Source organism: Chelmon rostratus, chromosome 10 (genome assembly GCF_017976325.1).
Source record: "Chelmon rostratus isolate fCheRos1 chromosome 10, fCheRos1.pri, whole genome shotgun sequence".
NCBI lineage: Eukaryota > Metazoa > Chordata > Actinopteri > Chaetodontiformes > Chaetodontidae > Chelmon > Chelmon rostratus.
Window position 1 is genome coordinate 3,877,093 of NC_055667.1, and position 144,179 is coordinate 4,021,271.

Here is a 144,179-nt window from a genome sequence, read left to right on the forward strand (position 1 = left end):
TCTTTATAGCTCTGTTATATATATATTCTCCTTCCATCCCAACATGAAGGGTGCTCCATCACTTCTTCATCTTTGAAAAGCCAAATATAGTTACAGCATTTCTTGGTAACCAAAATTGAGTTGGCCGCCAGTTTAGCCTTGCAAGAGTGTCATTTATATCTCTGTATGGAGGGTGCGGGTTTCCTTGCAGATAAAGCATCATTAGGTAAATGAGTCAATGACATCATCTTGATAATTTTGAGTATTAGTGAAATAACTGAAAGAGATTCTGCTCCTGTGTTCTGAATGCTGATGGTTGAGTCATTTTTCCTCTAAGGTGGTCACCCTCGAAATACAGTGAAGATAGCGCAGCTGGCCAGCTTTCACAACCAGTTGGTTGTCTGAAATCTGTGACAAGCTACACATTTTAGCTGAACATCCTCCTTTCTACATGCACAATGAGGTGTTTCAAGAAAACATTGAACGGAGTATGCAATGTTTTTGTCAGAGAGCTATGTGTCCTCCTGTGTTCTGGTTTTACAGCTAAACCAGATTGGACCCTGCCTGCATGTTATCAGTGAATAGATGTGGAAAGGCCTTGGTTAGAAATAGAACACTACATTATTAACCCTTTGCTAAGGCATTCCATCCATTGGATGAAAGGTAATCTCCCAGAGTAGTGATCAATCAGATCTGACTGAGATACATCTAGTGAGTCCTACCAAACCAGGTAAATTGAGTGACATCAGATGCGTGCATTCACTGCATATATTTTTACCTCCAAGTATTTCATTAAAATCCCATCCTTTGCCGCCCTGGGATGAGGAATCTAAAATGGAGGGAAATTACCCCAGTGCAAGAGGGAGGGAGAGTGAGGCAAGGCTCTCCTTGGCTGGCTAGTCAGTGTTGCTATGCTGTTATAAGGAGCGAGAGAGAGGGAGGAAGGGAAGGATGGAGGGAGGGAGGGAAGTGGTGGTGGGGGAGGCTGAAGGAGCGAGAGAGAGAGAGGCCTGGCAGACTGTGGGGGAGGCGGAGGCCTCATCTGCAGTGCTGTGTGTAGAAGGAGCGCTTAACAGCCTTTCAAAGGGGGGAGGGGAGGGGAGGCAAGAAAGAGGGAGACGAAGGGAAGGGGTGGGGATATAGGAGTTGGGGGGAGGGGAGGAGAAGAAATGGGGAGTCAGAGAGGGACAGGAGCACAAGGGAGGAGAAGCAAAGAGGAGAGGAGGAGAAGGGAGAGTGGCAAGATAGAAAGAGGGGAGGAAGTGGCAGGGGTACACGGAGGAGGGGTGTAGGGGGAAGGGAAAAGGAGGAGGAGGAGGAGAGACAAAAAGGGGAGAGGAGGAGCGGGGGGAGGGGAGGTGGTGGTGGTGTCGAGACTGGCGCCCCCTGTAGCTGGAGGAGAGACAGAGAGGCCCTGGTGTGTGTGTGCTGTCAGACACAAAGAGGTGCAGGCTGCGAGACAAAACAGCCCTTGTGCTTAACAGGAGGGAGGCTAATTGGTTGAACTGGCCACAGGTCAGTTTAGCATTTGCCCCCACCTGACCCACAGCTCGCATCCACCTGAGCGGTGATGGCATGCTAATCAGGGCGAGCGAGGGAGGAGAGAGGGGGAGGTGGAATAGAGGAGGGGAGGTGAGGAGAGGAGAAGGGACATGTCGAGGGGGTCGTGAGCAGGTTGTAATGTAACAGCCGTGGTGGAGTCACAGATGGCGCCCCCTGTAGGAGAGTGGCAGGAGCCGGTGTGAGATTCCTTTTTCCTTTTTGGAAAAGATAAATAATAACAAATTTGTGTTTTAGTGGAAGCGCCGCTTGTGATGATGTGGCTACAAAATGTCATCATGTAGTTCACATCCTCTGAATACTGCATGTTGCTAGAGGTCATCTAGATCAGGGTGCCACACAAACCAGGACAATAAGACGAGCACAGAGACAGAAAGAGAGATGGAGAGAGGGGGGGTCGGGCTAAAGAAAGGCCTCGCAGACTGCGGGGGAGACAAGAGGCCTCTTCTGCAGTGCTGGGTGATGGAGCTGTGGGGGGAGGAGGGAGGGGGGTGCAAGTGGGTGGCTGAGGGACAGTGTAGAGGGGGGCGGGGGGGACTGGAGATAGAGCGGCGGGGGGGCAGAGAGAGATGATTGCTGACCGAGCCCTCTTCTAGCGCCTCCTGCAGTTAGAATGGCCTTGCTGCACACACTCACAGTGCAAATGATTCATGAAAGAATATGGCGAAATTGAATCATTCAGCAGGCAGACAAAAGGAAGATGAAGGGAAAAGAGTGAGAGACCAAGACCTGTGGGCAATTGTAAGAGAGAGAACTCATTCGTGATGGCGAGAGTTTTCCGAGACAGAAAAGAACAGGAAATGGGAGATGACAAAAGAATAAGGATGAGACATAGAGGAAGAAAGGAAGTCACGAGGGGGAGAAGGAGGTGACAAGAAACGAGACTTCTGCCATTTTGGTGGACAATTGCAAGCCAGCGCTTCAAAGCACATGAGTGCAGAGCGACAGCATCCCACTGTGGCAGACGTGGACAGGGTCAGGGTAGAGGGTCCCTCTTATGTCGGAGAAAGAGAGAGGACTGAATTCCTCTCTATTAAAGTCATGAAAAATCAAGATATTTTGATGAGTTTTGCATTCAGGAAATTCAAAAGAAGTATAATGCCAATCTGTACCTTCCACACTGGTGGTCCTCAAACTCTTTGGCCTTTGACCCCTACAAATGAGGCAGTGGTTATGTGCTTAGTGTGGTCAAGACACAGAGGCGCTGAAGACATTATTTATATTTCAAAGAAACAGTTTATTCCCTATTTTGCTGAGAGCAAAAAGAGAAATTTGCTACCATTGTCATGTCTGTATGTTAAACATGAAGCTGTCATCAGCAGCCGGTTATCTTAGCTTAGTACAAAGACAGCAGCTACATGTGGCTCTGTTCAAAAGTAACAAAGTCCACCTGCCAGCACCTCAACAGGTGTGTTCAGCCAGCGAGCGGTTGCTGCTGCAGCTGCTGTCCTGTCACGTCAACGTTCTGCCTTTTGACCGGGCAGCAGTCTAGCAGGTCGCAACTCAACCCACGTTCAGGTCTACCTTTAATCCCACTAACAACCTACATGAGGCTGCTGCTTTCCACCTGTGATAACCTCATCACGTAGCTAAAACGCACGCAATGGTTAACAACACGACACCATTAATAGAGCAAGTTTTGCTAACGCATGCTGTTTATTGTCCCAGACCGGATAATCCAACTTTGAAGCTGATGCTGAAAGTGCCTGGAGCAGTTGCCCTCCTTCTTCTCTCTGCTGCTGCTGTGTTTACATTGAAAAAATGGAGGCAGTGGTGGCAGCCGCTCACTGCCTGAGGGCGCCTTAAATTATCATTAGTCAACACATTAGATCTTGTTTATTTAATCCATCGTTAAAGCCTCCTGGTTCAGGCCCTGACGAAGAAGAAGGGTCCACACAGTAGCAGTTTCATAAAGCAAGTCATACATTAAGCATAACTCAAAACAAGCAAAGCATGATGTGTGAAACAGTCAGTGAAGTGAAGGTATGTTGGGTTCTGTGAAACTGGAGGTGCTAATAAAAAAAATCTTCAGGAGGGAGAGAGAGCGAGCCGGCTTGGAAGCAGGGTGTCTTATGCAGACTCCCATCCAGACGGGGCCAATCCCTCAGTGTTAGTAGGGGCCAGCCAATCAGAAAGGGCCTGAAAGAGGGAAACAGAGGCCTGCCAGGTACTGTCATATGGCTCTGAGCCCTCACACTGTACAATAAAGTGTAAAATCAACAAGGTGTGTTTTCACAGGACAAAATTTACTGCACCGTTTCTAGTCTGGAAGCAGTGACTACCTTCAGACAGAGCCAGAGCCAGGCTAGTTTCCCCCTACTTCCAGTGTTTGTGCTAAGCTAAGCTAACTGTCTGTTATCTGTAGCTTCATATTTATCGCACAGATTTTAGACACATATTTGAAGAGCTCTGAGATGCAAAAGAATCTGGTATTCCACTTATTTTAAGGATTTTTTTAGAGGCATGAAGTGGTGAAAAAAGCTAATATTTCTAAAAAAAAAGGTCTTGAATTTTCTGTGAAAGATTTTTTCTTTATCCCCTCCATCATGTGGTGATTCCTCAGATTCATCTGGGGGGTCACCACATGACAACCAATCTTGGAAACCAATGATGGTGACGATCAAAGTCATTCTTTAAAGGTGAAACCAGTCTACAGTGCAGAGCGAAAACCGTCCCAAAAGTTTCCTCTTTTTCACTCACTACAGAAAACCCAGAGACAACAAAGCTCTGTCATGCTGGATCCATCTAGATCCTTAAACTGTATCATTAAAGGTAGTAATCATCGCTCTGCTCTCGCAGCAACATTTTCCAGATCTTTCATGGGGATCACAAGACAGACTAGATTTATAACCTCTCCAGGGGCTCCCCGGTAGCTCACCTGGTAGAGCTGAGGCCGAGTCCTCAGCAGGTTGGATTCCAATCTCCTGTCTCAAATAAGGCTAAAAAAGCCTCCCAAAATTAGGAGCCATCTGAACAAGATCCAGAGACAATGCACTTGAACGCCTTCATTTGGAGCAGTGATTTACCCCCAACCAAGGAACAATCCATGGTTTTCAAGCAGTGAACCATGGCCTCAGACTTGGAGGAGCTGACCCTGAACACTTCACACTCAATTGCGAACCACCAGAGTGTGCACTGAAAGTCACGTTCTGACGAGGCCAACATAACCACATCATCTGCATAGAATACAACCTGTTTTTTTCTTCTTTTTTTAATGTTGGGGACAGTGGAAGTGTTTTATTTTGGGCATCTGAGCAGATTGGTGGCTATTTTTTTTATCATAAAAGCCTCCAATATGCCTGTCAACATGCAAATCAAACTTTCCAGGATGTTGCATGAATAGGGCTGCAGAAACTCAGCTGTTGACATAATCATCATCTCATTGGCGAGACAGAGCAGAGACCCAGCAGACTGAGGGACTCCTCTGCAGTTATGTGTGCACTAATGGGACCGAACATGAGGGGGAGTATGACTCGGTGTGCGCGTCAGTGGGGGGACCTACAGTAATATTTCCATGGAAAGGACAGGGAGCACAGAGAAGCATTGCGTGGTGACAATGAGGCAGCTACTGGCACCCCTCGATGCTGGAAAGAGGATGTCTGCTGGGTCACATTGCACACATTGCAGAGGGATTGGTGGGAGGGGTGAGGCACATGGGAGGGAGGAGGTCTGCAGGGAGGTCAGATACTTTATCTACAGAGCTGTGTACACAGCAGGACTGGGAGAGGGAGACTGAAAAGGAGGGGAGTGAGGAATGGGGCAACAAACTACCAGGAAGTGATGTGTCATTTCTTGGTGAACATAGAAAAAGATCAAGATTTTGCCTTTATAATATATATATATATATATATATATATATATATATATATATATATGATATATTGGTGTTACATTTATACAGAAATGTAGCATTGGCCAGAAGTCATGTTTTGATACTGCTGAGTCTTCTTCAAGATCATTCAGGCAGACAGATATTCACCTGAACCAGTTCTGTCCAGCTGAAGGACGGTATCCTCACTCACCATATGACCTTACTGCTACAACTAAATAGTTTTAGTGCAAATTTTTGTTCTTTGCCCTTGGAGTTCTATCCTGCAGTTTTTTAGTAGAATAACTGTACTTATAAAAGCAAACATGATCTTTAGTCAGATGAGGAGCTATGTTTCCAGTTTAATACTGTCAGTTTGATTCACATGCTGCATGTAACACATATGGAAGACAATGGCTGTCCGGGAGGAGGAGAAAACAAACAAACTTACAACAAAATCTGAATTCAGTATCCAAAAATGTCCCCTATTACCACTAAACTACATGGTGGGCTTCAGAAAGTGGTTGGCGTGGAATACAGGTGGTGATGGATTTATAGTCACAACTGGAAGCACGATATAATGTTAATTTGTAATATGTTAATCAGAATTTGTAAAAGCAAGACTGTGTAACTTCTGAACAGATAGAAACACTCACTCATACCTGCTGCTTTGGCCTTGCTTGGCTAGTCAGCTTATGGTGGCAGTTTGCAACCTTTAGACTGATGCTGTGTAACTGACATTAAACATCTTTAACAGTTTAATCAAGATTAGTGCATTTTTTTGTTTCATACAATTCTAGAGTGGAAAAAAGAAGCAGGCAAAAAATTTGGGCACCCAAAGAGATTTGAGCTCTGAGAGACCTTTGACCAAGGTCTGACACCTTAACCACCTTGTTCATAGTCATTGTAAGGAAAGGACAGGTGATGAAAATTTAAGAGCTTTATAAATACTCTGACTCCTCAAATCTTGTCCCAACAATCAGCAGCTGTGGGTTCCTCTGAGCAGCTGCCTGCACTCTGAACATTAAAATAACTGATTCCCACAAAGCAGGAGAAGGCTAAAAGAAGATAGCAGGGAGTTTTCAGGTATTACATCAGTTTATAATGTCATTAAGAAATGGTCGTCAACAGGAACAGTGAGTTCAAGCTGAGCTCTCAAAGACCAAGAAAACGCTCAGAGAGAACCTCTCATCAGATACTAGGAGGGTAAATCAAAGCGCTGTCTGACTGCAAAAGACCTTCATGAAGATTTAACAGACTCTGCAGTGATGCTGCACTGTTCTACTGTTCAGCACCACCTGCACAAAAATGACCTTCATGGAAGAGTCGTCAGAAGAAAACCGTTCTGCGTTCTCGCCACAAAATTCAGCCACAGAAGTTTGCAAAGGAACATCTAAACAAGCAAACATGTCATGTGGACTCATGATGTCCGAATAGAACTTTTTGGCCACAATGAGCAAAGTTATGCTTGGAGAGAAAAAGGTGCAGAATTTCATGAAAAAAACACCTCTCCACCTGTCAAATACAGGGTGGATCGATCACGCTCTGGGCTTGTGTTGCAGCCAGGGGCACAGGGAACATTTCACTGGTAGAGGCAGTGCCAAACCCTGGTTACAATGGGCCCCAGTGCAAGCTAGTTACTAGTTATGGAGCACAGACAATATATGTTTTTTCTCTAAACCCTTTCACATTCGTGTTCTATCTCTCTCTGTCTCTTCATGCTCTTTGATTATAATTGCTGGATAATGTCACACTCTCTGCAACAGAACTAACAGATGAGTGTGGGAGATGTCAATCAAGCACAGTTTGATGTCTAATCAGGCACATAAGTGAAAACCCTTGTGTAGGATGACTTTAAATTTACTAATATTTCAATCCATAGAACGTTGTCTAATAAAACAAGAATGGCCTTTAGTCATATGTTTTTGCACCCGATCATGTCACCCAACAAAATTGATCAAGTATGGTTGTGCACGCCTATTAGTATCATTTTGCTGGGCCTCACATGAAGTTTGGAAAGACCTGCCAATAGTTGTCGCACTATACCATACTTCCCAGTTAAATGATATACCTGTACCTACTTTTGACAGGCTGAAATAAATCCAATTCATTTTACAGATAAAACACTGATCTTAATTTATGATAGGATTTTGTTAAGGAAAATATGGTATTAATCCACTGAACTGGTTGTTATCCCTGATATCAGTGCTCTCTGATGACCACAGCCTGTAGGGCATAGCTCAGTCTTGTTGAGTACCACTTAATTGCTGCTTATAGTGGTGGGACATACTGCACTAATAACTTAATATATACACAGTTTAGTGTATACACACATTTGAATGTGTGCACACAGGGCTGATGGCCGGCCGCAGTGGACCCGTATGGCTTCTGACCAGAAGATGTCACTATACACTAAGAGACAAGGTGCAGTCGCCTCTAACATTTAGTACCCACATCGAGTTTATAACTATGTTTGACATCATAACGGTTAATTTAAAGCACTAACTACACCACTTCCCCTACATCATTTGTAAACAATATGCAAATTATATCTCACAAGGCATAATATGGTGCCAAATTTATTTTTGGTGCAGTTTTGGATTTTTTCACACCATTGCAATATTCTGCAGACACCAATAAAAAGAAATGAGAATAGCCCACCTAATAAGACTGTGATTATTGATATACTATATACTATACTATTAGGGAAATTACTAATGAGGTCTGTGATTGTATTAATTTCAACTGTTTAGTGAATAGTTCCTAAAGGGGACATTAAGAGGGTTTTTTATGGTCCCCAGCGAAATTTGGATTGTTCAATCTCAATCATGTCATAATAATTTCGCTTAAACTTAACACAGTGAGCTAGCTTAATGTGTGAACACCTGTATTTTAATCACTGATGGTGATCAAATCAATAACCAGATCATGACAATAGTCCTTTCAGATAGGGGTTGCTGGATAGATGAAAACTTAAAATCTCTAGTCTAGTCTAGTGTTGTTTTAGCAGGGCTGCCTGGGACCCCCTGTCAGGGTACAGTCCTTCCGACAGGACTTGAAGACACATGGCTCTTATTTTGAAGTGATGGCTGAGATAAAGACAGAGTTGAGCCTTTTATTTTGAAGTGTTGTGGCGGCAGCTAGCGAGAGAGAGAGGGAGAGGGAGAGGGGTAGAGTGTCATGGTCAGATGTAGACTTACGGACACACTGTATGCTGTCGCGGTATAGCTTCATTGGCAGCGGCAAGTATGAGAGGAGATAAGTTTACAGGGTGAGCTCGGCTGGTTGGCAGCCGCTGTCGCATTCTTGGCGAGACGAGGCAAACCGTTGGACGTCGAAAAGTCGCGGGACAGTGTGTGTTACTGGAAAATAAGTGGTGGACACATACGGTTGTTGGATACAGAGCGGCTGCGGCGGCGGCGGGAGCGGCAGGAGCAGCGTGTCCAGTGGCGGTGTGTCCTTTGGCGGCGGTCCCGCTGCTAGCGAAACATGAACAAAAACCACCGAGTGCCGAGCAGCCGTTCACTGAGTGCCGTGGAGGTGAAGAGCAAGGTAACGCTACGCATGACGACTTCATCTTCTTCTGCAGTGTACTTGCTATAGTTGTAGTCTTAACGCCCCCCCATGACGATTACTCTGGCTAATTTAGCCTGCTAAGTGGCTTCATAGCGACTTATAATGTCGCGCAAATTGCACAGATACGAGCTAAAGCCTAACCAGCAAACACAGGTTTGTTGCTACCTCGCTTGTCGCTCGCCGTGTTTAAAACTCTATTTTTAACCCCACCGTAGGCTGATTTTTCCGATAACTTTGATAGCTAGCTAGTAAGTTTGAAGGCGGAGGTTATTGTCAGCTGACGCCGCAGCGCGCCAGTGTCACCTGTCACAGCGTCCTCCGCCGCTCACCGCTGCTTCACCAAATAGTGACTCCAAAGTTTGAGTCGAGTTTTCGTATCAGCACTAACACAGGGCACGTTTCCATAACTTACAAGACGTTGAGGTGTGTGAAATTTGGCCGGTACGCCGTGTTGGTAGCTGGAGCTCGTCATTTGATGCTCCTGTGCGTACAGGTGTCACCCGGCCTGCGACAGGCCCAGCTTGTGGCGTGGTAATACGCACCTGCTGAGGAACGGGGCCTCAGGCCGATTTCTGCTCTTCAAAACTAGTTTTTGCAGTGTATATTGACACAAACTGTGACCTATTTGTTGGTGCCACTACCTCCTTACTTAACAGTTACAATCAAGTTTGCCTCCAAACATAGAGTGATAATACACGTTTTGTTTTGCTTTGTTCAGCTCTTTCCCAGTCCTAGCAGTCCAGGCTCATTTGAAACGTGTCGTAATGCGGGGGACCTGCGTCGTTTCCCGGTCTGTTATTAATGTAATTATGCTTTGTACCAGTGAATAAGTTGATGAGTGTCCAGGTTGGCAGTGAATTGTAGATCATCTTTTGTCAGTGCTGGGCAACAGTAACCACAACACTTGGTACCTCTCATCAACACCACCGACATTGTGCTCTGTCTCAGCTAAACAGTTGCCTAAAGATTAGGCATCTGCAGCCATTGATCCAGTCAGACCACACTGATTACGATGTTACTCATACGCCAGCAACATATTTCGTGGGAAAGCATATTTGCTGAAAACACATCTTGTCTTTCTTACGACTGCATACCAAACGTTCGGTCAGGCAGCTTCATAACACAGTGCTGCTCATTCTTGAACATTTCTGTTTCATAAAAACAGAAATGTAGAGATACACAGATCAGAGTCTACATTAAATAATTAATCACATGTGGTGTGTTAGCTTGTCCACATGGATGACAGACTAACATAGAGCCTACGGTGGTTTTGGAATGATCTAGGCTACCAGAACAGTGTATGCTTAATCACTCACAGCCTAGAATCTCAGACCATTTAAAGAGGTCTTCCTTAATATTGCCTTTATGCATTGCAAGCATCTCAGCTGTCTTGTGGTATCTTTGGCTCTTGAATAATCAGTTTCTCCCTCACACCCATGTGCATTTGTACGATTGTGCTCACACATGTATGCCTGTCTGCTCCATCCCAGTTTGGTGCAGAGTTTCGTCGGTTCTCGCTGGATCGGTCGAAGCCGGGTCGCTTTGATGAGTTCTACGGCCTCTTGCAGCATGTTCATCGCATCCCCAATGTGGAGTTGTTGGTGGGCTATGCCGATGTGCATGGGGACCTGCTGCCCATCAACAATGATGACAACTACCACAAAGCCATCACCACTGCCAGCCCCCTACTCAGGCTGTTCCTGCAGAGGAAAGGTAAGCACACACTAAGTGTTTGGACAAAGAGTCCTAGTTTCCATCTGTTTGTTAGGCCAGATCTGTTGTCCTGCGGAAATACAAACAAAGGTCTTGTGTTACCTTTGAATGGAACAGCATAGACATATGGGGCATAGACACAAGGCCGTGGAACAGGGAAGTATGTTATTAAACTTTGTGTGTTTTGTCTAGATAAACAGAAAAATAAAATGATAAAAGACTAGTATCACCATTACCAGTATCACAAACTACTCAACATGCCTGTCCCCTAGCTATGTCCTTTGGTGTCCCTTTCTGACACACATAGTTAAAGGTCAGTGACCTTGCTGAGAAGCAGTATTTGTTTCCAAAAACAATCTCTCTGCAAGAGCTGGACAAAGCAAAACAAGAAGTCAACATTAAAGGCAATAAAGAGCTGATGAATTCTTGCTGGGTTTTTCTGACTTCTCTCTGACCACGATTTATCAGATTGCCCAGGGAGTACTTGTCCTATACCAAGTTCATTACATACACGTTATGTAACCACACAATGCTGCTGTTTTTTACTGTTCTGTACTGTTCTGTTTTTATCTATATATATAATGAGTCGTGGAGTGTGACCTGTTGAATGCAGGGAAGACCTCAGGGTCTGCTGGGGCAGGTCGGGCCTCGCGCTCTGTTGTGTTTAAGCTGTCTCAGTGTGCCATATGACCCTATAGAAGCTAAGCCACTTTGTCAGGAGGAGATTAGTGGGGTCACTGTGTAGCGCTGCATGGAACCATGTTTCAATTACACGCTCCAGACACTAGCCCCACGCTGGGCTCACTGCTGGCCACACACTCGCACCAAAACACAGTCTTGTAGGCAAGGAGGCATCACACATCAGTTGTGCACTCATACACACACACACTGCCTTTTAGGAAAGGTATAACAAAGACAGAAGATGCACACACACACACACACACACACACACACACACACACACACACACACACACACACACACACTAATGCAGCCACAACCCCCCCAGACCCCATTACCCTCAGACTCTGGTTTCCCTCCTGATTTGTCTACCCCCCTTCACCTTACTACTAAGCACCAGTTGGTCCCAGCTTAAAAGGCTTATCAGTGTGCGGATGCAGCAAATTGGCATCTTATAGATAATTTGTTTAACATCTGCTGACGCTAGCTGTTATCTCAAGTGATGGCTCTATAGTGAGTTAATGCCGCTTCTATGTTGAGGCCAAGTCAGGTATGTCAGGCCAAGGGTCAACACTGAACACTAAGCACTGTTTGTTTGTCTGGAAACTATCTCACATCTTGAAAGTCTGCTCTCTTGGTAGCAATGCCAAGTCCTTCATGACCTTGTTTGCTTTTTATGGTGATATCTGCACAAATGGAGATGGGCCTTTTTTAAAACCTTCAGTTAACCAGATGAGTTAGTGGCAAACTTTTTCATGTTATCGGCAGCATAGGAGGAAGGTCATAGTGTAGTTTCATGGGGTCATAGTGGGTGGGTCACACTTAGTGAAAACTGTGCAAACCTTACCACAGTTTACAGCTCTTGACTGCTGACTAATTCCACTAAACCAGTTTGTGTTTCGTGCACCATAGCATATCAGTCTAGAGGTTTAGTCTTGCAGTCACAAGCTGGCTTGTAATGCCATTACACTACTACTATGTCCTCAGAGACCGCAACTGAGCAGTTATGCAAATGTCTGTTTGAGAAAGTCAGTGGTCCAATGTAATGTGATTGCTGATTATTGCATAAGAGCAGGGTTTCAGACAAGGCAGCAGTGTGGGCCAGAGTTTGTTACAACTTGGCCTCCATGGAATAGGGCAGTGAAATCCTATTATACCGATATCTGGAAAATGTGTTTGATTTGTGTGTGTGTGTGTTTAAGTTTAAAAAACCAAAGGTATCTAGGCTCGGCACGGTTCAATCCATGTTTTTTTGGCGCTGCATTTTATTTGTCTGGAAGACTAAATCCAAGCAATCCTAGGCTAGGTGCTCTGTGGGTTTTGCTCATTCATGACTGTGGAGATGATTCAATGGATGGATAGAGAGATGGATGGATGTTAGCTGTGAGTGTCTGTTGTTGTAGTCTGGTTCTTGAATAATGCCCACATTGTTGTTGTTTCTGCATTCACGCTACAACACGGACCAGCCATTAGTGTTGTATTGTTCAGTGCTGAAAAATGGGATAAGTGTTTGTGCCTCTGTGTGGACGACTGGACTCTGTCTTTGCCAGGCATTTTTAAAATTGCTTCAACACACACCAGTACGACTCAGCAGCAGCGGGTGTCCCCTACACCTCACCCCCATGTCTGAACAATGTGGCGATGACTATTGAGCTGGCACTGAGGAGTTTGCTGTTTACCGGTTGTCATGGCAGCAGTGGAGAGGCCCGTTCATAGGTGGATTAACAGTGCTGGAGTCTCTTTAAGGCTGATGGGGGCTGCAAAGCATTCTGGGAGGAGCAGTACTGCTGTCATTGAAACTCAAACTGTGTAAAGGTCTGTCTAATCTATCTTTGTACAACTTCATTTGTCTCTTGGATATGTGGGATAATCTCACGTAAAACCCTGATTCCAAAAAAGTTGGGACACTGTGTAAAACATAAATACAACAGAATGTGATAATTTAACTCTTTTTGACATATACTCAATTGAAAACAGTGCAAAGACAATCTATTTATCAGCTTCATTGATTATTCTAAATATATACTTATTCTGAATTTCATGCAGCAGCACGTTTCAAACAAGTTGGGATTGGTAACAGATAGCATCATGATTGGGTATGACAGGAGCATCCTGGAAAGGCTCAGTCATTCACAAGCAGGGATGGAGCGACGTTCACCACTTAAAACTATTGTCAGTGAACACAGTTCATTTGCGAATGATTGCATTCTGTTTTAATTACACAGGTGTGTGTGTGTGTGTGTGTGTGTGTGTGTGTGTGTGTCACTGTGACTGGTACACAAACCATGTGAACGAATGGTCAAAATCAATAAAATCTAAATGATACTCAGTCCTGGCATCACGTTATGATTCACAGACTGTACAGATGAGCTATTTCCTGTTCCACACTGTTTTGATAAGCTCTGTGTAAATGGATAACACTATGGTCGTTCGTCAGCTGTCAAATACAAGATGAATTACCTTGATGTCAGTTTCTCTCTTGTTGACTTATCAGTGACTGCTGTTGTAGATGCTGACAAAGAAGCTTTTGCCAGCTGGTTGGAGAGATGGCTGTTTGCATCTTGCCTTTTACTAACCCCCAGTCAGTCTGTCAGTTGTTGTTTGTCATAACTCCTTGCCTTCTGTGTAGCTTGAATTGGAGAGAATCAGTACTTTGATAATGTGATGCAGTCAGAAGGTTTTTATAAAGTTTGGATATGGAGCACATGGGTGCAGCATCTCATGAAAAGCTCTTACTTGAGCCTAAGGCAGGGTTTTCCCTTGATTTTTTTGAGACATGTGTGGCATGGCTCACTTTGTGTGCACACTTTTTAGAGTGGTTTGAGTTAAAAAAAAATCACAATTTCACATTTTTTTTCCAACTTTAGCACAGACAAGTGACAGAAAAAGACAAAAGGGCCCAGAGTCTGATGGAAAACGTGAAGTGTTGTCTTCACTACATAGAAGGGTTTTCCAATATGACCAGTGAACAGATACCAACAGGTGGGTCATAAGACATGGCAGCTATTAGGGGAAAACATACAGAATGTTCTAGCAAATAAATGAATAAATGAAAACTCAAATGGAAGAAGCACTAAAATCCAATGAAATAGGGTGTGTCCTACAGGCTGTGTGATATGACTAAAAGCTCATATCCTGATATACGGAATTTCATATGTGATATAGCACATTGTCTGTAAATTCAGTGTATAAATAGTTCATAAAAATGAACAACCGTGTCCATATGACAGACGTAGGCCCCTTTTTTAAGTGTGATCGCCTTGTTTTGTCTTAGCTTCATTTTTTATCCTTCTGATAATTAACGCAGAATCCCGTTCTGTTCTTTTGGATTCACCGGGTCACATGACATGTAATCTACTGAAAAAAACAATGATTATTTTCTATACAAATATGTGTGTAAAATACATTGATGACACATTAGCAATCAAAATGTCTGCTACATAAGACCAGTTTAGTATATGGTTAGGGTTTTTTATCAGCATGAAGTTATTTTGTCATGGCTAACCAATTAACAGCATCATGGCCGATCAACAACAATCAGGCGTCTATACACGTGTAGTGTGACATGCTAAACGACCTGTCACGCAGCGCCTATCAGCAAAAAGCTGATGCTGGCTGATACAGTGGCCTGCACTAGATATAGTTAACATTTTATAACCCACCAAACTATTCTATTGTTATTATTATTATTATTATTATTATTGTGAGTGTTTGTGAATCAAGTACTTCACAAATCATTCTATGTTTGTACATTCATGGTAGAACATTGTATTGGATGGTAAAAGCTTTCAGTAGAATTGCTTTCTTGCTCATGAAAAAAAGTGATATGTAATTGGTCATGTCGACCTGTGGACTTCCAAAAGAAATGTTGAATTTTGCATTTCAGATATAGTTTCTGATCCAAGCAGCAGTGGCATTGGGAAAACTGAGTCACGCCCAGGTTTATGTTTGATTGGCTCTGGAAGGGTTTGAATGACACCATGTTTACCTGTATCAGCCATCCAGAACGCTCTTTGAGTTTGTGCTCACACATCATACATTTCCCAGGTTGTCATCCATGTAGAGGTAACAGCTTTTCAAGCAGTTTCTTCCAGGTGTGGGTTTGTTTGGTGACATTGCTTATTTCTCACACAGTTTCTATCCTAAAAAGCTTGTAACTCTTTAGCAGTCAGGTACAGAGAAGGCGTATGAAGAGGAACAGGAATGCTTGTATTTGCGTATCCCAGCAGGGACTGCCTTAGTAATTAGTAACCAGTGCGTGAGTCATCCAGTCATCCAAAAGGAAATGTACAGTGTGAAAGTACAACACAGACAAAGGCTACACACCTTGCAAAGCAAGCATTAGAGCAAGATAAGAGCAGCACCTCTGAGTGTGATAAGCAATATACTGAGTCTGTGAAGCAATGAAAGGGAGAGATGCTGTCAGTGCATCATGGCAGAGATGGGGTGAGACAGGGAAGACAGTGTGTTGGAGAAAAAGATTTGGATGGAAGAGACAAAGCATAAAAAGTTAGAATGAGCAACGATGCCACAGCTCGTTAGGAAGGAGAGAGTTATACTGTGAGCCTGAGATGAAAGGACTGAAATGAGAGACAAAGTGCTGGCAGGTGTAAGGAGCAAGGAGCACACAGGAGAGAAGTTTAGGAGCACGATCTGTGAAAATAATAGAAATCAGCCACCCCTGCTCTGGATCCAAGTTTTCCACAGAGCATGAATTATTCCCTAGGATGCTGTATGTAATGAGTGAGGGAACGGTGGATTCATGGCACTGGAGGAGGAATGCGTGGAGGAGGAACATATCTTAGGCCTAATTAGAGAGATGGAAGGATGAAAGGGGGAGAGAGTAAACAGTATTAAAGAGGGAGTAATGTATAAGGCATTGTTTAGGCAAGCCATGTAATTAGAGATGTGGGGAGTGCAAGTGTGATTGGAATGCAACAAGAGGGAGAGAGAGAGGGAGAGGAGGATAGTGGGAATAGCATTAGTGCAGGAGGAATGCAGAGTGAGGCCCAAGCCGGGGAGGGTGGAAGAGAGAGGAAGAAATAAAGAGAGGGAGAGAGATGGATGAAGAAAGGAAGGAGGGAGGGGGCATTTTGGGTGGAATGTGGCCAGCCTCTGATCACGTCTGCTGGCTAGATTAGACAGGACAGCAGGCCAGACCGGACCCTCGGCTCCAGAGCCTGGCTCGATCAACAAGGGGTATATAGATGGAGAAAGAGATGCCGAATCGTTGAGAACGCGAAGAACAAAAGTTAAAGGAAGCAAAGACCCTGAGAACATTTAAAACAAGATAGGTCATGCAGTCTAGCAAGCTAAAACCTACTCTCTACCCTTTGAAACCTGGCTCGATGAGACTATGCAGGATGCAAGAAGAGGGAGGGAGGGTGGCTTGAAAGATGAAGAAGAGTCGAGAGGAGACAGGGGGAGTCCAGGCTCTCTGTTATAGAGGCGGACAGTCAGAATTTCTGAGCTCAGGGTCGGTTAGGAAAGATGAATGGATAGAGGGAGGAAAGGAAACGGGCAGCTCTGAATAAACATACTGAATTAGAAACATGAAGGAGGGAGAAACAGCACTTTGGACCAATGTGGAAAGAGAAGGGAGAGGTGAAGGGGAGAGTGTGGGAGAGGCAGTGGGCAAACTGGCAAAGTGACAGGGAGAAAGAAAGTGGACTGTTGACCACTGCAAACTAGAAGGGAGAAACTGAAAAACAGTAAAGATGGGAGTGAGTGAGCTGTACTTTGCATGTACAAATGCAGCAATGGAACAGGAAGGAGTATCTGCCGATCGTGTCAGGTGAATGTGTGACATGCTTTAACAGGAATTGTTGAACTTTGTCAACTCGGGACTCAAAGACATGTCATAAATGCCAGCTGATATACTGCAGTCTCAAGAGTTGAAACAAGAAGCCCTGTTTTTGACCATTTTAGTTCATGTCTCAGGTTTGGAAGGTGCTGTGCAACACCAAGGATGGTTGATTTCTCTGAACAGAGAGGAGTGTATAGTCTTTTATTTGTATTTAACAATGAAACTCATGGATGAAAGCTGAAAGGTGATAAATAAAAATCTTGAGTTGGTTTGAGAGGATACATTAGAATACATTTATAATTAGTGGTATCTTTCTATTTTGGCTCACAAGCAGACAGATGTATTTCTTGCTGATTTTTAATTAAACAGCATTCCTTCTCTCTCCTGGGATTGGCGTTGCAGCGATATTGATGTGAAGCAACTGATATGCTTATCTGTGAATTTCTTTCAGATCACCACTCCAGCATATTTACCCTGGCTAGCTGCACGCTACAGTCAGCAGGCTCTGACATGCAGCTCCACTGTTGCTCAACTACTGTCACTGTTTGTACTTTATTTGAAGCTTTGTAAAACTGATAGTGGGAAAGAATTGGTTCACATTTTTCAAGTCAATCATACCACAACACTTGCATGCTCATATGTACGTTGAAAAGTTTATTGGTCGCTGTAAGAGGAGGAACAATATCCCTTTCAATACACATATGAGGAAGTCAGTATAGTTTTAATTGCACTGGTACATTTAGTCAAATTTGTAATGCTTTTCCATCTTTCTTTGCGTTAGCTGTGGTGCATTGTGGTTGGCTAAAAGTTCACGTTGGTGTGAGAAATTTGGCTCAGTGGCCAGATCTAACTGCAGGCTGTCTGCGTTGTCTTCTTGAGCCAGAAGCACAGAGTCCCCCTGCTCGTCCCACCCCAGTAAAGTCCCTATTCAGACCAATGAGAGACAGGATTGTGAGGCTAGACTTGGGTTTCCCTATTCCATGTGGCTGCTCCTCCATCCTCTGCAGGTCTGCATAGACGGCTCAGCTTATCAGACCCAGATCTAGCCACCTCACCCCAGACTCAGCCTCCCTCCTGTAACCTGGTACTGAAAGCTACCCCCAAGTGACCTGGCCCTGTCCCCGACCCCGCCCTGTCCCAAGTTCAGATCCCGCCTCAGTCCCAGGCACTTTCCTAATCCTAGCTACCCTGAGCAACAGGCCAAGTCCAAGCACCAACTCTGGTCCCTCCACTACCAGCTCAGTTTACTTGCCCCATGCTGACTCCTTGCTGCATTTGAACCCCCCATCAGATCCACACGTTCCTGTGCTTTATTTACTTGTGGTAGTGCTGAGCGATAGACCAAAGTGACTGAAGGACAGATTGAATGAAGGGCACAGGGGAGAAAAATGGGAGGGTGAGGGGGAGAGGGGGTATTGCAGGAAGGAGAGAGGTGCCTTTGTCAGCACAAAAGAAATTGATGGAAGTGATTCATAAGGCAGTGATGACACAGACAGAAAAGTTTTGGACGTGAGTGCAGACTGGCAAATAAAATGTAATGGCATTCATCAAACACTGCATCAAATGCCATTGCAAGATTTGATAATTGTCCATCGCATACTGCCACATCACAGCTGGTTTACCCTGCAGTGTAGATCTTAGTTTTGGTATTTTTTGATAAATGACTCCTGTCAAGACAGAGTAATAAAGCAGGACTGATGAGAGTAATGGAGAATCCAGTGAGATTATATGAGGAGGCCAAGAAGCGGGCTAATGTTCATGACTGGAGCCTTTTGAATTATGGATTTAATCAGTAATTCCTCATTGTCAGCTCAGTTACTCATCAAGGCTTCGTCTTTGCTCCAGCTTGCCTCAGACCTCCGCAGGTCTCTACGGCATCGCCCTCTCCCAAACACCTCACTCTTATCGGTACACTGTGTAGTCTGCTTTTCTGTTTGCTTCTTGTCCTTATTTCCGTACGTTCCTCTCTCCCGTTGGCCTCCCTCCTTCCATTTCTTTCTCCTTGTCTTATCAGCAGCATTAAGGCACTTTATCTGGGCTGTGCCAGGGAGGTATGCTCACCACACCAGGAATAGTAACCCTCCGGGAATTTACTCCTTTGAAAGTTTTTTTTCTCAACTCTCTCTCTCTCTCTCTCTCTCTCGCTCTCTCTCTCTCTCTCTCTCTCTCTCTCTCTCTCTACTGTATTTGTGTTGTTCCTGCCTGTTTCACGTCTTTTGTTTTACAACAGCCCCATTTTTTTCCCCCATCAACACACACACACACACACACACACACACACACACACTCCCCCTCCTCTCCCTCTTGTATCGTTCTGTGTCAGGAACACTGTGGCACCGGCTGTGTGGTGAACGTTCAGGCTTGTCATCAACAAACCTGAGTGTTTCCAGAACGCTACAACCTTCAGCTGCTTTCTTTGTTTTTCTCTCTCAAATCCTTGAGACGTGTTATGCCTCGATGCTAAAGACTGGTCATGAGCAGAAATTATTATTGATTATTAACAAGTAAAGACTGGTTTGTTGCTAGATTGATATATCTGTGTGCTTGTTTATTATGCTCAGTACCTCACTGTAAATTGTAAATATAGAGGTCTAGGAGTAGCTACAGTAGTGGTGAGTTGTTGTGTCATAAAATGAACGATTATTCCACTTTTTCATTGATTTTTATCACTTCAACAGCAGCTGCATAAACACCTGAAATTGAAATGCACAGTGAGTGGTATTAATAACAGTAATAGTTGCAGCAGCAGCAGTAGTGATAGTGTTGGTGCTTATGACTGTGATGTAGCTCCTTCCTGATCTTGTTGTCTCACCTGGGCACAGTATCAGGTTTCACTGACGCAGCTTTCAGCATGACAAGCACAAGGAAGTAATTGATTGTTGCGGTCATTGTTGTCGTCAGGCATCATTATGTTACAAGGAAAGCCAGGGCTCTGTCATCCTGCATCATAAGTGTTATGATGTGTAACCAGGGAAGTAGCTGTTACTGAAGTAGTGGGTGTAGTGACGGTGTCGGAGCAGATGTATGCATAAGTGGCACTAGAGAAGCAAGTATATCAAGGTCTGCTGAAAGAGATGCAGCTCCACACAATCTTGTAGCTTTTTCTGATGATTTTCTGTGAGTAAAAGACATTTATTCTGTAATACGTTGGTGGTGAAATGTAAAAAGAATGTACCGTTTTATGTCATGTCACCTCTTTACCCTTCTTTTCCTCCCACATCAAACACAAAACACTCTCTCTCTCTCTCTCTCTGTGTCAGGTTGAAAATCAAGCTGTTCCACGTAGTGCTCCCCCTAGAGGCCTGTGGCCATCGTGTTGACCGGATATGCAGTTTGTTTTCAGAGTTTGTGTTGATTGTGTATTTGCAGCGTCTTAGCTGTTAATGTATTTGTTTTGGCACTCTGCGGCACGTTTTTTCGTTTGCAGCATGTTTCCGTTGTTGTATTTGTTTTGGATTTTTGTTTGTGTTTTTAAATTGGCATCGAAGCCACAGCACCTTTCTCCTAATGGAAATGTTTTGGGTTGTTGTAGTGTGTTTGCCCTGTTGGTCACTGTTGATAATGATGTCAATAGCTGTAGCATGGTGCCTGCACATCCCACTTATTATGTGCCATTAACATTGGCCTTTGAGGGCCAATGTTAATGGCACATCAAAGTCAAAGTCCAGAGTTGGAGCACTATGCATCCAGACTATGTGAAGAATAGAGCAATGAGGAAGAGGATGTGTTCAACCAATGCGTGCTAGTTTGCACCAGTGGCTTTCTCTCCTTAGGCAGAGTTGTCTTAGTCCCTTCAATGTCAGTATAGAGATGCATTAGTTAGTGTGTGTGTGTGTGTGTGTGTGTGTGTGTGTGTGTGTGTGTGTGTGTGTGTGTGTGTGTGTGTGTGTGTGTGTGTGTGTGTGTGTGTGTGTGTGTGTGTTCCATACTACAAAGAGAGGAATGACTAAGCATCACTGAATGTGTCCTCACTTGTGACGATGTGTGTTGGGTTGTCATTTTCTCCTCCATTGCTTCGCTTCCTTTGCTCTCCTCACTGACTCTATTCAAAGTGTGGAAAATCAAAGCAGCCTCTGCATAGTTGGAATACCTAACCTGCACAGAGCCATGGCAAGTGCAGGGCTCTGGATTTTTTTTTTTTTTTTTTTCCAGGGTTTGTGAATTATGTCTTAATTGTGATACTGATACACTACAGGTGTGTCTTTTGTCATAGTTATTGTCTGAGGAGTAGAGAAGGTAACCAACAGGGCTACGTTCAAACATATTTTTAAATGGCTAAGTCTGCATTAGTTAATAGGGTACTGCACTTCATTAAGGTGGGGGACTGGACTCATAAGAGACAGATAAAAACAAAAAAGACTCTGTAGTATGGGTCAGGGTCTAAAAACGCTGGACCCTACATTTCCCTCACTGCAGACAGTAGCATCTTTTCATTCAACTGTCTTTGCCTGGTAAACACCAGCACCTTTCAAATGCCATGCCCCCTTTGTTTCACAGACTTTCCTTAAGAACTTCCAGTGACCAAGCCCGAGCTGAGTTAACCCTGAAGACATCATTATGACGTAATTGAGGGTTGTTCTCTCAGACTTGACAGAGCTCCTCCAGAGCCACAAAAGACAGCAAACAGCTGTTTTCACAGGCTGCGTGCTGCTATCCATGTCTATTAAATTGACCATTAGCTAAACCCCTACTGTCCCAAGCAGTGATTGTCCAAATGTCCTGGCCTAGGCAGGTCTGTAAATCATTGTTTTTTTCAAGTTTTTACTTTACTTTACTTTTTTTGTCAAAATTGAAGAGTGAAAGTATAAGGAATGGATTAATCAGTGTGTGTGTCTGCCCTGATGAGCAGACACAGCCGGAGATGATGTTCCCAACCAAGTCATGGAGCTCACGTTGGTTTAATTAGCTTTCAAGCCACTACTGGAAGGATCTGTCAGTGACAGCCTGCTTTTATTTTTACTTTTGTTTGAAATGAAGACAAAAGTAAACAGGAGGAGTAAGTACATAAGTAACGAAGTAAAGAAACCAGTGGTATTAAAAAACTACAAAAAACTACTTGAATCTGACACTGTTGTTATTGTAAACTGTATATGGCATGCAAGTGTAGCAACAGTAACTAAGGGGAGTGGGGTTTAGCAAAATGGTAAATTGATCTGTATGTCTAAAATCAGTGAAATATCCCTTTACTGGGCTTGTGAGTAATGAACTCATTTCGGGGGAAGGTAAGGAAGACTTGTAGCTTTTGAAAAGAAAAATTTGAACTATTTGAACAACCGGTGAATTCTTCATGTCTGCAGTGATTTGTTACAAATAGGTCCATAAATGTTAAAATAGTTCACACAGCAGCCTTGTGTAAAATGTCCTCTCAAATCACGGCATCATAATCTTTCCTATCGCCCACCCTCGTAGTTGACCTCATGTTTTTCAGTCAATCATTAGCCAAATCAGCTGCATACCTGTACACTCTGCGGCTGCAGCATACCTCAGTCATGCCTCGCGTATTTACAGAGCACAAAGGTTAAAAAACTGAAGTTATGTATGTGCTACTTATGCAAACCAAACAGCGGACACCAAATAGCCTCTCAGCTGCCTAAAGACAGGATGGACCCTAGCCTGCTGTGGCTTCAGCCATTAGCCAAGCAGCCTTTTCAGGGACTCATGTTGAGATGAATCTGTCCTGTTGGCTTGCTCAGGTCAGGCTGCCTGGTGAAAAAAGTGGCAACCTGTCCTAAATAGGTTTACATTAATGATAAACTCACATTGGCATAGTGGGTTGTTGCCCATTCGCTATGATTGACGACAAGCCCCCAGTATGTGGTAGCCAGTTGTGATTATTGCACTTTTGCTTTCCTTGATAGGCCACTGATGGCTCTCATATTTCCCATAATGCCAAAGACTTAAGATCAAACTCTTGGTGTGCATGCATCAGTAGCATGATGTTAACTAACTCACTAATATTTTATTTACCTCATGTATTATATAGAAGTTATAATAACTTATACAAACATATGTAGAATATCTATATGCTAGAGGTGGGCAATATGGCCAAAATCTTCTGTGTGTTTGGTATATGTAATTTTATATCACGGTAACAGTGTATATTATGATACAGTAATTGTTCTGTAAATTAATTAAGAAATTATTTAAAATAACTAGACTGTACCATACTTCACATTTAATTATTTTCTTCTTTTATTTGGAGCTTCCACACATATAAAAACAACTGCCTCACATGAGACAACACGAGTTCAAAACAAAAGACTTTCTTTCAAAATGGAAGCTTTAAGGTTCCAAATGAGAACAAAATGAGTCCTGCTGCCCAAATCATGTGACCTTGTGGGGCGGCTGGACTGCTGCGTTGTGCTGCCTACCCTGAATGTATAGCAGAGAAACTAAAGTGTATGACAGTCGTAAAGGGTAACAACTGCCATATTTACGAAAATAGATTTATTTACAATCAAATGTTGTGGCTAAAGAGAATGGATGGAGACCAATACATGAATCATAAGTGGACCGTTGATGGTTTTTGTACTGGTGTTACAAGTCATTTCTATTCTCTGAGTTCCCTACACGTGTAACAGGCATCCACAGTAACTTTTGTGAGATCAGTCCCAGGACCGCTCTGAAACATTTTGTTTAACATCCTGATGTTAATATTGATTGTCTCTAATATGGAATAACCTTTTAGACGTTACTGGTCTCATGATTTCTCTGTTGAACTGTTTGTACTTCCTTGTTGCCGTCTGTTTGTGTCGGCTGTCTTCACCTGCCGTCAGTGTGACAAAAAAGGCAGAATCCTTGTCTTTGCTGTGTACCAGCTATGTTCAAGTCATTTAGTTGTTAATTTTGCACATGAAAATCAAACATTTTGTTATATCCTGCAGCAAGTTATTTTCAGTGTCACTGGGGCATTGTATTAGTATTATTCTGGAGCCCTGTGTGCAAATAAAAAAGTTGAAACAAAAGAAGGTAATTTGTACTTTAACAAATGAGGAACAGTGTGTGTGTTTATATTGTGCCATGCCTTTAGGCCTTTGTAGCCAATTAGACTGAGAGCTTTACTCCTGTGCTCTAATGAGCTATAATGTAGCCAGTATTGGGTTTGCTGCTGTTCATTAGTGGTCAGGCATCACCACGAACCAGAGATAAACCTTACAGATGCATGTGTACTGTGTGTGTGTGTTTAAATTAACGCCTGTGTGTGTGTGCTTTCATATGGTGTCTTCATGTGTGTGCAGCTTTACATATACTGTGAGGAGACAGGAAGCTGCATGCATATACTATTTTCCACCAGGACAGCATGTCAGCTGTGTGTGTGTGCGTGCCAGTGAGTGGCCCTGAGGCACCGCCTATTCTCTTTCCTCAGCTATGACTCTATTGTCAAGTCTGCCCTTTCGTATGTTGGAGATAGAACGATGGTTCAGATGAAAAGAAGTCTAGAAAGAGTGAAATGAGATGTGGAGTGCTGCCTCCTCATCTGCATGGCTGCACTGCAAGAACACGTGACAGAGAGGGAGGTGTGTGCTTTGAGACCTCCACCTGTACGCCCTTTTTGCATAATGCTCTTCTTTATGGCACTGTTTACATGTGTGGCAAGGGTAAGGCATATTGGAGGAACAGTTAAAACAGGAACAGAGCTTTGATGGTGAAACTAGTGTTTCAGGATTTTGACCTCACACATGAATCTGTTGTTGCTACATTTTTTTTCTCATGAGGAGTTGGCCCATATTGTCAGGGCTGGCAAAGATATAGTAAGTGTGTATACACTAGACTCGTGCATCATGGGAACTGAAACACGAGACCGACGCTCTTTCTCGAGACAGTTGATCCTTTGTTTCGGTTTTGGGGATGGAGAGGGGAGTGGTGGGGTGCGTACCTGAACCTGAGAGCTGGAATCTTTATCAGCCACGTGAATGGATGTTTTCCCAGATTACTCACACACACAACCACACACACACACACACACACACACACACACAATCACACGCACTCGGGGGAGAGACAAACATCAAGGAGAGAAGTATTCAGATTGCCAGAGTTTTATTTATAGAGCACTTTCATCTAAAAACAGAATTTACAAAGTGCTGTAAAAACAGCAAAAAGTGATGAATATGCAAAAGGTGAAAAAGTTCAGGACACATTCAAAAGAAAAATGTTAAAAATAAAACCAGAAAAGACAAAAATGTGAGTTTATCAGGCAAAAAAGAGAATGAAAGTCACAAAGATAGTGTTAATGTTTAGCTGCTTGTATTATGCTGGTTAACTATTAGAGAGCCAAGGTCCAGTTTTTCCCTCCCTTACCTGCCAGCCCTTGGTCTAGTGTTAATATGAGCCATGTTGGGTTAAAGTCTATAGTAGTTTGACAGTATGCACACTTCCAGACTGAAATTTTAAAACACGTTTCAGCAGGAAGTCATTGTGACGGCCACAAGTAGTGTAACACCCTGTGGAACCACTTGTCTTTTTTATACTTCTGTTTTTTTAGCAATAAAAGAAAAACAGATATAATGTGTTATCTGCTTCCTGTCTTTATGCCAGGCTAAGATAGCTATGCCCTGGTTGCAATGCAAGTGCATTTCCTCAAATGTTAAACTAGTCCTGTGAAAGCCGTTGGTGATGATTTAGGTCTTAGCACAACCCCTATGGTAAGTAAGAATGCCTTCATTGGGTCCAGATGTATTTCTCGAATGTATATTCCAGGCTGAGAAGAGAGGATTGACTTGGATCTGTGACACCATCCATATGCTCATTAAATCTATCATACAGCATCTCACCATATGCACGTTCTGCCTCCCACAAAGACGGGTGGCAGCATGTCAGAGAGTGCTGATGAAGGACTTGGAGTTGAACTGAGCACCAGGTTGTCAGGTGTGGCATTTTTGCGTCAGTATGACCTGAGGGAAGTTCTGGGGATCAGCGTCTTGTTTGTGTTCAGCACAGACACCCTGCAAGGATGCCTCAGGCTGAGAGCTGCTTCATTGCAAAACATTATTCATTTTCCTGAAAATACATGATGCAACAGAATGTCAGCCTGAATAATGACTTGATCTGTAATGAGCCTAGTATGAGGGAAATTTACCAGCTTTTGTTAACGTATTCTCTTTGTTTCTTTCTTCCCTTTCTCTCTGCCACCCTTTCCCCTTTTTGTCTCCATGCCACATCTTTGTCCTCTCTTCCTCTTCTGCATTTCTCTTTCTCTACTTCCTCTATCTTTCATTTTGCAGAGGAGGCTGATTACACGACTTTTGGCACCGACTCGCTGACCCGAAAGAAAAATACAGTGCTTTCTGCAGTTCTTTTGAGACCTGACGCCAACAGGAAAAAACCACCGGTGATCATCAGCCTGCCTAGGGACTTCCGCCCTGTCTCCTCCATCATAGATGTGGACATCCTCCCTGAGACGCACCGACGCGTTCGCCTGTACAAGCACGGCCAAGAAAAACCTCTGGGCTTCTATATCCGTGATGGCTCCAGCGTACGAGTCACTCCACAGGGCCTGGAGAAAGTCCCGGGGATATTCATCTCTCGCATGGTGCCCGGCGGCCTGGCAGAGAGCACCGGCCTGCTGGCAGTCAATGACGAAGTGCTGGAGGTGAATGGTATCGAGGTGGCTGGGAAGTCTCTGGACCAGGTCACGGACATGATGATCGCCAACAGCCACAACCTCATCATCACCGTCAAGCCCGCCAACCAGCGGAACAATGTTGTTCGCAGTGGAGGAGGAGGAGGCGGGGCGTCCGGTAGCTCAGGACGCTCGTCAGACAGTGGTGCCAGCTACTATGGCTACTCATCGCACGGTGGGGTCGGTGCCCCGGCCTCCATGCCATCGCACATCATCCAGAACTTCCCTGTCGGAGAGCTGGAGAGCGACGAGGACGACGAGGACCTCGTGATCGAGGCAGGAGGCGAGGCTGAGCCCATCAGACGGGCCCCCTCCAACTATAGCATGCCCTCGCTGCCTCGCTATGAACCGCACCTCAACCTCCGCTCTGCCACCACCTCCGCCCTTTCCATCAACGCCAATGGGACCCTGCCAGCCAGTGGCAGCAGTGGATCACTGAGCAACGCCAATGCCACTTTGACCACGCCGTCACCAGACAGAGCAATGGAGAGGCGGAGTCTGGAGGAGGATGGCACTGTTATAACTCTGTAGACTGGGCATTCATACACTGGAAACCAGAGAGACAAATACCCAAATACCTATTCCACACACTTCTGAGAGTCATGGATCAGAAGATCAAACACAGGAACACCCGGTACCATCAGTGACTGTACTTGAGAAGCACAATGAAATGTGTACATATTAAATCTCAACGCGACACTGACACCTAAATGTTTGTTCATCCTTTTACATTTACGCATCAAACACAGCACCCCATACTTTGCTCCTTTACATGCCAATGACGCATGTGTGCCATAGTGGTGACGCCCTCCCTGTTGCTGCAGGCTCAAAAATGACAGAGAAAAGAAGTGTAGGAAAAGTGTAATTTGGTGCCCCCCTGCCCTTCACATTGTTTCTAAATCACTGGAAGCACTTGTTTTTACTCCTAAAACTGTTTCTATGCTGAGCTTCCACTAGAGGGCAGAGATGAGAGACCCCATCCTCCCCATTTTTTCCCATCAGTCCCATTAATAGACGAAGGTAGAAGTCTTGTAAGCAAGTTCATTCCTACGGCCCCATATAAAGTACACACTGAAGCAGGATTTTAGCTAATGCGTTTGTTGACAATCTGTTTTTTTTCCACCCCACCCCTGCACCACAGTACGACCACCCCCCTCCCCCCGTTGACCACGGCATGCGATTGGTACACAGTTGCGGTACTTTCCACACAATGCAGTGCCACAACAATCGACCAAGTGCTGAGATCTGCAATAATACTGTAGTTTTTATTGAGGAGAAACCACATAAGAAACAAGTCTGGGTTCGTTGTGTTTGCTCAGATGCTTTTAACCACTGTTATTTGCTGCTTGTCCTTTCTCTACCTGCTGTGATCATGACTGACTGATAATGAAAGGTTGATGATTTTGATTATTCATGGGATCAACTTGTCTTCTGAAAATCCCTTTACTATTAGGCCTGTGTTTTATATTATTTTAAAATTTTCTTTTTCTTCTTTTTGTAAAAAATACAAAACAAAACAAAAACATACCAGATACAAGTGACTGTATGACCAGTTTCCATCTGGCCCTTTGTAATTTTTGGGTCACGCCAGAAAATTGCCCCTACCTGGAAATGGGACATCTTAGAAATAACCTCTCTCTCAGATTTCCTTCATATTGCACTCTCTCCTTTCCACGACAAGGGCTATTTCCCCTGCTGCATGTGTACAAATGACAAAATGTGAATGTGATTTAATTTGTTTTCTTTGTTTTCTCCCTCTTCATTCTGTCTGGTCCATAACTCAATATGTCTAACCTCAGTGCTGTAAAGTTTATTCCTCTCTGCTGTTTCCTCGTCAGAACCAGAATTCACCTGGATGTGTCCCGAGACAGTCACATATGAAAGGTGTTCTCTCCAGTACATTTTTACATTGAATTCAATTAATGACACACTAGGAAGGAATGTTAAGACAACTGGTTTCAGAATAGCTACTGAATATTGATTATGGGCCTAACTGGCTAATTGGCCCATAGTCAATATTAACTGTACTGTTTAATAGCTGTACTGTAACTTTATTAGCAAATACAGCCACAGATGTGAGTTGAAGTGGGCAATGCATACAGTGACAATAGAGAAACTGCCTTTATCTCAAAATAATTCCAGGTCAGATTGAGTCATATTTAAACAAACACACATGCAGGTACACTGGGCACAAACGCTCTCTGTATTTGATGAAGGTGAGGTCTGTCTTATGTACAGTCCGTCTTGGCTCTGCTCTGTATGTGCTTTCCTTGAAAAGTCCCTAACAAGGCTTCCTCTCAGAAAAAAAACTTCTTCAGAAATCATGGTTGCATTTTTTCTTCAAAGCTGCAGTCGTAAACATTGTTTTAATATTAAAACTCCAAAATCCTCTGAGGCAAATTTGTGATTTCAGGCTGTATGAATACAAGTGAGGTTATCTTCACCAACAAATTTTCATACTGCAGCTTTAAATTGTATTTGTGGGATTTTTGTACTTGACTCTGATGAATTTTCTGGTGAAATCACTCAGAAGTGTGTGTTCCTGATCACATCTCATGAAAAGTTCTCCACAGAAACAAGTAATTCTGCCACAGTTTTAGTTCCTGTTTTTAAAGCGGATCCACAACGTTGATTGGAAGGATATACCCATTAACATTACATGCTGCTGCTAACTGCCTTCCTGAAGTGAGAGCAGATGCTCTATTATTTCCCTTATTGATTTTCAGCATTTTTAACTCCCATTAAAAGTGAAACATAGACTCACTCACATAAACATGGTTGACACATACTCTCAGTAATGTTAATTGGCTCCATGAACCTATGTGCACTTGAAACGCAGTACACTCACACAAGTCACCATCATGCTATTGTTCATTTGTAGCTCTGTTCATTGTTTGAATATCTGATGAGCCTATCAAACAGTGAATATCACTGACTGGAAACCAAGACACAGGTCATATATGTGCGTCCACTCGTGTATTTCAAGTTGTTTGTATACACTACTGTCTTTTTGGCCTGTTATGGTACACTGAGTGCTGGTGGGATTCTGCCTTCTTTCATTGCCGACATTAAACAGTAATGAATGGTACTCTGGATGGAAGACTTTTAGAAATCAATGTTAATTTATTTTCTGTATTTCTAACTTTACCACAGGACACTGGGATTGTAACCACAGCAACATTGTTATTTATTCTCTAATCATCCGTCTGCGTACTCTTCTTTGTACACATTTTATGACTTTATTTTTATAACTGATACGTTTTTGTTTGTTCATGACAGTTTTGCTTATAAATCTCGCGGTAGATGTTATTGCCCAAAAGGAGATGATTTTAGTGGGAGGTTTTACTGTTCTGGCTAAAGCAACAGGAGAATGCGTGTTCAAGATATGACACTATTATTATTTCCATACTGTGAATTATCAATATTATGTTGTGGGAGAGAAACAGTTGTATTAGCACAACCTCAAAACAGGCTACATGTTTTACTTTGTGTCCATTTTTTTAAGTGATGAGCAATGATTGCTTGCCAGATAAATCCTATGGTATAGATTTGTAATGAAGATTGTCAGTATTTTCATATCGATGCTATATATGATGTACATTTTTATCACATTTAATGAAAATGTTTTGAGATTCAACTGAAGATATATAAATAAATCGATGTACACCTGTAATTGCTGATTGGAGGAGCTGGATAAAATAAACTAATGTGTAGCAGTCTTCACTGTTTGATGTCTTTCAATGCGTGGAAACCCCGTTAAAGGTTATATTACTGCACCTGTTCTTCGGCAGCACGTAGTATAATACATAGCGTTTAACCTGAACAGGTGTTCTGGTGTTGTGGTGCTTTAGTGCCATCTGCAGGACATTTCAAAAGATGTTTTGTTTTTTTTTCCTTGGGAGCGCTTCATTTGTGACAGCGGTGAAAACGGCGAACTGTTGCTCAACGCCGGCGCGGTTGAAACGGTCAAGCCTCTTTTATGATATATTTCATCGGGTAAGTTCTAGAATATCGTCCTCAAGCGATGTATGGATTTCTGTTAGATAACTATTTTACTGTTTAACTCCGTGTGGGACGTTACCTACTCCTCAAGGTGCAGTCGTCAAAACCCAGACAGCTGAGCGTGACGTGACGTGTAACCAGCATGGCGGCGCTGAGCTGAGGTAGCAACTCCTCTGGACTGACACCGATAGCCTGGTTTTCGTTAGCTTTCCTTGTCACCTGCTTATCCGCAGGGCCAGGCCGAAGATGTCGGCCTGAGAGAGCAGCGGCAACAAGACCGAGAGATGCAGCAACAACAACACCGGCCACCACAGCAGCAACAGCACTCGCAGTCAAAGGCAGAAAACAGCAAAACGAAGAGCATGTTTCTGTCTAGGGCGCTTGAGAAAATCCTCTCGGATAAGGAGGTGAAGAGGAGCCAGCACAGCCAGCTGCGCAAAGCCTGTCAGGTGGCGCTTGGTAAGTGGGTCTGCTTTGCACACTGGTTTGTCGAGCCCCGTGTTTTAAGTAGTGGCTCACTGAAACATTTCGCTCGTGTATGGCTTACTGTAAAGACAGGGGAGAGCTACCCAGTTAGCTAGCGTTAGCGTTAGCATCTAAATGGCCTTCATCGTCTGATTAGCTGTCCGTTGACGTTTACAGATAGCGTTAGCCAGTGTGTGTGGGCGTCACATTTATGTCTTATTGAAATTCTGCAGTGCTAACACCCTGCCCTCGCAACACCATCATCCCCGTCAGCGTCGGCAGGTAAACAAGCTAATATGTAGCTGTCGTGAGCTAGCTAGCGCTAGGTTAGCTAACTAAACAGACCAATCCCTGTGTTGTACGTAGCACTGTCACTCAGCCAGACAGCCCGGTCCTGCTCTGCACCCAGACACACAGGCTATCTAACTCCAGGATACTCTGACGTCCGTGCTTTTCCATTCAACACAATCACGGATAGTGTTACACACATCAGGCTGCTCACTTAATCGTGGTACCACCGTTTACATTTCGGCTCAAGCTGCCCTGCCCATTTGTGTGCACCCACCCCCCAGTCATACTGTTGTGGTAACTGAAAAAAGGGGCTTTAGAGGCTTGTTCTCTGACATTCTGGCACCAATCACATACAGTAAGTTGTTCTTGGAGGGTGTTTTTTGCTCAGTGCCTCTCTCGGTCTGATTGCGTGTGATTGTGAAATTGTCAAACAAGAAGTTGTGTTTCATTATGAAGGTACAGTTAGGCTGTTGGACCACAGGATTGACTGCAAAGACAGAGAGAAATGTCAGTGAGAGGTGGGCAAACAGGTCGGTGCATTCAAGCTGCATTGTCTGCTCTCTGCTCCTGTCTGCCAGTGACACTCTCTCATTATTCATGATACCAGTCGAAGACAACACTCCCTTTACACTCCTCACACTACTAACATAGGCTATTATGTGTGAATCTCGCTGTCGTACTCACTGTCTGTATGGTGTTTTGGTAACCTTCATGCAAGCACCACAAACACTTCATCCATCCCAGTGCCACAAACTCCTTGTTTCTCCGTTCAGATATCTTAAGTTGTTATGTTGTGGACTGCAGACCTTTCCATCTGTTGCATCCATGATTAATTAGGCGGTCAGTGGAAAGAGAGTGAAGTTGTTAGTGGCTGTTTTTAAGTGAAACACCAGAGCTGAGCCTGGTGACTAAATAAATAAATCTTGAGTATTATTAATACATTTCTGCTGCTCTAGTTTATACACAGTGAAGAAAGAATGACATGTCACACAGTCCTAGCAGTCATTTAAAGTCTATCATCACCGTAGCTGCGATTGTGACATTTCTGGTGAATATTGCACAAGCTAGCTTCCTCTCTGCAGCCCTGTGATATGGAAGGTTTGTGAGAGTACGAGTATTCACAACCACAGTGTGTGTGAATCTCATCGATTTGGTGGGTCACATCTGGCTGAATGCACACCATTACTCACTATGTAGCCGAAGTCGCAAAGCTGGGTTGCTGAGAAGTGTTTGTGTGTGTGTGTGTTTGTGTGTGTGTGTGTTTGTGTGTGTGTGTTTGTGTGTGTGTGGCTTTGGACAGATCAGTATGGGATATAAAAATATGAAGAAAAGGAAATGGAGAGTAACTTGGATAGCAGAGCAGATGGGAATTTTTATGTGGAAGATAAGAAACTAGTTGAAACAAATGGGATTAGCAATAAAACATAGGGGTTGTCTCAGATTAAATCCTGCAGTACAATAGTGTAATAATCAAAAAACACTAAAGCATACTTTGACCAGTAGCGTCACTTCTCTACCAACTGAAATGTAAGGAAACAACCGACACGTCCTACTGCAGATTTTTATGACTGGCTGAGTAACCTCCAGATCGAGAGTCAAAACACACTGCTGTGTGCTGAAAGGTCAGAGTTCAGCCCTCAGTAACATTTAATCTCCTGTGTCTCCCTCCATAGATGAAATCAAGGCAGAGCTTGAGAAACAAAAGTAAGTATTGTTACGCACACACCCGTTCCCCTGAATGAATGAATGAATGAATGCACAGCAGTAGATGTGTGCTTTTTTCCTTTTCTTGTGATGTGAGGCATGAGGCCGAGGTAAAGTTTGGCCTGAAGCGGTCTGCAGTAAACCGACCTGTGATTTGTGACCTGTGTGATTTGCTGCTTTTATAACTCCTTCAAACAGCCTTCAGGTTAAAATATCTGTTGCTCTAGGAAAGCAGTTGTCTTAACGATATGCTATTAAGCTTTCCTATTGTTAAAAGGCAAAGATTAAATACTCTGCAAGATTCTGCTCTATGGAAATATAAATGTACAGTAAAATGTTTCACACTGCACTTTATCTATTCACGTCATCTGCTGGAGTTACCGTGAATGCCAATGGGATTTTGAGTGTTTTCTTTTTTTTTTCGCATGAACCAACATTGTGTTGATAGCAGGCTGCTGCCATTGAGTGTTCTGCAGCTCACACAGCTGTTTGTTGTCCTACCTGCAGGGATGGAACAGTGGTCCCACCCAGAGCCAACTACATCGAGGCTGACAAATATGTGCTGCCTTTTGAGTTGGCCTGCCAGTCAAAGTCCCCCCGGATAGTTAGCACCTCTTTGGACTGTCTGCAGGTTAATATTCACTGACACACACACACACACACACACACACACACACACACACACACACTGGCTTGTGCAGATGATTACATTAAACTCCAAACCTTCTGCTTCCTTCACAGTGCTTTCATTTCCTCACAGCAGTTTTTCTTTTTTTTGCTTGTGATACCCACCTTGCACCACCTGTTCCACTTGTCTGATGTGCATCTAGAACTATGGCTACACATTCTCTATCCTTTAATCTCTTAGAACCTACACTTTTGTGGTCCCATTGGTTATAATCCAATAAGTACATCTAGTGTGCTATTGATGGGAGGAAACCTGAGTCACAGACACCCTTTGTTTATTGTTTTTTTTTTTTTTTTTTTTTTTGTTTTTACATCTGACACACCTGTCAATGGGTTTTATTTCATTTTTGTACTCTTAATTCCCTGAATTTACTTGTATCATGATACAATTTGTAATATTTGAATTGTTTTTTACCCATTATTATTAATGGAGCACTCCATCTGATGATGTCATCCGCATTACTTCAGATCTAGATTGGAGACTACAAATGTTTAGTAGAAAGTCTGTGACAGACTTGGGGCAGGAGTTTGAAACACCTGGGCATTTACAGTGCCAGTTTAACAAAAGATGCTATTGAGCTGCATTATGGGACATGCAGGATCCTGTTTTTCTGGATTTGACCTTTACTTCACACTTAAATTCAGGATATCTCAGACTCTGCACCTTTAAATTTCATTTCTTTTTTAATCTGTCTCTTGTAAGTCCACCAACTCTATAGAAGTGCAATTCTACATTGCTGAAGTGTCCCTTTAAAAATACCCTCAGTTTTGATCAAATCAGCCCAAATAAGACTTGTGGACACACAAAAATGAACCTGAATTTTTGTTACTCACAACTGAGCAAAGCAAACATAGAAGAGCCACTCAAATGAACCCCAAATTAACGCACATAAGCCTCAAAACAAACACTGACTGACACACGTGCAGTGAATTCTGCGCATTACACCCCACAGAGACCCAAAAACTGCTCAGTGAATTGCAAACCGACTCTGCTTCTCCATCCTGTGCATTGTGCAGAAGCTGATCGCGTACGGTCACATCACAGGCAACGCCCCGGACAGCAGAACCCCGGGCAAGAGACTGATCGACCGGCTGGTGGAAACCATCTGCAACTGCTTCCAGGGTCCACAGACCGACGAGGGAGTGCAGCTACAGATCATCAAGGTACACTCAGTGCCTCTCTGTATGTCTGGCAGCCTTCAGATCCTCCAGCTGTCAATGTTGTTTATTTTCTTTCCAATCAGGTCAAACATTGAGGACTGAGAGACTTCAGTTCTTTCAGTCACGGCTCACAGTAGTGGAGAAAATAAGTTTCTGCATGTTGTATCTGTCGACTAAATAAAGTATATCATATAATATTATATGTAAGTAATGTTTTATGTACTGGCTGTCTTTTTCACATTGTCAGCCCCTTAAACCCATCATTTAATATTTGATTCCTATGATCGTACAAACATTTCTAGCTTAAAATAAAAGCACACTTTAAAAAAGGCATCTTTTTTCGCTGTGATTGTGGCCCGGCTCGTCCAAGTAATACATTTCTGGAAGCAGCGTGTTTCTAAAAATAGATTTAAGGGGTTTTAGACTTATGACTGTATTTTATTGCATCATAATGAATCTAAAGGCCAGAAAAGCAGTTGCCAGTATTGTCTTTGGATTTGTGAGAAAGGATCAACTTTCTGCGAGGTTTAGCCATTTAATACATTCTAGTAGTTATGACATTTAATCACATTTCCTGGTCACATGTTTGGCTTGCTAACCTGCCTTGTGTTTGTACAGTAGGTATGATGAACTGCTGCTTACTGACGTCTCCTCTTAGCGTGAAATACATCCTGGTTGTTACAAAGGGCAAAGTCTTTCCTCTTCGAAGGAGCACAGTTTTTTCACTGTTGACAAAAGATTTGTTGACTTAACTGTTTTTGATTGCATTCACCACTGAAGGAGACCTGAATGTCGGAGCAGTCTATTTAGTCTGACTTACACAAACTTGAACACGTAATAAAATGTAAATGAATCAGTCATGTGGACAATTTTGTTTGTTGAAAAGTTGAAACTCTTTGCACAACATCAACAGACAAGTAACAGTTGAGTTCTGCACCAAACGCACCGCAGTGGAGTATCAGAACCAACATTTGTGACTTTATTCTGCCACATGAGTAGGGAAGTCGAATGGTGATTCAGCAGGTGCAGCCACAGCATCTTCAAACAGGATACGCTGTCTGATAACTTCCTTTTCTCTGTCCAGGCCCTGCTGACGACTGTGACCTCCCCACACATAGAGATTCACGAGGGCACGGTGCTCCTCACAGTCAGGACCTGCTACAACATCTACCTGGCCAGTCGTAACCTCATCAACCAGACCACCGCTAAGGCCACGCTCACACAGATGCTCAACGTTATCTTCACACGCATGGAAAACCAGGCTGTGAGTCTAGTTTGGCATTGTCACCACACATTGCTGCGCTGCATTTATCTGTACAGCAAAACATGGGAAATGTGTTGCCTTCTCCTCTGCACTGTTCTTGAATTAAATATAGATAGCCCAAAAGAGATTTCAGTACATTTGAAGTTTTAATCAAAGTAATCAAAAAATAATATTTCTATTGAGCAATAAGATATTCCCTGGCTGCACAGATGTAGCCACATGAAGGCCAAGCTCTGACTATGGTTGTGGATGTTATTGTTCCTGGCTAGCTACTCACATCAGCATGTAACACAGGGACATTTGCCAAGAAACTTTATTCCATAAAGGGCCGTGTGGCTGCAGATTTTTGTTCCAACCAGTCAAGAGGTCTCCTAATTATCAGCTGAAGACTGAGATCAGCTGATTAAACGAGTCCAGCCTGGTGTGCCTCTCCTTGGTTGGAATGAAAACCTGCAGCCACACGGCCCTTTATGGAATAGTCTGGACACGCCTGCTCTACACACTTAACCACGTCAGTTCACTGCACCTGCACAACCCCTGCATGTAGTTAGTGTTACATCCATTAAAACTTGTCTCAGTCATAGCAACAACCATGGCCATGATCACAGCAGCAGCAGTGCCCATGTAGCTGTGATCACCAGACCTGATCACAGCAACATTCACAGCCTGTCCAAGTCACAGTCAGTCACAATAATTAGCTGATGTTAATTAACCAAAAACTCTTACCTGAAACGTGCCAACTGTTATGAATCCAACAGATTTTGTTTCAGTGCCCGATCAGCATCCAACCATTCAGCCATTATCAGGCACATACACTCTGCTGTGGTCACAGCCAGCAGCTGTGGCTGCAGTCAGAGCTCAGCCCTGCTGAGAGTTTGGTGATTCAGTCAAGTTTGAAATGAACTATTGTGGAATCACAGTTGTATCATTGTTTTTTTTTTTGTTATGAATCAAAGTCATAATTTAGGATATGAATAATCCGTGTGATGAACATACAGATTATTCTATTATATTTTATTTTCCCTTGTATGAAACAATTGCTACACATGACTTCTCTACTCCTTCTGCTGCCTTCACAGGCTCTGGAGGCTCAGGAGCTGGAGAAGGACCGGCTGCGTCTACCCCAGCAGAACCCGTCCCCAGTCCCAGGTAACCGGAGGTCCGGCTCCCCTCGGTCTGACCGGACACCTACTCCAGAGCCCCAGAGCTCCCCGTCTCCAGCAGCCAGTTCTCCAGATCTCACTGCAACCAACACCAACAGCTCCGTGCAGCCACCGCCAGCCGCAGACCAGGACCAGGACCAGGACCAAGCAGCAAACACACCATCAATCAATGGAGAACCTGAAGGTGGCAATGCTCCGATGAATGGAGGAGCAGAACCGGTCACACCATCAAGAGGCATGTGTCAACCTGAGGCTCCAGCTCTGTTTAAATATTAATTTCCAGCTCAGTCGAAGCTTGAAAATCCTCCTGTGGATTGTGCAGCTTTTATATAATAGCGTGTTTAATCCTCACAAGTCTGTCTTGACTCTTTGTACTGTTTATTTGTTTCCATCAGATTCAGTTTTTGAAGATGAAGGTGCTGAGACACCTCCTACAGCTGCTCAGTCAGCTGAGGAAGGGGACAAACCAAAGAGCAGTCCAAATCCGGCGGAGTCCGATGCAACAGAAGGAGAGGAGGGAGAGACTCAGTCAGCACAGATGCACGGCGGGACAGGTCGGATGTGCCTGTCTAGTCTTTGTTTTATGTTATCTTCACTTTTTTGTTTTCTGTCTCTTCTTGTTCTGATTAATGTCAGTACACTTGTCTGCAACCATGTTTTTCCTCTCTGGATCCTGACCTGAAAATGTCCATTCTGGCCCGTCTTCCAGGAGGTCAGCACCCAGCCCACCCTATCACTGAGCAGACAGAGCCCCCCAGAGCCAGAGCAGAGACCCAGCAGATGAACGGCATCATCGAGGACCGCTCGTCTGTTTCCTCCACAGATATGCTGGTGAGCAGAGTCAATAACAATATTATTCCTGTTAATCAGTAGTGTGATGAGGGACTGCTGAATGAAACAGGGTGGAGGTAACATTTAAATGCTTAAAAATAGATAAAGTAAGTAAGTGCTTGTGAATGTGTGAAATAATATCTGTGTGACATTTCTTACCTCAGTGCGCTGATGTGACTGTATCATGCAAAAATACAAGGCCACAGCAAAGTGACCCTGAATTGACAACATTACTTATCCTCAGCTTGTGTTACAGATTTAAGTTTAGGGAATTTGATTGATTTAGGAGGGTTTTTTTCTTGTATGTGGATAGAATAGCAGCAACTACTAAAAACATGTTATATGGGGCATGGCCAGAAAGCTTACTTCCTTTGCATAGAAATATTCGACTTAGTTCCTCTCAGTCAGTTCCTATTATTGCCAGGCATGCTGAAGATTTGTAATGCTTAGAGAGAATGCCAACTCTAGTTTGTTTGATGTGATGGCAAAGTAGTTAAATGAATCACTGCTACCAGAATGTGATGAGTACAATGGTTTTAATGTAAAATGAGAAGCTTTTTAAAGGGAGCACGTTTACCCTGTTGGTGAAATCCTCAACTCCAGCCTCAGGACACATCTGGAGCTCTGCCACAAACCTCAATCAATATGGAAGTGTCCCAGCATGGAAATGGCTTTGGGCCGGAACAATCAGAGCTGTTGCTTTTCTTCTTTTAAGTTGTTTGCATTGAAAGTAAGCCTGGCTTTCTTCAACTGTCTCAGGATGCTGAGGCCCTGCAGGGACCCCACAGTGCCGCCCGTTTCTCTCACATCCTGCAGAAAGATGCCTTTCTGGTGTTCCGCTCTCTGTGCAAGCTCTCCATGAAGCCCCTAGCTGATGGACCCCCAGACCCAAAGTGAGTGTTTTTTCATATGACAGTCTCTACCTTTAATGCTTAGTAACTTGCAAAACCGGTCCTTTTCAGTCTGACCTTGTCTCAGTTGGCCATATTAGTTTTAACATCACACAGTGAAGATATTTATTTTTGTCATGCTACAGTTTTCCAAAGTAAATGTACATGCCTTGTCCGTGCACAGTGCTTCATCTCCGCAGGTTAACTTGTCCTTTTCCATCCTGGTGTGCCTCTGTCATCTCTAGTTACTGTAATGTTAGACTATGAGCCGGTCAGTGTGAATAGGGCAGAGTAAACTGAGCCCAGAACAAGCTCACAAAGAAGTCAGTCTGGCCTACATTACATAAATACCATGATGAAACACCATTATACCAAAGTACCTTCTTTGTATCTTTATTGATTTACCAATTTCTACTGAACTTGTTCCAGAAATACCTCTTGAAATATCAGTTTCCTTTATACTTACACTTAAGGCATACGGTTTACATGGTGCTTATTCAATTCCTCTCTGCAGGTCCCATGAGTTGCGGTCCAAGATTGTGTCCCTGCAGCTGCTGCTCTCTGTGCTGCAGGGCGCGGGACCGGTGTTTCGCACTCATGAGATGTTTGTCAACGCCATTAAACAGTATCTGTGCGTGGCGCTGTCTAAAAATGGCGTCTCCTCTGTGCCTGAGGTCTTTGAGCTCTCACTGGCCATCTTCCTCACCTTGCTGTCCCACTTCAAGGTCCACCTGAAGATGCAGATTGAGGTACGGAGTGCAGAGTAACAGGCTGTGTCACCTGTGCTGGGTTAGTTTGTCTGGCTCTGAAGAGGGAAAGTGACCTGTTATGTTTTTAAAGCTTTTATTTTAGCATTTCTGTCAGTGCAGCTTGTTTGATTAAAGAGCCACACTGACTGACTGTTATCCCGTCTCCTCCACCGTGCCTCAGGTATTTTTCCGGGAGATTTTTCTGACCATCCTGGAGACATCGACCAGCTCCTTTGAGCACAAGTGGATGGTTATCCAGACACTAACACGCATCTGTGCAGGTAACACTGATACTGTACAAGTTCTTCTCAAACCAGAAGTAAGTGTAACCTAATGAACAACTAAAAGAATTAAACATACACAGTCAAAGTAAAGCCCTTTGCAGATATGGAATACGCCAAGCTTTGTTTAGACATGACAGTCATTTATGGAAAGAATACCAAGATGAACATTTATTCACCCATGCAATTGGCATGGTTCAATAAATTATAAATATGAGGAGGGAGACAGCTGGTCTGAAAATTACTGAGGTTGTATGAGTGTTATTTTTATCCTGTTTTGTCCTGTATGACAAGAGTAAAAATCCTTTCATACACTCCTCTGACATGAGAATAATCTCAAGAACGTGTAATCAGCTCATTCAGAGTGTTTCATACTTAATTAAACTGAGTTTATTTACTTTGAGCAAAGGACGTGATACTTAAATTAGAATTTTATGAAGGTGATATGATGGGACAAGATGTGCATTAAATCGCTCTATGTAATCATGTGCTGCTTTTGCCCTTATTTTACTCTGACAGCATTAGATTCAGACATGTACCATGTTGGAAGTGGTGCAAAAGTGCTGCAGGTCAGAACCAGTCAGGTTTCTGTTGGAACTTAAATGTCACAGTGACTCAGGCGCTTATTCAGACATGAGACCAACATGTAAAATTGCCGTCACATTTCCATTTCAAGGTGCACAACTGAAAGGGGCTTAACTGTCCCAGTTGTAGCTGCGTCTCATGATCATGCTGTAGCTGTCACCATTGCTGGCACTGATCAGAAATGACATGTTCTTGTACGCTAGTAGCATGAGCTACTGCTGACTGCAGAGGGCAGTGACAGTTGGTGGCAGCCCTGCAGTGATTCTGTTGTTATTTCAGTTGGCAGTGATGCATTGAACAGCATGGTCAGGTTTTGGTGAAGATGCTAAAGATTTGAGGAGTCACCTTTAAATTCTCCATGCAGGAAAACTCAAAGCAGGGACTTGAGAAGTGCTACAAATCCAGTCATTGTATTAAATGATCTCTATAGACAACAGTATATTATCACCAATCACGTGTCTTTCCCTGCCAGATGCCCAGTGCGTGGTTGATATCTACGTAAATTACGACTGTGACTTGAATGCAGCCAACATCTTTGAGCGCCTTGTCAACGACCTGTCGAAGATCGCTCAGGGCAGGAGTGGTCAGGAGCTCGGGATGACTCCTCTGCAGGTACACATACATTCAAGGATTCAGAGTCACTGCGTTGCACATTGTAGGCTCTGCACCAAAGGAGCACAAGTTTTCATTAAATAGGTGATCTTTAATGACACAGTAACTTCTCAATGTTTCATATTTGTTTCCTAGTTATTAAGCTGACCAAAATTTAAAAAGCTAGCTGTAATGTGGTCATGGGCGAGGCAGGACCCTTTCGGCCATAGCTTCCTCATCATGTTTAGTGTGTAACATCACTTGCATGTGTGATTGTGTCTTGGATAATTTCCACAGGAGCTGAGCCTTCGTAAAAAGGGGTTGGAGTGTCTGGTGTCCATCCTCAAATGTATGGTGGAGTGGAGCAAAGACATGTACGTCAATCCAAACCTTCAAGCTAACCTGGGTAAGTGTCTTTTGGACAGTAAATATGTGAACAATGCATGGAAGGGGGGGCATCCACACAATTATAATCATTGTGTCTGTGTGTGTGTGTGTGGTTTGTTTGCAGGCCAGGAGCATCCATCTGACAGCGACGGAGGAGAGTTGAAGCTTCCAGACCAGCTGGTGGGACGTCGAGACAGCATCAGCTCGCTGGACTCCACCGTCTCCTCCAGCGTCCCGGTTTCCCAGGCAGACCATCCGGAGCAGTACGAGGTTATCAAACAGCAGAAGGACATAATCGAGCATGGCATCGAACTGTGAGCCCTTTTTCTCAACCTGGTTAGGATTTACATCAGGATTAGTTAGGATCAGCTTTTATCGATGGGACAATCCCCGAGTGTGCTAATGTCTGCTTTGATGCTTTCAATTCTTGTTTAAAGAAGACGAGCACTGACGTTTTCCCCTCATCTCTCCCCAGCTTCAACAAGAAGCCGAAGCGAGGTATCCAGTACCTGCAGGACCAGGGCATGCTGGGTGCCACAGCCGAGGACATCTCCCAGTTCCTACACCAGGAGGACAGACTGGACACTGTGAGGGATTACACAATCTTTAATTATACAACACTGTGTTTTCAAGCAGCAGAAACATATATTCAGGTTAGATCTCCCCCAACCACTTTACCTCTGCACGCACAGACCCAGGTGGGAGAGTTCTTGGGCGAGAACATCAAGTTCAACAAAGAAGTGATGTACTGCTACGTGGACCAGCTGGACTTTTGCGGGCGGGACTTTGTCTCGGCACTCAGAGCGTTCCTCGAAGGCTTCAGGCTGCCTGGTGAGGCCCAGAAGATTGACAGGCTGATGGAGAAGTTCGCTGCTCGATACCTAGAGTGCAACCAGGGGTAAGGCCCATCTTAGATCTGCTATTAAAACATGAGGGCCTGGAGAGATTTATCGCTACTTAAAAGTATTTTTTATTTTTACTCTATACAAGAGTTAACATTTGATTAAAAATGAAACATTAGACCAGCGCAGCTGCTAACTGTTGTCCTGTTATGTCCTCTTACAGACAGACTCTGTTTGCGAGTGCAGACACTGCCTACGTGCTGGCATACTCCATCATTATGCTCACCACAGACCTGCACAGTCCTCAGGTGACAACCGTTTTATGTCCTGTAACTGTCATCACCTTGATCACCATATGTCAGCCATGTATCATCAAGTAGACAACTGTGTCACTTCTTTCCATGTAATGTTTATCAAGCATCTCCAGTCCTTCTTTAGGCACTAAAGGGTCAACTTGCATTTGTCATTATTTACTAAAGGACGGCACCAAAGCCTATAACACTCTGAGACATGATTTTACAACTCGGGAAAATTACTGCGGTAACAGTTGTTTTACTTTTTGGCACACTTATTGCAAGATAAACAGCATTAACACAGCACAAAGGAATCTACTAGTGCTTGCATGACTTAGCTATTCAACAGCAGCGCCTTGCTGGATGATTTTCTGTTGCATTTCGGCAAAAGTCAAATGAGGTTTGACTTTGCTGGACGACCCTGCGTGACTTTTCATAAATCCTCCACATCAGCTGAATTGACCTCTGGGTCATGCAGGAATGAGGGGGCTGCACAGGCCTGTACCTGTCTGAACGCAGTCCTGCTGCCTGTGATTTATCGCTGCTGACACACCGCTGTGACAGAGGAAATTGCATCTGAAATTTAAACTCTGAGAATGGAAGATATGAAATGTGGCATAGAGAGAGAGAGAGACTAATGCCTGGGAGAAAAAATGAGAGAGAGCCACAAAGAGAGGCGATGAGACAATGTCAGACAATGAAAACCCTTAATTGACAGTACATATCCACCTGTGTATGAAGACCAAACCATGATAGAAGCTAACACCTGATAAAACATTGGGTCGCTAATTTTGTGTTCGTTATTTGAAACATATGCAATGCTTGATTAGCTTGATGGGAAATGTTATCCACTGCCAATTTCTTCCTCTTTAATTAATCACACCAAATGCCTCCTTCAACTGTTTTCATTTATGTAGGTGAAGAACAAGATGACGAAGGAGCAGTACATCAAGATGAATCGCGGCATTAACGACAGTAAGGACCTGCCTGAAGAGTATCTATCTTCCATATACGATGAGATTGCAGGCAAGAAGATTGCCATGAAGGAAAGCAAAGAGTTCTCAATCACTCCGAAGTCCACCAAGCAGAGTGAGTGCTTGTCACCTTTCAAACACATCCTGTCAGGATTACTCACTCAAAGAAAATGGTTTTCTCTGAGGTTTGTGTTCAGGTGTCAGGTGTCCTCCGGGCTCTGCACCTGACACTACTCACTGTTTGCTGACAGACACGGAAGCATCAGAAACGCGTATGTCCTCCTCCCTCCAGGTGTAGCCAGTGAGAAGCAGCGTCGTCTGCTCTACAACATGGAGATGGAGCAGATGGCGAAGACCGCTAAAGCTCTAATGGAGGCCGTCAGCCACGCTCAGGCCCCCTTCTTCAGCGCTACACATCTGGAGCACGTCAGGCCCATGTTCAAGGTGTTAATTTGTGTTCTTTTCATTTACTTAACACTCCCAGATAGCTTGAACCAGCGAGGCAAACTCTTACAGCAAGTGAAATATCACAGCTGCCACTAATGTCTGTGTCTTGTAGCTGGCGTGGACCCCCTTGCTGGCAGCATTCAGTGTGGGACTGCAGGACTGTGATGACCCAGAGGTGGCCTCACTGTGTCTGGAGGGCATTCGATGTGCCATCAGGATCGCCTGCATCTTCAGCATGCAGGTCTCCTGATTCATCATCTAATACCTTTTCTCAAGCAGTCACATGATACTGCAGTAAAGTTTTATTTCTAGATTCTCAGCGGTCTTAGTGTTTGAACAGCATGAAACTGTGACTGTGTTGTAACCGGCCTTCCTGTCTGCAGTTGGAGCGAGATGCGTACGTCCAAGCCTTGGCCAGATTCACCCTGCTGACGGCCAGTTCCAGCATCACCGAGATGAAGCAGAAGAACATTGACACCATCAAGACCCTGATCACTGTGGCCCATACTGATGGAAACTACCTGGGCAACTCCTGGCATGAGGTGACTCCCAGAGGAATATTCTCAGAAATAACTTAATCTGTTAATGAGTGAGACAAAATACAGATAACAAGCAACAGTGGCCAGTTTATTAGGGACACCTGGATGAAACGTAGGCAGTCTAATACAACAGTCCTGCACTAAATCCTAACTTTATTAAGATGTTCAATTTTAATTTGATCTGTTTTTTACTGAGGTGTTGAGTCAAGTGTACAGTCATTTTGAAGGCTGCAGTCTGTCGAATTGTGTTAACAAGATATTAGTCACCTCTCAGCATAATACAATACGGTTCAACAGCACCACAACCTGCAGCTCTCAGAACGATCGTACATTTGAATCAACACCTCACCAAACAGATTCAACTAAAACTGAGCATCACAGCCTTCATGAAGGCAGGGCTGTTGTGCTGGATTAAGAGAAGCACACATGTTCTCTCTGCAAAAACTAAGGTCCTCGCAACTTCACAGTGACAGCTTTGCAACAGTCATGATTTGAGTCTGTCACAGCCAACAACATCGATCGCTGTTACAGCTCCTCACATTCATTCGTGTCCACACCACTCGGTATGAAGCTCTGGAAAACAAGCTGCACGCATGCAAATTGTGTTTTTATTTATTCAATCATTCATTGTATATTTAAACTTTCACGTGGCAGTCTATACTTACTAAGGGCTATGCTCATAATGTTGCAATAAATGATCTCTGTAGGGGCACACAAGATGACAGGTGTATGACAGTGGATGAGAAGATTCGTTTTATTGCTGCAATGTGCAGTACATGTAAGATGAAGCACTATTATAGCAGTTAAAAGCAATGTATTTGGATAGGGCTGACCAGGATAAATCACACATTGGGAAAATAATCAATTTCAATTCTATATACGTATATTTATTGTTTTAAGCCTCAGAGGTGTTACTTGCATCTTATTGTGAATGGATTATTGGTAAATATGATTTATTTTTCAGTTAAATATTTGCATATTGTATAACCAAGATAGCTTAGTCACAAAAACATGACAAATGTTGCTACTTTTTGCATTCTTAATCCTAACGACTTAATATTTCACATCGCAAGTGTTGCAGAACTACATCACCATAATTTAAACTTGAGTCCCATTTTGAAGGAGCTGCTTTCAATCTGTGGTCAACTTTTAGCACAATTAAAATAGTAAAATATATTCTCGCCAACATGCAAGCCCTGAAGTTATTTGTGGTTTTTGTGTTTGTGTTGTAGATCTTGAGGTGTATCAGTCAGCTGGAGCTCGCCCAGTTGATTGGCACAGGGGTAAAGACGCGCTATATCTCTGGGGTGGTTCGGGACAATCAGGCTGGCATCAAGGGCTTACCCTCTGGCACAGAGGAGTTCATGCCCCTGGGGCTGGGTAAGATACACCCACACACACAACATAACTGAGATTCACTATTTAACCCCTATCTTGTGTCTATCTTGAGACTTCCCATAAAAAAAAAAACAAGTTACTGCTGTTCTTCTACTGTCCATGTTAATACCTTTTTCACTGTGCTTCTAAAGATCACATACATCTGTTGTATGTGTCTGATGAATGGCTGTATACATTAGCTTGTGCTAAATGTGCTTGTTGTTGTAGGAAACCTGGTGGGAAGTCAGGACAAGAGACAAATGGCTCACATCCAGGAGTCAGTAGGAGAGACCAGCTCTCAGAGTGTGGTGGTAGCTGTGGACAGGTGAGAAAAAAGACTCTGTGCTCAGATACAGGACATTAATAACACACTGAATACAGCATCTGTATCTGTTCTTTGTGATGAATGAAGGTTTCTATTCCCTGCAAATAATAAATCTGCTCATATTTGCAGGATCTTCACTGGCTCCACCAGACTAGATGGGAATGCAATTGGTGAGTGTGTCTTCGACCTTATGCACAGCATCTCTGTTTGTGTATGTTAAAAAGAAATGGACATTATTCATTGCGTGTCACTGTTTCATCGTCTCCAGTGGACTTCGTGCGGTGGCTGTGTGCTGTGTCCATGGATGAGCTGGCCTCGACACACCAGCCGCGGATGTTCAGTTTACAAAAGATCGTGGAAATCTCCTACTACAACATGAACCGCATCAGGCTGCAGTGGTCTCGAATTTGGCAGGTCATCGGAGACCACTTCAATAAGGTCTGTGGAGCAGAGGCTCTGCAAAGTTTGAGTTTTTATAATGTGTCACCTGAAGCTTCTTAAGTAGGCAGAAGTGTGAGCCATGATCTCATGTGTTTTAATGAGGGGTGTGTGTGGGAGGCAGCAGTGGGATGACACAGTGTTACTTATGTCTACACAGGCTGTGTGTTTGCTATTGCGGCTATTGCCAGACATTGTTATTTAGTTTTGTGTACTTAGGTGGAGCATGTTTTTTTTGTTGTTAATTTACAAAAAACAGTGGATCACTGTGTAATTATTTCTGACACTGAGATACTGAAATTAACTAGAATCTCTTATATCAGACGTAAAGCTACTCTAATTATTATTCATGTTATTTTTATATGTTAAAAATGACTGTGTAATGTGAAAGAGGTCACTTGTATTGACAAACCCCAGAGAATTATCACCAGACTCTGCAGTTTTTCTCAGCTCTGTGTAGCCTTTTAGCATCTTTCAGCTCTTAACTGTTGCTTTTATCAATCACAACTTTCCTGTTTTTGTTTCAGTCTCACAGCTCTCATCAGATTCTTTTTTTTTGAGCTAAAAAGTTCATATAAAACCACTGTACCACCTGCTCAGCATCAGACAGTAAGCTAGCAAGCAAAGTTGGCTATTAGCATGTCAATATAGTTCATCATTCAGCTGCTAAAGAAGCCAAAGAGTTCTCTCAGGAGTTGGTGGGGACCAAGAACAGAGCCAAAGGGTTGGAAAGGTGTCCAGAAACGCGACCCCAAATTAATGCTAATGTAGCTCCTTATCCGCTTAATGTGGAAATAAGCACCTGTTTGCTAACATGTTGGACATATCGACTATATAAGGTGATAATACGTCAGTGTTGTGTTTACAGCTTGTGACACTTAGAGTGATTAGACGGTACACGTACTGCCAAACGATGCATTGCTGAGCTCGTCTGATGACGGTCTTCCTCTAGGTGGGCTGTAACCCTAATGAGGATGTAGCCATCTTTGCTGTGGACTCGCTGAGGCAGCTCTCCATGAAGTTCTTGGAGAAAGGAGAGCTGGCCAACTTCCGCTTCCAGAAGGACTTCCTCAGGCCTTTTGAGCACATCATGAAGAAGAACAGGTAAAGAATATTGTAAGATGAGTGGAAGGGAGGAGGGACTGTCCCTTCTCACTACATTCGTGGTCTATAGATATGTGTGGTAAAAAGCTACAGGATCATAGGACTAACAGTGGTTGGGCACAAATGAGTTATAGCTAGTAAATACATAGAGAAACATGTTGTTTTTCAGTAAAATATTAGATGCAGTATGCATTGAAGTGAGTGTTTAATAACCTCCCCCTCCCCCCACCACAGGTCCCCCACTATTAGAGACATGGTGATCAGGTGTGTGGCTCAGATGGTAAACTCACAGGCTGCCAACATCCGTTCAGGTTGGAAAAACATCTTCTCAGTGTTTCACCAGGCAGCCTCCGACCACGATGAGACTATAGTGGAGCTGGCCTTCCAGACCACTGGGCACATTGTCAGTGAGTATGACTCTCTCCTCAGGTGATACAAAACAAGTGACAGAGGCTGGATCCTCGGACCTATCTCAGCTGTTATGAGAGTGTGAGAATTAAGATTTCCTACTGTTAAGATGCTCCCACATTAGAGGATAATAGGGCAGATTTTGGATCAGATTCACCTGGCTGGCTGTGTTCTCTATTTGAGGCTAGTCTGAACAGATCCTCTGCTCAAATGATCCTGTAGTGTGAGGGCTGTACAGGCGTGATCTTAATCTCCCCCATTTCTTTATCAGTTTAAAATCCTGTAGTGTGAAATGAACAGTGACGAAATGTTGAGCAGAAACCTGCGATAGCCAATGAGAGTGAGCTGACCTAACCATAACTGTCGGTTGAAAACATAACACCCACCAGTGCAACAGGCTGATGAGGACAGTTCCTCCATGTTTGTTTCTTTCTGAGGTCGCGTTTGATCACGCACGTTTCTGCAAGATCTCAACTCCCTGGAATCACCACTCTGAAATGGTTTAGTATAAACACCAAGTGTGTGCTCCTGCGTCCTGAATTGTCTGGTGTGTGTGTTCTTACGATTAGAATATTAAAAATGACTTAAATCTGACGTTCTGACTGTGGTCGCCCACGTTTTTAAAATGAGTTAAGATCTGAAAATCCTCTAGCGTGCACCATGCGTCAACCAACCAAGCAAATCAAATCAGCGACTGGCCGATTCTTGTTTTCTTACTTCTTTCCTTCTCTTCATCGCTCTTCCCTTAGTGAACACCTTCCAGGAGCACTTTGCAGCTGCTATTGATTCGTTCCAGGATGCAGTGAAGTGCCTGTCAGAGTTTGTGTGCAACGCAGCTTTTCCTGACACCAGCATGGAGGCCATCCGACTCATACGGCACTGCGCTAAATACGTCTCAGAGAGGCCACAGGTGGGAGCAACTCAGCTCAGACTAGAGTGGTTCAATAAGAAGGCAATTGCATGACACAATAATGGCACCTGTCAGTCTTTGAAAAGTGTGTTCTTCTGTCGTTTTCTTCAAAAAATAATTATGTAATATCACACTTTCTGAATTCGTGTCCTGCTGCGTCCCTGTCCAGACCCTGAGGGAATACACCAGTGATGATATGAATGTTGCCCCTGGTGACCGGGTGTGGGTTCGCGGCTGGTTTCCCATTCTGTTTGAGCTCTCTTGTATCATCAACCGCTGCAAGTTGGATGTCCGGACCAGGTAGAGAAACAGCTTGCAGCAGATGACATATTTAATTCATCAATTAGAACGACAATAATCTGCTACAATTTTGATAAATTTGAGAATTTGTTTTTTTTCCATTTAATCAGGAAAAACTACCAATTATTTACTGGGTCCAGCTGGTCCTTTAATATAATTTAATTTTTTTTATAATATTATAAATTGAATATGTTTGACAAAATAAGACATTTGAAGGTATCACTTTAGGTCCTGAGGAGCACGTCTGGCAATTGTTCACTATTTTGCGGACTTGTTATTGATTAAATGTTTAATGAAAAAACAAATGACACGTTATTCAGTAATGAAAATAATCATTAGTTGCATCACATTTTCACTGACTTATGAAGTCCATTCATCCACCTCTATATCCTCTAATAAATAGTATTACAGACTCATGAATAAAGACTAAAATGTATGTATGAGTTAAAAAGCCGACAGGGGAAAGAAGCAGGATGGAAGCCTCTCGTACTGTTTCGTTAGCGAGCCCACATTGTTTCCTCGTTGTTCTCGCTGCTTGCAGAGGCGTGAAGCTTCCAGACTGATGTGTGAACTGTTTGTCTTTGCTTCTGCCAGAGGTCTCACAGTCATGTTTGAGATCATGAAGAGTTACGGTCACACTTTCGAGAAGCACTGGTGGCACGACCTCTTCAGAATCGTCTTCCGCATCTTTGACAACATGAAGCTCCCCGAGCAGCAGACAGAGGTCAGAGGTCACTGGAGGCAGGCCGTCAGGGCCCATGGTTGTTTATGTTTTGGCGAGCCACTTAAACATTTGAAGGATATCCTCTTTTGGGATTTGGAGAGAGGCAGAAGACCTTAAAAACTGTCAACAATTGATGTACACATAAAGAATAAAAAACGGTCTCTTTTCTTAGATCTTACATTCTGGCTTTGTTTTTTGTTTGCCTCCAGAAAACCGAGTGGATGACGACAACATGTAACCACGCACTGTATGCCATCTGTGACGTGTTCACCCAGTTTTATGAGCCTCTCAGTGAAATCCTGCTGGCTGACATTTTCACACAGCTGCAGTGGTGTGTGAGGCAAGGTGGGTGTTCAAACTGTAGGACATCCGTAAGCAACCGTACAAAAAATATGCTCTGACGTTACATTTTCTTTGGACCCTCTCCTTGATGTAGAAAGAAATTCCAATATCTCAAAACATGTAACATTATTGAAGTGCTGCAAATTGTTTTGCTATTCGTAACTCAAAGTGCAGAAATACTTTAGGATGGTTCACTCTTATTTGAACCTCAACACATCAATGGAACAGTAGCTTTCATGTAGCCACCAAATGGCAGAGTGGAATTAGCCATTAGCTAACATAATAACATGGTTCATCCTGTTGACTGAACATTGCAGCTTCTCTGCCTTTCAAACAGCTGCTAACTGTTCTATCTATATGCTACATCACTGCTATTGAAGCTCCACCTCTTTTTTGCTTACTTTTTTGAAAAGATAATGTTGTAGCCTGATATGTATGACAATAAATGAAGTAACACATTTTGCATAAAGAAAAAAATGTAAAGACCCTCCCAAAAAAGCCAAGATGGCCTTCACCTCAGTAAAGAGGAAAAAATACATAATGTAAGTCCTCCTTTTTTTGGTATTTGGGTGAATACAGTAGACAGTTAAAATCTGACAAACAAACCACAGATGCCTCAGCAATACCTTCATAAAACCTTCAGCAGAATTGTCTCCTCCAGTGCACGTAAAGATGTGCACTGAAATATGAATGATGAAGCAGTGAAACACGACCTCCATCACAGTCCAAACATTCAGCTGCTGTAACAGGATTCTTTCAGTTTCTGACAAGTTCACAGCATTCGTCTGTGGCGGACGTGCTTTCAAGCTCTCACCTTTCGTCCGCAGACAACGAGCAGCTGGCTCGGTCGGGGACAAACTGCCTGGAGAACCTGGTGATTCTGAACGGGGAAAAGTTCAGCCCCGAGGTCTGGAACATCACCTGCTCCTGTATGCTGGAGATCTTCCAGAACACCAGCCCTCACGCGTAAGTCCTGAACCACTCAACTTTCAAGCAGATTTAGTTTCAGTTCATTCAACTCAAACGTGTTAGTGAAATGTCAACATCTCATTCAGTCTGTTATTTAATCAATCCTAACTGTTTTGAGAACAGTATTCTCAGCGGAACGTTAATGGGAATTATAGGGATTAAGGCTAATGTAACTCAAAGTGCTTTAGTGCTGCAGCTACAGGATGGACGTTATCACAACACGATTGTCATGATTGCATCCTCTTTGCTTTTCACATCAGTTTGTTGACTTGGCGACCAGCTGGACAGGAAGAGGAAACTGCAGATGGCAAACATTTTGTAAGAAAATAAACAAATACACTCATTAAGTTAACAATCATTACAGTACGTACAACAGCAGCTCAGCAGATGCTTCATACTCTGACTTAATCTTAGCAAATGAAAGTACTGCTCTATTTAACCTTTTCACCACATCAGAAGAATGACACTAACCTGTGATCGTCCACGATGTTTGTTGGTGAACGTCTCCAGGATGCTGATTTTGACAGCCAGTCCCAGAGCAGCTACGACAGAGCTCTGTCTGAGAGAGGACACAGCCAGATGTCCAGCGACGACACCTGGAAGGGCAAGTCCAATGCTAGTGAGTACAACCGTTTAAGAGATTAAAAAAAAAAAAAGTCGATATTTACTGACTGTGGCTGTAAAGCTGGGCTTCTTCAAAGTCAGTTTTACCCTTACACTTGCTCATATCTCGGGTTTTTCTATTCTTTAGGAGTTTCAGACCAGAAGCTGTTTGCAGGGCTGCTGATTAAATGCGTGGTACAGCTTGAACTAATCCAGACCATAGACAACATTGTCTTCTACCCAGCAACCAGCAAGAAGGAGGATGCTGAGAACATGGCTGCTGCACAGGTCGGTTCCAGCAGCTACTAAATGGACTGATTTTAGCTTTGCCTTGAACTTACAGGACTTTGTGATTACCTTTTTAGGAAGGATGTGTCACAGATGGAAAGACACATTTCAGCTCTTGACCTTGTCTGAATGCTGCTCTCTAATCTGAACTGTGTGGAACTGGTCATATGTCAGATCAGGCCCTGACACAGAAAATCTTAAAAAGAAAGCTTTGTGTAATCTTAACTAATCAGATATATTTGGCTAAAGTTGTCTAAAAATGTCCTCCTGTCAGCGAGATGCTCTGGAAGAGTCGGAGGCTGAGGGAGGAGAGCTGGGTCCAGATCAGGGTATGTACAGACACATGACTTCTGCACACCTCTTCAAGCTGCTCGACTGTCTGCTGGAGTCGCACACCTTCGCCAAGGACTTCAACTCCAACAACGAACAGAGGACAGCGCTCTGGAGGGCAGGTAGCTGCAAAGATATTCCACTGCACTTATTCTGTAAATATGTCACTTTCTGTCAAATGTTTTCAGAAGTTACAAGACCATGTTTTGCTAAAACGAGGTCCTGAAACCTCAGAATGTTTTAGAATACACTGTCTAACCTCACCGTCTTAAGTCCTAAAAGGATTACTGTTTACAAGGTCATCTAAAATAGTTCATTGAAGTGTAGGGAACAGAAATGTTTAGCAGGATGTTGTGTTCGTACCTGGACTGAACCTGAACCCTTCATAAGTTACATCTGCTTTTGCACATTAGGCCCCTCCTCTGTCAGTGTTCAGTGTTGGGGGGCATTTTCAGCCTTGATCATAGAGTTGATGGTGGAGAGATGACAGGAAATAAGGAGAGAGACACAGAAAGACATGCAACAAAGGTCCCTGGCCAGACTTGGACCAGGGACATTGTGGCATTTTTGCCTTTGCATTTGATAGAGACTGTAGAGATACAGAAAGGAAATGAGAGACGAGAGAGAGGAGCATGACAGGCAACAAAGGCCAGAATCACACCGGGGGACGATCTTAACTTTCTGTTTTTTTTTTGTTTTTTTTTAAACTGGGGACTCTTTTGCCCGCAGGCTTTAAAGGGAAATCCAAGCCCAACTTATTGAAGCAGGAGACCAGCAGTCTCGCCTGCAGCCTGAGGATTTTGTTCAGGATGTATTCTGACCCCCAGCTGCAGGACTCCTGGCCTGACATCCAGACCCGCCTGCTGCTGTGAGTACAACATACGGCTTGACCACCAAGTGTTTGACACAGCAACAGTAAGACGATATCATTAGATGATGCTGGTTACTCAAACAAGACCAGAAAGTGTATTTGTTTCACAGGTGTGATGCATTTTGTGAGTTTTTCCAGCAGCGGGGTGGTGCATTTGGGATTGACTCAGAATAAACTCCAGTGTGTGTGTTCACTGGAAGGAACATGTCACTCAGGGCAACATGTGGCTGTTTTTTAATGGTTGTTGGTGTTGATGTTCAGTAAGAACAACATAGAGCATCGACAGACTGCCTTTGAAAATGGAAAATGCCTCGTAAAACACATAGTTTACGCAGGTGTTACTGCAATTACTCATGTCCACTACCTCAGAATATTGCCTATAGTGCGACCGCCTGGTTAAACGTTGAACCTTAGATAAATAAGCACCAACTGTGTCACTTGCAGAAAGTGCAGCAGTGGTGTTTGTTCCGTGTTTGGTGAGCTGTTTTGACACATGGCTCGTATGTCATTATATATTTATGACGTGTACAGCGTGCGTGTATTTTGTAGAATATATTGGCATGCTAGAGCCTGGTACAAATCACCATGTCGAGAGTGTCACTGAACAGCTGCGCTGGAGCAAATGACTCATGTATTACATCAACAATGCGTATGTGTGGTGTTAATCATTAATTGAATGGTGTCGGTGGCTTAATTCCGGATGTGTAGCAGTGGCGTGCTCGTCTATACAGACCGACAATTTCTGCCTGGTCATAATCCCGTGTGTGTGTATTTGGTCGTCTCTCTCAGGGTGTGCAGTGAAGCTCTGGCCTACTTCATCAGTCTGACCTCAGAGAGCCACAGAGAGGCTTGGAACAGCCTGCTGATGCTGCTGCTCACCAGGACGCTACGGCTGCCCGATGACAAGGCAGGAACAAACACACACACACACACACACACACACACACACACACACACACACACACACACACACACAGTATTTACTGCATGGAAAGGATAAGCTTCATCGAGCAGGACCCAAACCTATATTCATCATGGAGGTCTGGCACATAACTGTGTCCAACTGTGATTAAATCTGAACCAGGATCAGAAATTCAAGAGTGGCCTGGGCTAAAAAATACCATGGAGAGTTGCAAAAAATGTACATTTGTTAAAAATGACTGGGTCAAATATGTATGTTACTCTTTTACATTTCCTGTTTTATTCATTTCATATTGTTGTGATTATAAACATTTTTGTAAGCTTGTCACCTATGAATCATGCACTCTGTGTGAGCGCATGATTCACTGATGATTCATAGCAGCAAATGACTCAGGTTTTCTTTCCAAGGCATTTTAGACCAAAGCCGTAGCAGTTTTTTTGCTAGAAAACAACCCAGCATGCATCTCGAAGCAGCAGGAAATGTTGGCGCCATGCAGCCAGCTTTAGAAGAAAATGCCAATACCACACAAACCACTGCATCAACAAAAATTAGAATAGTATTGTTGAAGTGGACTGGCCGGCACCATTATCTTGTGCAATGCCTGCTCTGAATTTTGGGTTGTTGTTAAAGTTGTTAAAACAAATCTTTCTGCTACAAATCGTGTTTATTTGCCTGAGTGCAATTTCGTAACTCAATGAAATTGCCCTTAAAAGCAGCAAAATACAGCAAAAACACATCAGTGAAGACAAAAATGGCCTCTCAAGGCATTAATTTAACGCCCGCTGTGAACTCTGCGCCCTCCCAGCAGCGCCCACACATCCCAGAGCAGCCGCCCGTCTTTTCTCTGTCATGCATTTTCTTAATATTTCCAGATATACTGCTTCCACCTTTGGCAAACACTCCGGTTAGCGGGGGTTAAAGCACATGCAGTGTGTTTCTTGGTTGAACTGTGATGCTCATTTACATTTTTCCATCTTCTCCTTCTTTTCCAGTTCAAGCCCCATTCTTCCTGCTACTACCCCCAGCTGTGTGAAATGATGCAGTTTGACCTGATCCCCGAGCTGCGGGCCGTTCTCAGGCGCTTCTTCCTGCGCATCGGCTCTGTCTTCCACATCGCTGCTCCCGAGGCGGCACCTGCCCGGACTCCCGCATCCTAGAATGGGTGGGGTGCAAGGCCAGGTGGAGGGACCGATGGAGAAATTGACATAACAGGGGACATTGACGAGTAGGTCGCAAGTGGACACGTAAGACACTTACCCCTCTTTTGGACTGGAACAGATAACAGAGGGTCTGCAATGTGAGGAGGATGACGACGAAGACTGTGGCTTTTCTGTCTTGGTTCAGGACTCTGCATTAAAGTGTTCAGCTTTTCTACTGCACTCAGTTTGTGGGAAAGTCTTTAGCCGGTCCTTCCTCCCTCCCTCCTTTCTCTCGGGGATGAACAGCACTGTGACCAGCCATCTCTGCTGACTGTAGTCATTCATCGTCCCCCGACTCTCATCTCAAACTGTAATGACTAGAAAGGAACTATAAACAAATAATTTATTGATACTGTTGCAAACCCTGTACTGGATTTTGATTTTTGCTTTTCTGTTTGTTTCGTTTTTTAATACTTAACTGAAAAAAAGTATATCTACATGCTGAAAGCAAACGTACGATACCACTGAATTTGATTAACCTTATGTTTCTTTTGGAAAATCTCCTTTGGCCACCTGTGCCTGTTGGAAATGTCGACACCGTCAGTGTCACCCTTATCGTGAGTTTGGTGATCTAATCAAAGTGTGTTGTAATATCTGAACCCTCATGTATCTGTGCCCATCCCAAAGCGTTGTTTGTCACTTTAATGTTTATGTTCCCTCTTCTGTCTCTGTATTTGGTTGTGGGCGGTTGCCATTGTTAAAGAGACTGAATCTCTCAGCTGCAGGTAAAAACAATCTGCAACTCTTACAACACTATCAAAGATCAATGCAGCTGTGTTTGTGAAGTCTCTGCTCTCTGTGACACAACCGTCCTGTCTCTTGATCATTTCTTGCCTGTCAGTGAGATTTTACTTATTTATTTTGCTCACATGCTTTAATTTCTTTTATGATTCTTTTTTTCAGGTTAATTGCAGGTTTACAATGAAAGGTTGGTTGAAAGACTGATTACTTCCGTCATGCATTCCTTTGTGTTGACCCAGTAAGCCTTGCACTGAAGGACTTAACATGGAGTCAACTCCTCCTGGCTTTAGAATTACAGGCTCATAAAACCCTCCACTAATCCATCAATTGGCCCTCTAAAGTGACACAGTGGTTGTCTATTTCCCACACTCTTTTGCACACCTGTTGCCGACAATTTGCTTGTGTATTAACACCACCCAGTGTGCCAGCCTGCTCTGTATGGTTGGAATGCCCATCAGTGTTGTGTCACATTCAACAGTAGAGTTCAACCGTACAAAGGTTCAGGAATGGAGCAAATCCAAAACTCGTATCCACAGAGAAACTGGAATCGCTCTATCCTGGATCTTTCGTAGTGTATTCCATGCCTTTTTTTAAAGAAGGATGTATGTAATTATTTAAAGTGCATTTAAATATTTTTTGAGAAGCATTCCTTCCCTCGCAACTATGGATGTCTACTTTTCTTCCCTAAAGCTAGGGAATATATAAATATATATATACAGTAAATGAAAAAATGCAGACTGTAAAGTTTTCAATGTAAGATACATAGAAATGAAAGTGCTATACGGTTCTATACATAATATTGTGATGTAATCTTCCAAGCATTTGGTGAAGTATCAATAAACCTGAATTCTAATCCATTCCTGTGACTATGGGTTCAGTTTTAAGTGGTTTAGAGCTGTCTCATACTGACTATTTTGACTTTGCAAACACAGGTGGTACTAATGATAACTGCTGCAGTCACGGTTTTCCAGTTCCAGGGCTGTGGCAGTGAACATCCTGGCTTATCCAGGCTACTGAACAGAATGGAGCCATCATTAATGTTATTAGTTGCACTTGTGCCTTTCCTGCAAGACAAAATGTATTTGGGCAAGGGTCCTAAAGCCAGCTTTATGATGATGCTAGAAATGAACCTGCGTTCTGTAACCATAAGTCTGCCTCACTGAGCCTCGTGTGTTTAAAGTAACTCATTTGGTTCTAAGTTAATTTAGTTGTGACATATGGAAGCGTGTAAGAGGGATTTCAAGCGTTTCTATATAAAGATGTCCACAGGGTGGCACTGTGCTCAAACTGGTGATTGGCCTGAAGCGCGCTAGATTTTGGGGTAACAAAGGTTACCATGGAGACCTCTCACATCCTTTGTTTTCAAGACAAATCAAATGAACGCCATGTTATTAATACATAAACCAGTAAACAACGAGGAGTGTGACAGTTGAAGTCAACCATGAATTTACATAATTCATGTAAGTTAGGGGTCCGACCCCCAACAAACATTAACTGGCTCACTCCTAGCCAGTTAGCGCTAACGTTAGCCAGGTAACAGTTACCGTTAACATTAGCTGGGAATCCCTTCCTGCTAGCCGGCCCAGCTAGCCCTCATATAAAGTCAGGGAGTGACTCACAAATACCAAGCTCCGCTGAAAAGAACATTTTATCCCTAATGCATTTGTTGCAGACTCCAAGCTGAATGAACGCTGTCATCTATCTGGCGTGAGGTTACGTCGATACGTAGCTGTGGGCGGATCGATGGTTGAGCCAGTAGCTGGCTAAGTAATTTCCGTCGGCGTTAGCCAGACAGGCTAGCAATGACGGATAGGATTATTCCTGCTGGGGTCTGGATTGTGAGGCAGCAGTCATGATTTTATGGAGACCATCCCACAAGTAAGAGTTTCTGGTCAGTCTGCGAATGTAATTCCAAAGACTGTGGTTGTTGTGTTGGCGAAATTATGGGAGAAAGGATGGCAGAGAGGGTGGATTTTCCTGTCTGAATCCACCTATACTTAGGAGGAGGTCGACACATTTGGAAGAAGAATGCGTAGCTATCATTTTGTTTCCTGCTAGCTAGCCAAATCTTACTATGTTTAATGCAAAGCAAACTTGTAAACTGCAGTAAATGTTTTTTGCCACTATAAATACACCTTTGTAGGTGTACAGTTGACGAATGTGCGACCATACTAGCACCGAAATATGTCAGTGACAGCCATCTTCAGTACCCTATATGTTCTGTGGCGTTAGCTGTTTATAGTAGCGTTCGTACAGGCGGAGCTGTGTCTGCCTGTAAAGCTTTGCTAAAGAATCCGTTTTGAAATGCTTATCGTGTATGTGGTGAAGCCTATTTAGAGCTGGAGCAGAGGGTGGTGTCGCATTTTTATGCGTTGTGATTAAAGGTCTTTTGCCCAGTGTGCTGCCTTCAGGGGCTCCTATAAAACCCGGTCATCCGTTAGCAAATTCAATTTGTGAAGTGTGCTTTTGACTGGAAATATCAAAGCGTTGGTTGAATAAAGCAATAAGGAACACAGTTCAAATGATGTGCAATGACAGAACAGACAAGAAAAGTGCATCAGTCCTGTCCTTTATGTTTTAGTTTAACGTGATAAGCAAAATAACAGGTAAACTGTGTGACAAATAAAATGGGATCAAATTGTGACACAAAGAGATACAACCCGCATTAGTTATGTGCACAGGATCGAGAAATTAGTAGGCACATCGGTGTGGGTGACTGTTGTCTTCACACTGTTTGTCGGGTTACACTGTAGGATAGGAAACGCTATAATTTCGTCTCGGGTTATTTTACCAGACTGAGTTTAATCATCTGTGCAGTCCTGGATTTAAAGGCCAGCATAAGCGAGGATTCTCCACACGATCGTGATCCAGATACTCAGACATTTCCGAAGGCGTCTCGTTACGTAATAGAGGAGGGATGGGCATGCAAAGAGCGGCGGGGGCGGAGGAGGAGGAGGAGGAGGAGACGGAGATGTGCAAATATACACACTCCTTACACAGAGTGTTTCACACACTTGGATTTTGACAGTGTTTGTACAGACGGAGAGACGGACTGACTAACTGACTGACAGCTTCGGGGCGTTTTGACTGAAAGAAACGGTGAACGAGCCGAGGGTTATTCCATGTGATTTTATTCAGCACGGCTGGTAAGGCGCCAATGTTCACGTTTTACGTAGTCTTTATATCACAAAACAGCGATCGAAGTGGAAATGGGAATATATGTTTAATCTGGAGATTTACATCGAAACACAGATGGGGCTCACACGACCAACATGTGCAGCCTACAGACGCAGCTAACGCACCCAGGCTGCTTTATCTGTAAGTTACAGTCCAGACTCCACCGTAATAAACACGGACACAGCCTCCACTTTGCTTTATTTGAGTTAATATTTGAGCGACTGTCATTACAAATGTTGCGTTTAGGTGCTCCATTTCGCTGTGACTCGGTGGTATTCCTGTAGGAGCTGTGTGGTGTTTACATCGGTGCGGGGTTGTTAAAGCCCGAGCCACGTGCTGGTAGCATGGGACCATGTGGCCATTGTAAACACTGTTGCCTTGTGGGTCTTCATCTGCTGCGTCAGGCTCTTTGTGTTTCTTTGAGTGCGAATTATGACCCAATTAGTCTGCAGAAGGTATGTTTGTAAGAAGTTGAAGTTTTTGGACTTGGACGAAACTTGGTTGAAAGCGCTTGATTGGCCAGTTGCCAATAGAGACTATATCGGGCCTCCATTGTGCTGTCAGGAAGAATAGTTAACGCGTTATGTAATAATAACACTATTTGCATGGAGCTCTCCTTCCGTCTGCCTCACACACCAACTATTAGGTCCAACCACTTATCATCTTAAATGTCAATATTGTTGTCGGAAAGGTCAGGTTCCCACATGATGATCGGCTGACAGTTTGGGATCATCAGAAGGTCACGTGCCTCCCACATCTTTGGATACCTGCATACCTGCTTTGTGGCGAAATTGTGAGAGAAGGATGAGTGACAGCAGGGCATGATGGAAAGGCTTTTATCACTGGGCTCAATGCCAGAATATTTTAACACAGTGTCAGAAGGCAGATGGAGAATTGTGTTGACGGACACAGATTGCATGGAACTACTGATTAATATATACATGCTTTTTAAAAGAAAAATAATCCTTGTATTTCCAGGCCTACTTTTTCAACATTTGAATGAGGGCTGAACAGTTCTTTTCTCATTCCTTTAATCTACAGATTATTTTCGATTAGATTAGATCAGACTTTATTGATCTCACTATGGAGAAATTCACTATGATGATGATTCAGTTTTTTTTCATCCAAAATGTAAGAAGGTAGTGTAAAATGTTTCTTTTAATTTTTTAGATTTTGTTGTGTTGCTTCAATGCTAAACCACAGCATTGCTCAATCTGTCCGAAAACATGTTTGCCAATAGAGATTTCAACTCTGAGTTCAGAAAGAGTTCACTGCATTATGTACACTGGAAATTCAATGACATCGCAAGCAAAGTAGCTGAGCACCTTATAGCAACGGCAACTAGCCACTGCTATAAGGTTCTAGTAATCTTGTAGTTTATTTTGTGTGTCCGACACCTGTGTTCACACCTTCATAATGAGGCAGTGATGTCAGGCCAATGTGGATGATGTGATGTGTATTAATACATTCAAACCAACCCCAGACACTAATAATGTGAGATAATGACTCATCAGTTTTAAAGGCAGTTTTGTATGGTGATATATGGTGTTGCGGATCAGTGTGTGAGTAGCAGACAGCTGAGAGATGAGACACACACAGCACCTAGTTCAGACTGAAGGTGAGAGGTCACTGATTAGGATAAGGTGACTATGTGGACCTTCAAGCCCAGACTGTCCCTCTGATCTCTCCTCACCCCTCCTTTGTCTTTTTATACTGTGGCCATCCTCTCTCTCTCACTCTCCCACACACACACACACTCTCTCTCTCTCACTCTCCCACACACACACACACACACACACACACACTCTCTCTCTCTCTCTCTCACACATACAGGCACATACTCGCTCTAATATTGTCTCATTAATATCACTGCCATCTGTTCCATATGTAACAGCCCAATTAGAGAAATGCACTTTGACCCTACCTGTCCAAATTTAATTTGAAAGTCTGCAGCCATCCCTGCACACACCCCTTTCCTGACACACGCACGCACACACACACACACACACACACACACACACACACACACACACACACACACATATATATAATCACAGCATTCTCTGGGCCATCCAGATTTTGACCTTTCATTGTTGTTTCATTGTCTCTCCACAGGACCTGAGCTGATTTGTCAGCCTTGTGTAGGTTTGGTTTTCACCCCCCAAGTGTCCTCTGGATATCAGCTGGCCATGGTGGTCTGAACAGAGGAGACGCAGGGAGAAAGCCTGGCACAGTGTGTTCACTCTAACACAGCAAGGCTCATCCAAGAGGGGAGCAGAGACGGACCGGAGTAAAGAGGAAAAGAATATTTAAACATAAAATGTCTCAAAACAGAGAACTGGTGGTTTTCTACATAAACTATAAACTCTCCCAGAGAAACTATCCTCTCCACCACATGGGACTCATAGAGCCTCCAAACAGGACTGATGGGGGGGAAGCAGGACTGGGTGAGGAACAGCGGGTAGCGACGCACGCCAACGGGACTTTTAACGGCATGAGCCCTGGGACCCCCCCAGCGTCCCCGCTGCGGCAGCAACGGTTGCCGTCAACGACGAGCCTGGACTCGGTCAAAGAAGCCCTCCGGGACTCGGCCAACGAGTTTGAGCTGCGGTACGCCCGCGCCTTCAGCGATCTGCACAACCAGCTGCACATCACGCCGGCCACGGCCTACCAAAGCTTCGAGAACGTGATGGATGAGGTGTTCCGGGACGGAGTCAACTGGGGCCGCATAGTAGGGCTTTTTGCTTTCGGCGGGGCGCTGTGCGTCGAGTGCGTGGAGAAGGAGATGAGTCCGCTGGTGGGCAGGATCATAGAGTGGATGACAGTCTACCTGGACAACCATATTCAGCCCTGGATCCAGAGCCAAGGAGGATGGGTGAGTCTCTCAAACAGACACACAGAAGCACACAAACATACTCAGAGATGAGAAGTGCATTCAAGTGCTTGCGGTATGATCTGTTTGCTTATGTAGCCCCTTTCACAGGTAAGGTAAGCTTATGTTGCCTGACTGGAAAATTTCCATGTTGACACTTTTCCTACACACCACAGCTGGCAGTAACACTGAGCAGCAGCATATTTGAAAATGCACATTAATCCTGTCCATATTTTTCCAACTAGTGCTGGAAAATGTGTGTGGATGCTAATGGCTTCTAGCATTTTTGGTTGTATGTGCAGTTTCGGATGTGGTTCTCTGTCTCTGGTAAATACTGAAAAGACCACATTTGCTTGTTGTGTTTTGGCATGTTGTATGCATCATGTGCCTGTTTGTCAGTGGCCTGACGTCCAATGATACTGTATCATTGGTGGTGAGCTGTATCGAGCATAGTTTTTATTGGCTCATACATGTCGTAACCTATCAAATGCAGATTAGATATAATGGAAAGACCTAGAAAACATGCAGCACACGTGGTCTTAAAAAAAAAAAAACATTTGTGCTTAAAAACAGAATGTTTACGTGGTCAGCAGCTTGCTCAGCTGTTCTCTAATTGATCAGCAGCGCGGAGCTCAATGAGCTGAATCGAAGTGGGAGCTTAACAGGCTACATCAGGGCTTTGTAGCTCTCCGCAGCCTGCCTGCCTGGGGATCGAAGTTCTCCCATCACAGGGTGGGATGAAGTCCAGGGCTTTTACAGATAGCCCTTTGTTTTACTCCGGTCAGTTGATTGGCTCTGTGCTTTGCCTTTTTTTCTTCTTCCACTATCTGTCCATGACCCCCCCCCCGTCTTGTCCTCTCTTCTGTTGTGTTCTCCACCAAGGCAGCTGCATGCAGATGAAAGCTCTTAGTTTTTTTCCTGGGGTTAGCTGGAGAGTGGGCCGTCCTGGTACTGACAATCTGTGTGTGTGTGTGTGTGTGTGTGTGTGTGTGTGTGTGTGTGTGTGTGCGCGCGCACAGACATGTGCTCCAGGACAGTTAAGGTCAGCTCTTTTCCTTTGTGGCGACCATTTGATGGTATGGAGGAGAGCGAGGGGAGGGGCTGTTTATATTTTCTCCAGCTCTGTACAACGCCAGGTCGAAGGTCGATCCTATGGAAACTGACATCCCAGTGGCTGAACAGCATGCTTAAAAGAAAATCCCACTGGGCAGAAAGTGACTTTGGCCAGAAAGGGACTGCACACATAGAATGTATTTATTTATCTCCACGGTGGACTGAAACTTGTAGATAAAACAGAGGAGAGGCAGGTAGCGAGGATTAGGTTATAGAAACCTCAGGATGCGATATGTGATGGTGAAGGCTAGAGCTTTACAGCATACTGGTGTTACTTGTTCCTTTGTTAAAGGGATGCTGCAGCATCCTCCGTACCAGCTCCCAGAGGTATGCTCTCAAGAATGCAATACCACCCTTTTCCTGGTGCCGCTGTTTTTAGCCATGGTGTCATTACAAGGGATGACAGTGTGGTGTTCAGTTCACCACTTCGGTTCAGACTGAAATATCACAACAATTCTTGAATTTCTACATCATATCCCCTTCAGACCGTATACAGAGAGAAGTGGTAAGTAGCTAACTAACACTATGCAGCTGTTTATGGTGGCAGAGTGGGAGAAATCTTGCGCCGCTGTTGATGTGCAGCTTGATGACGGAGACACTGGGAACCGTGAGTGTTTATTTGCTGGGCTACATGTAGTTTTAAATGAGGAAAACCACAACTTTCTTTTAACGGCACAACGGCCAGTTCAAAACAGGACATGCCAAACTGCCGTGTGGTAGAAGGGGCATTACTGCCACACCCCAGCAGGCCGTGGTATAATTCCTCCCCTGTTGTTCACAAACTGGAGGCGCATTTGTAGTGAAAATTAGGGATGCACGATAAATGTTTTTTAAAAACCGATAACCGATAACTTTCAGCTCCTAAAGGCCGATACTGATAACCGATAACACACACATATACCTAACATCATGACATCAATACTTGGAACATTTGTCACGAATAACCAGCGAACTGTCTTCTTCGGAAACTTTGAAGAAGTCTGAACTCTGTTTTCGTAAGCACCCGTGCTGCATGCTGCATTCAAGGTGTAACGTAAATCCCCCCTGTTCCCTCGTTTGCTAGTCGTTCTTTCGGCCTTTTTAAGTTCATGTTTCTATTTTTTATGTGTAACATGTGGAAAAATACTGCGAATATAAATTCAAGTCAGCAACTACCAAAACTATGACAGAGTTAATGAGTTGTTTTCTAGCCTGAGGGGGGTATTCTTGATTTTTCCCAGTGAGATGAGTTTTTCTGATTATGCCGACGTCACTTGAACGCAGCATTCACTGCAGGCCATTCGGGTCTCATACTGAGAGCAAGGCACAGCCGTGCTGACAAAGATATATATGTTATCGGGGCTAATCGTCGTGAAATCGGATATATCGGAATGATGTCATAATTTCCTGTTATAACTATCATGCACCCCGAGTGAAAATAGCTCAGTGATGAAGAGGCTGATCTAATGGTTAAGCTGATTCCTCCTCCTGACAACTAATAAATATTTTTCACCATCACTGTCATCAACACATCTGTCATGTGTAGGTGATTCATGATCTCATGTAGTCAAAATTATCTAGGCACCCACCCACACACACACATCAAACACAAACACATTCACACATTCGTGCAGAGGTATTTTGCTCAGCATCGTTAAACTAGCGACACCAGTTAGCATGCTGTAACTGCTCTGGTCAGTGGCTTGCATGTCAGTCTAACCTAGACTTGGAGAAGTGAATGACTTCATATATCTGAAATGTTGAAGGGATCAGCATGTTGAGAGTGTCCACTTCTCCTGCCACTGGATAACATTGCCTTGAGCACATGATGCCACTTCCTTCCTCATTGTTGCCTTTGTCATAGTGTTGGGGACAGAGCATTGGCTCAATATTTGTCTCATGATAGTTGTGCATCATTTTATTTGCCACTAGAGGTTGAGCAGTAGGGAATTTTTAAAGGTTGACATGGTAAGTTTGGAGCAGGACAAAGCTGATGGTTGGTCAACCTCTACATGCAGTGGTAAATTAAAATATACAATTCTGTAGGGGGTTTACCACTGGAGTCTTATCATTCCTTCCCATCATGCTGTGCTTTCCCCTTCTTTGTCACAGTATCATTACTTTTTTGTGGTTTGTCTGTTCAAAGCACCTACACTTTCCCTGAAATGCACAAGAGTCTCTGAGTAAACCCACATGAGACTTTGTTGTCTCCCTTTCCTTCTGTCTTTTATTTCCCTCTTTCTTCCTTCCTTCCCTCCCCTGACGCCTCCTCACAGGGATGAAGCACATAGCCGTTGGCAGATGTGGGAACCTGAGTAAAGCTGTGAGGCAGGTGTGCTCTTAGTGTTAGCTGATGAAATATTAGTCTGCTCTAAGCAGCAGCAAGGTCACTCTCACTGTCTCTTTCTCCCTCTTTCTCATGATCTTGTTGTTGCTTCCCAAATTTGTAAATATTTTATGTTTGGAAGGACTGTGACAGGGAAAGTGGAAAAAGAATGTAAGAAAGTGACAGTTAGTTTTCTGTCTTGTGAAGGTTGTACAGAGGTAATCTGTGTTGGTTTAATTTCCTGATTTGAGCTCAGGGGTGTTTCCCAAGAGTTGGGACTTTACAGTTGGGACCGCAGTTTGTGGTTTTCTCATCTCCATAATCTGACACTTTGCATTTGCAAGCTAAAACCTTATTTAGGAAGCAGTAATTTCTTAATAATACTGCCAAGACCATTTTTGCACTTTGTGTCATACATGGTAGGAAAATCAGTGTCTTTGGGTTTTGGCTTTGTGTTTTGCTAAGTTAAACAAAAATGGATAAAATAAGAAATTAATATTAAATATAAATTAAGAATATTAGATATTAAATTAAATAAATAAATTAAGTAAAGTAATGAATCTGTCAGCTTCGGCTCTGTGAAATTATAAGGGACATTTTTCAATATGACATTTCATAGACAAAATCACATTTTCCTGTAGATTTTCTGTACATAAACACAAAGAAAAAGTGTGGCAGCTTGGTGGGATAGTGGGGGTGACAGTTAAATACTGAAAAGTGCTAGGTGTTTTGCACTACAGAGCCAGCCTTGCCGTCATAAAAACTGATAAAGCCTCAGCCTAAATGATCCCGCCGGAGCTTATTTTGGAGCCTCCTCTGTCCAGAATGCTGAGATATTTGATGGGAGATAAATACGCTCAGCCAGATTCCCCCTCCGCAGCCTGTGCTTTTAAAAGAAGCGCGGGAGTAAAGCCATATATTGTCAGATAATAAACCTTGGCAGACAGCAGAGGTAGAGACACTGCCATCGACCTAATAATGCTGTTTCCAGCAGAGCCGGCGATGGCAGTGATTACTCAGTGGAGATTAAGCCGCCTGAGGGTGGGGGTACAGGGTTATTACCAATTATAGATGAATAATATCTCGACCTGCTACTGGCGGAAACAATGTTTTTTTTTTTCCCTCTGACAGACTAATAAAAGCTAAACTCATTAGAAGAACCACACTGCCACGGTCTGGGGAAGCTTGGCTGGAGCTGGACGGGGATGTTGGGTCGGGGGGTTGTTCCAGTGCAGAAGCAGAGACCATTATCCCAGTTGTGCTGGCTGCTTTGTGCTGTTGACGGTCTTGGTAAGGTCAAGGAAAAGTTAACTACAAGAAAAATGTCCTCGAGCAGTGAAAGTCTAAAGCGGTGAAAGCGTAGGTTTTTTCATCACTCCTGCTGCTTACGGCTGTATGTGGAACATGTTATGCGATTTTCAGCATGAGCACTTAAATGAAAAGTCTGCTGATATTCTATATTTTTTCTTATAGTCAAAAAACCCATCAAAATGCCAACTCTAATGAATGCACTGCATCCACTAACAAGTACTGTTTGTGTATCCAAGCCTGATGTATGTCATCCCTCAGTGCCACAGAGCTCCATTGTTGGAAATACAAGAGCACCAAGTGTGTATTTCCGCAGCGAAAGAGTCCCCAACAAATACCACTTACTTCTTTTTAAGTGAAGTTGCTGATCCTTTTTTAAAAAAATACAGCTATATATATTCAAGGACTCACTTCTGCTGTAGGAACCAATGGGCTGTGGTCTCAGAGCCACAGGCAGGCTAGGGAAGTCCAAATGTATTGAGAGATGTTGTTTTAGCCTGCGACGCATCGACAATAACACAGATGTACAATATTAAACCATCAACAGCATGTTTATCTAGATGTGGGATTATGAATGTACCGTGAAATGGGTTACACTCTGAGGCTGTAGTTTAAGGTTTAAGTCCACTGACTTGTTTTGACAACGGAAACACCTGAGCTTCCTTTGTGCCATTCTCCTTAGGAGACTTGCTCTCTCTCTCTCTCTCTCTCTCTCTCTCTGTCTCCCCCCCCCCCCCCCCCCCCCCCCCCCTCTGTGTAATTAACATGCACATAGGATAGGCAGTTAAGATCCACTGTGTCGTCTGTCAGACTCTCCTACCAGAGAAGAGCAGGAAATGTCACCCTTGGGACCTATCCAGCCCGCCTCTCTCTCTCTCTTTCTCTTTCTCTCTCTCTTTCGGTCTCTCTCACCATCACCCCCCACCCTTCATCTTCTACATGTCTCTCCCCCTGCTTCTCTCCTGTGTCCTCCCATCTCCTCTACGAACGCTCCTCCCCCTGCCGCTGATCGATTTTTGTCCCTTATTTTTCTATCTGTACCTCCTCCCCCTCCTCCTCGATTCATCATTTTGAGCTCCTTTATGTCCCCCCTTGTCTGCCCATCCTTTCCTTTCCCTCCTTTTTCATTCCTTTCCTTCTCATTTCTACATCCCTCTATCTCTCATCTACCCTACCAGCTACAGTGGCAAAACACCTTACAGAGAAGACATGCTGCCACACGCCCCATCAATCTTGCCATAAACCCTGTGTAACCACGTTCCAGTGCTTTTTCCCATGTTTGTCAGTTTTGTTTATCAAAAACACACACGCACACACTCACACACACCGGCCATAACATCATCATCATCACTGCTATCGATTTCCACTGACTTGATCCCCGCTCACTACCCCCACACCCCCACTCCCACCTGTCCTGCTGCCACCATCCCTTCATCTTTCCCTTCATCCCTCTTTTACTCCCTCCATCTCATCCTCCTCGTTTTCCCTTACTTGCTAACAGCTCACATGTGGCTAATTAGGAGAGATGTGTTTTTCTGGATTTGTTGTAAGGATAGTGTTTTGCTAAGCAAGCGAAGTTTCCATGAACTGATTGTGTGTTTGTTCGTAATGGCACACGTGGCACAGGTTGTTGTTGTCTCATACATTTTATTGTATGGTGGAGCGCTGCAGAAGGGAGGGGACGGCGCCAAATCAGACTGGTCATGTGACTATCTCAAACAAAGGACCTGTGGCCACATACACACGCACAGGAATTTGCTCTGCTGGCTTTTTAGTTGTACCCACAGGTGTGTTGTCGCTTCGCAGACAAAGCCATCGCTGATCAAAAAGCGTCTTTGTCAGTATGTCATTCTTCAACTTTGTGACACGTATAGGATCCATACGCACAGACAACTCCCGTAAACCCTTTTTGCATTGGATCAATGGCAGACACTTTTGTTCGAGCGCCGTCAATAACCGCCTCTTTGTGGTGGGTTGGTCTATGCAGATTGATCTGTGAATGTTTTTGTATGAATGTAGCTGCTCAGCCATGGATGTGTCTATTGTTTTTGTATGCGTGCGCGTCAGCTCACGCTGTAGTTCACGATCTGTGGGATCCGACATGTGTATTGTGTGCGTGTGTGTTTGTAGTCAATGGCGTGTGTCAGAGCCACAGCTTGAAAATGGCAGCGAACAGATTGTTTCATTCAGTTGCCTTCAGCTCCATGACAAGAACATCAGGGACATGCCACATGATTTTAGGTGTGTGTTGGTTGTGTTTATGTGAGTGCATGAAAACGTGTGTCCGACATGTTTAGAGACTCCTGTTTGCCTTAAAGGAGAGGCTCTTGGCTACACCGTTCTCATGTGGTTGCAGGGGGCAGCCTCTTGCTCACGTTTGAGGAAATTAGGGCTGTACCATTCCTGCAGGATCATCCCGTCTGCCTTTTGCTCTATTTTAGATCCGAGAAACTGGTGCAAAGGACATTAGAACCAGGGTGACACACAGCAAAACTTCAGATGTGGATGAGCTTGAAATTTGAAAATTTGTAATCACTTTATTGTGACAGTTAATACTGAAAAGCTGTATTAGTTATTTTAGCTCATGAAACAAGCAGTCTGGCAGTCAGTACATCAATAACCACTCACCTCATCATTTCTATAGCAAGTAATGGTAGGGCAGGCCTTTAGACAACAACTGTGTGTGTGTGTGTGTGTGCGTGTGTGTGTGTGTGTGTGTGTGTGTGTGTGTGTGTGTGTGTGTGTTTAAAGCTTCTGTCAGAACATCAGTTGGTCATGTGAAAGATAAGACCTGTAGTCCTGACAATCTCTAATGATTACTTTTGCAGCATTTAGACTGCATCGGAGTCCCTCTCTGTTTCGCCTTTCTCTCATTTAGAAACACACACACTGGTGTCACAGCGGCGAGCCGTCCGTATGTTCCATATCCAGACGCTGTTTATGTATACAGGACAGACATCCAGCTGTGTAATAGATGAGCGCGTGTGTCTATACTGCCAGCACACTGCAGAGCGTGGAGCTATTAGAGCGACTTTGCCAGACATTAGACTTGCACTGTGGTGCACCATTGTTTACTGCTCCCCATTGGAAGTCGCTGGCAACGTGAGGCAGACAAGGGCAGAGAGAGGCAGATGCAGATGGCGTGGAAGGCAAACAGAGAGGAAGACGGGGCTAGTGACTCAGCTAGATGAGAGTGCAGCACGTGGGTTAATAGGTAGCATGCATGCATGTAGTTTGTGTTTCTATACGTGTAGCTTACATGTTGCAGGAACAGAACAACTGGATGTTTGTGGAGCAGAGCGAAGACGCTGCATTTGGTTGCCTACGTGCTGCTCCAGTTCTCCGAGGCTTAGTGGTGAAATCAGGTCACGAGCATGTCTTTCCCCCTCCTTCCATCTTCCTCTCCATACTCCCCTCTCCTTCTGTCTGCTTGGCCCCTCGTTCTCTACCTCTCCAGCACCCCATCCCTACCCTTCCTCCGGCGGCATATTCTCTTCTCTTTTATCCATCTTCTGTCTTCATGCAGCTGAGTGCAAAGCCTAAGCATCTGCCCGCATCCCTCTCCTCTCTGATTGCATTTCATCCCTCTCATCCTTCTCTCTCTATCTGTCTCTCCCCTCTCTGTTTCTCTCTCTATGCTCATATCTGTGATCAGATTATGAGGCATATCATGGGATTAGTGAGTCTCATGGCATGTATTAAAGTGGGAGAGCTGAGGGATGGATAGCGAGGGTTGATGAGTATTTCATGGTAATGTGGCACCCACTCTCATATAGCACGAGGACAAAATGATGATAAAGAGCATCAAGGCCATCATCGTTATATTCATCACAGGCTTGTTTGAATGGCCGAGGGGGTAAAGCAATAAAGACAAAAGATGCCTTCAGTAGCTCTGCAATAAGAAACAGGAGATAATAGACAGAGAGAACAAAAACAGACTTGTGAAGGGCCTATAGATACTCATCTGTGCTAGAGTGATTCTGGGGAATCGCTGTCTTTTCATGTTGTTGAACTTTTTGACAATGTACAGTAAGTGATGGGTAGTTTCAAGGAAATGTGTCAGTGAGCCCCACTGCTGCCACTTGCTCCCCTTTCCGCATACTTTTCTCCTCATGGGTTTCCCGCTTTCCAGTTTCCCGTCGTTTTCGTCAGCCTTTTTTTCCCCCCTGCAGCCTGCTTCACCCTTGTTCTTTTGTTCTAGTTTCCTCTCATTTTTCTTTCTTATTTTGTCTCACTCCCTGCCTCTCTTTGTGTCTTTTTTCGTTCAGTCTCAGTGTCATTGTTTCCTCTTTTAATTCCTGTTTCTGTGCCTTCCAAACAGATGGCAGGTCTTAGGGTCATGGTGAGGTGTCAGGGTGGGGTAATGGCCTATGGAGTGGAGGGTTGTCCATTCATTTCCTTCAGCCACCTCTCTCTGTTCTCCATCTCTGTCTGAACACGCTCCTAAACATGAGCTCTGTCCTGACGTACACACGGTCCTGAGTCCTTGGCCTTCCCACTGTGCTTCAGCTGTGTGTGTGTGTGTGTGTGTGTGGGGTTTTGTAAAGAAAGACAGCCCCCAGAGTCGGGCAGGGAACAGATTGGAGTCTGAGCCTCCATGTCCTGACTCATTAATCTCCTCTTTAATTCATGGTCTCACCACCGGCTCACCATGTGCACACACACACACACACACACACACACACACACACACACACACACACACACACACAGAAACACAGATCCAACTCCAAAGTCCAAAAAGAGACGAAAGACAACATAGACACGTTGATGCTGGCAGTGTCACCACTAAGGGCAGGTTTAATGATTCAATTTCCTCATTTTGTTTTCTTCTAGCTTTGAAATGGACCATCACACTTCAAACCAGTTATGTTGTCCCCCATTCCACCCCCCCAGCGCCAGTATTGATCTCATACCTCAGGCTGCAGTGATCTAACCAATAACGTTAAAGGATAACTTTTGTTTTTTACAACCTGGACCTTATTTGTAGCATTAAATACGACCATTTACTCACCCAGACAACTTTGGTGGCATTTGGAGTCGTTTTGAAGAAATTAGCCCCAGAGGAGCGGCGCGTATATCCGTATAATGCGAGTACTCGGGGCATCCATGCGCAGCCTCTATAAACGCATAATCTGTGGCGAAACTCGTTCATATTCCAATATTTTGGTATGACATGCTGGTGCTATTCCCCTCTGAGCCCGTGGTGGCTAATTTCTTCAAAACGACTCCAAATGCCACCAAAGTTGTCTGGGTGAGTAAATGGTCGTATTTAATGCTAGAAATAAGGTCCAGGTTGCAAAAAACGAAAGTTATCCCTTAAGTCAACAGGAGTGTGAACTAGCTCAGTGACTGATGGCAGTAATTTCCCATGCATGTTCCTGTTGTGCTGTGAATCTGCTCATCCTCGTTCCCGGGACTAATTGGAGCAAATTTTGAAAATCCTGCTTTTTCTATACGGGACACACAGAAGAGCAATAAAGAAAGGCTGACTAGTTATTATCACACCGCTGTCTCTCAAACCCGACCACTTGACTCTGAACTTGTTTCAAAGCTGTGACAGTTGGGTCCTTTTATGCGTAGAGCTGCTGCCTGTCAGCTGGTTGATTAAATGTCATGTTTTCTTATTCCTAGCAGCGCATCAGAAGAATAACTAGAGGGGAACCACAGCCAATGCAAAAACAACCCTATTGCTACGTATGAAACATGCTGTGTGAAATATGCACATTTTAAGCAACACGATTCGAATGGATGCGCTCTTCTTCAGGCATCAGCAATATCTCTTTTCATATTTTCATCTTTTTGGCTGTTAGTTTGAGCAGTCTGTCTTTTGGAATTGGATTCTCATTTATCTTGTATTTTGCCTCAACCTTTCCCTTCTTAATATAATCCAGCATCTGCTCTTGTCACTTGCTGAAGTAGGATCTGTAAACCAGAGATCCTCAACTACATTTGTCCGAAGTAGTCAAATAAAAAAAATGTACTCGGGCAAATTAGCCTATTATTGTTTAATGTTTTCGCTTTCTTCCAAAATTGTTATTTTTGTTAGTCTGGATCTGTGTTTAGACTTCTGAAAAATGGAAAATCAATATGACAAATAGATACTTAATGAGAAAATGCTGTTGCACCTTCACCAAGGAGGCAGTCAGTGCTCGAAACAAAATCCACAGTTCAACTACAAGTGAATGAGTCCTTATCTCAACCAGAAACTCCTCTTCAGGAATCCAGGAAGCACACATCAAGGCCAGAGAATCAGTACAACAGTTGGCCATTGTAAATAAACCCAAGCGACTCTTCTTGCGTTGTGGTCAGGATGAAAAATGGGTGGAAGTCTTTGAGGAGGAGCAGGACCAGATGGAACTCGTGAAGATGATGAGGACATTGATAAGGAAGAAGGAACAGGCACTCACATTGTTACGCAACCACCAGCACACAGTTCTAGTAGTAATAGTGAATACAGAAATTATAATCACATGATGCTGACGACAGTGTTGATAATGATGAGGGTTATAAGGTTATGCTGCACTTTAACTGTTACATCATTATGTTTCATGATACTGAACCAAACTGTGTTGAGACTGATATAAGGGCAGCCCCCGTCAAGGACGTGGACTTCACCGGAGGTGTAGCTTGTGGTGTTCAGGTTTGTCTCATCAGGCCTGAGAATCGTTCCTCATGCTTAAAGTCCTTGAACTAGTTTTGGGCAAACTCCCAGTGTTAAGTCATCGGCCTTTTATGAAGACATGACTTCTGTCTGGCCTCGCTGTCATAAAGGGCTGGTTGACAGAGTGCTCCCACTCCTCTACAGAGGAGTTTTGGAGCTGAAAGCGGTCACCACCCTCAGCGAGGCACTGCCTGCTCACTGAGTTTGGCCACGTCCGGCTCTTTGAAGAGTCCTGCTGGATCCAAGCATTATCCTTTTTCACAGTGATGGACTGTGCTCCTGATTCAAAGCTTTGGAAATGGTTTTCTACCATCGCCCAAATATATGGCTTGACACAATTTGAATTCTGACATCCATGGAGAGTTTCTTGGAGTTCAGACCTTGGTTTTTAGTCTGACAAGTACTTGAATTGTGGGAACTTATGCGTATGCGTCTTTTGAAATCACACTCAATTGATTGAAACCGCCACTCCAGTCTCCAAGATAATCAAAGTAAACACGATGCACCCAATGCTGGAGCAAAGAGTCTGAATATTTATGTAAACATGGCGTACATTACAACAATATCCATTTTGTCGAAAGCTCATTAATGCAACTTTTTGTACTAAATTGTGGCTGATGTAATTGGATTTGTCAAATACAGTATGTCATCCAGCATGACACGGGTTACTACAGTGTGTCTGTGTTTCCTCAGGTGCTTGGTCTGAATCCTGGAAGTTAATCTGCTGTTTCTTTTGATCTTACCGCGATCCTCTGATCAGCTCATGGACTGTTTGTCACAGTGTAAGGCAGAGGTCATAGCACACACATCCCATTCGCTCACTTACCACACACTCCCATAGTACACACTCTTCTAATATGACGTCATCTTGTTTCACCAGCCAGAACATCATGACACCACCCGATGACAGCCGGTGAACAGCATTTTGTCACACGGATGCAACAGTGACTTTACGCAATAAACAAAAACACAAGGTGTGCTGTGTTCCACCCTGTACTCTGTGTGTGTGTGTGTGTGTGTGTGTGTGTGTGCACAGGGCCACTCAGTGCTCACGTGTACAGATCCCAAATGTTGAAGCTTGCAGGACGTGTTGCTCAGCTACATCCAAGACAGATGACATTTTTAAGTGTATTAAGAGCCTGCTTTTTCTCGTGTGACTCTTGGGGACCGTCTGGCTTCTCTTTTCCTGCCTCAGACTCAGTCTGGATGCTTTGCCTTCTCGCCTCTGGTTTCTAATCCATTTTGTTAAGGGTCTCATCCTCTCATCCAAAGCCATCAATCACACAGGTTGAACAAGGTTAAAGGATTCTTAAGAACTGCTCTTCTGCAGTATTGTCTTCAGCTCTAGACAGCCCTCTCAAAGGCGAGGAAATACACCCGATTTGATTACAGTAAACTGTAGAAGTTGTCAGTCACTGCTGGTTCGAATGTCTGCCTTAGATTCAGTCGACAAGGGTAAAGGACAGTATAAACTTTCCCCTGCCTTGCATTCCTTTCAGGTAGTACACACTGGTCACTCATTCACTCACTCACACACACACGCACACACACACATACACACACACACCCGCCCACACAGATATAGAGATATGCCCTTCTTGACACATGCACATGGAATTTAAAACACGCTCATGATGGTTTGGAGTTGTGTGTGTGTATATCCTATGACTGGCACAGTGTCACAGAGTTGGGGTTTGGTGCCAGGAAAGGTTCTGAACTAAATCCCAAATATATATTAGAACTGGGAATTCTTTAAAAAACCCGTGGGAGTGTTGATTTTGCTTATCAGTTCAAGTCTAAGAGCCAGAATAAAAAACAGAAACACAAGAGTGTTTAAAAAGCTAAAAGCACCGAAACCTTACCCACTTCTCTCTGTCTCATCAGAGAAAAATTCAGCCATGATTGATCTGTTTATTTGTTTGTCTCTTTCCCACAATGCCCGGCTCCCCGTAGGGCATGACCCCCAGCAGTTCCAGTAACTTCCCAGTTTTCCTCTCTCTGCATGGGACTGGTTCAAAGCTGGTTGATCTAGATTGTTTTTGTCAAGTCATTGCTATTCAGAGGGAGTGTTAAATACACACACACACACACACACACACACACACACACACACACACACACACACACTCAAAGTGGCCCCTATGTGTGAGAGTGCATGGTGTGTCCAAGTGGAAAAGCCTTTGTCAGCTTTCTATCATGGCCGAGAACTTTGCAGTGAACGACACTGAACCCTCTAGAATTGTGTGAATGGGATGTTCAGCTTCCTTTCTAACGTCAGCACCGTTTTGTCACAGCTGCTATCTTTGCATCCAGTTTCCATCCATCGCTTGTGGCCAGTGTGGCCTGAACGTCATGTGCTCTGTGGCTTCCTAGAAAGCGTCCTTGTCTGTTGAAAGCGAGCTGTCTAGCTCAGATGCTGCACACGCAGAGACAGAGGGACTCTGACACTGACCTTTTAAAACAAACCTGTTCATCTGTATTGAGGACTTCGTACTCTAGTCCAGTAAATGTAGTGCTAATCCAATGACATGAAAATCAGAGCTGCAACTAATGAGTTTTCTTGTTGCCAGTGAATATGTTGAGTATAGGTAGGTATAATTGATCCTCTACACAGTATGTATCTTAGAAAACACACATTTTACACACACAGCTATTGTGTTGAAGGAAATCCACATCTACTCTGTTAGACATAGACACATCAGAGACCCTTGTCCAATATGCCTCTACCCCTTTGGATGAAGTCACCTCGATCACTGGACGAGTGGTCTATTAGAGGCCGCCATAGGCCCATGAAAGTCTTCCCATTGGAAAAACTGTTTCTATCCTTTTGTGTTACAGTATTAGGTATTTCACGAATCCAGTTAAATTGCATTTTCTGCTGACAAAATAACTTTGATCCATTTCAGGAGGCCCTCAAAAATGGCTTAACAAATACTGTATTTGATATTTCTGCTTCTTAAATTATGTCAATTGTCAAAATTGTTGTTTGTTGATTTTGTCAGTCAACAGTTCTGTAAGTATTTAGAAATATTACCATTCATGAAAACATTTTCTGGTTTGTCGACCTTTGGTCATTGTAATATTCTAGAAATACTATTCCAATATCCGCTCACACAGCCTGATCCCAGCATTCAGCCTGACATCATGACTGCTCATACGATTACTAATATTAACGCAGCGTGCCTTTTCAAAGTGTCCCCAAGTTATTGAATTTCAATTCATCTCCAGCCCCATTTTGCCTAAAAGGAAAAGGATGTGAGATGTTAATTGTGTGTGTGTGTGTGTGTGTGTGTGTTGTGGTCAGGGGGTTTCAAAATCAGGAGATTTGACTGTTGCAGCCTGTTATGGTGCAACACCGGAGCAACCGTCAAGTCAGAGGTGATGAATGGGAAGCTGCTGCTAATGATCGTTAAAACGCTGCTTCTCCACATGTAGTATTGGGCCATTTATCAGCCACAGGACGGACCTACAGGCCCAGACACACTCGCACACATCACACACGCTAATCAGCTGCTTTCCCGTAGCCGTGGCAACCAACTGCAGAATCTCCCTGTGCCCCTTCACTGTTCCTCTCCCTTTCTCTCTTACATCCACCCCTTTGCTTTCATGAGCTAATCCTTCCCTCATCCTTTTGCTTTTCTCCCTGGCTGACGAAGAAAGACAAAGTTAAAGACAGAGAAAAGTGGGAAAAAAAAACAGAGACGAGGCCTGAAAGGGCTTCGCAGGCTGCTGCCTAGCACCTGATTTCCTCTGGGAGCGGAGCGAAGATAAAGAAATAAAGGTGTGACCGTGTGAAAGGGAAAGGGAGAGAGCAGATAAAGACTGGGTTTACCTACCAGGTGCGGCAAGAGAAGCATATCAAACCAACAGTGCTGCCTTGACACGTAGTGAGCTGACTGGTAACGCTGGTAAAGAAATAAACCAGGGTCCCCTCAGGTATTCTGCTGATGGTTTATTGACACTACACCGAAGATATATTTTCTGATTCCCAAGTGAAGTAATGAAGTTTATAAGCAGGTAGGTAATGAAATAACTGACAGAACATCATCCTTTTATTATATTTGGAATTCTGTGTTGCTTGATAATGGTAAAATGAAGCCCAAGTGGAACTGAGGATGATGAGGGCAAAGGTGGAGAGCAGGAACTACAGCAGATAGCTGGAGACCCTAATGATGACCCATAAATGATCCGATTTATGTTTTGATTTTAAATATAGGTACGACCGTTGACCACAGTGTATCGTGACACCATTGATGACTCCGGTGCCGCCAGTGGAAAGGTTGTGTTGCAGTGTTGGATATTATTACATTTGAATATGTCAAGTGACAGGAAATGTTACAAACCCTCTCAGTCCTCAGCACTGGATGATCTGTTCCGTCATTACTATGAACACACACACACACACACACACAGTAGTTTATTTTGACAGACTGTCCTGCTGCCTGAAATACTCAGTGTAGCAACTAATGTGTATTAATCCGCAGCTGAAAATGGTCCCCAAAAAATGCACTGTTTCCTTCTGTTTGAGTAATGTTTGCAAAAAGCTACAGTGCCCAGCTTCTTTAGAAAACTATTTAGCCTTTTAAATGAATGAATGTATATAGCTGTGAGCTGTCTTTGAAGATGTGCATAGTTAGTAGGAGGCAGTGGGCTCAGGTAGAGAGCCGTAGACTGGGAAGGTCAGAGATTAGAGAAACAGAATAACTCATTGTCGGCTTTGATCTTTATAAGATTTGTTGACAATAACAAAATTGTAGAATGTCGCCAGCCTTACCCTTCGAGCCGTTATGTCCCCTCTGGGCTGTGTGTGCTATTCCAATTACATAAAATGAGCCTGTCTGCTGCAATAACCCCTGTAAGTGCCGCTCCAAACTCCTTCAATAAGCCCAGCTGACATGAAAGGTTTATCCACTTATGGACACATTTGTGGGGATTGTGGTAGAGATCGTTTTAACCATCTTAAACATTTTTTTGCAACAGCATTTCTACATTTTAATATACTTAAAGCTTGCATAAAGTAATTGTAGACATTTACTGTTGAGCTAAGGTGTATTTGAGCAAATTGACAATGTCCTCTCTAATTGAAACTTCAGTTAAGTATTGATCATTAAAGCTCTTGTACAAATGTATTTAATTAGTAGAATATTATCATCAGACAAAAGAGAGCTATGAACACTAACTCCATCCTTTCCAGGATGCTACTCTCATACCCAATCATGATGCTATCACCTGTTACCAATCAACCTGTTTACCTGTGGAATGATCCAAACAGGTGTTTTTCCCAGTCTGTTGTTGCTCCTGTCCCGACTTGGCTGAAACACGTTGCTGCAACAAATTCAGAATAAGCAGATGTTTACAAAAATCAATGAAGCTGATGAGGTCAAACATTAAATACATTGTCTCTGTGCTGTTTTCAGTTGAGTATACGTCAAAAAGGGCGAGCAAATTATCACATTCTGCTTAATTTATGTTTTTTTGTTTATCTTAATTTATGGCCTCTGCCACTGAATGATAACATGTCCCGACATGTCAGTTTTACAGATGTCAGTCACCACCACAAGGTGCTGTACTTTGTTCTCAACACCCACATTGCTCGCATTGTTCTGAAATAATTCACAGGAAGGGATAGGCAGTGGTCAAACTGCACTGAATCATCTTACAGGATGTACAATACTGTCGAATCACACTGTGATTCTGTGTCATTATTTACTTAAGAAGTATTTGTCAATCCCTTGTGGCTAATCCAAACTGCTTTACTTTAATGCAGCTCAATTATGGTGAGCCTCCCTCCACGTTTCCATCTGTGTCGTTGGTAACATTGATGCTTAACTCAGCAGCCAGTTTCTCTTTTCTGAAAACGTTCATGTGCTTTATCACGTTGTAGGAGGTCAGGGTGAGGCTGAAGACAGATATTTACTCTGGCAGCTTCCTCACAAGCATACAGTAAAGAGAGGCTCTTTGATTCCTCACAGTCATTAACAAGACCTTGGTCAGGTGGATCAGAGGGTCAGTATGTAAGACCACACTGTTCCAGTTAGAGATGAGGAATGATTATTGAGTTGAAGGTGAAATTCTGGCCTTGAGTGAGAGACAGAGCGGCCTCCAGTGAGACTCCCAAACCTCCTACATATTTTAGAAATTCCTAGTCATTCCTACTAAAATTCGCTCAGTGATTTCCAAAAAAAAAAGCTGGGCACTGCAGTTTTTAGTAAACATAACTCTGACAGGACGAAACTCTACTTTTGTTGGACTGTTTTCAGCTGCAGGTTCATACACACGTGCTTCTCCAGTGTGTGTCCCCAGCTGCAGGACAGTGTAGTTAGGTTTGACTCAAAATAAACCACAGTGTCCACGTTGGCCATAACGAAGGATCATGTCCCTCAGTGCAGCAGTGTGCCTCATTGATGTGTTTTCAATAGCCTTTGGACAACAATGGAGGTCCGTGGCACAGAGGAATATGCTATATCAGGCTCCAGACAATACTTGTTAACAGGATGCTTTTATTTTTGGTTTTTGACAATAGCAAATTGAAATATCACCACACTTACCCTTTAAGACATATTTGGTATAAAGAGCTCTATAACCTTGAAGATAAATGTGGCATTTGCATGTTGCTGTAACCAGTCTGACACCATCATATATATTATTGTGCTGACACATAAATTGAGCTGTCAGTCAGTTACTGGTTAAGGTGAAGCGCACACCACAGATTGAGGTCACCAGCGCACCATCTCGCCCCTTATTTTCCACCAACACAAGCACTCCCTCATATTCTCAGAAATATATTAGCTACACAGCCAAGATTCGTTTTCTCAGAATCCCTCCCCAAAATCAGTCCCGTCCCGCATGTGTGTGTGATCTCATTGTGTGTGTGTTTCCTGCGTACTCGGAGGCCAGTGAGTGTCATATTCTGGTTTTAGCATCGCAGTGGTTCGCTGGTGGTTGTCACGGCGTCAGGCAGCAAGAGAAGCTGGGGCGTGAAGGAAAGTCGGCTGCACAGTTCTGTTATCCAGCACAATCAGAACGACTCCTGGAATGTCTCAGGAATGATACACTACGCCCCCTCCTTCCTCCTGGTCTCTCAAGCCCTTTCTGTCTGCGAACCGCCTCTGTCACTCCCCCTTTACCTGTAGCTATTGTTCACTCAGAAAGCAGGTTTAGTGAAACCTTGAGTTTGTATACTCATAAGTTTCCCTCAGCATCATGAAGCTGCATGCACACAGACACACCGATCAGTCAGTAACCGTAATAATGGCCTAACCCATTCTTCCTGGGTGAGGTTACAGTCACAGCTCTGTCAGTGAAGTATCTTCTCTTTTTGTATATGTGTTATATTTTGTATTTATCGTCAGTTGCTGCCGTCTGTGTTTTGTCCCTGTCATGTGACAGCTGAATAAATAGATTTGATAAATGATTTCAACACTTCATCATCCATTAAGGAAACCCAGGTCTGGTAAATGATGAATGAGTAGACCACAATGATTTAAAGTTAAGTGCTGACTTGACTCAGACTCATTTGCTGCTGCCTCACTGTGTTTTTAAAGATACACATCAGACGTTAATCCTCGAAGCTCCACTGGATTAAAATGGATACCTGTTGCCATGGGGAATTTGATGATGGCTTTTTTTCCAATAGCCATGCACGTGGTTAACAGGTGCGGGGTTTATCATCTTGGGGTTAGTCAACCCAGAGTTCAGGGTTAGGCTCTGAGATCGCTGAACAGGCTCTCCTCCAATCGAGCTATAATAATATCCTCTGCTTAATTACTTGCTGTTTCCAGTAACACCCCCCCTTCTCTGTTCTTTCACTCTCTTCTTCCTGGCTCCTATCTCAGCAGAGTTTCCAGTAACAGTCCCCCCCCTTGCTCCCCCCAGTGAAAGACCTTCTGTCCCGCTTGGCCTGTTGAATCTACCTCTGACTAAGAATCAGACATCTGAATTAGTCATTTTCAAATGTATTCAGATGAGATGCTCATGATGTGCTCTTAAGAAGGAACATTAGTTATATCATGTTTAGTGTGGTTTGAAGTGTGGACATCATGACTCAGTGGGCCACGTCCAGATCAGCTGATCTGCTGTTGTGTGTTTATATGTGAGATTTGACTCTAACTGGCTCCTCCTTGTGGCCAGACATTAAAACTGCTCATTTCCAGGAAATGATTTCAGTGGGCGGCTGTGTAGGCTTGGCAATCTGAGCACAACAGTGGGAAAGAATGTCAGCAACAACAACGGTTCTGCAGGGATCTGCTGCAGAACTTGATGGGATGCTGGGGAGGGGAGGGGAGGTGGAGCATTTTAAAAGCTGGAGTTTTCGTCACCGGATCCTGATGCAAAATTTAACGATGTGGATTTTTCCTTCAGTCTTGTTGTGACTGTGCACAGCATCGATGCAGGTGGCTTTTGTGGCTTTTTGCTGGTCGAGAGGCTGTCTTACCTGTATGATCACGGCGTGCATGGAAACTTCCACATGTGACTGTGTGGGTTGTGCCAGTCATATGGATACCGCGCTGTGGGTATTTTAGTAGCAGTTTGACCTTTACAGGAGGGAATCTACCTGACTCTGAACCTGCTGCTGGCAGGTGGTTTTTAAGGGCAGTTTCAGGGAATGCCTGTGGGGTTTTTTTCACATTTGAATACATCTCACATAGTCAGCAGCACATGTGCTTGTGTTAACCCCTTCCTTTCTCCTTTTTCTCTCTTTTTTCATGTCTGCCAGGAGCGCTTTGCCGAAATCTTCGGGCAGGACGCGGCGGCAGAGAGCAGGAGGTCTCAGGAGAGTTTCAAGAAGTGGCTGCTGGCGGGAATGACCCTGGTGACCGGGGTCGTGGTGGGCTCACTCATCGCCCAGAAACGCCTGTGAAGAGAGATGCACGGCAACCTTCCCAGCTCTCTTCCCCTACCTGCCTCCTTCTCTCCCCTCAACCTACACACCATGGAAGTACAAATGAAGGTCCTGTTTGTGTCGTCAGAACTGCTGATGATGTTTACTCTTTTTTTCCCCCCTCACACATCCCACAGCGGACCAAGAATCCTCACATGTTGTTGAACTTTTGAGTAAAAGACAGAAGAGTCACTGTTATCCATTTGTTCACCTTCTTGCACCCTGATGAAAATCCGTGCGTATACAGGGGCAGACATGTTATTCTTTTATTCACCGAACCAGCTGTTCCTTCTGTTCCTCTTTTTTCCTCTGGTTCCTGTATTATTTTTCTTTCTTCATGTTTGTATGTATTAGTTTTTAACAAATTTTGGTTTCCCATTTTTGCTCTCAAAAGAGACTGAGTCTTCACAGTTAACCCAAACCTGTCTGATAAATAGGGTCAGTGTGTTTTAGGGCCAGGGCTCATCTACATGTGACGTCTGTCTCGAAGCCTGTTTTGTTGCTCGTCCCACAGACAGCTCTACAATAGCTTTGTACGTGCCATATGGAGAGTGAAAGCAGGGGAGGATGTAGCATCTCCCCCTGAACAGCTTCTGTAGTTCCTATTTCCTGCCAACCATCCTGATCACAACACATAAAGTATAACATCCTAGTCCATGGCTCCATACACTGATTGTTTTGTCTTTGTCTTGGTTTTGTATGAATGGTGAGCAGATTTTAGTTAATAAAACATGGGAGTCTTAAAACCTAATGGGACAATAACTCCCCCGCTCGTTTGTGTCTGTTGGTGTGTTTGGTTTTAGATTTGTGAACCTTCAAACCCTCACCGCTCCCGCTGATCTGTGCTTCACGGTCGTACTTGGCCTTGGTTTCATCCTGTTAGCCTGCTGAGTGCCAGACCACTTTGTGTGGGAAGCTCTCAGAAGAAGAATGACTGCGCTTCATACAAGTCATACAAGCAGGGCGCCGTGGCACAGACCCTCCATGTTTACTACACAGTAGCTGAAGAATGCAGCAAATACTGTAGCAACACAAACGATAGAGCAGCACCGGTCACAGCGACACTCAGCATCACAGACTCTCGTCTAGACTGAAGGGTTGGATGTTTGGATTCAAGTTTTCATTTTGGTAACACTTTATTTTAAACCCCCCAACCTGCTGCCATAATTTAGTATTTATAAGCAGCATATATAAACAATTACTAAATGGTTAATATGCACCATAATATAGTTGTGAGCAGGTATGAGGACATTAATATAATTCTACTCAATTCTAACTTCTACAAAGCATCAATTAAACAATGAATGCAGCTGAAGAATCGCCTGCAGGGTGGTGCTAGCCATTGATTACACATTGATATTAGGCTGATGGCATCAGCAAATAACAAACAATCTTGATATGGATTGTGTGTGAGAGCAGCATACATGCCGAGCGGGACCTGTCGGAGCTCTCTGGTGGAGAATGTAACGGTGGCTGTGTTAACCTCCACCTTTTATCGACTGAGCTCTGATAACGACTGTGTTATACTGTTACTCATTAACTCCAGTTATAGATGCTAATTTAAAACTGTTGAGACAAAACATTCATACACATGATGTTCTTCTATCAGCGTGTTATAAACTGTGAATTCATTGTTTATAGAGCTGCAACAATTATGCGATTGATCAATAAATCAAGTCAAGCAGAAATAACAAACAAACTGGCTCCAGCTTCTCAGATGTGAGGATCTGCTCCTTTTGTCTTATGTTATATAATTCTATAATTAATGTCAATTAAATATTTTGAGCTTTTGGAGTCCTGGTCTGATAAAACAAGACATATTGACAACAAATGTGCCCTTTAGTTGCAGCTGGGTTTGAAATAAAGTGTTAGAGTCATTTCTGTCATAATTTTGCAATAAAATGCTAATCATGTGCTCCAGTGCTCAAACAGAAGACTGCTTCTCCCATTTTTCCCTCTATGTGCTAATTCAGTAATCAGTCCTTATTTTCAACCTTTAGTCGAATCTTCCGTTGACACAGATATGATTCATGTTACCGCCAGAGTGAACATCAAAGCCTTTTGAAGATTTATGTAGCAACCCGATGAAGCAGCTGTCTTTGAGGAGCTGATGCAGTTCTGCATCAGCTGTTCCTTTGAGTTAGATTTGATTAGAAATGTGTCATCATGCGTCTGTTTACCATCTTAAGCCAATCAGCAACTGTCGCCGGCTGTACGACCGTAAAAACTAGACACCCAAACCTTCATATCCCATCTCACACACGCTCACTCCAAGTTACCCAAGCATTGCCCCCCCCCCAGCCCCTCTTCTCCTCCTCCGTCCTCCCCAGACACCTCAAATCTGTCAATCTCCATCCGTCTCTCCTCCTCTCTGCCTCTCCATCCAGCTCCACCTCTTCCTCTTCAGTCCCCCGGCTGTCACTGCACCTAGTCACGTGTGTCAGTCACAGCTGGCCCACCTGCTGCTGCACACACACACACACACATTTGTAACACACACACCTGCCAGTCAGATGTAGTCCTCGAGAGACAGGGAGAGGAAGACCTCGTCTTTGTTTCGAAACGTCTTTCTATCTTTAATTTGAAGCCGAAGTCAGATGAGTGTTTGTCGCCTGGTGTTTCACGCACCAACAAACGGCTGCTCCAGTTATTTACTGGGAAAGGAGGGAAGGTGGGGGCTGCTCCTCCCTGTTCCAACATCTTCTCCCAGTGCTTTAATCTGGATCTTATTCTAAACACTGTCTGCAGCCAACACCAACATGCCCTGGTCCTATTCACATGTGTCATAGCGGCACAGTAAAGCACGACGCAGCTTTGGTGCTGCTCCAGATTCAGCCGTGTGGAACCCGCAGAGCAAACACTGTAAAAGATAAAGGCCTGGATATACACATGAAACCTCCATCACTATCTGCCAGTGCGAGTGTCAGAGATCAGCTGCGCCTCCATCCTTGAAGCGGGCCTCATCTCTCTTTATCCACGTCGACTTTTGCTCCTCTCCATCGCCATAGCTCACACAATCGAACATTTCCTTTCATGGATTTCTCTCTCTAAAGTCCTGATTACCGTCGAACAAACATTTCACCAAACAAACCGCATTGACTATTGATGAGCATCGACCTATAAATGCTTGTGTCCTGAGCATCTTATTAGCCAAGGTTAGCTCTCATACATTCCAGTACAGTATATATAAATCTATTTTTCTAGTGTAAGCCCCAACAAGAAGCTGCTCGCAGGCTTTTCTCTGCTGTCTTGGCCCTCACTGAAATAAGTTCCCTTCCCACCCATATGTGAGCGTGTTTGTGTGTGTGTGTGTGTGTGTGTGTGCGCGTGCATGTGTGTGAATTTCTGTGTGGCAAAATGTTCTTGAAGGAGGCACAAATGAAGGAAGTGTGGCAGCACTGGCACGATCCTATATATATATATGCTAGTTATTTAAACTGATTAGAATAGTACGTTAGCTTAGCAACATATTTAAGAAAAACAGAACTGATGGCTTTTAAACATTATTTATATATGGTGTAAAAAGCGTAATTGTGCCCCTTCAAATGGCCTTAAACTCCATCTTTACATTGATGTGAATTGTCATTCGTTGTGTTTTTGAGGATTATTGGACTGCCACTAGACAAGAAAATGCAAAGTAAGAGCATATTTTCAAAATGTGAGGTCTCCGATGCATTCTTGATGGTCATAAATACTACAGAGTTAAAGATCGCAACCATGTCCAATGGTCTGTTTGTGTCTTTGAATGCCATTGTAAAATTTTAAATTACATTGAACCTAATAAAGCCCATGTTGAAAGATATACTGAGTCTCTGTCTTGGATTGTGGGTGGGTGTGTTAAAGCATGAAGACATTATTATTATTATTGTTATTTATCTGAAGGCAGCATACATTGTATTTCTCCCACAGTTATTGAGGCAATACGTATTTTTTACATGTTTTTTGACATATTTTTTTCTTTTATGTTTTATTTTGCTTGTATAATATGTACATATTTATATTGTCTACTTTTTTTTGTATTTTGTTTTTTTAAACTTCTCTTTCTCTGTTGCCACTTTTCTTCCCACTGCTGTTCCATGCTGCTGTAATGCCCAAATTTGGGGATAAATAAAGTTTCATCTTATCTTACCTATGTAGTTAAATATGCAAGGTGTTTCTAGAAGAGGAAATCAGCCACAATGAGGTTCATTTTAGGCCCAAAATGTCTGCTTAACTCAGTTTGATAAAAAGGAAATTGTGCATGTAAAGAAGGTTAACCTTTACAATGAATGTGACGAGGAAATGCAGATAAAGAGAACTCATTTTATCCATTTGTTGGTTTAGCTCCAAGTTCCAACAATAAGCTCAATACACGAATAAGAGCTGCGGCTGATGGGACAGTTATTGGTTTTTGCAGATATTAAGTCATTAAATTAAGTATTAGACAAATTCAAGTTTTGACCTGATGATGGCACAAGACGAAAAGTCAGAGGATCACCAAAGTGATGACAGTTATTCTGACAGCAATCCATTCAGAAGATGGAATAGAGAGAAAGTTCACTCAGATCCACACATGTCAACTTCATGGTGGCACCAGAGGAAAAGTGACCAGAGTCAGCAGAATTCATCCTCTGGGGACCACGAACATCTGCTGAACACATGGCAATTAATCAAATAGGTGTTTAAATAAAGTGATGGACTGTCGGAGACTCTGACAGACCACATGACGGGTAGGTAGGCAGAATGTGATGTCCTATCTCTTACCTTTAAATGTGATTTAGTTGATTGTGATACGTATGAGGCTCTTTCTCCACCGTGTTTAGATGCCAGAAGACGAGTCCATTCATTCATACTGATATTTGATGCATTCCTTTCAATAAGGCGGTGAATTTGAAGCTTAGAGCCGCGCCCCTTAATGTATTTGTTAACACACTGCGTACCTGTTTCTGTAGAAGCGGTTCTTTTGGTTGGATGTACCCTCACACATTATCTACATAACCTTAACAATAACTCTGCTCTCACTTCCAATGATTCCTTTTCTAACTGTGAATAAAGATTTTGTTTTTTCTTGTGTTTGTTTCAAAGCACCTCCTAACACCTGGTGAAATGCAGTGGCCGAAGAAATACTCAGATCCTAAAAGAGGCAATACAAAAATGAGTCAAAAGCCCTGCAATTAAAGTATCATCAGCAAAATGTCAGTAAAAGTCACCATTACGCAGAAAATGTCATGCCCCCAGTTTCTCTCTCCCCCCTTCTTTCTTTCTTTTCTCCACAGGTGCTGGTGAGTGAGGCACGTGAGCAGGAACGGGCAGGTGCAGCTGATCTACAATCAACCCAACTCTCTCCAGCGGCAGCAGGGAGTTGTCCTCCAGTATTCATTCAGCCTCCCATAAAAGACGACAGCAGACCACTACTCAGCGCCGGATCGTAGAATATCAGCAGTTAGTTAACCCTGTCTTGCTCAGTTTAAACCTGTTGTTGCTCATTCCGCCTGGCTAATTGTTTTTCTCTGCTCTGCTCAGCTTCGTCACTCTCCGCTGCCTGCTGCCACTCTGGACTCGCATCGTCTCAGCTGCTCACCCCTCCTGGAAAAGACCCTTGGCATTCATCTCTCTCCTTCTGCTGCACCTGCCCGGACACACTCACCTCCATCTCTCGGACCTGCCACGCTGCCTCACCACCCACCTTCTTCCTGCCGTATTCTCACAAAGTCTGTAAGCCTCAGTCTCTTGCCTGACCCGAAATAGAGCTTGTTATTTAAACAAACCTAGGTTAGTTAGTCTTGTGTTTTATTGTTAAGTTCAGTTAGTCAGGTTAGTATTTTCTACTTTGTTAGTTTCTGTCTGTCCTCTCGCGAGCACTAAAGAATTAGTTTCCCAGTTTTGTTGTACCTGGAAGACTCATTTGTTGTTGAATAAACCCTTTTGTTGTACGCTCTGTCTGCCGTGTCATTGTCCGCACTTGAACCTCTGAACCAGATCCATAACAGAAAAGAATGCAAAACCCCAATTTTTATAAAGCTTCTCCTGTCTACAAGTGAGTTATAAAAGTTTGTTTAGTTAAGTAGTTTAGTTTATCTTTGTTTTTATTCTAAATAAACTCATTAAAAATGTCTATCTTGAAATAGGAAACAATAAACCTGTAGTATCATCATGAAAAACCTGATTTTAAAAGTAATATGTTGCATTGAAAACAGGTTGAAATATGCCTACTTCAGACTCTAATTATAGATTAAAACAGCAGATTAAAGCACAACATTTCTCCCTCAAATATAATGAAGTAGCGCTATGATGTTCCATAAAATGTAAGTACAAGTACGTACATAAACACGCAGGTACTTGTGCTTAAATAAAGAACCTGAGTAAAGCTCCACCGCTGGAGCAATGAATAAATCAGATTCTGAGTTTTAATAGTGTTGTTTTTGGACAGAGACATAAGCAAAACTTTATTATTACTGTATGTGGTTATAACAGGATGGACACAGTCGTCACCATGACAGAAGGCTTTGGTGGCTGGAGAAGAGGCGACTGACTGAGAGCCACAGGTGGCACAGAGTAAAATGACCCCAGAGATGCTGACTGACGGTGGACAGACCCCATCTTTCTAGTGGTTCTGACAGCTGTAATGCAACATTCAAACAACAGCAGCTTCACAGACGTGTCTCTGAGGTGACAGGTCCAAACTCTGCCCCGCCTCAGCCACGGCCTCTACTTCCACTGGCCCTTCTCGTAGTCCCACTTGGATGAGATGCCCTGGATGGGGTTGACCCTCATGTCCAGCATCCTCTTCAGCTGCTTGGCCTGCCACTCGTCGTCAAAGGTCCTGGGGCGTGTGGGGTAGACTAGATCAAACAAGGGATAGAGTCACATGTCGCGGATTAACATTTATTCTGACATTTTCACCATTTAAACACTCGTAAGATTAACTGCAGCCTGAGGTCCACATGGATGAGCCACTTCCATATCTCTGGTACTGTGCATGCTGGCTAACCGGGACTCCTTAAAGGAACAGAGCCATCAGTAATGTTATTAGTGACAGCTGTGCTTTTTCTGCTTTGAGACAAAAGAAGGTCTGTCGGAGACTGTGATTCACCATAAACTCTCTGCCACCAGACCACCAGGCCAGTGAAGCCCAGGAAGAGGAAGATGCCCCCCATCACAGTCTTCCACTCTGCTGACATCTGGTTCATCTCCGGGTAGGTCTGATGGAACATCAGCCGGTACACTGCGTTGGGAGAGAGGGGAAGTGAAGGAAAGGAGGGGTGGGTGAGACAGAGGTCAAGAAGAGAAATAAGGGAAGTGTACCATTGTGGAAGTCTTTTTCCTTTCTTTTGCTCCATATTGTGTCACTATGGTAATATTTCTTGATCCAATGTCTGTTGAATTTATTCAGTGAGACTAGACTGATGAAGTCTAAGGGTGTCTACTGACCATATAGCTGCAGCCCCCTCTGTTTGTCACTATCATATGAGGCCAAAACAAGAAGCTACATATGACCCCAGTCTGGTCTTGTGACAGCTTGGACTCTTGCCTCATTGATGGATCATTGTCACTATCATTTCATTGACAGTATTATCGTCACTGTTGTCGTGGTTACTGTCTACTGTCTCCGCCTGTGAGTGAAGGAGAACCTACAGGCGATCTTCTCCTCTTTGGTCAGCTGGCTCCAGGGTCCTTTCTCCTTCTGTTTCAGGCTCTTGTCAGCGTCAGTCAGGACATCTTTGTAGGCTCTGTCAGGCAGAGGGGTGTCCCGGCGGTCCCAGTACATTGGCTGAGACATGTCCACCGTCTCTGTCACCTCTGGATGGACAGAGACAGGAAGGGTCACTTTTGGAACTAGCTGCTGTACCGATTTACAGTCAAGATTTCAGAAAAAAATAGCCCTGGATTATGTGCATACACTTGGTTAAACCCAACATCCATCTCTGTGCAAGGCTGTCTAGTCATGATGGTGCAGCAGCGCCATCTGCTGCTGTGAGCCCACTTTAGACCTTGGCAGCCCGTTCTGATACATCAACTTCATAAATAATGGAAAAAAGGTGCATTAAATTGACACACGGAGAACGATTTATTGATCTACGTGTGTTTATTTACATCTGCTTTCATGCAGCTTAACCTGCTGCTTTCAAACTGCTGTGTTCTTCATATTTGCACCTATTTCAGCCACATTAGCAAGCTCATAAAAAGGTTTTGGGAGTAACATGTAAAGGTGCTCCAACAAATTCTGACCCCCATCAGATCCTGTGATTCTCGAGGGTTTACTACACAAAAATGACCAATTAGGGTGGAGCAGGCGTGTTAGCGCTCCACAGACAGTCACACAGCTGAACACTACAGCGTCTGATCTGAACGTTTCTGACCCTCCCTGTATTAATGCAGCGAGTCTTCAGTAGCAGCAGCTATCAAAATATAAAAATGAAGTGGGATAAAATGTTTGGAGTGTCACAGTTTCATTCTTCCACAGTTCATGCAGGAAAGACTGTTGCTACAACACACGGGTGTCATGGTACCGTGGCCGTGGCTCGCCATCCTCACGCCACTGCTGGTCAAAGCCACTGTGGCACGCCTGGCCATGAAGCTTCCCAGGCGGCCTGCAGTCAGGTGGAGCATCTGGAAACAGTGACAGAAAAGTGTATTACATCTTATAACGGGGGCATCGCTTTGATGTAACTGCCTGTAAGCATCTTAAAGCTGATTATTAGTCATCGTCTCACTTTAGGAAGCCATAGTACACCTGCACAAAAATAAATACATAAAGTACAGCTGACTTCTTTCTATTATATAAGAAAGGATGTCAGAAAATAACCAGGGCTGCATATCGCGGCTTCAGCAGCCTGTCGAGGAGTGATACAAGAGGAGCGACCTACTTTAAGACGAGGGTGACTGAATTAGGTGGCAAAGACAAAAAAAATGAACCCCGTCCCCCCATGTATATATATGTTATATGTTTTTTTAGACTAATTAAGTTATGAGATTCAGCTGCTGGCTGACACTAATGCCTTCAGGTCCTGCAGGAAATCATTTAAAAAGTAATATTGTAGCTTGTACATTCTCCCATGACATGAACCCTACTTTTGGAAATTGTGTGTAATGTGCACAGTTTATATAAAGAGGGACCTGTTTCAAGGGCAAAACCACCTCATTCCAAATGAAGGTAGTGGTGCACAGTTGGACCTTTATTCATGGCAGGTGCTTTTGTTTTGTGCCTATAACCTGGATTGTTGTGAGTGTTTCTCATTTTCACTCTCTCTTTGACTAATAATTTGTTTACATGTACAACGACTAAGCTCGGACAGTGAATAACAAGCCCACATACAGCATCACTTTGTTACAGCGTAAATCATATTGTCAGCAGGACGGCAGCTCTGGAACACACAGCAAGCTGTCGGCTCATTCATGTCTCTCAGAAGAACACGAAGAGGAAGCAGTGAGCACAACCAGCAGTTCATTAAGGCAGGAAAGATGGCAGTTACATTATTAACAGTGGACATAATTGTCCCTGTGTGTTGTGAATCAGAAGAGCTAATTCAGTGTGTTGCATGCTGGTCTGGATGAATCCCTTCTTTCCCAGTCTGGTCACCACATTAGCCGTTACTGTTAAATACACCGCAGTGCAACGTAAAATGAAAACACAGCCACAATCAGAATTCAAGTTGTGACCTATAAATGTTCAGATACCACAACATATTTAATGCGGCCCGATTATTGACGCTCCAGTGATCATCAGTCTGATGATACGGGCATTTCTGTAAAATGTTTTTTGTATTGTTTGAGGGTCAGTGAAATGCAGCAGATCATGTTGTGGAACACACAACAGTGCAGCATCAGTTGTTCTTGTTCGCAGTCTTTCTGAGTAATGAGGAATAATGTTAAAGTTATCTTTAAAAAGTTTCTCTCAAGTTGCTTTTGTGTCTGTACTTTCACCTGTCGTCCTGTGGCTTATCACACACACACACACACACACACACACACACACACACACGCAGCAAATTAAAATGGCGGATATTGGCAGATAGTCAATTTTGGAGTCCGAGCTGACCTTCTGAGAGGGAGACAGAAGTGAACAGAAACGTTAAACCTTTTACTATCCATAGAAAAATGAGTGAGTTGCTTTACTCCAGACAGTCTTCTCCCTGATGTTTTTACTGGAAGGAGCAGTGTTGCTCCATGCTTTCTCAAACATTGTGAAGACACAGCGAGTGTTTTATCCCTGCTGGGTGGAAAATGGCATGGAATTGAATTCAGCACTCGTTTTAAGCACTAGATAATGCTTTTATTTTGGTATAAAGCACCATTGGGTTTGGCTTACTTCAACCTGTCTCCAGAGCACTTTTAGTTTCAACACGGCTGCTGCACATTCATGCAGCTCTAGAAATCTCTCAGCTCGATCTGTGGGATCGAAACTGTTTACTCTCTCTTCTGCACGTCCGCCACCCTGCCTAGCTGCGTGGGGTTAGAGGAGGGGGAGTCTCGCCCTCTGTCATCCCCTCAAGTCTTCCTCGCCAAACACCACTGCAGTCTGTTTATTTGATCCGGCAAAGACAGATACTCACGGTAGTCGTATGGGAGTGAAACTGCAGAACTGGACGATGCAGATCTTGAGAGAAAAGGGCTGTTTAGGCCTTCTTTCTTTAGTTTCTTCGCTGCTCTTATCGCCACATATCAAGCAGGAACCAACTGGTGGGCGGGTGAGGGTGGATGGGAAGAGAGAGAGAGAGAGAGAGAGAGAGAGAGAGAGAGAGAGAGAGAGAGAGAGGGAGGGAGCTCAGAAAGGAGAGAAAGGAAGCAGTCCTGGTAAACAATCTAGAAAAACATGTGACAAAGAGAGAGAGAGAGAGTGTGTCGATTTTAGGTGCAGATCATAAATTTGGCACAGATTCTTCCTCTCATACTTCCCTCTCAAACACGCCTCTCGCTCTTCTCCAGACCGAGCAGAGGCTATGGGGTCGCTTTAGGTGAGGTTACATTAGGACACGGAGGGGACTATGTTTTGCAGTGGGCAGGAAATGGGAGTGTGCATGAGTGTGCGCATGTGTATGGGAAATGAGACCCATAGAGAAGTTTTGTGGACGAAAGAGAGAGTGAGGACAGACTGAGCAAGAGATAAGTTGTTAGATTTTACTCTAACTAAAGCCTCCACAAGTGCAGCTGGCACCACGCCACCACTATCCCACAGTCGCCTGGCGGCGAGCCCAGGGGCTGCCTGCCTGTAGGCGGAGTGTGGAGCATAAGGCGGCCAACAGCCACCACAGAGACGGAGAGAAGGGGAGGAGAGACCCAGGGGTCGGATAAGGACAGGCCTGTTCATAGTGACCCCACACTGCCCAAAACACAGCTTAGCTGCACTTAAAATGTGCAATGAACCTCATGATAAGAGAGAAAAACAGCTGTTAATAGTGCTTGAATTCTCTGATGTGATCAAACTTAATTCAGCAGCTCTGACTAACCTCAGAAACTCAAACTAGGCTCAGACTAATGTTGAGTATAATAGATATTAATAGAAATGTCTGCTGTTGTACCATTAGCAGACACGTGATCTGATTCCACTTTGAGTGTGTCCTCAGTGTTAAGCTCGTATCATCAGATTCATAGGGGGGAATGTAGCAGTCAGTCAGGTGCCTTTGTGTCACTGTTCAACACTTGTGTGTTGTCATATAACAGTAGGAATACGTGCTACAGCTCTGCCTGAGTTCAGAGTCTGCAGATTCACCCGCCGCTCCTCCACCAGCAGAGGCCAAAGTTCATGCAGAGTCTCTCATTTGGCAGCAACGGCCCGGCTCTTATGAATTATCATCCCGTTACATATTCTTCATTCTTTGTGTCACAGTCGTGCTGTGGTGCTGTACTTTTCTGTCCACGACGTTTATCTGCCTGCTGGTTTGCATATGCAGATTCTACACCAGAACATGCACTCAGCTTCCAGTTGATTTGGTCCAGCTCGCTAAATCGAATGTAGTCTAACAGCCTTGCAATAAATCCTTCTTTTATAAGGGTTATGATGTTATTTTTAAACCCTTTTGGGCTCAACTCAATCTGATTCAACTCTGACACAACGTCAGGCTCTCCAGTGTCCAAGCAGCCGGAGAGAGGAGGCGGGGGCCGACCTCTCATTCAGGAAATGTTGTTGTTTATATTCTGATGGATGCTGATTGTTTGGAGTGAGTGCAAGGACATGGCAGAAGTTTATGACAGTGAAACACAGTATAATTACACTGCTGACTGGGTCTGTCAACCAGCTGCCTGCTGCAGAAACACCTAAGAGACAGATGAGACTGAACACTGAACAGCAGCATTTAAGCTGCGTGGAATAAAACCACAACTGCAGGGATGGGTGATAAGTCTCTGTGGATGCTTCACCACCAGTGACCTCTTTCACATTTCACTGTCTTTTGAGCCACTGATAATAAAAGACGAATTTTAGCCCTAAGACAGTTTCTGAATGCAGTGCATGTACTTGTAATGAAGTAGACCTACTTTTACAATGTGTAACTGCTACTGCCACCACTGTTGGTAGTTTTTTCTCTGAATTATCCAGAGTGACAGGTGCACTTTACCTGGAAACTGGCTGGAGGCAGACATTTAAGAGGTGGGAACCTGGCTACACAAAACTATGAGCACAGCTAGATACAGCAGCTAAATGAGTCTCTGTGAACTGACCCTTTCCCTTGGGTGCTGTATGTTGCTTTAAGGACCATTAATGTCCACTAGATGGCAGCACCACACAAACATTTGAGGCTGTAGCAGACATTAAATGTCCTTTGATGCAACATGCTTGAAAGCAAAAGCATTTAAATGGCGGCACAGTAATATGTTTGTCGGTTTAAACTGAAACAAAGTCACGTGATCATCGCGGTGCAGCTGGGCAAGGCCAGTTTTCACCGAGGTGGAACGCATGCATTCTTTTTCAGCCTCCAACTGTCACTTGCCACAGGTATGCAGAGCAATTATCAGAAGTCATGTTCAAGTTCATCCTCTTTAAATAAATATAGACTGTGATGTGCAGAGGTATAAACAGGTAGTAATACAAATATATAGTGAGATAGTTACAAGTTGAAAAGAGTGCGTAACCAGGTAAGTCAGCAGGTGGAGCCATAGTCCAGTACCAGTTAGTATAGTGTAAGTATGGCAGCAACATGGCAGCAGTATAAAGTATAATGTCCTCATACATACAGTGGTGCAAGACAAGTGTCACAGTGAGGAGCCAGAGAGCTGAAGAGCTTTATGTCCTGCAGGGTGAAGCTGTCCCTGAGCCTGCAGCCTCTGATGATGCTGGCTGCAGAGCTCCTCCAGGGGTGGCAGCTTCATCCTGGTGGTGTGCCGACCAGCCTCCACCACTCTCTGTACAGCCTTACAGTTGAGTGTGGTGCAACTGCCATGGCAGGTGGTGTGGGTTTCAATGCTGCTGAACCAGTGTAGAGTTAGAAACAGGACAAACAACTTCTCTTTGAACAATAACTGTTGTCTCAAACATCATCTGGGCCTTTCAGTCCTGCAGTGTTTCTGTGTTGGAAGTATTACCACTTGCACAACGATTCACAGTGGAAATATATGCAATTACTTAAATTGTCTAACAAAGTAAATAACTGTCCAGTGGATAGTTGAGACTTGATGTGACAGATGTTATTGTTCGATCACTCATGAGCTAATGATAATCAGAAGCATTTCCTTGATGAGTTAATGGTTAACACAGATGCGTCAGCGAGCGCTCCAGCGTCCTGTCTGTCAATATCATTAAGGAGCCACATTCTGCCCGACCAGCTGAGTTTCAGTTTTCATTTCTGGAAAAGCATCTGAAGCAAGAGAAGAAACACAAACATGATCGGTGTGCAGCAGATTTTCCAGAAATACATCCAGAGCGACCTCGCAGAAGACTAAACGACTGAAGATCAGGCTTGATGAAATGCATTCATGTCCCCAGACAGAAATAAATGTGTTGAAGCTTGTCGACGTGCAGCGAAGACGGTGCGTTTGTCAAACATGACAGCAGCTGCCAGTACGACAGAAACACAGTAGGGCACGCGTCCCTGATTCATTTATGGAAATTAGGTGAGGGCTGTGACGGTGCAAATAACCCTAAATCTCCCCCCTTCTCCCCTCCTCCAGCACACACACACTTTGTTCTTTATCCCCCGCAGGCTTTCACCCCATTTTGACCCAACGGACGTCTCCTGTCCCATTAGAATTGGAGATGTGTCTCTCTCTCTCTGTCTCTCTGGAGGAAACGTTTGCCATCGCTCATCTCTCTTCTCCTCTTTGTTCACTGCTCACCCATTGTCCCTTTTTATAACAATAAAGCAGCAGAAATTAAGATTGAGGGGAGAAAACCGTCCCTCCGAGCGTCAGCTTGGAGTCAATCTGGCACGTTAACCAACCACACACACACACACACACACACACACACACACACACACAAACAGCCCTAACGGCAGATTTCTGCAGCCTACTCGAACATGTTTCCCATCTGACATCCTGACAAAAGACAGATTCAGCCCACCACTTGCTGACAGTGACACTTGATATTGATGCGAGGGAAAGTGTCACTGCTTTGTCATACTCGCCCTCGCCATCTCCTTCTGTGGAGCCGAACGCTTCGTCACATTGTTTTAATGAATTCATCTCAGTTTACCCTGCAGGAAAGTGACTCTGAGGGCGACTTGTTTCTTGTGATTCCACTCCGCTTTGCAAGTTTTTTCTCTCAAGTTCCTCCTTGATCTCCTCGTATACAGCATGCATGACAGTGCTACAGCTTACTCAGCTGAGGGGAAACTGCAGGGCAGAGAAACAGAAGCAGAGGACTGAGTGTCTGCTAGTCAGTCATGAGAATGAGTCTGCAACAGACCCTTAATTCCTCTAACACGGTGAATGTAGGTCACAGAAAGCAAAAAGCCAGTCAGATGGTGTGTGGCCTCAGATCTTTCTGTCACTGCTTCACTCTGTTGTGCTCCGTGTGTGTGTGTGTGTGTGTGTGTGAGCCTCGGACTCGTGCCTGGCTCTATCTGTTACTGCCTAACCTCAGCATGTCCAGGCTTGTTGTAGTTGGCCTTGCCCTTTTCTGCAGAACTTGTCTGGACCTTGGCAGAATATCATTGCGCGTGTGTGCGTGCATGCGTGTCTGTGTGTGTGTGCATGTGTGCATGTGTGTGTGTGTGTGTGCATGTGTGTGCGCATCAGCACGTGAGTTCGCACGATTGTCTTTCCCCTCCGCTTCCACCCTTGAGGCATTGTGCGTAACTGGGTCATACTGCCATCACTCCCATGCTAACGATGTTGCTCCTCCTCTTCCCCTCCATTCCTCTTCCCAATCGCTCCTGCCACATTCCGCTTTGCTCGCTTTGTGTCGTGTTGGTGGGCCCTCTGCCCTCGCCCCCTTACTGGCATCCCCTCAAAGAGAACACCGATGCATGACTAAGGATGAAAAGGATTGGGAACTGGCTGTGATTGAGCACTCGCTCCACATGTATAATCCATAAAAGTAGCCAAACACACAGCCTACATTTCAATATTTGATTATTTACTGCAGTGCATGCTGAATACTCATCATTTCAGCATGTTTAATTATATATATATCATCCATCCATTTTGTGCTGTTTAACCAGGCTGCGGTTGCGGTGGCAGCAGGCTGAGTGAAGGAGCCCATACACCATTCTCCCTAGCCACATCCTGCAGCTCTTCCTGGGGGATCCAAAAGTGTTTCCACGCCTGATTGGATATGTAATCCCTTCAACATGTTCTCGTTTTTGGACATGCTCAGAATACCTCCACAGGAAGGCATCTAGCATGCATCCTAATCAGATGCCCAAACTGACTCAACTTCAAATTAAGGGAGCAGCAGTTTCTCTGAGACATCTGAGCTCCTCACCCTGTGTCTATGTACTCAGACAGAAATTGAAGTGAGTTTTTGCCTCGTGTCATTTGGGCAAACTTGACCCAATGAACCGTTTGTGTTTATTCACCCCAAACAGCCAACGTACCAACTGTCAGACATTTGTCATGCCGCTGTGACAGGCTGGTACAGCATCATAGTCACGCTGATGCTCTCACACTTCATTTTACCCTCACTCATGAGCGAGACCCCAAAACACTTGAATCCCGTCACTTCAGGCATCGACTCACGCCCAACACGCTTTCCAGCACCATGGCCTCGGACTTGGGGGCGACGCTCATCCTTGCTGCTTTCCCAGCGGCACTGGGAAAGTCACGGTTCGATGAAGTCAGCAGAACCATCTGCAAAACGCAGGGATGCAAGGCTGAGGCCTCCATGCCTCAGCTGTGCTGGGAGATTCTGTCCGTGAAACAGTGACGTCACAGCCTTGGCAGGTCCCAACGCCCACTAAGAGGCACTTGACCTCCTGCCAGGAATGCAGACACACCTCTCACTCCAGTTGTACAACAACCAAACAGCCCTGACCAGACCTGTCAACCCTCCCTTTTTTCCTGGGATTCTTGTGTGTTTTAACCTTCTCTTCTGCTTTCCTCCTCTTTCAATATTTTCTCATGCAGCCTGCCACATTACCACCCAGCCCGCAGAATATTCATGCATGTAGGCCCAGTCTGTCCTGAGAGTGAAGGTCCATCAGCTTGCCAACCCCTGGCAACGAGCCAAAAAGTGTGTAGGCTTGTCTATTAGATGCGAGAGGCGTCACTTGGGCTTATTTCTGTCAGGCACATGTTGTTTTGAGGCTCAAACTGAGCATTTTTGTTTGCTTCCTGGAGTGTTAGTTGAGATCATTCGCTGGTAGTTAAACTGTGGGTTTTGTTTTGAGCACTGATCGTCTGCCTCTTTGGTGGAGGTCCGAGAGTGTTTTTTAGTTAAGTTTCTAGTTATCACACCACTTGTATGTCACTGTGAGAAAATGTAAGTCAGAAAAAAATATGAGCAAACTGTCTAAGCCTCAGTTTCATGCTGTTACAGTCACAAGAGATGTGCTGTGATGTTAATCATTGATTTGATATCATTTTGTCTTGAATAAAATCAGATGCGGACCTTCGAGTGACAAGTTTGAGGACCCCTGGCCTGTTATAATCCCCTCCGGTACAGCAGGCAACAGTATGTAGAACATTAACGTCCATTTATGAGGAATCATTCAGTCAAACGGCTAAGTTTCCTTTATTTTGACAGGTATGGCCGTGGCCCTTTCTGCTCCTGCTGTACCCCCTAGAAGATACCCTGGGGGTCAGGGTCCAAGCACTGTACATAAAACATACAGATTGGATGAGCAAAATCCCACAACCCTGCTAGAGGGTTGTTGGAGTAGAAGGCATGTTCTTCAGTAGGTTGTTCAGTAGCACTCATTATAATTGTTACATCATCTTCCATATATTCACCCGAGGAAAGATTTTCACGGTTTGTTTTTCCGATGATGACCTGGATAAAGTGCCTAATCAGCACTCAGACTTCTCCTCTTTTCTTTTCTCTCTCTCCCCCTGTCTCCTCCTCTCTGTTCCTCTTCTCATAGTAACTTTGTGCAGTGGAGGTCCTGGGAGATGTGATAACACAGTCTGTTTTTGTCGGCCTGGCACTGTTCTGTTTCCACTGGGCATGATCTATGGCCCTCAGTTTACACTTGTAGTATTTCCCCTCATCCAGGAAAAACAGGCTTAATTATTCAGATTACTGGGAGAAATAAGGTTAAGGGAGGATATTCAGGACCATGTTTAGAAACTCTGAATAACCAGGTTAGTGTAAAATGTGTTAAAATGCAGCTGTTCAGTCATCAGATTTACCCTCCATCCTCTGCTGTATATGTGTATAATATAAGAGTGTTAGTGATATATGACATTTCAACCTGCAGATTTTCTCGACTGAGGGCAATTAGAAGACACCAGAAGAGTACAGCTACCCTAACTGTGAGAATGTGTCTGAATCTCAATAATAGCTGTTCAGGTGGAAATAAACCAGCTTGTTTGTGCTGGTTCAGTTTCAGTCAGACTATGAAATCACTTTTTTTGGATGCATGAACCTACTGCTACAGCTTTCTTCATCCTTAGATTTTCCTCATGCACATGTGCAAATTATAATCTTTTCAAAACTTAAGTGCTTACACGGTCATGAAATTACACAAGTAAGAAATTAGAGGTAAAACCTATATATGATGTAGCTGACTAACTAAGTGTCTATTTAGTCCAGCTAGTTGGCCCACAGTCCTGATAATCAGACAGGTATCTTGTCTCACTCCATTGATTCAACCCTGAGGGAAACCCTCACATACGAAAACAATCTGTACTCGTTAGTTAGTTTTATTAATTTAATTAATTAGTTTGAGTGGAGCTCAAGTATTTATTTAGGTTTTCCTTTAAATGTATAAATTATGTTGTCTTGAAGAAATCTATCCCCGTAAACCCAGTCTCTCTTAAACCTTTGCCCTCATTAAGGAAACCAGATCTCAACACTAGACAGACAAAATGAAACTCTGTAACACCTCGCAAACTGGAGTTCAACCCTCACTGGGTTTAGTTCGGCGTTTTCACCTTGTGGCCTGTCTCTGTTAGTATGCCTGTGCGGTCGGTTGTAGCTCTGCTGTGTTGGTTGGTTACCGTGGCAGTGAAGGGTCTGTTTTGTCTCTGCCCTGAAAGCTGTGAGCCTTCCTCTGTGTGTCGCCGAGGGTTCAGTTCCCATGATGGATCACCTGTGGATACAATACCAGGGTCCCGACCCACTGGGGTTCCCAGCTACGCCCTAATTAACTTAATACCAATTTATCTACAAGACTGCCCTCTCTCCTGTCACCTCTGTCTATTTTGTTGGCCAAAATCGCCCGGGGCCTCAGGCAGACGTGACGGGAATGAATCAGCTCCTAATCTAATTGGTGCTAATGATTTTTCTTCTATAGACAACAGACAGACAGGGGAATGTTGGTTAGTCATACGTATTTGAGTTGCATTCATGACCCAGGGCACAAGTGTTTCTTTGAACAATCCAGAGTTGTAAAGGTAGATAAGTGTCATGGCAACATTGAGGTTATATGGCAGAGATGCCTTTTCTCGGATTCTTGTGTATTTTAACCTTCTCTTCCATTTTCCTCCTGTTATTTAGGTTAAATATTTTCACATCCAGCTTGCCACATTACCACCCAGCCTGCAGAATATTCAGATTTTTTTCACTTCTCTTGGAATATGATAACTAGATTGGAAAATATCATTTTTGAGTATTTTATCCGAAAAGAACTCTTTTTCCTTTCACTGTGAAACAATATTTTGAATACTCATCATAAACTATTGGGCACATTCTGGACATCAGTTTATCCTATCAACTGATGTACGGCCTTTGCCTTTGATTTAAAATCACACCTGGCTGTTGGCTTGTTGGTCTTTGTAGCTATCGGCGGCGTGTAATGGGTCAGAGGTGTGTTTTTCAGATAAAACCGTTTCCAGAGAACGTGGCTGCGCTCTGATTTATTCATTTTCCACTCGTCCAACGTAGACCAGATCAGATCGATCTGACTGAAACTCCTTCCTCAGAGTGCAGTGTTTTGGCTATTGCTGTTACTTGAACTGGACTTCCTCGACCATATGTCACCGTCCCACTGGGTACTGAAATAACACACCCCCACCAAGGTGCCAAAGTCATGGCCGCCTGCACACAAAGCTGGTTTTGGTTTGAGCTGACTCAGCTGAGCCATTCAATAAGCAGATTTTGGATACTGATCATCTGGGATAACCAGTGTTTGGTTCAGTGAAGCCAAGCAAGCCAAGCATTGTTGTGTGTTATTTGGGCTGCTGTGCCTAACCAGCAGCTCATTTTTTCAATGCGTTTGTTGTTGTTTTTTTACATTACAGCAGACATGTCCAAACTATTCCATAAAGGGCCGTGTGGCTGCAGGTTTTCATTCCAACCAAGGACCAGCACACCAGGCTGGACTCATTTAATCAGCTGATCTCAGTCTTCAGATGATAATTAGGTGACCTCTTGATTGGTTGCAACAAAAACCTGCAGCCACACGGCCCTTTATGGAATAGTTTGGACATGCCTGTGTGGCATGAACGAGGGGACGGCAGGAGAATTTGTATTACTGTTGTCGACAACGCCACCTAGGGTAGGCCTAGGACACTGCACAAGGCAGACACAGGTTCGTTTACCACCTTCAAGTACGGGGCAGAGACAGTACTTTTAAACATTTAAAATACAGATTTTATTTAATACAATTCTTTTAAAATTAGGCTTCAATAAATGACCAATATAACATGAATATGATAAATGATGCAAACAACAACAACAAAAAAAGAAATCTCAAACCAAAAATACACACAACATGCAAAGAATATAAACACAAAATTCACATTAACAAACCACCAGTTATTTACAGTTAAAATTTACAATATATACATCAATCCTGACTGCTTCTAACACCACGGGACCTAAAGTTCTTTTTGTGCAGTACCAGTCAAATAAAGAGAAACAGTTTTTACCAGAAGTCCGGAACCCACGACTGAACTGGGAGGAGGGACATCCAGAATGGACCAACCCCACACTTGCCAGTGCAATCCAGAACACCGCAATCCAGAACACCGCAATCCAGAACACCGCAATCCAGAACAGCGGAGGTGGGAGGAGTTGTGCCAGCCGTAGCCGGCGCTTTCAGGAGATGCAGCTTAACCCTGCAAGCAGAAGAAGCACCGGTCTCCAGACCCCCACGGAGGCGTACTCTCAGCCTCCGAATAAACGTGTGTGTTACCACGCACAAGAAACCACCACACTACACAAAGAAGAGAGAGCATTAGACTGGCTGGGTACAGCCCAATGGGTCAAAGAGAGAGACATGCCACTTACCACGCACAGGAGAGGCAAAAGAGGATCTGAGCCACTTCAGACCTGGGTTTAAATCCCCTCGGTCCTGCCCCGCAATCAGCGTGAGAGCCAGGTGCGCACACAGGTGCACTCCAAGAAACGGGTGGGGGAGGGCGCACGCTCTCCACACTGCCACACCTGCATCACAGACACTTTTTCATGTGGATACAACTCAAATATTGCGAGAATCATGCAAATACATCAACTTCATCAAATATGCAAATGTACAGTTTGAAAATAACAAAGACAGAAAGGTTGTTTTTTGGGCCAAGGTGGAGTTCTCAGCCTGTGACAGAAGATATGTAGGCTTTCTGCTGTCCTGGGCCCCGCTGGTAGTGAGGGAGTATTGAATCTGACTGGCTGTAGCAGAGTGTAGTGGATGGGCTCGGGTGTTCGGTTTGTCCATGTCCTGGATGTAAGATGGGCCTGATCCATTCACAGCCTTCTTTATTACAAGAAAAACATTCCAGGCTGTGCTCAAGGTCAGTAAACTGAATTGCAAGATGACACTGCCATGAGCCTACGCTTTTAGGTGTGGAAATAGGTTAAGCAGAAATCAAAGCTATTTCAGGGGAAATTTAAACGAAAACCAACATGCTCATTGTTCTGTATCAAGCAGCAAGTCACAGCTGGAGCAATATGCTTCAGCCATTCCCAAACACAGCCATGTGGAGACAGAGAGGACACCCTTTCTGTACAGTTCTGTCAGTTGGAGGTCTAGCTTGCTGCAGGGCATGTCAGCGTGTAACCGGGCTTCTGTTGACTTGGTTTAAAGTATTCCATAAATGCATGTTCAGTCAACTTGCACAATCGCACGTTGCAACAACTCTGCATGCAAAGACTTCACATCTGATGCTTTACGTGTTTACATTGCGCTCACACCGCGGTGAGACGGCAGTGCGTGCAGCAACACGGCGTCAGAAAAAGCTCCTAATCCACGGTTTTCAACGCAGACAGAAACATGTCGGCGCTCACCCACCCTGGGGTGGGAAAAGGACCAGGAACTCTCTACTGGAATGCCTTCATATCCTGGTTTCCAATCAGGTGACCCACAGAGCACCAAAAGTGGAGGATGGACCTGCCTGAGGTTGTTTGAGCAGTTTGAGTCCACCTCCCAGAGCCTACGTCCGCCAACATGTTGCAGTGTTCTTGCTTTATATCAAACCCCCCATGATGAAACACGTCATACTTGAAGATTACTGGAGGAGCATGAACCAACACATACATACTAACTTGATGGAGTTCTGATGGGGTGCAGCCACCACAGATCAGTGTGTATCACTGCTTCTGTTGTTAATTACCATTTAACAGCTTGGTCAGCAGCAAGAATTTGAAATAAAATTAAACAGCTAGACGGTCACATTAAAATGAATCCACTTGGCACGTCCATGTGTAAAGCTATGCCCAGTCCATGGGCTTACAGGACAACATACATTCATTCAGTCCAAGACCAGAGGGCAGAGGTGCACGGCAACTCTTAACAGTGCAACTACAGACTTTAAGTTAAACAAGATGTAACATGTGATTCAGGGCCCAGTGTTTTTCTGATATGCACACACGTCCTTCATTTTGGCTTTGTCTTTGGCTCATCCTGTAGCTCTTGTCTACATGGTGTCTCAAATTTTAGATTCCTTTAAGCCCCACACCCCTGCAGCTTCAGTGTAGCGGAGACACATTCGTGCTGGGTATATGCTGAATAGCAAACATCGTTGCATAATTTCACTTTCTTCTGACGGATCCCTCAACTTTCCCAGCAGAGCCGACAAGGGACCCAATTCCACCCTCATAATTCATAAATTCATCAAGAGAAGCAGTTAAGTATTTTTAACATATTCTGAAGCCACTGAGCTTCATTCTTTGACAATCTGTGCCATTCTCTGTAAGCTAAAGCAGCACTTTTAGTTTGGGTTCTGTGCAGAGCAGAAGCTTGCGTGACTTTTTAAATTGATATTGAGGATTAAGGAGACTGGTTTGGTTTGAGAATGATGGTATAATCACCACAGCGGCATCTGAATCATGATCAGCGCCTGGCTCAACAGACAGCTTCAAACAACTGAGAAATATTATTCCTGTTGTCTTTACTGAATGAATTGAGTGCGTTTACTGGCCAACACGCTGAAGTCACAAACATTGAGTTGAATCTAATCATTACCTCTCTGGAATGACGCGTCTCTCACTGCTTATCCCTAGTTGCAAACTTCCAGTACCAGCTATGTATATTATCCTCCCTTCATTATTCATTTTGATACGATCCATAATTCATGTTTTGGTGAAGTGCCTCTATATGTGTACAGCTGAGGGTCGGGGAGGGTTCCACACACACTGCATCATGTGTCCCAGATTATCAGGGATGAGGAGCCGGGGAAACGCGGAGGAAGCAGGAGGAGGATGGTGTCGGGGGTGAAGGGTGGGTGATGAGAGTGCTGATTAAATGGTGGAAGGGGGTGAATTTGCAGATTGGTGGAATACATAAAGAGGCAGGACATCCTGGAGGAGGAAGACAACAGTATTTTTAGCTTGACATTTCGTTTTCTTGCTGAGAGCAAGGTGGAATGATCAAGAGCAGTCTCATCTGTGCCAGTTAAAGAGAAATAGCTTAGCATAGCACGAAGACTGGGAAGAGGGGGAAGCACCTAGTCTCAATGGTAAGAAAATCCTCTGACCAGCACCTCTAAAGCGCGCTAACATGGTCACACCAGATGTTGTGGTTTTATGGGTGCAGTGACTTTCTGGAGTCCTGTTGTCACTGTGAAGTTGTTGGACAACCAGCAAACACTCCAGGAAGTCATAAATTCTACCCAAGCTTCTAGGAAAGAGCAGGCCTGTGAAGAGACAGTGGTTAGGGGGCGCACAGGATATGGCAACTTTCACTTTCACAGCGTGACACTCACTGGCCCAGAATGCAGTTTTCCCATACAATCATTGGAAAACAAGCAGCTTTACAACAGTGGATCCCTTTTTTCTGATCCAGTAACATTTGGAAAGTATAAAAGAGCTATAAATTATCTCTATATTATGTTATTATCCCATTCTTGTGTGTGGGGAGCCAATAGTAAGTCAGCCCGCTTGGCCAGTGGAAGTCTTGGAAGCTCATGCTCTCAACCAGCTCAGCTGGAGAAGGCCTCTAATGAGAGCGCTGCAGAGGCTTTTCCAGCATATACTGTGCGTCCAGTGAGCAACTTAATACATCCATGGTCCAGCCAAGATATAGTCCTGCACATAATGCTGCATTCATGCAACATCAGCAGAAGTGGAAGAACAGACAGAAAAAGCTTCTTTTGTTGTGTTACAGTCGTACATTTATGGTGGTGTGTTAACAAGTGAAAGCAGATACAAACAGTGAACAGGCCCTTTTAAATAAGCTGAACTGATTAGTGAAGAGTATTGTTGTTAATATTACCGTATATTTTTAGATGTAACTGCCAGCAATAGCAGCTTTGCAGCCTTCTTCTGTAGTATTTTGTGCCAAGTGGTTGATGTCGCCACTCGCCAGACATTCCCGATATCTATGACTTGGAATTCCACTTTGGAGGCTGACATGAACAGATTTTCAACAGAACTGTTCGTAATTACAGTTATAAATGGGGACATTAGTGCTTCATAACCCCCCCGGAAAAGCAGAATCTTCGCACTTTGAGATATAACATGTTAATTAGTAAGATTTAGAAGTGATGGTAGGTGGATTTTATGACCTCTGGACAGAACAGAATGTCTTGTCCTGTCCCTGTCCATTTGTCCTCCTGGTCCTTTGAGCATGACATTGCCTGTCATCTCCTCAGTGTAATCATTATCTTCATAATGTGTGCATCCACTGTCTTAACTATTTTGCTCTCCTACCCTCATGCCAAAAGAGCACGTTTATGAGAACATTTCTTTTTAATGCACCAACCATTACCCAAGTGCAGTGTTATGGAAATTTCTGGATGAGTGTTTCAAGAGTTTTACATGATTGCTCTTTGCTAACGGCAGCTGCTCAGCTGCAAAGTAGAAACAAAGTGAAGTTTTGTGACCTGCTTTTCTTTAATTGCATAAAATGTGTTTGAGGCAGCACTTTTCTAAAAAAGGAAAAAAATAACTTAAAGAGGACTAGAGGAAATGGGAGAGATGGAGTATTTCAGGTGGAGGGTGGTTGGAGAGAGAGAGGATGACCGAATGGAGTGATTTTGGCTTATTTCTTCTCATGTGTCTTTGTGTGTGTGTGTGTGTGTGTGTGTGTTTGCCTGGTGGAGGTTGGGGTTCGGAGGTTTTCTCTCCCCTGGGCTCTGACCCTGACTCTGCTGTTAACCCCAAACCCTATATCATACGTCCATGCTTAAACCCCATAATGAGTGTGTGGGTGGGGGTCTGTTGGACTGGAACCCTCAAAGGCAGTTAGGGTGGTGTGTGTGTGTGTGTGTGTGACAGAGACCTCCAGAAACCATTAGAAATGTGTGCGTGTGGGACCCCAGAGCTCAAACCAAGCGCTAAGCGTGTGTTACAACAACAGTGTAGTGGTGGTGGAGGGGGGCTGAACACAAAAGATCCTGGCACATGCAGGCCTGACCTTCGACCCACAGCGTCTAGTCGCACCCATCCGCTCCCTCCCTCCCTCCATCCTGCCAGCCCTTCTTCCTCCACCTCTTGTCTACCTCCATCCCCTCTTTTCCTCTCTGGGGATCATCCCTCGCTCATATGGAGGTGTGGGGCAGCAGCTGGGTGTCCGCAAAGAAAGGAAGTGGAGGTGGATGAAGGGGAAAGGGAGGGAAGCGGAGAAAATGGGAAAATTGATCTTATCTATGAGTTTTAGGTAACCTTTGGCATAGATTTGCTCTGCTGTCACATCTTTGATTTCAGCAGACGTTTCGACAAATGAGTTATAGATTTATTATACTTTAAATTAAACCTATTTGGTTTCTGGCCGAGAGTTAGATGAGGAGATTGATACCACTCCTGTCTGTATGCTAAATATGAAGCTACAGGCAGCAGATGATTAGCTCAGCTCAGCATGATGGATGAAGATGGAAACCGTAACAGAAAGCAAATATTGTATTTTCTCTCTCTAACCAGTCCAGTTGACACATACTTTCCTCTCCTCCTATACAATGAAATGCTATAATTACAGCATAGAGGATTGGTTTAAGCAGCCAGCAGAAAGGAGAACAGGGGTCAGAACCTACCAATATTGCTGTCAACTCAAATGAATTATTTAAGTGAAATGACAGCAGAAAAAGATCGACCTTCCTCTTTGTCTTTAGCTCTTTTCTCGTCCACATGTTCAGCACTTTTTCTTTTTCGCCCCCTTGTCTCGTCTTTATGCCTGTTGACTTGCACGTGTCACCCCAACGGTGTCTGTGACGTCCCAGGGGGGGCCTGGCTTCCAAACTGTGGTAAATCACCATCTGTCTCCACTATGTGATCACCTGACCTGAAATTTTCAACCTTGACCTTTACCCTCGACCCCCACTCGTGCCTGCTGGCCTGTTATCCTGCACACACACACACACACACACACACACACACACACACACACACACACACACACACACACACAACGACAAACAACATATCGATGTATTGAACACATAAGTCCATACATGAAGACTAATTGTGTGCATAAAGGCTAAACTCTCTGACGCCTGCTTCTCTACCAGTTGAGAGACACAAAATAACACCTACCTCCCTCCTTTCCCACTAAGTTTCACAAAGTTTCTTGTGTTCTTAGTGCTTGTAAATGCACTATTCTGTTGTTCAAGGATGAAAAATATGGCAAATCTGAAGGATAAACATGCAAATTCTGTGCAAGTATCCTGACATGCTTGCTTCTTCTAAGCTAAAAGGTTAGACGAGCTGTTCAACCTAATTGGCCAAAGCAAAATGATGGTGCAGGAAATAGCATGAAATAGTATATTTTTACACTTCAAATAGTTTAAACCTGGCTTTAAAAACAGCATCTAGTAGTGAGAATGAGCTGCATGCTATCTGTACATCCACAGATACTTTTATTCAGAATTCATGCCGGCTGCTGGTGCTGCCTGGTGGCTTTCTGTCTGTAAATCCGCTGTTTTCTTATTTTGTTGACACCAAAGCTGTGTGTTCAGCACAGAGCCGAGCAGCAGGTAACCCACTGCGAGCCTGTGGAGGTGAGGAGATTAAAACAAAAGCTGCGTGCAGAGAAAGTGCATGTTTAAATATCCTCGAGTAGATGGATAATATCGTTTATTCTACTGTAATATGATTTTCCTCAAACATTTCAGATTTAACAAATACATTTTAATCTAATCTGAATACAAACATGCACACGTTCAGGGCAGCCCCCATTCTGATAGCATGTTGCCGTGTGCACGGTTACCAGTTAGTCCACAGACCTGGATTTAAACTGTTGCATTATTAATGCATTAACCCAATAATCATGTTTAAATTCATTGGTGGAGACTTAAGAATAAACAATGTTGTACTTTTCCATATTCACTACTGAGGACACTGTCCTTTTTCTGCTTTATAATTAATTGATGTTCAATTCTATGGATCCCCTAAAGTGTCATGAAGAAAAAAAAACTATATCGTGCGCACGAGAATACGTAAATATTATCTGATTTTAATATTTACCGTAAATATTAAAATCACACTTTAGGGGCTCCGTACAATTCTAGTGTCTTTTTGGAGAGTATTAACTGCAAATAAAACCACAGATTTACTTTTTTAACCCAGAAAACAAGCAGGAGTGGTGGATGTTATGTCAGCCCTGAGTAGTGCCTGCAGGTCTTCCTCTTTGGTTGCCTGAGAGGCTGCTCCTGGTACGACGTACAGCAGAGAGTAAATGGAAATAATTGAATGTGACTCAGCTGATCGTATCAACATTTTTATCTTCTCTCATCTGGATTTTGACAGCTGCACAGCAAAAAGGCACAGTTCAGATTTCAGTGACATAACCCCCCTGCCCCCCACCCCCATAGGAAATTACAGCCTTGAGAAAAGCTAATTTTTCAAATGTAATTTTTCACTGTTTTGAGCAGCACATTCCCTTTGCCTTCGTGGTACTGGGGTGGAAGCAGGCGTGGTAGAAGAGGTATCTAAAACTCTGGGCCAATAAAACCAAAACTATCTGCGTTGCCACATACCACGAGATAAAAACAGAGAATCTGCTTGTGTTGTGATTTGGGTGAAGTGACCCTTTATAGAGCCTGCATGTCTGGAAGAAACATGTTGAATCCAGTCCACAGGGACAGAGGTGTGTGAGGACTCTGAGTAGAGTTGGCATGTATGTATTGAGTTGTGTTATGTACCCAGTAAATGAACCACGTAAGCATGTCCGTGTCGTAGCGGTTGTTGCCACATGTGAGTAGAAATTTGTTGACTTTATTGTGAGCTCATGGAGAAGCTGAATGTAGTTATTTAGCAACTGCCTCTTTATGTGTGTGCGTGTGTCAGTTTTTCCGTTTTTCTCACATTCCAGCGAGTGGAGGTAACACAGCTGTACGCTACCATTATAAAACCCAGAGGAACGCTGTGGTTGGCTCCGCTGGAAGCCTCGTCTGCCGCCCGGGCAATCGCTCTGTCCGCAACTCACGTTTTAGCTGGAGCGCCAACGCAAACCAGACTGATCCTGCTGCTTGAGACTTCACCAGATCCTGTTTCTCTCGGTCTGTGTCCCCTTCTGCCGTCATTTCTGAGCCGTTTTCTCCACTTTCGGATCACTGCTTTGGTTTTGCCTCACAGAGATTTAATTTTCGAGTTTGTGCCATTGCACCTCTCGGTTTCGAGTGTAAATATTCACGTGTGTGCTTTATTTATGATGTGTTAAACACACAACAGCAACAGGAAAAATTCCTGACACAGAAGCTGAAATAATGAGATATCAGTTAATTACAATTTTACAATTCCAATAAGATGCCAACAGAAGCAACGGCATGTTATTTTTGAACTCCTACTTCCTGAGTTCCAAAAATAGTTTGTGAGGGAAACTGCAGTGTTGATGAGGAGTGAGGGACAACAGTTTGGATGAATCAAGAGGAAGACTTTAAAGAGTGGAGCTGTCGGATGTGATGGACTACCTGTATGCAGGCCAGGCCTTTCTCCAACAGCAGCATCACGGCCTATGAATAGCAGGAAACCAGCCGTATAAACAGCCCTGTGGTGTTACAGCTGATGGAGAGAGCTGATAAAAACAACACAAATCAACATATATGGTCAAGGAGAGAGGGGAACCACATGACGCCAGAAAAGAAGCTGACTGGACATTGAACTCAATGCTTATTTTAATGCACCATTCTATCTTCATATAATGTGTATAACATTTAACGGCAATGAAAAGGCAATCTGACAAGAGGAAGCAGGATTTCACAAATATCTCCTCAGACTCATGTATGTCATAAACACAGATTTTCACTGCTCTGGAACTACCGGTCAATTTTCTGGACACAGTTTGCATTTATGAAGAACGAAATTCCCTCAAACAGTTTTACCAAAGAAGCAGGAAGTGGAGGGGAACGAGATGAAACATGACACAGGCACGTGAGGACGGGTGGATGCATTGTTCACTTGTGAAGTTATAAAATTTTATGTTATTTTACATAAGCAAAGTCTGAGTATACTAATGCTGTGGTAAAACAGTGCAAGGTCAGCAGAACCTAGGTTTAAGTTTCCAAAGTACAAAAAATAAACCAACACTTGGTCGATTTATTCAGACGACAGAAGAAGATAAAGGTGGAGCGATATCGTGTTTCGCCTGAGAAATACACACAGTGGTGCTGGTCCTGGCAGATGCTTTGACCGGCTGTGAGGAATTTCCAGGTGGAATCACCAGGACCCTCCAAGGAACTTCCAGGACAAGTTGTTGGTTGTATGTGGTGATGGTGTCCTCCCTCTGTGTTCACTCTATTGGCTCCTGTTTTAACAGACTGTGATATATTTCCTGTTTAACGTGTTGAATGTGGGACAGGACAAGAATGTTGGAATCAATGTAAATAGATATCTTTATTCAATTCAGATCAATTCAAACGGCTTTATTGACATGAAAGTTTAAAGGACGATGCTGCCAAGGCAACAAAATGCAATTTGTCAGATATTTGGATAGTACACAATAACAGCAACAGTAATCAAGTACTTTTTAATCTAGCACCATCATCAGGTCAAAGTTCCACTTTGTCCAACACTTTACGCTAGCCAGCGCACATGCTAAACTAAGATGGCCAGGCTGTCTGCATTAGCACTGTCATTGTAATCATGCTAACACAAGTTTGAATTTGGCTTAAAGCACTTTTACTGATTTCCAAAGTGGATCTGCAATTAATCAGTAAATGCAGGTATAATATTTATACAGAATTCCACTCCAAGGAAACCATCACTACCAAGGAATCTCAACGAGTCCTCCTCGAAGGAAATGCTCACAGCCACTGTAAAGTATAAGTCACAACATGTGCATTACGGTAACAGTTTTCTTTCCAGTATGCAACACCCTGTGTGACCAAAAACATCCACAGCACCTGATGACCTCGTACCTTCCAGGGGCCTCTGAATGATTTCCTCCTCTCTGAAGTCTAGCAGTTCAACTGAGGGTCAGAGTCTGAGCCCTCAAGAGCTTCCTTCTTAACTGGAAATCATTGAAAAGACAATTAACCAGCACAGGTGGAGCCGTAAACAACCGGCTCTATATTGATTCTGAAACTGTGGAAAACACGTTCCTCTGTGGGGTAATTTTAGTTGTGTTACACAAGAAGGGAGGCAGCAATGTTTATGAATGTAACTATGAGCTTTCTGGGAAGTGCTGGAGAAGCTGAACATTAATTGATAAGCAAAGCGCTCTGAGCTATTTCAGTTTATGAATACTTTCACTTTGAGAGTTTGTGTTGTTAAAGTGTGGGTGTGTAGGGGAGGGGTGTTTTGATGCCCAGGGCTCAGGTAGCAGATAAAAGAAATAAGACAGTTATGTAAGCAGAAAAATGAGGACCTGCCAACCCTCGCAGTACTCAAGCTAGAAGGAAGTGCACACCCCAGCTCCAGACTTACTTAGAGCACAGTCACACAGTCAGAAACCAAAGCTTTTGTTTTGTGTCAAAAAACTCTTTGGCATGTCTGATTTCAAACTTCTTCTTAACACTCCTGCTGCTTCAGAAAGAGGAAGATATCATTTGTGAGGCTTCAGTTGTAGCACCATAGACAAAGTTCATGCATCTCAAACGCCAAAGACTATTAGAGAGTCATATTCTTACAACCTGCATGTGACAGGGTGACTTGAAGTTTCCACCTCTGTTGACTGACAGGAGGGCAAAGGTCAGCTTCTTCAGACCCTCATCAGAGGGCTGGGATGTGATGCTGGAGGGTTGGTGGTGGTCTGATGCATGGACTAAAGCTAAGGTCTTATTGGCCCTCTAAACTTTCGTGCATTTGAGGCTGAACAAGGATGTGATGACACTGTGGTGTGTGGTTTGGAGTCTGTAGAGTAATATTTCACTAAACAGCCCTAAAACAACAACTTCTACATTTCCAAACACAAAACGTCAATGTTTCTGTTGGTCAGCTTCTCAGTCACATGATCAAAGTTAAATGACAGAAAATAATTGTTGGGGTTAGAGAAGGAAGATTGAATTTTGTATTGAAAGAAAGAGTTTTTAGCTGCAGATAAGGAGGTGGAGAAAGAGAAGAGGAGAGACGATAGGCAAGGATTTCCACCATTGTCTTTCAGCTGCCTGTTGGATGGTTCAGTCAGAACGCACCACAGAGCTGGAGGGGTTGGGCGAGCCTGCCGAGAGGTGGACACTGTGTAGAAGAAAGGGGTTTGAGAGAGAGGAGGGATTATGATAAGAAGAGGTCGGAAGCTGCTGTAAATCACCTCTGCAGCGTTTTCCCTTTCGTCAGACTGAACGTCTTCTGTCTTGGAGACTGTGTTCTGTCCCCATCCTGCCATGTTCACTGGGAGGCTGCTGAGTCTTGTTCCATTGCCTGCAGTGTAAACACCAACTTTCCCTTTGCAATCAGGAAGCAGTCATTTACGCCAGTGTTTCCACAGATACACAGTAAAACAAAGTTAGTTTTCAAATTAAAACAGGATCAGCAGTGATTTCAAAATGTTTTTTTATGTAGCTTGGTGTAATATTATTTTCATGCTAACATGTATATTGGGCTCAGGAAAGGAAAGGTGATACTGTATGATACTGCCTCTCAATGAGCAACTCCTTTCTTTCCAGCCCTATGCATGCTCGTTTTCTCAAGATAAGTGGTTAAATATGGGTATAACACCACAGAATAAAGGGTGACAGGTCGCAGGTCAGATGTTTTATTGTTCTTTTGACATTAACTAAACAAAATCCTGTTTCTCTCACGAGCACATCTGTTAGAGCCATAGGAACTAATATTGTGATTCTGCTATGATTGCCTCATACGCAGCTCTTGGCTACTCTTTGATGTGTGGCAAGGATACTCATTGCATCACTCTCACTCTTATCGACACTTATCCAGACGTATAGCCTCAAACACTTGGGTTTCTGAGGAGAAGAAAACAATGGCTGTCCTCATTGGAACAGTGTGGTGAGTGTTGTATCCTCCTCTGCATGCACATGGAGAAAGGGGGGGAAACACACTCTTCTCTCCTTAGAACTGAGGTCATCCTGAATTAGTTAATTAAAGCAGGTTGTTGCCAAAACATGAGATCATCCTCCAGCTTGTTTTGTCATTAGCTGAACCCAAGCCCCTCGACTGGCCCCCTCTCTTAGAGAAGGGAGAACATGAACGATCAGGAAGGAAGATCATGCTTCCATGCTGGAATGACTGCAGCAGAGCTGTAACCTTACTAACTTTAGTGCTCATCATTCAGCTCAACATATATATATATATATATTTTTATTATATGCTGAAAAATATTATATTTTTGCATATTCTAGTAGTCTGTTTTTATTTACCAGAGGGCCGATAATAATCCTGTAATAAGTCAGTTTGATTCCTTATTGGCATATTAGGATTAAGCACATCATCCTTTTAGGTATTATGATGGAAATTATGTTATATTATAGTAGTAATATAGAGGAATACAAAGGACTGATTCACAGAGTTTACACACATCAGATCTAGACTTGTAATATCACATTCACAAAGAGCAGATTATAAAACAAAATTTAATTCACCATTTGTGTTTTTGTCTTCCACGATATTCCACATTGAATATTGTAAAATGTAAAATATGCCACATTTATTTCTTTAGAATGAAGCCAGTTACACATAGACACATACATTTGCTTGATAAATACATAGCCCTAAAATAAATCTGATGTTTCTGTATCAGATTCATTGGAAATGCAGGTATTTAAATCAAAGTTAAATCTGAGCATAATGTATTCCTTGGAGGGATATCTTTAATAGGATTCCAAACTGTGTTTTTCTGTATTTGGACGTTATAGTATATGATAAATATTTGATTCTTATTCCAAAGATCTCTTATTGTGCAAAATCCATTAAATTAAGGTTTGTTCTTGTTGGGTCTGAGTACATTTTTTTTATTATTTCATAGAAGACTAATGTAACCTTTGATGCAACAGGCTGATGTTGTCATCTGAATCACTGAGTATTAGGCCTACTCATCAGCAAAGTATATGGATTGTCTTTTCTTCCAAATTACTCCATAATTTTAAAAAGGAACATAAGGGGGAGCTCAAATTGTGCAGGCAAAGCTGCACAGTCCCTGTTAGAGCTGCATGTCCTGTAACAGTAATAATACTGTGGAGTAATGAGGCAACATCTGACAGAAGAAAAGTCTGTTCAAAGTCCAAGCTCATGTAATGTCATTTTGTATTGTGTTTCATGTCCTTTTCTCGCGAGAACAAGTGGTTACCAAGACACCGGGCACGCTGCGTCGTCCAAATCTGTAAATGGCCCAGACTGACCAATGAGGGCAACCTCGACCGTACCAAAGTGGGGACCATTTTAGGGGTTCGCTAACTGTCTCTCTTAAATAAACTGTACTGTGAAAGGATTTCAGCATTTCACATTTACTCAGTTGTACGTAACTCAAACTCATTAATGTATTCACCATTTAAAGCGTTTCAATTCGTTCCACAAATGCAGATTACAGATCGCAGCTATTTACAACAGTGTGGCTGGAGTTCATTCGTGGTATCGGCCGCGGCAACATTGAAAGTTTCTGGGAAAGTGGACACTGCCCGTTGTTAATATCGTCAATACCAACGATTACTACTATCCCGAAAACCCGCTTCGACACATCTTGTAGAAAAATTAAAGACACCGTCTTCCATAAAGAGCTGCAGACGCGGGTGAGTAGGTCTTTTTAATGAAAGTGGTCATGTGGAACAATAAATGTGGCGCACCTGTGTGAGAAAGTCTTCGTTGTAACGTTCGTGGTCTCCGGTTGGTTTGACATTAATCGCTAAAAGGGCTAAAAGTAGTTATTGACACTGTTAAAAGGGTTATTAAAGTCAATATTCTTTCCATTCAGGAGCAAAAGATATTTTCTTTGCGTCATTGTACCAAGATATGCAGCATGGCTATCTACAAGAGCCCTGCTTATTTGTAGGGCAACGTATCTTTAATATTCATGGCCTGGTTAGCTGTGCAGTAGCTCATCCGCTGCTCAGATGCTTTGACTGACGAGGCGAGGTTGTGAGACCAGGCCTGTTTCAGCCGGACGCTGTGATTCCCAGAAGAAGGTAAAAAGACACGAGGTGACACGATGCCTGTTAAATAAAAAGAGGAAGTCCACTTGAGTATCAGAGGATATGAATCTAGTCTGGTTCAAAGGTCACACAAAGCCACCACAGTTTGGCTGCTGATGTATTTACAGCCAGGTTTTCATCAGGGGGAGGAGAGTGGCTCTTTTTCTCTATCAGAGGAGGAAGTTGAGGCCTGAAATGGGCTCCTGGTGAATCAGATGTCCCTTCCTGCGGTAGCCTGGTGTCTCTGTCTTTGAATCAGCAGGTTGAGTCAGCTTAAAAATCATGATGTCTGAGCAGACACAGGCTGAAGATTTTAGTGGGTGATTACTGAATGCTGTTGGAAAGTTCTTCAGCGACAGAAAGTTAGCCTGATAATCTGACTGAAGTGGCCTTTGTGTTTTGCTTGACCAGCCTCCTTTAACTGAAATTGAAAGACGTTCTGCTCAGCCACTGGGCCGTCCTGTCATTAATAGAAAGGCTGGTCACATTATGTTGGCTTGATAATTGTCTCCTGCAGAAACTCTTCACCTTGGGCAACAGAATTAAGCACGCCACCTTGTAATTTCCATTCTTAATCATTCCCAGGCCAGGAATGTGCATCCTGCAGTCAAGTCAGTCCAAACAAAAGTCAGTTTGCCTTTCAGTGTGGATTTTTTTATGGGCCTTTCTTTGTTCATCTTGGTAAAAACAAGAAAAACAGTCAGCGAACACCAGCTGGAACTCTGACTCCGCTTCTTATATCTAAATGGGAAAAGCGTACTACTTTTCAAACGTTAACAACAGTTCGTGACAGAGTGCATACAGCAGTGGTTCACAACTGTCTACTGTTATTTACATCTATATTTTAAAGAAAGTCCGCAGAGACTTTGTTTCCCTCATTTAGACAAGAGGAAACATTGGGATGAAAAGTATGGGTTGGTGATGTCTGGAAAGAAGCTTATGGGGGTTTTAAGTCAGAGGCCCACCACAACCCACTGGAGTCGTGTGCACAGGATGTGCTTTTACATTAGCGGTATCAGAGCAGGGGACGGGCTCCTGCTTACGTAACGCACTTGGAGGATCTTGGCTGTTGATACTCTGCCGGTAAGAGAGCTTTTTGTCTAGTTCAGGAGCTTAGATTAGCTCGATCAGCAGCTTTGCAATGCTGGTGGGCAAAATTATTTTAAACTCACGCTTACTTCTAATTAATATTGCAGTGAAACAGGAATTCTAATGGAATTAACACTTCAAAAATGGTATCCTTTCATTCTGAATCATTTGAGATTGACTGAGTAGGCGTTCACTGATCGGCACTTATGCAAGTATTGCGTGTCCAATAAAGGGTGCTTTCTCACATTGGAACATTTAGTCACTGCTGTTACATCAGCCTGCTGTAATGGCGTGCATAATCGAGTAACTAACTGCTGCTGCTAATGCTGGTGATGTTCTCTGTTTTCTCTCAGCTCTTTCAGAATGTCTTTATGACAGCAAGCCTATGATTAGCTGGAAAATATATTTTTCATACCAAGCCAGACCTACATACCATCCATCACAATGAAATAATAGTGTGGTCTAGACTAGATTATGCTCCACTAGCTGTGGCCTGTAGTATTAAAACCAGCATCATTGTTACAGTGCAACATAGGAAAATGTTATATTTTTCATTGCAGAGTGCAGGCCGGCCATTCTTACATTTTACACATCTAAATGTATGTCTGTCAGAAGAGAATACAGTGAGTGCTGTTTTGGTAGTTTTCCCAGAATGAGCGCATGGAGAGTTTGGTTGGAGTGTTGGGTTAGAAGGTGCCACAATCAAGTCCCACACTGCCCTTGTTTCAGAAATGAGTATTATTCATCATGCCACAGGGACTGACTCCTGCAGGCTGTCCTGTTTCTCTCTCTCTCTCTCTCTCTCTCTCTCTCGCTCTCTCTCTCTCGCGCTCTCTCTCTCTCTCTCTCTGTCTATTGCTCTCTCTCTTTGTTTGGCTGTAATCTGTCCTGTGTGCTACCTGTATTTGGTCTTTATAGCTGCTCTGACATAGCGTTGTGTGTGGCTTATCTGCACTGACATGAGATGATGAGGTCATCTTATGTTGCCATCATTTTTTTGTACCAGCCCAATAGTCTGTTCCACTTGGCCGGAATATACAACACACACACACACACACACACACACAGAGCCACAGATACAGTCTGGCATTATGCAACGCTGTTCCAAGTACTCAGCTGATGGAAGTGAAACAGATTCTGCATTCTTGTACAGAGGATCCACTTGTATTGATTTGCATATTATTGCCACTAAATAAGATACACATTTGGATGCACATGTACTCTAATGAGGCGGTGAAAGAAGTATTGAGATCTTTTTCTTCAATAAAAGTAGCAGTACTGCAATATAAATATAGTCATAGACAAGTAATGTAAGTACACTCCTGTATTCATAGCTTTTTTTTTATTAAGCAGAAGTACATAAGTATTAGCAAAATGTACCAAAAGTTATAATCCTTAAGATTTTCATCATGTAAAATTTGTTTTCATTTATGGATTGTATTTATGGCTGTCATTTATTCTTACCATAGCCATTAAATGTATATGCGCTCAATGGTTAACTGTCTGTGTAGTAGTTTACATTGTCAGTCGTGCGATGCATAGCAATGCTGAGTTCAGCTGGTGTTCACATGCACAAGGGATTCACACGAAATGACTTGCAATAGCACCGGTGTACATTGCACATTACTTATATGCATATGTTGTGTAACGACGTAAGCTAGAGAAGCTGGAGAAGCCGGTCCCATGCATTTTGAAGCATATTTGCTGCTGGACAAGTATAGTTATTTTCATGCCATCTAAACAGATGAAGGAGTTGCTCGTTTTCCTTTCTTGTATGCCAGACCTTTCCCCAGAGATCGATAATGTGTCGTCTAGGCGACTGTGGACTGAAATCTGAAGATGTGATGTTTTTTAAAAGTGCGCAGTCAGGTTAAGCCCTCTCTGGCCCACATATACTCGGCAGTAGGAGTCATGTGGCTGGACTTTCCTTCAGCCAGTGGCCCTTGGGTGCTCCCAGTTTGGGCAAGTGTCCCCCTGAGGAATGAGGTCAGTGTGACTTCTTGTCCTGGCAAGCTGCGTCTCTGTTTGTACTGAACTCTGGAGGCCACCAGCTCGGGACTCGCATGCAGAGCACTCACATGCGAACAGCTTTATCTTGTGTGACTAAATGAAGTTGTGAGTCTGAGACGGACTGACAGCAGTGAAAGGTAACATAAAGACGAGGACCTTGCACGATGTTGGTGTCCTGTAAAAGCCTTTTTATCTTTATTTATTTATCTATTATTTTAGTGCAGTTAGCAGGTGTGTTTGCCAGGTCAAGGATCACAACTGTTGTTTCTGTTTCCTGCTATTTATATGTCACTAGCTCAAACACAGAGTGAGTCATTAAACATAATTGAGTCTCAGGCTGGGAACCAGACGGTTGCACCGAATCAACGCTGACTGCACAAACTCAGTATCTGGTCTGATGAGTTTGTGTGTCTCTGATATGTCACAAAGAGTGTGCTCATCAGTTTGAATCCCCACACACCTACATCGTGTGAGTTGGGACGGGCATTTGCTTGTGTGTGCAATTACGTGTGTTTGCACATGTATTTTTGGAGGATCTGCCTTGTCCATCATCTGCCTCGCCCTTCCAAGACAAACAACTGCAGTTTAGACGGCGACCTTTCTTTCATCATTCCCTCCATTTTTTTTTCATTCCCAGAAGGCCGTGCTTCCTCACTGCACGTGAGAGACACTACCCAGCACCTCTGGCTGTTTTGAGGTCACAACATGCCTCTTGTTAACCATTATTTACCCTGCCCCCTCCACGCTAAGCCCACTGACCTACTAAGACGAGCTTAAACAAACAGCTTTTAACATGCCTTTGTGTTTGGGATCTTTATATTGATACAAACTGTCCGCAGATTCACACATGAGGGAATCACCGTCCAAATGAACTGAGAGGAAAAGGTCAAGATGCGGTTAACAGCTGTGGTGCTACAACATAAAGTTTCTTTTTGTTGATTGAACTGGTAGCTGTTTTCCTAACTGAAACTTGACAGAGCTAACAAACACTGGGGGAGGATTGAAAGACACCACTGAATTGCAGCGTGGATACAGCTGGAACAGTTTGTCGAATAATCAAGTGTAGAATTATTACTTGTTCAAGCTTAAGTGCTGCTTTCTTTGTCTCATATGATACTAAATTCAGTATCGTTGGATTTGACATCGTTGTTCAGATAAAAGAAACAATTTGAAAATGTGTCTTCGAGCTCTGGGAATGACGATGGACATTTCCCACTATTTTGTGACATTACACAGACAAAACATAGAGGAAAAAAAACTGGCGGATGAATAAATAATTAAAACTAATCATTAATTGCCACCCTATTTATGGGAATTGTTAGAGGTTTTTTAAACTTGAGCCATACAAGAGACTAAGAGTCAGGATGTCTCAGTCTCAATCCTTCAATGTCTGGCATGTGCAGACGCAGCGCCTCGTAGCTCCAGGTGTTTACGTTTTTGTTCGTTTGTTTTTACTCATTTCCACGTATCTACACAGGGGTTGCAATGCAAGTTTGGCTGACATGCTCAATAACAATAAAGGATTCTTGATTTAAAAAAACTTCAGGGTCTTCAGAGTTCCCAACTTTATCAAAGTGCAATAGTAGATCACTGGAGGGCCCCTGTAATACACAGTAGAAGTAGGTGGTATGGATAAAGAGGGTTAATGCAACTGTGAGTCATCTATACAAGCAGCTGTATTAAAGGAATAGCTGCCTCTGCCTCTCTCTCACTGTGTATGTTATCATATCATCTAACCCTGATCCAGTGTGAGGTCATATATTGAATTCTACAGGTAGTGTCCTTCACTGTGCCAGGAGCACCTCTATAGGTAGTTCAAGGTGAAAGTCCAGACAGATTGAAGGGGGTTCCAAGTTGATTTAGAGGGCGAGGAGGGAGGAGATTGTGACTGCTGGCTTTGAACCTTTACACACCTTTTTTCTATTCAATACAGAGTTTTCTCTTTGGGGGGGCAGGTTTCTTTGACTGCAATGTGTCATTTAAAAAGGGTCAGGGGCTTTGAAACGAGTCACATGTTGCCCTAAAGAACTGTAAATGTTTAAACAAGCCCAAAATATTTGCTTTGTGTGCTCGCAGCACGTTTGTGCATGTGAAAGTCAACACACGCCAAACCAAGGGCCTGATAAGCACTCCCTCTAGAAATTTGAATTTCAACTGCCATCTGTCATCGCTCGTGCAATAATCCCATTCACTTGCCAAATTCAAGACATGAATTGCAAATTTGAGGAGATAAGAGTTCGGACCACAGGAACGTTGTGCTCGTCGCCCGCACCTCAGCCGTTACAGAGGGTTCGTTCCAGACTGATTCCGGGTCAGTGCAGTTTGGCGTCTTCACCTGCTGAGGATGCGGGGTGACGGAGACGGGGCCTGCTTGGGCATGCCAGTGTGCAATGTGAGCAGTAATGTGAGATGTTGTCTGGTGAGTCCCTGCATTCGTGGAATGCGCATGTGTGTGTGTGTGCATACACCAAGTGACAGAGCTCATGATTTTGGTATGAGAGAAAGGGGCATAAGCTGCAGTAACGATACACCCCTCGCCCTCTTTAGGTGCCCTCTTTAGGTGGTCTCTATAAAAAGACATTTCCAGCTGATCAATCGAAACAGGGACTTGTGAACAGAGCTAATGGTGTGTGTTTAGTAAACACCCAGTGGGGTGATAATATAGACTCATCATTGTGTGGGTAAGTGAGCATGTATGCACGTCTGTGTATCATGGATCACAGAGCATTTGGCCAAATAAGAAGGCACCACACACTCACGCTAATGCTCTTAATCCACCTGCCTCCTCTGTGTCTCCCAACCAATGTGTGTGTTCTCATGGAGGTGCATTACTGCTGCCGGAGGGCCAGGTGGGATGCTCACAGGGTATTATGTTGAAAATATTTCCCCCCAGCACGGTGCTCGAGTAGCTTTCAGAAGATTTGAGAAGGACTGGCAGGAGAGGAGAAGGAGATGGAGCTGAAAGGGATCATGAAGACAGGATGGAGGTGGAGCTGAGAAGCGAGGAGAAATTGGATTGATCTCTGAAGAGAAAAGTAGATGTTTTGCGAAGCAGAGAAGAGGAAACTTAGAAAATATCTATGAGCAGAGATGATAAATATGTGATTATCAGCTGTGCCCTGTCCTCAGAAGGAGTGATGGAAGGGAGGGGAGGAAGGAAGGGGGGACAGTGTGATTGATGGTGTGACAGGAGGTAGAGAAGGTGTTGAAATTTGTTGACCCAGCTCAGATATTTATCTCCCCTTCCCATCGACTCCTGCTGTGTGTTTTTGACCTCAGAGCTGCCAATCACTTTTCCTGTATGGCGAGGAGTCTGAGTGGAAGTCCGCTCCCTGCTGCTGCCTCCGGAGGATGGCTGACCGTGCACATGCAGCGTGTGTGTGTTTGATTTTAGACTGTGGGTGTGAGTGCCTGAATCTGTGTGTCTGTTTGTATACATGAATTTTAGTGTGTGTGTACCACAGGGAGGCTGGTTGGCCTGGTGCACCCCGCCCTGCTGACTACTTTAAATAAGCACCGCTGCGTGTGTTTGGACTGTAAGGAGTGAGGGCAGCTCGGCCTCGGTGTGCAGGAAGGGAATTAAACTACTCGTGGGAATGGATTCAAGTGCATTTCCCGATTTATTTATTTTTTATTAATTGGACACAAACCTTTATATAAGCACTCACAGGAACACTCGTGAGGTAATCCAGGAGCTAAAGCTGCTCCTGAACCACTGTTTTGCAGACCCTAATGACAGGATATCCTTGACCACACCTCCTTCATAATGATATTCCTTTTTTTTTTTCGCTTCCCCTCCCTGACTCTCTCACTAGAATACATGATTTTATTAACTCTGTGAATCTATTTGAAAGAAAAAGGCAAGTGTTATCTGGAATAGCTTGGTGCCTGGTGTAAATGCTTTCAAAGGCAGTATGTCAAATCTTATTCATGGGAGTAACGTCAAACTGATTTTAAATTACAGTGTTTTTGAATGAAATAGCCCTTTCAATTTGGACCAGAACACTGTTCAGTGTTTTATAGCACTATAAGACAGGATTTTACTACGAGATATGAGGTACACACTAGAAATACAGCATTCACGTTGCAGAATCACCAGGTATGTGCTCTTGCACGTATTTGATTGGCCTGTGCAGCACCTTGTTGGGTGACGCTGCATCGTGTTATTACAAAAATTGAGCCAGGCTCAGCTTTTTCATCAGAAAAATGAAAATGATTTTTTTCAGAACATGACCTTTTGTTTATATGTCTGATTGTTACGTGTAGAAAGTTTTTATTAGGATAGCTAGGAATGTAGGTAAACCCACCTAAACAGTCAAAAAATAATGTTTCTCCTCTTTTTTTAACCTGCCGTAATATTTTTTAAGGCAATGTAAAGGAATGCAACTAATGGTCAGTGATTAATCTATTGTTTTGACAAATCTTCTTGACCAAAAAAGTAAGAAATGTCTGTATGAAGTACAAGATGACATCTTTAAATTGTTTTTTCTTTAAATTGTTTTTTTCAAAGATATAAAGATTTAAGTTCTCAGAAGACCAAAATCAGCTGGAAATGCTCACAGATGCCAGAACAAGGGATCTAGTGTTGTTTTCTTTGTGAGATCTGTTGTGCCTGGTGATCATTTGGTGATACCTTACCCACATCAGCTGGGTTAAAAATGAGTCATTCCATTGTTTCCATTTCCTGCGTTATGAGTGCCACTGTCACAGGGAGTGGAAATGGCACTTTAAAAGAAAAGCAAAGTAATGAGAAAGTGTCTGGAAAACCACGTGACTACGAGGAAAAAGCTCTTGCTTCCTGCTCTCCCAACTCTCTTCCTGCTTCTAGAGAGAGGGGGCGGGGTCTTCTCAGCAGTGGGAGGAGAAGGAGGGAAGCATATGAGCCTAAAGTAGCAGAAAGAGGCTCAGGTTAGTGTTCATTTGGCTCACACACACACACAGGAACGCAGCACATGCATACCGGCACATGGGCGCTTGTGCCAGCTGAAAGCAGCCGTGCGGACTCAGACCTCCTACCTGCCTCTTTCACTACAACTCCCGACTCGAGCTTTGAACATACAGCTTTCTGGTTTATCCTCTATTCCAGAGACCCAGTCCGAGATCTTACTGCCTGACTCGTATACAGCATGTGAGTAAACTTCACCTCCTGTCCTGTTTGAGCAGATCAGAGTGCCTGCAGTGTGTAGACATGGGGCTGTGTCTGTGTACTTTAAGGGAATAGGGTGAGGGGAGCAAACTTTACACCTGATAATTGTCAATATTTCTGCAATGAATTAAGCTTTAGATTTCTCTTTAATCTGATGAATGTTACTGCATTCAATCATTTGTTGTTCAATCTGAAACATAAGATATTAACAAGAGGATCAGCAACATGTCTTTATTATGATAGAGTTTGTAAAGCCATACAGAGAAGTGAAATTGTCTGTTTTAGTGAAGGCAGCTATTGTGTCTCTCTGTGTTCCCTGCCATGCTTCCTTGTCCTTGGGTGGAATGCCAAATCTAAAAATACTGTTCTTGATTATAACATTTGGCAGCTCTGCTCCAGGACTATTTTCATTCTGTCAGGCCCCTCAGCTGTAACAGGGTGAGAAGCTGCAGCCGGGCAACAAGTCTGATGCTGACATTTAGGTTTTTTTTGTTTTTCTTTTTTTCAAGCAAAAAGAGAAAGTGCTTCAGAGCGTTATCGTGCCAAAGGTGCCTCAGTTCATCTCAGACTGTGGTGATAAGGGTCAAATATCTGGCAATGTTTGATTAACTCAACTGTCTCTTTTTTTCTCTCTGAGATGCATGCTTGATTTTTGCTATTAGGTGTGTGTGTGTACGGGAGATAATAAATGTTGAGGGCACTTTTTTATGACTGCTCTTTAGACTCTCAGCACCTCTCTCTGTCAGTGCAGAGAAACAGGGAAGTCTGTGTGCGAGTGTGTGTGCGAGTGTGTGTGCGAGTGTGTGTGCGAGTGTGTGTGTGTGTGTGTGTAAACAGTTAGGCCCAGCCATTGAGGCGACTGCACAGTGACCACTCTCCCTCCCACCAGTGTGTGTGTGTGTGTGGTGGCGGCTCTGTAGCTGACTGAGGACATCAGTATGTGATTGCGTCCACGCCTGCGTCCCTCTGGAATGTGTTCATCACTGCATTGAATGGGGGTATATTTTCTCTCTCCTTCCTTGTTTGCCTTGCAGCCATACAGTTGCAGCATAAAGGTGCGTGCGTGTGTTTGTGTGTGCGTGTGCGTGTGCGCCTGGCAGTTCAGGTGTTCTGTATCTTATGCAGTTGGCATGTAATTGCATTAGTATGTGTGCACATATGTCCCCAGCTGTGTTTCATTCATTTATTAGGATCCCCATTAGCTTCCTGGGACCCACAAAATGCTTTACATTGAGACAGTGCAACCATAATAGCTTACACCATTATACATAACATTACAAAATAAACAGGACAAAGTCCAGAACACACACTCAGACAAGAGCCTGATAACACAATAATCACAATATATGGAATTTATGGAAAGTATCCACCACTGATTCCTTTACATACTTTAGATATTTTAGAATGTGTTGGTTCATAACTAGCATTGCTGGCTCTCAATGTGAGTGTTCTTAATCACTCTCCAGTGTGTTAATCCTTTTATTGGGGGTTTTAGCAATAACAATTTGTCATTAAAACACTGCAGCCAAGTTGGATACAATCTACCCAATCTGGTGATTGCCATAGTCATAATTAGAGGCTAAAGAATACCTATGTATGTACACAAGTCTATGTTTTGTGAAGCATTTGACCATAGAAATGCCACTCGCCTTTCCACTCCTTTGGAAATCACATTTGGAAAACATAAGACACACAACTTTCTGCCCTGTCCACATTTGGAATGCTGGGACTTGAACCTCCATACATAGGTTTCTACATCTGCTCCAGAAGGAAGGGATGCTGGTCTAAAAAAAACTGTTTTCTTGTGTGATATGTCTAGGGAGTACATTCCATCCATGAATAGCTCGGTACATAACAGTTCATTTGACTGAGTTTGGTCTTTCTTTCGGTAATATAAAATTTCCTCCGAGCTGTCTGGTGGAGTAATCATCTCTATTTAAACTGTATGAAGAATTTGTATACAGAATAAAATAAATGGAGCCTTGGTAACAGACATATTTCATTGTATATGAATACAAGTAATGAACAGAGTAACCTGTTCTTCACATTAAGCGAGGTTTATATAATTATGCACTGCAACAACATTCTTCCTGTATTCACAACGTAGAGCAATATGCTCTGCTCTGTTTTATATCATTTGCACTTTCTTTATCTTATCCAGTGGAACACTAGACTGAACAGCAAGTCAATCCAGACTCAGCCCACAGCTCACTGATTGTTAACTGGCGGCCCACAGGCCACACCTGTCCCACGTATATACACATGAATTTCAAAATGCAAACATCCACCGTTACTCACTAGCAAAACGTCCATAATTCATAGTTCACCCACTATACGGAAACGTATTATTGTAACTCCATTCTCTCTATTCGTGGACCCACTGTCAAACCGCTCAGCTTCCGGGGTGGCCGGGCATTCATTGGATCCGACAGCGGCGCACTGGCTAGAGTTGTCAGCGAGTAGCTAAGCTTGTCTGTTTGATGCGCGAGGCGTCACTTGGGTTTATTTCCATTGGCTAGCTGTTGTGTTGAGTCTCAGGTGTTTTTTTTAGAGGAGTTTTTTGTTGAGATAAGGGCTCATTGACTGGTAGTTGAACTGTGGGTTTTGTTTTGAGCACTGACTGCCTCCTTGGTGGAGGTCTGAGAGCATTTTCTAGTTTAGCATCTATTATGGATTTTTTTTTCCCACTCAAAACTACTTAGGTATGTAACACAGTGTCCTGGCTTTTTGGACAAATGTAACTGACCTCTGCCACCTCATGTTATGAATAGGCCACAACATGTTATAAAGTGTGATGTTTTCTATTTTGAAAGAGGTTTTCTATTGATCAATAAATTGTTAGTGATGCTGAACATACAGTGCAGCTGGAGATCATTCACAGTGATCCTGTCACCTGATGAACGGGGTTTAAATGTGGCTTATTTCCCTAGCGTTCATATTGTTGCCATGGTGACGTTAACTGCTGCAGGGAGTGTGTGTTGTTACTGTCGAGTTCGCACATCAATGTTATGCTGGAGAATTTTCTATCAGCTCCTAAATCGCAGATGCAGAATGTGGCTCCTTCTCTCTGGTGCACAATAACTGGTGGAAATGTGAGTCAGAAATGAATGTGGACTAACTGTCTGAGCCTTGTTGCCTCGGTTTCATGCTGGCCCAATCACAAGAGATGGGACATTTTGTTATCGCTAGTTGTTCCGAACCTCTGACCTTTAATACCAATCAGATGACCTTTGAGTAATAAGTTTGAGGACCCCTGCACTAGACCATACTGTTGGGCTGCAGTCAAGCCGGACAAATCAAAGCCACAACAGCTGTTTTGGTGAGTTTTTGTCTTCAAACGTCAGAAATATTGTGCATGTGTTACCTAACAAATGTGATCCAGCTGAGTGAGGCCAGATGAGATGCCTCCAGCCACAGCACATTTAAAGATGTGCAGATCAGTTCAGGGGTTACCGTTGCAGTTTCCATAACAATGCTGGATCCAAGTCACTTCACCCTGTAGAAGCTCAATGCCAGAATATCTATGAATGATGTAAATCTGGACAAGGAGAAAAATAATCACCAACATGTTATTCATCATCTTGTTGTATATGAAATGGAGTAGACCTAAACTGACCTCTTGTACCGCTAACAAGACTTAATGGGCTGCTGTCCTGTTGTCAATCACTTTGTAAAAATATTGCTTTCTTGGAACTGGTGTTTGTAATTTTGAAGAGAAAACTGAAAAACATATGAATTTATCTACTGAGTTGTATCAGAGAGACGGCTCTCGGGCCATCTCTCAGTGACTTTTCCACTGACAGTTTGTGAGATGTTAGTTTTTGAATGTTATCTATCGCAATTACAACTGTCTTTTTGAAGCTTTAAATACAAACGAGTGGATAAAATGTGCCTTGTTTTTGGATTGTGTTTTTCTTGCTTATGTTGCAATGCATATTGACATCATTTTTTTTCTACTTGGTGTATGTGGACAAATGACAGACGTTAGAAAATGTTTGTCTTCGCTGCTGGATTCAGTTTTCCTGAGGGAAGACTTAGGCACCTGCTCTCCACTGATTACCTACTCAGTCAAAATGCTTGTCTCTGACACACACACACACACACACACACACACACACACACACACACAGAGAGAAAAATGAGGATGCTGACATTCATGGATGCACAACTATGCATACACACATGAGACAGGACTTCATCTGGCCCCTCCTCATCCCTCCCTTGGGTGTAATTGTGCGTGGATGTGTGTGTTTCCCGGGGCCACAGACACAGACAGTGATGGGCAGAGGCGGAGGGAGTGGGGGAAGGCCATACAAAGATGAAGTGAGATGCTGTAATAACTGTCTGCTTATGGTTCAATGGCTGTTTTTGCAGTTCACTAGACCCTTGTGCATATAAGAGTTGCATAACCCTGTAGTCCCAACACTTCAGTCATGCATGTCAGACGAGTTCTCCGCCCGGCCAAGAGCTGTTTTCAGTAGGAAATGAGCAGCGTGTCCAGAGCTGAGAGTTAGACAGCACTGTGTGGTGAAGCCAGGACAATAATGGTTGAATCCTGTGCAGTCTGGTGCTCTCCTCTCTGGCTTCATTGGCTGTCTTTGGACCTCCCTTAATGAACCCTGAAGGGGAGTGGCTGATAACCTTTTGAACTCTTCCTGTAAGCTTTTTATTGACTTAAAACTGAAGCTGGTGTGGGCGATGAGATGGACTTTGTGTGATATGCTCATAACACGATGGATTTGTATCTAGGTTGTGGCTGGATACATTATTTTTTGCGTTGTCTGTCCGTGTGACCCCTTTTCATGTACACGATATCTTGAGAACGCCTCTGATGTACACTCTCGTGATATTTTCACATCTAACTTGGTGAATTAAGGGTTTACTTTGACCAAACCAAAGTTGGTGGTGATCGTTGGATTTGGTGGGTTTTATTTTGTTTTAGGTGCATTTGAATGAAGTGTGTTTTACAATGATAAAACCACTGTTTCTTTGAATGGAGCCTGGTGGCTTTGGCCAGAACAACATAATGACTGTTTGTTTCTTTAAACAAAACCGATCTTACTCTTTAACACAAAGGTTTCTCTGAAAGGATCCTTTCCATAATGTTGTCAGACACTTAGAATAAAACAAGCAAAAACAAACACTTTTAATGGATGTACATTGACGATACGCAAACGCACAGCCTGTTCCGTGTCTGTCAGCTGCTGCGGTCTCGCTCAATACTCCACCAATTTCAAAGATTGTTGTCTCTGTTAGTCACTTGGACACAATACATGGAAAAATAGGCTCCATAAACACAGACAATATTTGACTGGAATTCCTCCCATTTGTGTGCGACATTGAAACCAGCACCAATTATTTTATTTTATTTTATTTTATTTTTTTTTTTAAACAGAAAACTGGTGTATAGATGTAACTTCTGGAAAAGGTTACTAAGCGGACCTTGAATTGGTTGTCTTGTCAAACTACTATTTCCTAGGTCAAGAATGAACCTCGATGCTTATCTTTTTATTGTTTATAGTTATTTTTGTCTAATAAAGGCATACATATATAATAGTGATGTCTTAAATGATTATGTAACTGTGTGTCTGTGTGTGTGGTCACAGCTCTGGTTCACGCGTCTCCACCTCGCCAGAAGTTGCGAGGCTTCAGCGAAGGCTATGCTCAGACGTCTCATTGTTTTGTTTTTTTGTTGTTTAAGCATCGGTCAGGTTGGTCAGTCAGTGCTACAGCTTAGCTTACTGTGTGATTCCTCCACAGCAGTTACACTGGCTTCATGGCAAACAGCCAAGTCCAAGTGCCCAGAAATAGATGGTCACCGTAAAACAGGGACGACCTGCTGGTCACACACACACAGTCAGAAGCAAAGACTCCAGCTGAGTGCGTTTGTTTGTTTTTCTGTCTTTTCACACGTTTCCTGCTGTGAATGCGTCATCGCTTCCTGCTTGTCCTTCTAGCGAGCGACGAACCTGAGAAATCGCTGCTGACTAACTCACCGAAACTCCCCCTCCTCTCTGTCCCTCTCTCTCTGGTTGGCTTGAAGGTGACTCTTCCGAAGAATGACACTGAGATCGTTCTCAGAGATTGGAGGAGGATTGGAGTATCTAGTGGCACATTGCCCCTGAGCAAGATGCTGAATCCCTTCCAGTTGTTGTTAAGCTCAACTGGGCCTTGGAGATAGATGTCAGTGAAATCACTTAACTTTGTTATGGAAACTTCTTCCATTCAGTTAGTTTATTAGATTCATGAAAGATGTGCTCCTCCATGTTTCAGATTGGAGAGGAGGGGAGTTGTGGTGACATCCCTCTGTAGGTGGGGTCTGTTGTTTTCTATACAATCTGGGGTCATTGTCCGCTGGGACCAAGGCCACTGCGATATGACAAGCCAGCTGATGTCACAGAACACACACACACACACACACACACACACACACACACGAACGCACCTTGTTCCTGTCCCTGAGTGCATCTTCCTGTTTTGTCATAATTCAGAGTATTTTCTTGGAAGAAAAGTATAAAAACTCAGAGCTCGTGCCAAACCCATTCCCTCACGTGTCGCTGCTTGCTGTTTATTTCGTCACTGAGTAACTCAGTGCTAGAAAATATTGGCGAGGCAAATTGCTCCCATTCGTGGGCTCTCCCTGTAATTAGTCTTAAGCAGGCTGGTTGGTAGGTGGCCATAGTCAGCTGTGGTAAAAAGTTAGTCATGCCTTCCTTTCAGCTGGAGCTTCCGCTGTCACCCTGTGCAACGTTTCTGGTCAAAGAGATCAAGATGACGTGCACACTTTTGTCTTCCCTTCTTATCTGTTCGACTCTTGCTAACGTATTACTACCCACCCGCTCACTCGCCAAGAAACACAATCTCTTTCTCACACACACAGCAGACATGAGACATGTCATTACCCGCTAATATGGCGGTTGGAAAGGCGAATGTAAGCGCAGTCAGATTCACAACAACACAGTGGTTAGCATAGTTTTATGATAATCGAACCAAGGAAGTTTCCATCGCGGAAAAGAAATATCATTCCGTGGTCTGTCGCTGTGGTCGCCGCCTGCGGTGCGCTTGTCGCTTTTGGAGACATCAGCTGTTTGTGTAGCTGCAGAACAGAACATGAATGGGAACCAAAAAAGACGGAAAGTTAAGAAAACAAGATGGACAGGACATGTTTTGTTTCCCTAGAAAGTTGTTTTTCACTCACACACACACTCACACATGCACACACAAACACACGCACACAGACCTGTGGACACATGATGTAGCTTGATCAATTCACACCTTTTTTGCTGCTGTTTGCACACCCATTAGCCCCGTTACAGAGATGTCTTTTAGCTGCCTGACCCTGCTGTTTTTAGGAACGGGGGACCATCCATGCTGACAATATTTGCATGTAGATGGCTCTTCTCAATGCCAAGTTTTAAAGACGGAAGCTAACTGTGTTTGCTTTGCATACTTCCACATCTGATCTCCGTGCAGTTTGAATTCATTTAGCAGCATTTATTTGACCTTTTTCCATCGTTTGTTTCAGATTTTTGGAGCCTTGCTTTGACAATAACTGTTGTTTTTCCTCTCTCTGATTCTCCTTCTCCGACAGTATCCACTGCTAAACTTTAAGAAAACAAAGAGACTGGATCGTGCATTGTAGTTATCAGCTGAAATGCACTGAAAAACAGTGTTGAACTGGGGAGATATCCCAGGATTCCCCGAACAATCGCCTCCACTTTGTGTTTACATGATTTGTCCACTGTAGGGATCATGTTTGAGTGTGTGATAGAGTTTGTACGTGTACACTTTTGGGAAGTATTTGTGTCAGTTCCTTATTCTCGTTTTTCTTTAGGATGATTTCTATGAATGGAGACATATACAGCCATGTATATATTATAATAACCTATAGCTGGTGTTTTCAGTGTGTGAGTGGGCAGGCAGAAGGTCATACCGGGGGCTTTTCATTCAGTTTACTAAGTAGTTCCTCTTTTCTGGGGATTTTCTAGAAAAGCATTTGGATATTGTGGAACAGGAAAGATTTTAAGAAATGTAATAAAAAAAATGGACATATGTTGTAAGTTCTGGCTTATTGGCTTATTATGGCTTATTTTAATGGACATCTTGTACTGTTGTCCATGTGTTTACTGTACTGTCGCTCAAACCTTTTTCTGCAGGTTGTTGACAGACATGCCACACACATACATTGATTTTACACATGAAACTCTGTTCACACGTGTTGTTGTCGTCATCTAGAGGGTTTCTGTCTCCCTGTACTGAAACTAACTGAACAGTCCCTCCGTTCTTCTCCGTTTTCTTCTCACTTAGATCATTCTCTTTATTTTCCATTCAGTGTGCTCTATCCCCTAAATGTACTCCTCAGAGGTTTGCCTAAAGGCTTTGGGTTGCTTAATGTTTGTGAATCATTATTTTCTGTGATGCAAATGTGTTTGTAATTTAAGAAAGACTATTTTAAACTGTTCTCTGGTTTGTCACATGGTTGAGATGAAAGCAAACTGTGCGACTGTGTGTGCACATATCTTCGGTTTTTTCAAGCTCTTGCAGTTCATGAAAGCAAGTGTGTGTGTGTGCGCGTGCGTGCGTGCGTACGGGCGTGCGTGTGTCCAAGTCTAAGCTGTCATGGTTGCTTTTTCTCTTTCTCCCTGCTGCTGGTCGGCTGTTCAGTGATGAGAGTGAGAGAGAAAGAAAGGGGTAGATGTTGGGGAAACAAGGGTCACATGTTGAGGGAGACTGGCAGAGAGACGGCTATAAAAAGACTAATTAAAAACGTGTGGATAGATAGTATGTCGGAGGTGAGGAGGAGGCGGGAGCTCAGTAACTGGTGATGTAACCCCGAGTGTAATGTTGTAAATGAGAAGAAGCAGGAGAGGGTTGTTTGGGGGGGAAATTAGCGCATAGGGAAAGAGGAGAAAATAGATGAGTGTGTGTGTCAGCAGTGCTTTGAAGGTCTAAAAGTGAGAGAAATAATTGAAGTAATTGGGTGCTGAGGTGTAGAAACAGAAGAGGGAAAAACTTTCACTGCGTCTTTTTTTCTTTGTCTCTAAACTAGCTTTTTTTAGACACTAGACATTAAGCCCGTTGCACTACAAGCAGCAGCCAGATGGATGAAATACAAATTAAAGAAGCACTCTTTGAATAAGATAATCCTCTATTGTTTACTGTTGTTGTTCACACACTTTGTCTCTACTTCTTTGGTGATGAAGACAAAGAGCTAAACCAGAAGAAAGGTTGTGTTGTGTTTTCATAGCACCCTGCTGAGCTTGATGCAAGTCAATGTAAAAAATTGCAGCTGTTTTTCCCGTTGTCCTCCTCTCTTTTCTCTCCCCCCTTTCTCCCTTTCAAAGAATTTTCATTTGAATGAAAACCCTGCCTCCGTGTTTTGTTGTGCTCGAAGGGGGGGAGGGGTCCAATTGGTCAAAATCCTTTTCGAGGTGGACCAATGCGAGCGGGCCTCCCGCCTCCCACCCCGCCCCCTGTGCCCCACTGAGGCTCCCGGCCTGACGTGTGATTGGCCGGCTGGGAGGAGCCAGACGCGGTATTAAAGCCTGTCCCGTCTGCTCCACTTCAGTGTTGAAGCAAGTCCCTGTCTGTCAGCCGGAGAAGTGTGTGTGTGTGTGTGTGTGAGTGTGTGTGTATCAGTGTGTGTGGATGCTTTTGTTAATGAGAGGCGAACAGAAATCGGAGTGCTCTACGATTATCTGACTTGGACTTTCATCTCTTTTAACCCTCTCCAGGACTGTGTGGCTCTCCAGCTGACTTGCCGGCCAGCTTTTCGTGTGAGATCACAGCTGGACAGGCTTGACGGACGAACTGGACAGGGATTGTGAAGGGGATCATAAAGGCTGTTGTGTTGCCGGGGATCGCTGCCAGCTGATCTACCAGACCTGCGTTTTGGATAAAGAGGCTCTGATCGGCTGCACTGTGGCTGACCCGTGACCCCGATCTGCAGCCTAACCCCATCTGGGTCAGCACTGAGCTAATAGAGGTGGTCTGGCCGGGCCTGATGTGGAATTTGACCCCGACTGACCCTGTCCCTCAAGTAGCCTTTCACTGAGCCTGGACTGGGAAAAGGAAAGATAAAAGAGCAAGAGGGGCGACGGAGAAGACGGGAGGAAGAAAAGGAGAGAAGTGAGAGCAGCAGCACAGCGACCGGTAAGGAAGTTAAAGGGGGCTCTGGGAGAAGGGAGGGAGGGAGGAGGGGGTGGAGAGTGGGAAGAAAAGAGAGTACAAAAGAGCTATTTTCTTAAGCTTAGAGAGGACATGTGGGAGCTCTAAAAGGATGTTCGTTGACCATTAAAGCCCCACTCCTACCCACCTCTCCTTCTGTCAGTTTCAGTTTGTCTTGTCTCATGTCTCCTGTCCACTTTTTGTTAAATGCCGCACAAATGCAGAGAAGTTCATCACTTTCTTGTTCTTTCTCAGCAATTTAATCTAATTTTGTTTGAAAAACCTCTTGACTGATCGAAAATCTTTCTTTCTCTCTGATAGCTCTTCCAGGATGCCGGTGGAGACCCTGCGGCCATCGGACAGCCGTCTGGCCGGGGTTCCCTTCACCTCTGCCATGCCCTTCAGGATACTTAACAAGGGTCCGGACTACTTCCGTCGTCAGGCTGAACCCGGAGCCCGTAAACTGAGCGCTGTAGAACGTCTGGAAGCCGACAAGGCCAAATATGTAAAGAGCCAGCAGGTGGCCCTCACCCGCCAGGCCCCAATCAAACCGCCAATCATTCGCAAGCCCCTTGTTCCTCCAGGAATGATGCTCCAGTGTCAGATCAGCACTCCTCCAGCCCGCAAAGGTCCCCGCTGCCCAGCTGATGTGGAGAATGGAGGAGGGAGAGAGGGACCTGGAAGGAGAAGAGGACCTGCTCTTAACTTGGATATTTTGAATAATCTTATTAATGATGTATGTGATGGACCAATGCCTTGTTCCCAGTCCTCTTCCTCCACCTCCCCCTCCTCATCATCTCCTTCATCCGGAGCAAAAAGCATCGGCAGTAGCCTGTCTGCCGAACAGGAGAGGAGCAACCGACTCCTCAACAACATCAAACCATTGAATCACGGCATTATCAACTCCTCTTCCACCTCCTCCTGCACATCCTCTCCATTGAACAACAACCTCCGGACCCCTGCAGCAGAACCAACCCGCCGCCCCCCACCTATTCCAGCACGAGCACCCCGCATTGGGGTTCCAGTGCCCTACAGCTCCCCTAACTTGGTGACGGTGCGCAGGGTGGACGTTCGGCCTCAGGCTGAGATGAGGAAGCCACAGAGGGCCCAGCTGCAGCCCCAGCTCCGGCCCAGACAGACTGCCCAGGGCCAAGTCGCACACCCCCAGGTCCCACCTCCTCCACCCCCTCAGAACCAACCCCACGCGCAGCTCAACAACCCCTCCCAAACTCTGCCGCCCCCTCCAGCCTACCTGCCGCCCAGCCCCATGCTGGTCCGCGCGGGTATGATCCCACCAGCCTCCCCCGCGTTCACCCGCATATCAAACGCCAGCTCCAAGGGGTCTGCCCGAAAGCACCCATCCTTACACCGCTCCAAGTCGGACCTGAGTGACCGTTACTCCCGCGCGACAGCGGACATGGAGCGCTTCTTCAACTACTGCGGGCTGGACCCGGAGGAGGTGGAGGGTATGGGTGGAGTGGAGTGTTTCACGAGAGCCAACTCGGACATCGTGTCTGTCTCTAAGCTCCGCAGCGTCAGTACGCCCAGCTCGGAGGCCGACCGGGCGAGGGAGGACGGCGGAGACGAGGATAACGAGGACGGGCCAGGCGCAGCCAGCGAACGGGTCCCCTATGGCATCTCCGTCATTGAGAGGAACGCTCGAGTCATAAAGTGGTTATACGGCATCCGTCAGGCACGAGACACTAATAATGCTGTCTCTAACGTATAGACTAACGAGGACTTCAAAGGACTTCAAAGAAAAAACAGGGAAGCAGTACTTTTTGTATGTAAACATGTCTGAAGAAAGGAGCCCATCTGTTCATCTTCTGCTGCCTTACATCACATTTAAGGATAATCTAGTAGTTGTTTTTACTGTTTCCTGTGAAGACTCATGCTTGATTTGGATATTGCACATCAGTCATTTTTTATCTGGGCTGCAAGTCAGGACTGCTTCCCTGCACCAGTAAACGGATTTCCCTTTTCCTTGATCTTGTATAACACTATTGGTATATGAAAGCAATAATAGACAGCTATAAATGATGATGGTGAGGATGAAGGCAGAGTATGTTTGCGACTGTGGTTCCTCATGTAAAGGTACTGTGTGTGTGTGCGTGAGTGAGTGAGTGCGTGCGTGAGTGTGTGTGTGTGTGTGTGCATGTACCAGAGATGTCTGCAGCACAAAGCCAGACCCTGGAACTTGGCTGCAAAGTACTGGAGACTGATGCTTCACGGTGCAGCAATTGAGCAAGCTAGGAAGAGAACCACGTTGATACTGTGAATCTTCACAAAAAAGCTTCCATAAAAACACTTGTATTGTCAAAAAACCTTGTGGCTGTAAGACTGTTATTATACAAATTTCTGTCAGCATGCAAGTGAAACGTTTGTATACATTTATCTTAGGGTTTGACATCTCAACAAAGCACACACTTTACTCTCACACAGATAATCACTTGACGGCACAGATGTACATTCAGGTCATTTACGGTAAATACGGTCGCAGCTGCGGTCAGCGCTGTCTGTGTACCTGGCTGTAACATTGTCTAGTTGTGTGTTTGCATCTGAAACATGGTCTCATGTCGTGGATTGTGCTGCACTGGTGCAGTGAGAGAAATCTGTTTACTATGTATGTCTTGGCACGGATGAGAGAGCAAGTCATATGATAAGGGATGATCTCATAAGTGGATGGTTGAAGTAAGTGTAGCATGAAAAAGTTATTTTGCCTCAAGAGAGATGGGGAGGAAATCAAAGGCTGGGTAAAAGGAAGAGAGTATACTCACGGCAAGTATACTGTGGTTCTGAAAGTGTCTCAGGAAGATGTACTTGGCATACTAACAAAAATGGACCAATATTTATTTGGAAAATGTAACTTGTAATGTATTTTTTAATATTGGACAACTTTGTGTACAGAATAAAATTTTTGCTCTTAAGTGCAATCTGATCATATCTACTACAGTTACAGTTAATGTAGGATCACACGTAAACACACATGCAAATACAGGCACCAGTCACATGCTCAGTGTGAAAGTTGTGAACAGGGGAGTGCTACGTGTAACGTGCCCTGCCCCTGTGGGGAGCACTAAACTTACTGATACTGTGGTGTATTTATTTGACTTCCTGTCTGTGGTAGTGGGAGCGAAAGGAGGTCCGTCTTCCCTGTACAAGTTCTCCACCCTCTGCATCTGCTTTGTACCTGTACCTATCACATGTAGATGAAGAGCAGCGTTCAGCGGCAGTCAGATCAGAGGGCTGGAGAACGTGACAGCAGTGACGGTGAAGTGTGCTGTTGAATCCGGCACTGGATGCCCAAAGAGTCTTCAAGTGAGAGATCCAAAACGCTTTACCATGGTGTACTCTAAACAATTAATAAAAAATTGTTAAACTATGTTGTTGTTCACTGTTTTTCGTATTTCTGGTCCTTAGAGTTGACTGTAAATGAGGTGATGGACCCACCTGGTTCGAGCATATGGCAGAGAACAGCCACTCCTCTGATTTCTTCAGGGTTTTGGGACTTTATGAAGCGCTGCTGCCAACCCCTCAGTTTCTAATCTGAAATCTGGTGCGGGTCCAGTGCAGCCGAGGCAGGTGTTTCGCCCATCAAATCTCATTTCAGCATCAATAATTGACACACAGCGCTTTCAGCGAGCTCTCCTGGATGTTTCATGTTTACTTTGATTGTGTTGTGAGGCTCCGACTGCTACATTATTTAGACTGCAAAATGTGGACACGCACACAGAATCTCATTCGAATCTTAGACTTGCAGTCTCTCATTTGGTTGCATGTATGAAATTGCACGAGTTGTATTTTGACAGTGTGCCCACTGACTGCAGCCTGGAAGCCTATTGCAATGATCAGGTTTTTACCTCCAGTAGAGCTTATCTCTCAGATACAGATTTATAGATACAAGTTTTATCTTGTGACATCTTTATAGTGTACTTCCAAAATGTTACATACAACAGTCAAATCAAAGCAGCAGAGGCCGAGATGCCCTGCCTTTCAGTCCACAGTGTTGGTCAGGCTCTAGAAACTCTGGATCATTTTCATAATGCAACTTGATAGCATCTTATGTTAGAACATATGTGCCTGCTAAACACCCACATCTTTCCAACTCCACACCCCCGGTTTGTAACGCAGGCTTTCTGCTTGTGGTGTCCGAGCCTGAGCGAAGATAACCAGGATGACATCATCAGGATTAAATTATACAACTGCTTTCAGAGGCTGAGGCTCCTCGTGATGTCCGAACTGACTTTGATGTGTGTAGTTGATGGAGCGCCCCTTCAAGTCAAACTGCAACTCAGGCGTGCTAAAGCGCCCTGGGTGTCTGACCATTCTGGGATCCGCTTCATCAACACCACTGAGGGTTCCTTCCTGAGCTTGTTTTCCCTGCACAGACCAGCTTGTGCCTCCTTCAGGGCCGCAACCACTGAGCAGTGGTCCTGCTCGTCAGAAATCACAGTCACATCATGACATCATTGCCTTGCATTGCATGCATTATCTGCTCCAGAACGTGGCCTTGATTTGCTCCTCTCAAAAGTTACTGGTTTTGAGGACATGGGTGGCTACAGCATTGGAGAATTGTGGTGGAAGGGAGTGCGCTGTTGCTGCAAATGATAAACACTGCTGCCTGGAGCCTGTTGCTGGGCATCATTTCTGCAGCTGCCTGATGTCCAGGGTAACTGTGATTAACACCGAGGCCAGATCACAGGAGTTTAAAGGCTCTGAAATGGAAGGAGGCAGAAATGGGAAGAGGAGAGATATTGGGGGACATGAGACTGTCAGAGGGTAAGGGATTTCATATATATCCATAAGTAATGTGTCTGCTTTGATTAGAAGAGCAAATAACGGCAGTCTTGGAGCAGATGTGCATCTCAGAGGCTTTGATGTCCAATAAGCGAGATCAGCAGCTCAGCACTGATGACAGGACGGACCGACTCTTTTAATTTGCATTGAAATTAAATCAGGATGTGCTTTTTCCGCTGAACAGTTAGAAAATGCCTGTGTAGCCGGTGACTTTTAGGCTTTTTTCCCCCTATTACTGCTGACAGTGTAGATATAAAGAGGAAAACAGAAAGGGTCCACGACTATAATCAAAGCAAGGACGCTGCTGTGGTAAGGTGTGTGCTTTCGCCACCAGACACCCTGAGAAAATAACGTTTTACCAGACTGGATCCTCTGTAGTGCTGAGATATTGACCTAATAGAATACATAATCAGTAAAATTGCATTTCAAATCATCACTTCCAAGTGAACTTGACTGGAGCCCTGATGTTGCTGAGCAGGAATCGCGGCTTTTGATGCAGATATGGAAAGAAACACAGAGATCACAGACTGACTGCAGCTCCCGGGTTTTGTTTTGACCCGCTCACACACGATAGACACATTTCACATGCTCCTTCAAACTGCTCTGTGGAACTTACATAACTAACTAGTCAGCCTGGCATGACAATTCCCTTGTTTTCATCCTGTAACAGTGTCGTCATTACGTAACCCAGAGTGGACACCTCTGACCTGCTCCACGCAGTGATGTGAGGAGTCAAAAAGGCTAAACGCTTAAGCTTTGGGAAGGGAACACATGTCCTGGGAGGATAAGATGTCTCGGCCTGCTGCGGTCTCCCTGCGGACGCATGAGGGAAACAGGCCAAGAACCATCTCTGTGTCAGCCCTCACACTCTCTCCCTCTGTCTCCATCTCTCCCTGCAGAGGCTGACCATATGTCCATATTTACTGAGAGATCAGCTGGCTTTGGCACCCTGTCAGGTCACACACACACACACACACACACACAGAGTTTGTATTTGCCTGTGCATACTCTGTTGCGTGTCTGGGTCTTGTTTGTGTTGATTTTCTAAGCAGTAAGTCCTCAGCTCTGAGTGTGTGTGTGCATGTTTAATGGTTTTTATGGTACTTACATGCAGAGGATGTTTCCAATCTTTCTGGGATCAGAATGTGTGTGTGTGTGTGTGTGTCTTTTCTTTGCATGCATATGTGAATTTGTGCATGTGTGCATGTTTGGAGTGTGTTGTCAGCTCCAGTGTGTTGGATGTGTGTGTGTGACAGGGGTGCTCAGTTAGGATCTGTATGTTGCTTGATCCCAATAGTGGCACTAATGTATGTCAAAGCTTGATATAGTCCTTCTGAACAGCCTCAGTGCAGGGAGTGATAAGCTGATTAAGGCGCTGGGGCAGATGGGATCTCTGTTTTTTGACTATATTTGTGTGTGCGTGTGTGTGTGTGTGTATGTCTTTCACTGGGACCTAGCATATATCCCGTGGGAAAACAAAACTGGGTTGTCTGTGTTAGCTTAACGTGTTATTGCAGAGCACCGCGTTGCTTCCCTTATCTCTCGACATCCATCTTTCTATCTTCCTCCCTCTGTCTCTATCTGTTCATCTCAATCATTTCAGCCTTTGGATGCTGCCTGCTGCCTAAACCCACAGCACGCTCGGTTTTGTTTACACTCCTCCATACATTTGGACAAAGTGCAGCTTTCATCTTCCATCCAGGCCGGATCAAACAGCAAATACCCTCAATCTCATCCCGGGCTTTTAAATTTGGCTGGTGACAGTGAACATAGTTACGGAGATTAATGTGTAAAAAAAATGCAAAGAATCCGGCTGTTGCCATTAAAGTGTCATTGCAAAATGCCAAACCTGCAATTCGAGCGAACATAATGATTGACTTCCTGTAAAGATGACTCTGCGGTGCTGTGACATTTCCTGGCTGCAGTGGTGATGTGTTGGTCCAAGTGTGCGCAGCAGTAAAATGGATTATTGTCTTTGTGTTCGGTCTTTTGGTCAACCCTGGAGCTCTGGAGCGAGACAGTATTTCATCTGTTTCAAGACAAACCATCTCTGCTGATCAGAGTAAAATGACACTGATATGAATTTTCCATCCAACAGTGAAGTTACTGCTGCGGTTCTGACCTTCTAGCACACTAAACAGACAATATGTCGTAAATATGCAGCCAAATCCAGTCAAACTGTTGGAAATCAACACCGATTGCACCGATTTGCTGCTTTTCTTGACTCTGAACATAATTTACTCATGACTGACAGTTTTTTTTCTATCTGATCCAAACAGCAACATGCAAATCCATTTTATAACCACTGGGCTGACTACATTCCAGTTAATGTGCCGCATTCCACCTTTGCTCTCGGTGGAGCACAGTGTTAGCTCAGGCGGCGCGCAGGCAGTCTCACACTTGTAGCTGATTGGCATCAGGTGTTTCATTCATGCTTCACAGTCTCTGGCTCTCTGAGCAGCTGACTAGTCACTCCAAGTCATATTCATGGAGGCCATTGCGACATGAGCCTTCACTGTTGCTCTGCTGATACCTTCATGCCAACACTGTTTGCTGCTGCAGCTCCCTCATCACCCCAACCTCCTCCTCATGTGGTTTATCAAAGATGCTCCATAACAAAACATGACGCATTACAAGCTGTGCCAGTGGTATGTTAATGGTTTACACTTCCTGTCTCCTAAGCGGGTGCAGTTGCCTCTTCCCAATCCTCATTGTGGAACCATTTCCAACCAGTGTCTCTGAGTGAACTTTGTTCCTTTCAAACTACACTTCTGTTTACACTGCGTGGATCTTGGACGACAATGTCAGCCCATCAGCTCAGTTCGTAGGTCCAAACGGAAATATAGACAGTGTACTCCACTGATCAGCTGTTAAGACTTTGGTTTATGGCAAAATTATGATGGTTATCATGGTAAACATTGTACCTCCATAACGTTAACATTGCCAATGTGCGTATGTTAGCATGCTGATGTTAGCATTTAGCTCACAGAGCTGTTAGTGGCTCTTTTTTTTAATCTGTACCACCAACACTACTTCAGTCCACTATCATCAGAGCTGGTAACAGCAAAGCTGGTTCAGGACCAAAGGTTTAGAATAGTCCTGAGGCAGGGTTCAACATAGAGAATCCATCCATCCATCCATTGTCTTCCGCTTATCCGGGGCCGGGTCGCGGGGGTAGCAGTCTAAGCAGGGATGCCCAGACGGATGCCTCCAGCTCTTCCAGCTCTTCCGGGGGGACCCCGAGGCGTTCCCAGGCCAGCCGAGCGACATAGTCCCTCCATAGTCCCTCCAGCGTGTCCTGGGTCTTCCTCTGGGCCTCTTCCCGGTGGGGCATGCCCAGAACACCCTCCCAGGAAGGCGTCCAGGAGGCATCCGATATAGATGCCTGAGCCACCTCAGCTGGCTCCTGTAGACATGGAGGAGCAGCGGCTCTACCCTGAGCACCGGTGACAAAGGGCATCCCGGCCAAGCGTGCTGCGGCCCAGGTGGTTGTGGATCATCCATCAC

The 144,179-nt window shown here is 43.9% G+C and overlaps 5 protein-coding genes across 5 annotated transcripts; 4 read left to right on the forward strand and 1 right to left on the reverse strand.

Moving 5' to 3' along the window:
• Window positions 1-8,520: 8,520 nt before the first annotated feature.
• Window positions 8,521-30,455, forward strand: pard6b (par-6 partitioning defective 6 homolog beta (C. elegans)). Its single transcript, XM_041945653.1, has 3 exons — window positions 8,521-8,899; window positions 10,414-10,636; window positions 26,348-30,455. The coding sequence occupies exons 1-3, from the start codon at window positions 8,837-8,839 to the stop codon at window positions 27,274-27,276; spliced, it is 1,215 nt and encodes a 404-aa protein (XP_041801587.1). The 5' UTR covers window positions 8,521-8,836; the 3' UTR covers window positions 27,277-30,455.
• Window positions 30,456-30,686: 231 nt separating this feature from the next.
• On the forward strand, window positions 30,687-57,596 carry arfgef2 (ADP-ribosylation factor guanine nucleotide-exchange factor 2 (brefeldin A-inhibited)). Its single transcript, XM_041945601.1, has 40 exons — window positions 30,687-30,741; window positions 30,839-31,206; window positions 33,177-33,207; window positions 33,715-33,838; window positions 34,912-35,058; window positions 36,140-36,319; window positions 37,399-37,717; window positions 37,878-38,036; window positions 38,192-38,313; window positions 39,073-39,206; window positions 39,718-39,952; window positions 40,134-40,233; window positions 41,291-41,430; window positions 41,707-41,815; window positions 41,921-42,110; window positions 42,272-42,383; window positions 42,489-42,694; window positions 42,862-42,946; window positions 43,849-44,020; window positions 44,198-44,349; window positions 44,465-44,593; window positions 44,736-44,894; window positions 46,124-46,271; window positions 46,497-46,593; window positions 46,723-46,763; window positions 46,862-47,031; window positions 47,984-48,135; window positions 48,370-48,542; window positions 49,293-49,453; window positions 49,623-49,753; window positions 50,348-50,477; window positions 50,687-50,822; window positions 51,647-51,785; window positions 52,049-52,106; window positions 52,299-52,407; window positions 52,540-52,679; window positions 52,954-53,131; window positions 53,739-53,877; window positions 54,670-54,787; window positions 55,795-57,596. Exons 2-40 carry the CDS (start codon window positions 31,032-31,034, stop codon window positions 55,957-55,959), a joined length of 5,565 nt encoding a protein of 1,854 aa, XP_041801535.1. The 5' UTR covers window positions 30,687-30,741; window positions 30,839-31,031; the 3' UTR covers window positions 55,960-57,596.
• Window positions 57,597-58,499: 903 nt separating this feature from the next.
• Window positions 58,500-86,864, forward strand: bcl2l1 (BCL2 like 1). Its single transcript, XM_041946386.1, has 3 exons — window positions 58,500-58,620; window positions 62,035-62,794; window positions 82,898-86,864. The coding sequence occupies exons 2-3, from the start codon at window positions 62,240-62,242 to the stop codon at window positions 83,039-83,041; spliced, it is 699 nt and encodes a 232-aa protein (XP_041802320.1). The 5' UTR covers window positions 58,500-58,620; window positions 62,035-62,239; the 3' UTR covers window positions 83,042-86,864.
• Window positions 86,865-89,455: 2,591 nt separating this feature from the next.
• LOC121612493 lies at window positions 89,456-93,749 on the reverse strand. The gene is made up of 5 exons (XM_041945403.1): window positions 93,595-93,749; window positions 91,552-91,651; window positions 90,677-90,841; window positions 90,135-90,266; window positions 89,456-89,883 (listed from the first exon to the last, which is right to left on the reverse strand). The coding sequence occupies exons 2-5, from the start codon at window positions 91,649-91,651 to the stop codon at window positions 89,750-89,752; spliced, it is 531 nt and encodes a 176-aa protein (XP_041801337.1). The 5' UTR covers window positions 93,595-93,749; the 3' UTR covers window positions 89,456-89,749.
• Window positions 93,750-125,494: 31,745 nt separating this feature from the next.
• Window positions 125,495-139,243, forward strand: wu:fa11c10 (protein FAM110A). Its single transcript, XM_041945800.1, has 3 exons — window positions 125,495-125,690; window positions 135,443-135,860; window positions 136,197-139,243. The coding sequence occupies exon 3, from the start codon at window positions 136,207-136,209 to the stop codon at window positions 137,602-137,604; it is 1,398 nt and encodes a 465-aa protein (XP_041801734.1). The 5' UTR covers window positions 125,495-125,690; window positions 135,443-135,860; window positions 136,197-136,206; the 3' UTR covers window positions 137,605-139,243.
• Window positions 139,244-144,179: the final 4,936 nt, after the last annotated feature.

Excerpts from the sequence above, each read along its gene's own strand:
- pard6b (XM_041945653.1), top strand. The coding sequence starts at position 8,837 with ATGAACAAAAACCACCGAGTGCCGAGCAGCCGTTCACTGAGTGCCGTG. Across the intron at positions 8,900-10,413 it reads CCGTGGAGGTGAAGAGCAAG|TTTGGTGCAGAGTTTCGTCG; the intron begins GTAACGCTACGC and ends GCTCCATCCCAG. Across the intron at positions 10,637-26,347 it reads GCTGTTCCTGCAGAGGAAAG|AGGAGGCTGATTACACGACT; the intron begins GTAAGCACACAC and ends TTCATTTTGCAG.
- arfgef2 (XM_041945601.1), top strand. The coding sequence starts at position 31,032 with ATGCAGCAACAACAACACCGGCCACCACAGCAGCAACAGCACTCGCAG. Across the intron at positions 42,111-42,271 it reads ATCGAGCATGGCATCGAACT|CTTCAACAAGAAGCCGAAGC; the intron begins GTGAGCCCTTTT and ends ATCTCTCCCCAG. Across the intron at positions 44,594-44,735 it reads CCTGCATCTTCAGCATGCAG|TTGGAGCGAGATGCGTACGT; the intron begins GTCTCCTGATTC and ends TCCTGTCTGCAG.
- bcl2l1 (XM_041946386.1), top strand. The coding sequence starts at position 62,240 with ATGTCTCAAAACAGAGAACTGGTGGTTTTCTACATAAACTATAAACTC. Across the intron at positions 62,795-82,897 it reads TCCAGAGCCAAGGAGGATGG|GAGCGCTTTGCCGAAATCTT; the intron begins GTGAGTCTCTCA and ends CATGTCTGCCAG.
- LOC121612493 (XM_041945403.1), bottom strand. The coding sequence starts at position 91,651 with ATGCTCCACCTGACTGCAGGCCGCCTGGGAAGCTTCATGGCCAGGCGT. Across the intron at positions 90,267-90,676 it reads CAAAGAGGAGAAGATCGCCT|TGTACCGGCTGATGTTCCAT; the intron begins GTAGGTTCTCCT and ends CTCCCAACGCAG. Across the intron at positions 89,884-90,134 it reads CTGGTGGCAGAGAGTTTATG|TCTACCCCACACGCCCCAGG; the intron begins GTGAATCACAGT and ends TGTTTGATCTAG.
- wu:fa11c10 (XM_041945800.1), top strand. The coding sequence starts at position 136,207 with ATGCCGGTGGAGACCCTGCGGCCATCGGACAGCCGTCTGGCCGGGGTT.